Source organism: Zea mays, chromosome 2 (assembly GCF_902167145.1).
Source record: "Zea mays cultivar B73 chromosome 2, Zm-B73-REFERENCE-NAM-5.0, whole genome shotgun sequence".
Classification (NCBI taxonomy): Eukaryota; Viridiplantae; Streptophyta; class Magnoliopsida; order Poales; family Poaceae; genus Zea; species Zea mays.
In genome coordinates, this window is record NC_050097.1 from 225,167,612 (window position 1) to 225,310,219 (window position 142,608).

At 49.3% G+C, this 142,608-nt stretch overlaps 5 protein-coding genes and 1 pseudogene across 6 annotated transcripts; 3 read left to right on the top strand and 3 right to left on the bottom strand.

Annotated features, from left to right (window-relative positions):
- The first annotated feature begins 13,069 nt into the window (after window positions 1–13,069).
- On the top strand, window positions 13,070–15,112 carry LOC100281245 (omega-3 fatty acid desaturase). Its single transcript, NM_001154164.2, has 5 exons — window positions 13,070–13,620; window positions 13,696–13,762; window positions 13,865–14,224; window positions 14,295–14,432; window positions 14,509–15,112. Exons 1-5 carry the CDS (start codon window positions 13,148–13,150, stop codon window positions 14,692–14,694), a joined length of 1,224 nt encoding a protein of 407 aa, NP_001147636.2. The 5' UTR covers window positions 13,070–13,147; the 3' UTR covers window positions 14,695–15,112.
- Window positions 15,106–16,659, bottom strand: LOC123706504 (DNA replication complex GINS protein pseudogene; annotated as a pseudogene). Its single transcript, NR_174162.1, has 6 exons — window positions 16,345–16,659; window positions 16,134–16,249; window positions 15,962–16,033; window positions 15,833–15,863; window positions 15,624–15,716; window positions 15,106–15,468 (listed from the first exon to the last, which is right to left on the bottom strand). The product of NR_174162.1 is annotated as a DNA replication complex GINS protein pseudogene (transcript).
- Window positions 16,660–17,047: 388 nt separating this feature from the next.
- LOC100136827 (phosphoinositide-specific phospholipase C) lies at window positions 17,048–19,581 on the bottom strand. Its single transcript, NM_001399153.1, has 7 exons — window positions 19,046–19,581; window positions 18,645–18,780; window positions 18,306–18,566; window positions 18,003–18,217; window positions 17,783–17,900; window positions 17,469–17,702; window positions 17,048–17,380 (listed from the first exon to the last, which is right to left on the bottom strand). Exons 1-7 carry the CDS (start codon window positions 19,549–19,551, stop codon window positions 17,087–17,089), a joined length of 1,764 nt encoding a protein of 587 aa, NP_001386082.1. The 5' UTR covers window positions 19,552–19,581; the 3' UTR covers window positions 17,048–17,086.
- A 25,939-nt stretch (window positions 19,582–45,520) lies between these two features.
- On the bottom strand, window positions 45,521–87,140 carry LOC100194354 (uncharacterized). Its single transcript, NM_001139389.1, has 3 exons — window positions 86,331–87,140; window positions 85,954–86,245; window positions 45,521–46,081 (listed from the first exon to the last, which is right to left on the bottom strand). Exons 1-3 carry the CDS (start codon window positions 87,026–87,028, stop codon window positions 45,947–45,949), a joined length of 1,125 nt encoding a protein of 374 aa, NP_001132861.1. The 5' UTR covers window positions 87,029–87,140; the 3' UTR covers window positions 45,521–45,946.
- Window positions 87,141–136,779: 49,639 nt separating this feature from the next.
- On the top strand, window positions 136,780–139,278 carry LOC103647958 (dentin sialophosphoprotein-related). The gene is made up of 2 exons (XM_008672468.4): window positions 136,780–138,850; window positions 138,926–139,278. The coding sequence occupies exon 1, from the start codon at window positions 137,099–137,101 to the stop codon at window positions 138,806–138,808; it is 1,710 nt and encodes a 569-aa protein (XP_008670690.1). The 5' UTR covers window positions 136,780–137,098; the 3' UTR covers window positions 138,809–138,850; window positions 138,926–139,278.
- A 1,077-nt stretch (window positions 139,279–140,355) lies between these two features.
- Window positions 140,356–142,342, top strand: LOC100216608 (uncharacterized). Its single transcript, NM_001143021.1, has 3 exons — window positions 140,356–140,622; window positions 141,098–142,009; window positions 142,097–142,342. Exons 1-3 carry the CDS (start codon window positions 140,426–140,428, stop codon window positions 142,197–142,199), a joined length of 1,212 nt encoding a protein of 403 aa, NP_001136493.1. The 5' UTR covers window positions 140,356–140,425; the 3' UTR covers window positions 142,200–142,342.
- The last annotated feature ends 266 nt before the right edge of the window (window positions 142,343–142,608 follow it).

Sequence of the window (142,608 nt, forward strand, 5' to 3'; positions counted from 1 at the left end):
AATCTTAAGTTTAAAGGTTTTAGACATGAAAATCTTTATCTTGTTGATTTCTCTTCTAATGAGGCAAAGCTCACAACTTGCCTATTCTCAAAAGCTTCACTAGGTTGGTTATGGCATAGAAGACTTGGTCATGTTGGAATGAAGCAACTCAATCGGTTAACCAAGCATGACTTAGTTCGTGGCTTAAAAGATGTGAAGTTTGAGAAGAACAAATTGTGTAGCTCTTGTCAAGCCGGGAAGCAAGTGGCAAACACTCATCCAAATAAAAATCAAATGTCCACTCATCGACCTTTGGAATTACTTCACATGGATTTATTTGGGCCCACATCTTTTGTAAGTATTGGTGGTAATTCTTATTGTCTTGTGATTGTGGATGACTATTCAAGATTTACTTGGGTCTACTTTCTTCGAGACAAATCTAATGTGTTTGAAACATTCAAGTCATTTGCTATATTGGCTCAAAATCAATTTGATTTCAACATCAAAAAGGTTAGAAGTGATAATGGGTCGGAATTCAAAAATGCGAGAATTGATGAATATTGTGATAACAAGGGTATTAAACATGAATTCTCTTCCAAATATACCCCAGAACAAAACGGTATTGTTGAAAGAAAGAATAGAACTCTTATTGATATGGCTAGGTCTATGTTAGCGGAATATAGTATATCAGATTCTTATTGGGCCGAGGCAATAAATACCGCTTGTCATTCATCAAATAGACTATATTGTCACAAGCTCTTGAAGAAAACTCCATATGAATTGCTCATTGGTAGAAAGCCAAATATCTCATATTTTAGGGTATTCGGTTGCAAATGTTATATTTTGAGAAAGGGAAGCCGACTTTCTAAATTTGGGAAGAAATGTGATGAGGGTTTTCTTCTTGGATATTCATCAAATAGTAAAGCTTATAGAGTCTTCAACAAAACCCATGGTATTATTGAGGAAGCATATGATGTTGAATTCGATGAAACAAATGGGTCTCAAGATGAGAGTGATAATCTCGATGATGTTGGGGGAACTCAATTGATAAATGCAATGAAAACAATGGCCATTGGTGAAATAAAACCAAAGGAAGATGATGATGAAAATAGTGTGGTTGTCATTCCTTCATCCTCAACTCTAAATGAGGAAGATCACCAAAGCCAACAACTCAATGAAACCATGGATACTCATGATCAAGGTACTTCTAGACCTTCGGTTCCTCCTAATGCTTCAGCAAGCAATTATCAAACGGTATCAAGAATTCATCATTCCATTGTGAAGGATCACCCGGTTGATCAAATTGTGGGTGATATTAGTAAGGGTGTTCAAACTCGCTCTCGCATAGCTTCGTTTTGTGAACATTTCTCTTTTGTATCTTGTATGGAACCTAACCGTGTAGATGAAGCTCTACTTGATGTTGATTGAGTGAATGCAATGCATGAAGAATTAAATAACTTCGCTCGAAATGAAGTTTGGGAGCTTGTTGAGAGACCAAAGAACCACAATGTTATTGGTACAAAATGGGTGTTTCGCAACAAGCACAATGAAGATGGTGTGGTAGTAAGAAACAAGGCAAAATTAGTTGCACAAGGATATACTCAAATTGAATGATTGGATTTTGGGGAGACATTTGCTCCCGTAGCAAGATTAGAAGCAATCCGGATTCTACTTGCTTATGCTTGTGCACATAATATCAAGCTCTACCAAATGGATGTAAAGAGTGCCTTCCTAAATGGTAAGATTAGTGAACTAGTGTATGTTGAACAACCTCCCGGTTTTGAGGACCCCAAAAGACCTAACCATGTGTTCAAGCTTTCTAAAGCTCTCTATGGGCTTAAGCAAGCTCCACGCGCTTGGTATGAAAGGCTTAGGGATTTCTTGCTTTCCAAAGACTTCAAAATTGGGAAGGTTGACACTACTCTATTCACTAAAAGAATTGGCAAAGACTTATTTGTTTGTCAAATCTACGTTGATGATATTATTTTTGGATCTACTAATGAATTATTTTGTGAGGAGTTCGGAAAAATGATGTCAAAAGAATTTGAAATGTCTATGATAGGAGAATTGAGCTTCTTTCTTGGCCTTCAAATCAAACAATTGAAAGATGGAATTTTTATAAGTCAATCAAAATATTTGAAGGACATGCTCAAGAAGTTTGGTTTAGAAAATGCTAAGCCTATCAAGACTCCAATGGCAACAAATGGTCATCTAGACTTAGATGAAGGAGGTACTATGGTTGATCAAAAACTTTATCGTTCAATAATTGGTAGTTTGCTTTATATTACCGCATCTAGGCCCGATGTTATGTTTAGTGTATGCATGTGTGCTCGATTTCAAGTTTCACCTAGAGAGATTCACTTGAAGGCCGCTAAAAGAATTCTAAGAAATTTGAAGTATACTCCCAATATTGGTCTATGGTATCCCAAAGGTGCTCACTTTGAATTAATTGGATACTCGGATTCGGACTATGCGGGGTGCAAAGTTGATAGAAAAAGCACCTCCGGTTGTTGTCAATTTCTTGGTAGATCTCTTGTTTCATGGTCTTCTAAGAAACAAAATTCGGTTGCTCTATCTACCACCGAGGCGGAATATATATCGGCCAGAAATTGTTGTGCTCAACTATTATGGATGAAACAAACCTTATTGGATTATGGAATTATTTTCAAGAATGTGCCTCTCATGTGTGATAATGAGAGTGCGGTAAAATTGGCTACCAATCCGGTCCAACACTCAAGAACTAAGCATATTGATATACGGCATCACTTCTTAAGGGATCATGTTGGCAAAGGAGATATCTCTATTTATTCCATTGGCACGGATGATCAATTAGCAGACATTTTTACAAAGCCTTTGGATGAAACAAGATTTTGTTCTCTGAGAAGTGAAATGAATGTGATCGATCTCTCAAATGTGGCTTGAAGTTGATCACACATGTGTCGTATTGCATCTCGGGTCTAAATATGCTCTTTATGCTATTTATTTGGTATTATTGGTGCATTTTTCATTCCAAATTGCTCTAGATAGTTTAATTCAAAAATTATGCATTACTCAATTACATAATATGTATATGCATGCATACTAACTCTTGGATTGGTCGAAATGTCCATATATAAGCACCAATTCGGATTCGAAATTCAAAATCAGAAAGTGGACAACAATTGGAAAACTGAGTATCAGGCCGCGGACCGTCCGCCCATGGACCGCGGACCGTCCGCAGCATCAGGAACTGGACAGTCCGATCAGCCTCGCAGATCGTCTGAACTCATCAGGGCGCGGACCGTCCGCCGCCCCAGCGCGGACCGTCCGCGACAGAGCAGTAAAATCGGGCAGAGGCCACAGTCTTGTCATTTGTGCTCATTCGCTCTTTCTCTCTTGCTCTCCACTCGCCAAATACTCTCCTGTGTCGAGTGTGCGCGGACGGAGAAGTGAAGTTGAGCACGGACAGTCCGACAGCTTGTAGCAACATTCCATCAACATGTCTTCATCACGTGGTTTTGGTGGTCTCCGCAAGAAACTTGCAGGTCGCTTTAAATCAAAGCGCCCTCGTGGAAATGATGATGACTATACACCAACCACTGATTCAGAGGCCCAATCCTCAGCTGGGGGCACTGAATCCATGGATGCTGAAGATTTTCCTCATGTTCATCCCGATTATCCCATTGATACCCAAGGATGGACATATCCAAAGCGGAGATTTTCTATGGCTGAGTATTGCTCTAGACGGACTGTGAACCAGTACACTCTGCCGTCTGATACAAATATCCAGTTTTTCCACACTCAGCTGCAGTTTGATGTCTTTTGGGGCACCTTGGTGGATACAAATTTTCATAAGCATCAGGTGATTGATTGGTCCTTCTTGCTAAGTCAATCAGTCATGGAGGGTCTGATCCCTAAGTTTGAAACATGTGGACTGTATCAGTTTATGGGACAACGCACAGATTTCAATGAAATGGCTGTTAAGCAATTCCTGGCTACCTCGGAGATTGATATTGAAGAAGAATCTATCACCTGGATGACTGGCTTCAAGCGCTATTCTGCTTCGTTTGCTGACTTTGCCGCTGCCAACAGTCTGGACTATGGCACCATTTCTGCTGGGCTGGATCTTTATACTGAAGATAATTTTGAGGATTTTGTGCAATTTTATGAGCCAGCTAAGCTCGGAATACCCAGGAGGTTTGGAGAGACAGCAGGACTCAGACATCATCCTGCTGTAATCAACAAGATTGCCAGAGTCACCATTCTTCCCAAGAGTGGTGATAAGAGTAAAATACGAGATAAGTTCTGCAACATCATCCAGCACATCATGAATGGTGAAGTCATGAATATTGTTCTTTTCATGATGAGACAGCTTAATGATTTGAAAATGGACAAGAATCAAAATTTAGCATATGCTCCTTACATTATGGCTCTCATCAAATCCAAGACAAGATTTGAGGGCCCATGCGAGATTGTTCACACACCATTCAGACCTTTTAAGAATGAGATAGGGTTTCTCACCAGGCCACTCACTCCTTTCCTAGATGATGAGGAAGACCCTGGCTATGAGGGTGGAGCAGCTCCTAATGTTGAGGGAGAGCAGATGCCTCCTCCTCCACCTCCTCCTCAGCCTCAGCAATATTGGGAGCCTGCTCCAGGATACTTTGATCCTTATTTTCACAATATGCAGCAGGGGCTTGAGACTCATATTGATACTCGCTTTGAGGGCTTGATGACACATGTGGATCACCGCCTCGATGACATGCAGTCTCGCTTTGACAGTAACTGGGATGCGCTCAACTCTGAGTTTTCTGAGTTTCGTGATCAAATTCACACTAATGTCACTGATCCCATCATGACCAGGCTAAATAATATGCAACAGAGTTTTCAAGATAACATGGGTGCTCTCTCCAGTCAATTTGACAATCTTTCTACAAATGACAACATGCATGATATAAGTCAGAGGCAGCAGCAGCTCCAGCAGGATTTTGGCCAGTTCTCCTCCCTGTTTGACACTTTCAGCACTCACTACTACAACATGCATCCTCCGCCTAGTGATCAGTGAGGCCTCTCCTTTATGGAAATTGATGCCAAAGGGGGAGAGAAGTGATGAGAAGAGAAGTTGTCTGGCGTCTGGGGGAGTTGGTGGTTCTATGTGGACATTAAGACCATGCATATGCATTTTACCTTTTCATGCAGCTTGCATTAGTTTATGTCTTACGCATTTGGAACTGGTTTGATCTGTTAACTCTATGTCGTATGTCTGTGGACTATTATCTGTAATATTCTGTGGGATGAACTATGTTTTAGTTCAAATTACTCTGTGTGTGGTTAATTGAGGTGTGATTATAATTGCTGCGCTCACTCTACGGATCATCTCTTGTATGCCTCGATAACCATGATTGTAGGAAAGTCTCCATCAAACTCCAATATATTATGTGTGTTATATCTTCAGCTTCAAATAATCCTGCACACACTTAGGGGGAGCCTTTCTTACATACTGAGTTTTTATTGGGATTTATCTATCTCTCGGACAGAACTTCAAATCAAGATAAGTCCTATGAAACTCATCTCCAAGATCTATCTTATACCTTAGGTATGAGAGAGATTTGGAAAAACTAAACTTCTCTTTAATATACTATGTGGTGTTGTCATCAATTACCAAAAAGGGGGAGATTGTGAATCATCTAGGCCCCTTTGGTAATGTTTTGGTAATTAATGACAACTGCTTGTGGACTAACGATTCTTGGAGAAATAAGAATGCAGGGTTGGACCACATAGAACAGGAAACGTTGAAGAATCATACGCATTGGTTGTGGATCAGATGAAGGGAAAGGTATAATATAGGTTTCATTTTTGCCGGTCTTGAGGAGTTTAGAGAAGATACCTGACCGGATTAGTAGGCTAGATAGCCGTACTATAAAGAGGGGTCAATGACTTAGATCTGTGTAAAACTTAGTGCCTCATAGAGCATCAAGTAGTGGCATTTGCATGAGGACTAACAGCGCTTCACATTTCGTGAGTTAAAAGTTCTTTCAAAAGCATGTTTGAAAATTGCGAAGTCATGGACGCGCGGACTGTCCGGGCCTTGGGGGCGGACCGTCCGCGATCCTCCAGAGGGGGTCCGAAGTCTGACCATTTGTGTGGATACTTTGCTCTATTGCACTGCGAACCGTCCGGGCCTTAGGGCCGGATCGTCCGCAGTCATGACCAGAGAAGGGTGGCTTTCGGGCCAGTCCCTGAATTATAGGCGGACGGTCCGGCTGTGATGGGCGGACGGTCCGCAAGTGTCAAACTCGTTTTTGGACAGGGACTGTGTGTTTTTGTAGATTTGTACTACGGACTGTCCGGTGGACCAGTCCGGACAGTACTGTCTCAAGTCTCGTACCGTCCGGGATTTATAGCCGGACGGTCCGCGTGTGTTAACTTCTCCTGATCCGAGGCTCGGGTGTTCCAAGCTGCCAGGTCGCGGACGGTCCGGCCTTGAAGGGCGGACTGTCCGGACCCACCTTTTGTGTCAGCTCTGACATGTTTCAAATGGTCATTATAGCCGTTATATGTACGGCGGACCGTCCGGCCCTAGGGCGCGGACGGTCCACGTGTGCGCAGAACTGCTGCCTTTTGCACATAACGGTTAGATTTTGATGGGGGACTATAAATAGAAGGGTAGCTCGTGTGAGAGAGCTCTCTTGGCGATTCCTTGCACACATTGAGCTCATTTGTGATCCTCCAACTCACTCTCTCACACTCTTTGCTTGAGATTGCATTCTAGTGAGAGATTGAGGGTTTCTAGTGCATTTGCATCATTTGGTGATTCTTGAGGCACTAGGTGGTACATCGAGCAAGCGTCATTGGCTTGTTACTCTTGGAGGTTGCCGCCTCCTAGACGGCTCGGGTGATTGTCTCCGTCGAGCTCTCCAAGAAGATTGTGGAGAAGCCGCGGTGTTGATTGTGAGGGGTTCGCGCCTACCTCGCCGGAGCGGCAAAGGTGACATTAGTGGAATCGAGGTATTGAGTGATTTCTTGTCCACTTGGCTCAAAGATCAAGTCGTGTCTTGATAGAGGAGCAAGTGAGAGCTTGAAGTCCACCTCAACGTGGATTAGGGGTGATCGGCAAATCACCGATACCACGGGATAAATTTCGGTGTCTAAACCTTCTCGCATTACTTATTGCCTTGCAATTGATTAGTGATTTGCTTATTGTTCTTCAAGTATTCAATCTCCGTAGTTGTTTTTCATACATTGTTTACTTATTGTCACTAGAGAATTTATTCCTCTTGTTGTATTGATTAAATTTATTTAGTATTTTTTATTTTAGTCAAAACCGTCTATTCACCCCCCCTCTAGCCGGTGTCCTAGATCCTACAGAGGAAGAACAGGACACTAATCGACATGATGAGGACGATGCTTGGAGAATTCAAGATGCCCGAGCGGTTTTGGTCGGAAGCTATGAACACAGCTTGCCATGCCATAAACCGGCTATATCTACATCGCCTTCTCAAGAAGACCTCCTACGAACTCCTTACTGGTAACCAACCCAATGTTTCTTACTTTTGTGTATTTGGGAGCAAATGCTACATTTTGGTGAAGAAAGGTAGAAATTCTAAATTTGCTCCCAAAGCTGTAGAAGGGTTTTACTAGGGTATGACTCAAATACAAAGGCGTATAGGGTCTTCAACAAATCATCGGGTTTGGTTGAAGTCTCTAGCGACGTTGTATTTGATGAGACTAATGGCTCTTCAAGAGAGCAAGTTGATCTTGATGACATAGATGAAGATGATGTTCCGACAGCAGCAATGCGCACGATGGCGATAGGTGATGTGCAACCACAGGAACAATAAGAGCAAGATCAACCATCTTCCTCTACAATGGTGTTTCCCCCAACTCAAGATGATAGACAAGTTCATCAAGAAGAGGCGCGTGATCAAGGGGAGCACAAGAAGAACAAGTTATGGAGGAAGAAGCACCACGGGACCCTCCAACTCAAGTCCGAGCGACGATTCAAAGAAATCACCCCGTTGACCAGATTCTGGGTGATATAAGCATGGGAGTAACGAGTCGCTCAAGATTAGCTAATTTTTGTGAGCATTACTCGTTTGTCTCTTCTATTGAGCCTTTCAGGGTAGAAGAGGCCTTGCAGGATCCGGACTGTGTGTTGGCAATGCAGGAAGAGCTCAACAACTTCAAGAGGAATGAAGTTTGGAGCCTGGTGCCACGTCCAAAGCAAAACGTTGTGGGAACCAAGTGGGTGTTCCGCAACAAGCAAGATGAGCACGGAGTGGTGACAAGAAACAAAGCTCGACTTGTGGCAAAAGGTTATGCCCAAGTCGCAGGTTTGGATTTCGATGAGACTTTTGCTCCTGTGGCTAGGCTAGAGTCTATTCGAATATTACTAGCCTATGCCGCTCACCACTCTTTCAGGTTGTTTCAAATGGATGTGAAGAGCGCTTTCCTCAACGGGCCAATCAAGGAGGACATGTACGTGGAATAACCCCTGGCTTTGAGGATGACAGGTACCGACCATGTGTTCAAGCTCTCTAAGGCGCTCTATGGACTTAGCAAGCCTCAAGAGCATGGTATGAATGCCTTAGAGATTTCTTAATTGCTAATAATTTCAAGGTTGGGAAAGTCGATCCCACTCTTTTCACTAAGACTTGTGATGGTGACCTTTTTGTGTGCTAAATTTATGTCGATGACATAATATTTGGTTCTACTAACCAAAAGTCTTGTGAGGAGTTTAGCAGAGTGATGACTCAAAAGTTTGAGATGTCGATGATGGGCGAGTTGAACTATTTCCTTGGATTCCAAGTGAAGCAACTCAAAGACGGCACATTCATCTCCCAAACGAAGTACGCGCAAGACCTTCTCAAGAGGTTTGGGATGAAGGACGCCAAACCCGCGAAGACACCGATGGGATCCGATGGGCATGTTGACCTCAACAAAGGAGGTAAGTCCGTTTATCAAAAGGTATACCGGTTAATGATAGGGTCATTACTTTATTTATGTGCTAGTAGACCGGATATTATGCTTAGCGTATGCATGTGTGCTAGATATCAATCCGATCCAAGGGAATGTCACCTTGTGGCCGTTAAGCGGATTCTTAGATATTTAGTTTCTGCGCCTTGCTTCGAGATTTGGTATCCAAAGGGGTCTACCTTTGACTTGATTGGATATTCAGATTCCGATTATGCTAGATGCAAGGTTGATAGGAAGAGTACATCAGGGACGTGCCAATTTCTAGGAAGGTCCCTGGTGTCTTAGAGCTCAAAGAAACAAACCTCCGTTGCCCTATCCACCGCTGAGGCCGAGTATGTTGTCGCAGGACAGTGTTGCACGCAACTACTTTGGATGAGGCAAACCCTCCGGGACTTTGGCTACAATCTGAGCAAAGTCCCACTCCTATGTGACAATGAGAGTGCAATCCGCATGGCGGATAATCCTGTTGAAGACAGTCGCACTAAGCACATAGACATCCGGCATCACTTTCTGAGAGACCACCAGCAAAAGGGAGATATCGAAGTTTTCCATATTAGCACCGAAAACCAGCTAGCCGTTATCTTTACCAAGCCATTGGATGATAAAACCTTTTGCATGTTGCGTAGTGAGCTAAATGTCTTAGATTCACGTAACTTGGATTGATCTATAGCATACATGTGTTCTATGTCTTTGATCATGTTACTTCATATATTTATGTGATTTGTTGTTTATTTATGGTGCTCAAGTTGTGCAAGGGATCCTCGGACCTCACAAGTCCATGTGTGAATGATGCACATATTTAGGGGGAGAAGTGCTACAACTTGACCCTTTGAGACTAACCTTTATGTTTAATTATACTTGATGTAGTCTCAAATGTGCATTGAAAGGGAAAGGTGAACTTGGACCATGCAAAGACTTCCACTGCACTCCGGTATTAGTGTATTCACCTCCAAGTTCATACTTATGCTCTCATTGCCTTTTTGCTCTTAATTGACATTTTTTTGGTGAGGCAATGGGGTTAAAGGGCCAAGAATGATTCTGTTTTGGTGCTTAATGCCAAAGGGGGAGAAATTAAGACCAAAGCAAATGAATCAGCTACCACTTGTGAATTTTGAAAACAATAGAGTTAAAACTTTTGATTTGTCCAAAATACTCTTATTGGAAGATTTGGTCTCTTATGGAGGAGAATTTAGATTATGGGAAAAAGTGGGAGTTTTTGGCACTTGATCAATTTTTCTCTTGGAATATCTCTCTTTATGCCCAAACAAGTGAGTTTGAATTAGAGATAGGAAAATGAATTTGATTTGCAAAAACAAACCAAGTGGTGGCAAAGAATGATCCAAATATGCCAAATTATAGATAAAACAATTTGGTCTTCAAATTTGAATCGATGTTGCATGTTTTGAATTGCTTTTTGATGTGTTGGCATAAATCACCAAAAAGGGGGTGATTGAAAGGGAAATATGCCCTTGGGCCATTTCTATAATGTTTTTGTGATTAAATGTCCAACACATAGTGAGTGAGTTATTATGTGCCAAACAAGCAAAAAGTGTAAATCATGTAACAAGGTACGTTTCTAGACTTAGTACATTGTTTTGAGTACTAACATATATTGTCTAAGTGATAGAAATAGGAAAAGAAGGAATTGCAAAAGACTTAGCTGTGTGCAGCCAAAGTCCAGCTCGACCTGGCACACCGGACTGTCCGGTGCGCCAGACTGGTTTCTGGTGAACAGGTCGCTCTCGGGAAAAGTTTGGCGGCGTACGGCTATAATGCACCGGACTGTCCGGTGGTGCACCGGACTGTCCGGTGAGCCAACGGTCAGCCACGCAATCCGCGGGTGACGCGTGGCAGCTCCAACGGTCGGCAGCGGGCACCGAACTGTCCGGTGTGCACCGGACAGTGTCCGGTGCGCCAACTGGCCCGGAGCTTCAACGGTCGTTTGTGCCCGAAAAGGAAGGAGATCGACACCGGACAGGCTACAGTAGCTGTCCGGTGGTGCACCGGACTGTCTGGTGCACCACCCGACAGAAGGCAAGTTTGGCCTTCCTTGATTGGTCTCCAACGACTCATAGTTGCCTTAGGGCTATAAAAGGGCCCCCTAGACGCATGGAGGAGCTACACAAGCATTCACTAAGCATCCTAAGGCATCCAGACTTTGTTCTCGCGCATTCGTGTCAAGGACTCCATTCGAGTCAAGGACTCCCTGTGTTGTCATTTGAGCTAAAGTCTTCTCTTGTGTGCGTGGGTGTGCTACGATTTATGTCTTGTGTGTGTTGCTCATCCCAACCTTACTCTGTGCTTTCATTGTAATCTTTGTTGTAAGGGCGAGAGACTCCAATCTTGTGGAGATTCCTCGCAAACGGGAATAAGCATCTAAAGGAAAAATCGTGGTATTCAAGTTGATCATCGGATCACTTGAAAGGGGTTGAGTGCAACTCTCGTCTATTGGGACGCCACAACGTGGAAGTAGGCAAGTGTTACTTGGCCGAACCACGGGATAAAATCGTGTGTCTTGTGTTGATCTCTCTATGATTGTTTTGTCCTCAAGAACACGCTTCTCAACCACTTAGTCGCACTAACACTCCTATAACTAAGTTTTGTGGCTATTCAGTGTTGAATTTTACAGGATTACCTATTCACCCCCCTCTAGGTGCTCTCAGCAGGAAACAGATTTTTTTTCGCGCTATATCGCATTGCATAATATCCGTGTAGCATAATTAGCGTCAGTATATATCATAAACCGGTTCCAACGATCATACTTGCACGACTGTTATCAAGATCCTACTTTTATGGACAAAATAAAGCATGTAAATCAGTTTTTTTGTTTTCATGTATGTCAATCTATTTCCTTTCAATCCACATTTTTATCATCCTAAATTTGTGTGCATGCAGCAAAAAACATATTTTTTTACACGATGTACCACACTGCAGAAATATGTACACAGTGTAACATAATTAGGCCCTGTTTGGGAGAGCTTCACTTCAAAAACTTCAGCTTTGGTTTTCCAGTTTCACTATAAAACAGCTCCAGCAAATTGTTAAGGTGAGTTCCATGAGCGTTTGGTTTGTATATGGACTCCAACTTCTATAGTACAATTGATTTGTGTGGGTTTCCTTGATTACTCTTGATGATTAGTGGGTTGTCGCTTGAGAGAACGAAAATTGTATGTTGCGTAACCAGTGGCATGGTGGGTAATTTTCGTACAGCTTCATGAGGAGATATAAAAACAGTGTTTTTGAAGCACCCTCTAAGGAGCTTTATAAATTTCATGAAACGGGTCTCTAGTTTCGTTTTTTTAAAAAACTAAAGCTCGTGGAGCTGGACCTGTTTGGGTTGAAGAAGTTCGAACAAAATTGAAATTCTTGAAGTGAAGCTCTCCCAAACAGGGCCTTAGTATCAGTATACGTTATAAACTGGTTCCAACTAGCCTAACTGCATTGCTGGCTGGAGCTTACTGTATGTTATGGAAACCCAGGACTTCTAATAGCCTCACAGTAGTAAGCTACTTTAAATATATATATACAGAGAGATGTGGTCTAATCACAGTAGTAAACTACTGTAAAACATATTCTCCATATTCTCTAGTTGTCTCACGCTAAAAAACAATTTAGAAACAAATTGGTGACAGTAAGACTAGTTCCAACAATAACCTATAAAGGGCCATATACCCTAAATTTAGAGGGTGAAATTATCCTCTACTCTCTTTAACAGTGTCCTCTAAACGGTCATCTAAATTTAGAGCACGGTACTGGATCCTCTATATATAGAGTTTCTTTAAATGGTTCTCTATCCATTTGAATACTTTAAACAATCGGTTTAGCAAAACTAAAATATGTACAATACATTTGAGAGTATAACAAATACGCATGTAAAAAATTAAAAAAATATCTCTAATATAGATATTTGCTTATAGAGGACATGATTTATAGGACGTTGTTGGAGAAAAAGGAGATATAGAGGATAGAATATTTTAGAAAAGACTATAGATGACAGATATAGAAACGGATATAGAGTACATTGCTGGTCTAACGATGTGGCTAGGCCGATAACAGAAAACCTGACCTGAACGGCTGTAGGCAAACCAGTTGGGTGACACTGACAGCAGGGGCGGGCGGGGCCGATGGATTTTTTGAATCGGATTAGGCAGCCACCCATTTCAAGCCGAAGAGAGGAGGAGAGCCAAGCGGCGACTGGACCTGGAGAGCCGGCATGGCACGCCTGCTCCTCTCCGTCTCAGTCCCCATGTCCGCTAGCAGCAGCCGCCGCATTGTGGTTCCTGGTACCGCGCGGCACCGAGGCCGCAGCGGCGTCTGTGTCGCTGTGCCCGCCACCTCCACCGCCACCGCCACCCAACAAGAATTTGACCCCGCGGCGGCGCCACCGTTCGGGCTGGGCGACATCCGCGCCGCCATCCCCAAGCACTGCTGGGTGAAGGACCCCTGGCGCTCCATGGGCTACGTGGTGCGCGACGTGGTCCTGGTGCTGGGTCTCGCCGCCGCCGCGGCGCGCCTCGACAGCTGGCTCGTCTGGCCGCTCTACTGGGCGGCACAGGGCACCATGTTCTGGGCGCTCTTCGTGCTGGGACACGACTGCGGCCACGGCAGCTTCTCCAACAACCCCAGACTCAACAGCGTGGTCGGTCACATTCTGCACTCCTCCATCCTGGTGCCATACAACGGCTGGTAATTAGCGAGTCAGTTAAATGCAGGCAATGCAATGCAGTGCAGCTCTATATATTATTGTATGTTCAAGTGCAGGCGGATTAGCCACAGGACGCACCACCAGAACCACGGCCACGTGGACAAGGACGAGTCATGGCATCCCGTACGTACGCCTCCTCTCCTGCCCTAGCTAGCCACCTGCAACTGCAATAATTATATATCTCATCTTGCATTGCATGTCTATCTATCATCTATGACTATACAGCTCCCCGAGCGTCTGTTCAAGAGCCTGGACAGCGTCGTCCTGATGCTGCGCTTCAGGCTGCCCTTCCCTATGCTCGTCTACCCATTCTACCTGGCCAACAGGAGCCCCGGCAAGTCCGGCTCCCATTTCCACCCGGCCAGCGACCTCTTCCAGCCCAGCGAGAGCAAACAAGTGCTCACCTCCACGGCGTGCTGGCTCGCCATGGTCGCACTCCTAGCTGGCCTCGCCTTCCTCATGGGCCCTCTGCAGATGCTCAAGCTCTACCTGGTCCCCTACTGGGTTTTTGTCATGTGGCTCGACTTCGTCACCTACCTGCATCATCACGGACACAATGACAAGCTTCCATGGTACCGAGGAAAGGTAGTATATAGCTAAATCACAGCTGCATGCAGGTTTCAGTTAACTGTTCTATAACTAATGGACCTACTAGGAATGGACCTATCTTCGGGGTGGCCTGACAACGCTCGACCGGGACTACGGGTGGATCAACAACATCCACCATGACATTGGGACTCATGTCATCCACCATCTCTTCCCGCAGATCCCACACTACCATCTCATAGAGGCAGTAAGTAACAACTAAATCTCATTCACTACGCTAATGCACATATCAGATCACTGAAAGATGGAGGCTGTGCATGCAGACAGAGGCAGCCAAGCCGGTGCTGGGAAATTACTACAGAGAGCCGCAAAAGTCTGGCCCTCTCCCCTTGCATCTACTTGGTGATCTGGTTCAGAGCTTGAGGCGTGACCACTATGTCAGCGACACAGGGGATGTCGTCTACTACCAAACTGACCCCACCATTAGCTGTTCTGGTCCATTCACTTGACTAATTGAGGGAGGCTGGAAGTTATGCGAAACACAAGGATCAGAGGCTACCGGAGAGATCTGATCTATGAGCCACACACTTGCATATAACAATAAGTCAATCATTCTTTGGGCAAAACAAGCTACAGTACAATTTCCAGTGCTTTACTATCAGGACTCATTAGCACATGCTTAGCTGGTACTGTTGCAAGAAAGCAATGTGCAGTACCTCCGCTTATTGCTGTCCTCACATATGCAGTACATTATTTGCAAAATGTAAGTGGACTACCTGCGCCTTAGATCTCTCTGCAAAAGTTGGAGACATGGGGCTTTTCCTGACAAATCATGTATTGCTGCTTGATGACAAAATGAGAATATTCTGACAAAATAAATAATGCATGGAAATAGAAAACGAGGTACCAAGTCTTCTTTCTGGTCCATACAGTGCAATGTATTAAGCTGTTATAAATTGTACCGGGTCACCAACCAATCAGAATAGAATTATATATATGTACCAGCTTTCTGATATGGAACTATTTTGTGCGCAACATCTTAAGATTCTTAGGGCACATTTTTTATGGGGACAACTACCTCCGAGAATCCACAAGCAAGTTGAAACAATATCTACAAGGGAAGCTTATTCTGGGGGCCACGGTCTGTAACTAGTGTTGCTCTGGTCCCTACATTATCTGCTTGCTGAATCATCTGTGGACTATCGTGCTTATAGAATGCCTGCAAAGTTCTCACCATGAAAAGGGCGGACAATGTTCACTTCCATTGCAGAGAGATTTTTGAGCTGCAAAACAAGATGAATAAGGTATTGTTGGTGTCTGATCAATGAAGCGATACGTTAAGATAGAATAAGGGGAAGTGGCATTCAATAATAGCTTTGATAGAACGAACGCCAGTTATTTTAGCACCCCCGGTTCTCTTCTAAGGGCGACATGTTACCTTTACGGCATAGGTGCGTCCAGATATCGTCTCTAATCCATTCTTAACCTTGTGGAATCTGACATCTCTGATGTCCTCAATTAGAGACCTCACCTGTATCACACTCAAATATAGGAGGTAAACATATATGTATTGTTTTTTTCTCTCGATACGATTAGGACTTACTAGACACAACTAACAAATCCGCACCGAGATTCATTAACACTCACCAGGTATGCATCTGAGATGTCATCACCAGCACTGCAGGAGACAAACGAGAGAAGACCAGGTTTAGGTACAAAAAAAGCGTGAAATCGAAGAAACAGGGTAGATATGGGTGATCACTGATCAAATAGAACCTTAGAAATTTCAATATAGTGGAATGGCAATGGCTGGAATTCCCGAGGCGACTCTCCTTCCGCTTCCAATACCTGTGTCAAGCGGTTTAAAGCAAGCAACAGATGGTTATTGGTGTGTGTGTGTGTGCGCGCGCGCGCTTGAGCAGGAATAAAAGGGGAAGGAAGCACTGACCAACAGTCATCCAGTCCGGGGTGCGGATGGTGCACTTGCTACGCTTCTTGAGCGCCACGGCGAGCCAGAGCGGCACCTTGGTGGGAATCTGTGGGAAGAAGGGCCCGAAATCCCCCCTGCACAGCGGCGGCGGCAGCGTGAGATGTATGAACAGGTGGGGATGGGGAGTTGAAAGAGATGGAAATGGGTGGTGGCGGGCCGGCAGACGCACGTAGATCATGTTAAGGGCGTCCATGCGGATGTTGAGGACGATTTCGACGATCTCATCCTCCGCCACGAACTCCACCTGCAGCAGCACAGACGAAGATAGTCCCTGCCAGTGCAGTGTGGAAGGGAAGGGGTTGGTTACCTCGGAGGGCGAGAAGATGGAGAGGTGCGGGTCAGATTGCCCTGCCATGAATGCCCGCCCCCACACGAACCTGGATGGCGCCGGGACTCGGGAGTCGGGATAGAGAAGGCAATGGAGCCATGGAGGCGCTGCTGCGGGTCAGAGGCGGCTACAGGCCGCTGCGCCTCTCTAAACTACAGCCCAATCTTGAGGGCTATCACTAACAATAGAGCCCAACAGCCGCTGCACGCAGCTTCACAGTTGCCTTCTTCACTGCTCCTGGGCGGCAGTCCTCAGCGCCGGGACCCGGGAGAGGTCTGGTCGGCCTCCAGTTGTCTCATGTGGAATCTGAAATATGTCAGGTCACCAGCAGCAATGAAGGTGTCAGTTTACTGAAACTACAGAAGGACCGTTGATACTGCATTGACAATTCATCTTTGCGCTTGTTCATAAGGACGCTGCCTCTTTATTATTTGATCATAACAACTGAAGGAATTGTCTGTTGCACATATCATCCAAGCCAAGCAATCTATGTACAAAGGAAGCACACTGAGACTGCAATATCCATTCACACAACAGGAGGGGGGGGGGGGGGGGGGGGGGGGCATGCATGGTCAGGGTCAGGCTAGGCAAACTCGAAACGCATGAGAAGCTTCACATGGTTGTACTTCATCCCTTTGCGGTCGAAGAGCGCTACCGCCCGGATCCCGGGCCGCAGCTCCGACACCGGCAGCACTGTCTGGCCACCGAAGTCGTCCTTCTCCGACATGTCGTACTCGTGCACCTCCACCCGCAGCAGAGCGAGCTCCGGGACAGTCAGCGGGAAGCTGAACTCCTTCTCCCACACCGGGGTCCAGTTGTCCTCGATCGCGTTGGTCTTCTTCATCACCGAGTCTGCTGGGACTCCAGCAATCCCAACCTACCACCACCATTATTAGTTTCTTGTTCAGCTCATGCTACAACTACGACGCTGTTTGTTTGGTTGGGTTAATTATATTATACCATACCCGTGTGTAGAAATCTGGAGGAGAGTACTGATCGAAGTGTGTCTGCTTGAAGTCCATTCGCCACCCATCGCCCATGTACACCTTCACCTTCAACGTTTTCTTCACAGGCTGGGGTTCTCTTGGGTCGAAGACTTGTGGTTCTGTCTGCATCAAGAAATCTGGTTTCTTCACATAACCGCACCCGCCATTCGCTTTGTAAAATCCGTGCATTAGCCACAGCGCTCTCCCGTATCCCTGAAAAAGAAGATAGGATTGATGATTGTCATTAGGAAAATACTTGGATCAACAGCTCAGTCAGTCAGAAACATATATACCTGCATATTGAATGCCACCATTTGAGCACCATGCACCCAACCAACGAACGGATTGTAGTTCGATGAAGTGACTCGAGTGCCCTTGGGGTATATCCTCAGTATGTTTCTCTGTGTGAACCTATTTGGATTTGGAACAGAGGAAGCTGATCTCTTCAACAAGGGAAGCAAACTCTTCCTATTAATAAGAGCAATAGAGCATCGATCAGTAACATATGTATACCTCACAATTTCTGTGGCATGATCCTTTGCCGCTTTGGCAAGTTGTTGCTCGCTCAAACTGAGACGCCGAACTTTTTCTGGATCACTCTTCAAGGCATCAGCTAGAGAGTCTTTTGGCTTCCCTGCTCTGATAGTAATAAGGTGTTTATACTGTGGAGCTATATGGGGCTGCAGTTTTTGTTCTTCCTCATCATCAACGTCGTCGTTCTCGTCGTCCTGCCACGATTGTTGATTGTATAGGTCGGGTCGAAAGTACAAATTAACGTACTAGCAGCCTAGGTAGGTCTTGAATTGAAGGCAATACCTTTTCAGCAGACTGGATCTCGGTCCGAAAATCTGGTACTTCTTTTCCCCACACCGCGTCATCACCGGTTCCTTTGCCAAGATGGAGGTCAGCATCACCCTCCTTCGTGGAGTCACTAAGCTTGGTTTCGAGGTACTCCTTGGGGGGCTTTGTTGAGAGGAGGACACGTCCTTTGAGTTGTTCAGGTGATGGTAATTCTTTGAGCTCATGGGTGTCGTCTGGCGGGTAGTACAGTATGTTGCCAAATACTTCAACAACCATCTGGTGGCGGAAAGCACATGTTGTTATGTTAGAGAAGTGTGCATGTTAATAAGTCAAGGAAGAGAGCAACAGAAATACCTTGGCAACTTTCTCCTGGAGTTGAGAGGGGAGGTGGTCTTCAAGTGTTATGATGACAGGATAGGGAGATGCAACAAAGGCGTGTTTCTTGATGGATCTCAGGCATTTGATGAGAGAAACTGGGGTTGTCAGTGTCCTGTAAGTTTTTATATAGAAGAAATCAAACTCAAATGAGTAATACTGGCAATGCAAATATGCAATGCTCCCCCGGCCGGAGAGGATATATACTCGCTATAACCATTTTTATACATTCAGTCTACTCACCTGAAGTCGGATTAAAAGATTTCGTTGCTGAAGAGATGAAATAGAATCAAGGGCTATATTTTTTTTTCTTTTATCAGAGGTCATCATCAGAAGAATTAAGCCAAAAATTAAGAAAAATAAAAACGCTTTCATATTACCTGCCGTGCACGATGTTGATGTCGTCAATGGTTGAATTTGGCCACATGTCGAGCTCGATGACCCTGACCCCTCTCTCCAGTGCCATGATGATGGGGGTATCGCTGCAGTCGCTGCTGAGCTGGTTGCCGGTGAGGTAGGAGTTGTGTCCGGTGTAGATGAAGTAGTGGGAGAGCGGGCGCGTCATGTCGTGGTGCACCTGCGGGTGACGGATGGGCGGGTTGAGGTCGTGCGAGAAGAGGTAGCGGTGGAAGTCGTCGAGCGAGAGGAGCGGGCGGGCGAGGCGCGGGACGCGGGCACGGCCCTGGACGATCTGCTCCAGCAGCCGCTCCACCTCGGCCTCCTCCTGGCCCGTGGCCACCAGGTAGCGTCGCAGATCGTCGGCGCCCATGTGGGGTCCCCCGCCGGCGTGGACGGAGAAAAGGGCGCGGACGTCCTCGGGCGGCGGCGCGTCGCGGGTGTGGAACCGGCGCTTGAAGATGAAGCAGCACTTGTACGTGGTGCCCATGGTGTTTGCGGGCGGGCGGGCGGGCAGTTGTGGAGGCGCGAGAAGGGAAGGGAAGGGAAGGGAGGAGGGTGAAGAGAGACAGACAGACTGCTACGCCGAGGGCCCGAGAGAGAGACTGCTACACCGCTGCCGTGCCGGGACCAGATGAGGAGGAGGTTTCACGGTATACTCTACTCCTACCAAGTGTATATAAAAATGTTGTGTCGGCAGCCACGTATGTTCGGTCTACATCATGCCCAAGGGGTGGGGAAAAAACCTGATATGCGTTACCCGGATCCGAACTATCGAACCATATACTCGAATCTAAACTAACCAACTCATATCCAACCTACCCGAAATTGAATTACTCTAAAAACTCAAAATTATATCACGAAAATCGGGTAATATATCGTGGTACCCGAATTACTCGAAACTATATGTTATTTATGATGTATAGTGTATACTCTTGTGGCTAGGGATGAAAACGGTAGGGATGAAAACGAGACGAATACAGCCGGATATAGGGTCATCACGTATCCTAGTCTAATGTATTTCTCTCGGATACGACACCAGATACGAGTAGTTAAGATTCAGGACGGATACAGGACGGGACCGAGTAATAATCCGGACGGGTAAGAAACGGATAACGGATACTACTCGGGTAGGTATCGGATAATTGTCGGGTAGTTCGTCCGATAATATTAATTGTCCAACCATCCATAAGTTAAGCAATACATAATCATTTTTCGCACAATATTAATTGTCGGATGTTATATATGGACATATATTGTGTCTCCGTAAAATTTCATGATTTTTTAAGGATATTTATGTATTATTAATTTCTTATCATAGAAAATCATCAAAATACAATTAAATCCTTAAAATATTGTAGTATCGACTGAAAAATACAAATAAGTTACCAATACTAATAAATAGTCTATAAAAAGATAACATTAAGTTCCTACGTAGAGATAACCTTAAGCCCCCACATAAAAATGATAAAGTCTATTAATTTAATATAAATTTGGACATTATTTCATTGATTTTGGTCTAAAAGATATGTTTAAACAAAAAATTGATGAATTACAAAGTTATAGATCTCTTCAAGCTCTACAATTTTTATATAAACTTTATCTTCATCCAATTTCATATGTAAAAGTTATGATTTTATAACTATATTATGTTGAAAAAGAAAAAAACGGGTACCTATCCGACCCGAATATCTGGGTATTTTCCGGGTAGTGCTCGCTCTGTATCCGACCCGAATCTGAAGCTACAGTATCCGGGTATTACCCGTATCCGTCCTGAATATAAAACTACCTGGATCCGTATAAAAAAACGGGTATTTGTACTACCCGTATCCGATATCCGACGGGTATACCCGACCCGTTTTCACCCCTACTTGTGGCTTAGTCCCTTTATATGAACTCTTTAATGTCCTAAGCTGTGATATCTAATTATTAAGTTTGTTTGTGTGGACTTTTATTAGTTCGAGTTCTAGTTCAATCATTTATGTTTTCATTGTACTAGACTGCTAGTTTTGTTCTCTATCCAAGTACTATGTAACGTGGCACTGCTAATTTAATTTGTAATGTGTCAACTATGAAGATGAGATACTTGTGCAATTAGGATGGTCTATTGATGTTACTGCCATGATATTATGTTGAACCTACTAATATATTGCACATGATGAATTTTGATCGACTAAATCGGGATTACACGAACATGAATTTTTAGGTATCTAGATTTTAGGTTACGTTATTTCGGTACGTAGCAGTTTTCAAAACTCAAAAATTGAAAGAAAAAAAACTAGTTATAACACTCTGAATTTAGGGTATAAAATTTCTTTTCTAATATCTACCAAATTCAGGTGTTACCTCTTATCTCTTTTGCTTTCACTCCTTTATTTCTATTTCAAGGTAATAGAGAGATCTGTTTTGAATTCGTCTATCACGAATACTGTAATGAAGTCGTGTGATGTTGCACCACCGTGAAATGCATATTTTATTTTTGCTTGCTGCATACATTTGAAATGCATTATTATTGTTTTGAGTTTGCTCTCGAGTTTGGAAAGTAGATAGAAAAGAATAAGCAAAATATAGAAAAAAAGAGAGGAGAAAGCAGGGAAATAGGAAAAGAGTCCAGCGCCCCCTCTTGGCGCCCAAGCCACCTTCCCACTCCCGACCCTCTCTCTCTCTCTCACTCCACGCCACCTCGGCCTGCCGCGCGACTGGGCCACGTCCCTCCCTGCCCCATCCCGTGAGAGCGCCCCCTCCCGCGGCCCACGCGCAAGTGCGGCGCGCGGCGCCCGACCAGACATCGTCGTTTGGCCAGCAGGCCCCGCACGTCAAGGGCTTCTTCCCTCAACTACCACCCCGCTCCCATGGCCTACGAAAGCAGCGCCCTCACCCACGTCACCCGCCCAATCCGAAACCGCCCGACCAAGTGGTTTGAAGCCCCGGAACCCCCCCTCTCCCCCAATCCCTCACATTTGCATCCGAACGCGCTTGTGCTCGCACCCTGAAACCGCCGCCGTCCACGCCGTCCGTGTCGACCTTTGCCGCATTCGAACCTCGCCGCCGCCGAGGTGAGCTCGCCCTCATTCCCCCCTCTCATCCTCGCCGCTTGCCGTGTCGCCATGGCACCCACCCGCCATGGCTGAGGCTTAGGCAAGCCGATCTGTTCGCCCTCCTCTTCTCTCCCCTACCCCTGCCCGGCGTGCCCGCCCCCGGCTCGTAGCCGTGCCATCGCACTCGCTGTCAAAGTTTGTTTTACGCACAATCTTGTCCCCGTGCCTCCCCTAGCATCACCCTCCCTAGCCCCGATGTAGCCACCATGGCTGGCGTTCGCCACAGTTAGAGCGGCCAACGGCCCCCACAGCCGGCATCTCGCGCAGCAGCAATGAAAGGGAATTAGGCTTACACCTAGTTCCTAATTAATTTTGGTGGTTGAATTGCCCAACACAAATATTGGACTGACTAGTTTGCTCTAAGTGTATAAGTTGTACAGGTGCAAAAGGTTCACATCTAGCCAATAAAAAGATCAAATGTTGGATTCAATAAAGGAGCAAAGGGGCAACCGAGGGTACCCCTGGTCTGGCGCACCGGACTGTCCGGTGTGCCACCGGACAGTAAACAGTACCTGTCCGGTGCACCAGGGGACTCAGACTCAAACTCTTCGCCTTCGGGAATTCTCGGAAGCCGGCGCGCTATAATTCACCGGACTGTCCGGTGTGCACCGGACATGTCCGGTGCTCCAAGGAAGCTCGGCCTCCTGAACTCGCCAGCCTCGGGTTCGCGCGGCAGCCGCTCCGCTATAATTCACCGGACTGTCCGGTGTACACCGGACTGTCCGGTGAACCACGGAGCAACGGCTACTTCCGCGCCAACGGTCACCTGCAAGCGCATTTAATGCGCGCTCTGCGCGCGCAGTTGGCAGGCGCGCCCATACCGTTGCACCGGACAATGAACAGTTCATGTCCGGTGTACACCGGACATCCTGGCGGGTCCACATGTCAGAGCTCCAACGGTCAGAATCCAACGGCAACGATGACGTGGCAGGGGGCACCGGACTGTCCGGTGTGCACCGGACTGTCCGGTGCGCCATCGAACAGAGAGCTCCCAGCAACGGCCACATTTGGTGGTTGGGGCTATAAATACCCCAACCACCCCACATTCATTGCCATCCAAGTTTTCCACTTCTCAACTACTACAAGAGCTCTAGGCATTCAATTCTAGACACATTCAAAGAGATCAAATCCTCTCCAATTCCACACAAAACCCTAGTGACTAGTGAGAGTGATTTGCCGTGTTCATTTGAGCTCTTGCGCTTGGATTGCTTCTTTTCTTTCTCACTTGTTCTTGCGATCAAAACTCCATTGTAATCAAGGCAAGAGGCACCAATTGTGTGGTGGCCCTTGCGGGGAAGTTTTGTTCCCGGCTTTGATTTGAGAAGAGAAGCTCACTCGGTCCGAGGGACCGTTTGAGAGAGGGAAGGGTTGAAAGAGACCCGGCCTTTGTGGCCTCCTCAACGGGGAGTAGGTTTGAGAGAACCGAACCTCGGTAAAACAAATCCGTGTGTCACACTTCATTATTTGCTTACGATTTGTTTTGCGCCCTCTCTCGCGGACTCGTTTATATTTCTAACGCTAACCCGGCTTGTAGTTGTGTTTATATTTGTAAATTTCAGTTTCGCCCTATTCACCCCCCCTCTAGGCGACTATCAATTGGTATCAGAGCCCGGTGCTTCATTAGAGCCTAACCGCTCGAAGTGATGTCGGGAGATCACGCCAAGAAGGAGATGGAGACCGGCGAAAAGCCCACTACAAGCTACGGGAGCACTTCATCGGAAGAGTCCCGCACCAAAAGGAGGGAGAAGAAGAAGAGCTCCTCCAACAAAGGGAAGGAGAAGAAATCTTCTTCTCACCACAAAGAGAAGAAGGAAAAATCTTCTTCCCACAAGCCGCATCGGAAAGGCGACAAGCACAAGAGGATGAGGAAGGTGGTCTACTACGAGACCGACACTTCATCAACATCGACCTCCGACTCCGATGCGCCCTCCGTCACTTCTAAGCGCCAAGAGCGCAAGAAGTATAGTAAGATCCCCCTACGCTACCCTCGCATTCCTAAACATACACCTTTACTTTCCGTCCCATTAGGCAAACCACCAACTTTTAATGGTGAGGATTATGCTATGTGGAGTAATTTGATGCGATTTCATCTAACCTCTCTCCACAAAAGAATATGGGATGTTGTTGAGTATGGTGTACAGGTACCATCAATAGGGGATGAGGACTATGACACGGACGAAGTGGCCCAAATCGAGCACTTCAACTCCCAAGCCGCAACCATCCTCCTTGCCTCCCTAAGCAAGGAGGAATACAACAAAGTACAAGGATTGAAGAACGCCAAGGAAATTTGGGACCTACTCAAGACGGCGCACGAGGGTGATGAACTCACCAAGATCACCAAGCGGGAAACGATCGAGGGGGAGCTCGGTCGCTTCCGTCTTCGCCAAGGGGAGGAGCCACAAGACATGTACAACCGGCTCAAGACCTTGGTGAACCAAGTGCGCAACCTCGGGAGCACAAAATGGGATGACCACGAAGTGGTTAAGGTTATTCTAAGAGCTCTTATTTTCCTTAACCCCACTCAAGTACAATTAATTCGTGGGAATCCTAGATATCCACTAATGACCCCCGAGGAAGTTATCGGGAATTTTGTGAGTTTTGAATGTATGATTAAGGGCTCCAAGAAGATCAACGAGCTTGACGAGCCTTCCACCTCCGAGGCGCAACCTGTGGCCTTCAAGGCAACGGAGGAGAAGAAGGAGGAGTCTACACCAAGTAGACAACCAATTGACGCCTCCAAGCTCGACAACGAGGAGATGGCCCTAATCATCAAAAGCTTTCGGCAAATTCTCAAGCAACGGAAGAGGAAGGACTACAAACCCCGTTCCAAGAAGGTTTGCTACAAGTGTGGTAAGCCCGGTCACTTTATTGCAAAATGTCCTATGTCTAGTGACAGTGACAGGGGCGACGACAAGAAGGGAAGAAGAAAGGAGAAGAAGAAGTATTACAAGAAGAAGGGCGGCGATGCCCATGTTTGTCGGGAGTGGGACTCCGACGAAAGCTCAAGTGACTCCTCCTCCGACGAGGACGCCGCCAACATCGCCGTCACCAAGGGCCTTCTCTTCCCCAACGTCGGCCACAAGTGTCTCATGGCCAAGGACGGCAAAAAGAAGGTAAAATCAAGGTCCTCCACTAAATATGAAACATCTAGTGATGAGGATGATGATAAAAATGAGGAGGATAACTTGCGCATTCTTTTTGCCAACCTTAACATGGAACAAAAGGAAAAATTAAATGAACTAATTAGTGCCATCCATGAAAAGGATGATCTCTTGGACTCCCAAGAGGACTTCCTAATCAAGGAAAATAAGAAACATGTTAAGGTTAAAAATGCTTACGCTCTACAAGTTGAAAAATGTGAAAAATTGTCTAGTGAGCTAAGCACTTGCCGTGAGATGATTGACAACCTTAGAAATGAAAATGCTATTTTAAATGCTAAGGTTGATTCACATGTTTGTAATGTTTCAATTCCCAATCTTAGAGATGATAACGTTGACCTGCTTGCTAAGATTGATGAATTGAATGCATCTCTTGCTAGCCTTAGATTAGAGAATGAAAATTTATTTGCTAAGGCTAAAAATTTTGATGTTTGCAATGCTACTATTTCCGACCTTAGAACTAAGAATGAAATGTTGCATGCTAAGGTTGTAGAACTTAAATCTTGCAAACTCTCTACATCTAATGTCGAGCATGTTTCTATTTGCACTAGATGTAGAGATATTGATGTTAATGCTATTCTTGATCATATGGCTTTAATTAAACAACAAAATGATCATATAGCAAAATTAGATGCTAAAATTGCCGAGCACAACCTAGAGAATGAGAAATTTAAATTTGCTCGTAGCATGCTTTATAATGGGAGACGCCCTGGCATTAAGGATGGCATTGGCTTCCAAAGGGGAGACAATGTCAAACTTAATGCCCCTCCTAAAAATTTGTCTAACTTTGTTAAGGGCAAAGCTCCCATGCCTCAGGATAACGAGGGTTACATTTTGTATCCTGCCGGTTATCCTGAGAGCAAAATTAGGAGAATTCACTCTAGGAAGTCTCACTCTGGCCCCAATCATGCTTTCATGTATAAGGGTGAGACATCTAGTTCTAGGCAACCAACCCATGCTAAGTTGCCTAAGAAGAAAATTCCTAATGCATCAAATGATCATGCCATTTCATTTAAAACTTTTGATGCATCTTATGTATTGACTAACAAATCCGGCAAGGTAGTTGCCAAATATGTTGGGGGCAAGCACAAGGGTTCAAAGACTTGTGTTTGGGTACCCAAAGTTCTTGTGTCTAATGCCAAAGGACCCAAAACCATTTGGGTACCTAAAGTCAAGAACTAAAATTGTTTTGTAGGTTTATGCATCCGGGGGCTCAAGTTGGATACTCGACAGCGGGTGCACAAACCACATGACAGGGGAGAAGAAGATGTTCTCCTCATATGAGAAAAACAAAGATCCCCAACGAGCTATCACATTCGGGGATGGAAATCAAGGGTTGGTCAAAGGTTTGGGTAAAATTGCTATTTCACCTGACCACTCCATTTCCAATGTTTTTCTTGTTGATTCATTAGATTACAACTTGCTTTCTGTTTCCCAATTATGTCAAATGGGCTACAACTGTCCTTTTACTGATATAGGTGTCACTGTCTTTAGAAGAAGTGATGATTCAATAGCATTTAAGGGTGTGTTAGAGGGTCAGCTATACTTAGTAGATTTTGATAGAGCTGAGCTCGACACATGTTTAATTGCTAAGACTAACATGGGTTGGCTCTGGCACCGCCGACTAGCCCATGTTGGGATGAAGAATCTTCATAAGCTTCTAAAGGGAGAGCACATTTTAGGACTAACCAATGTTCATTTTGAGAAAGACAGGATTTGTAGCGCATGCCAAGCAGGGAAGCAAGTTGGCACCCATCATCCACACAAAAATGTCATGACTACCGACAGGCCGCTGGAGCTACTACACATGGATTTATTCGGCCCGATCGCTTACATAAGCATCGGCGGTAGTAAGTATTGCCTTGTAATTGTGGATGATTATTCTCGCTTCACTTGGGTATTCTTTTTACAGGAAAAATCTCAAACCCAAGAAACTTTAAAAGGATTCTTGAGACGGGCTCAAAATGAGTTCGGCTTAAGGATCAAGAAAATAAGAAGCGACAATGGGACGGAGTTCAAGAACTCTCAAATTGAAAGCTTCCTTGAGGAGGAGGGCATCAAGCATGAGTTCTCTTCTCCCTACACGCCACAACAAAACGGTGTAGTGGAGAGGAAGAATCGAACTCTATTGGACATGGCAAGAACCATGCTTGATGAGTACAAGACACCGGACCGGTTTTGGGCCGAGGCGGTCAACACAGCCTGCTACGCCATCAACCGGTTATATCTTCACCGAATCCTCAAGAAGACATCATATGAACTCCTAACCGGTAAAAAGCCCAACATTTCATATTTTAGAGTTTTTGGTAGCAAATGCTTCATTCTTATTAAAAGAGGTAGAAAATCTAAATTTGCTCCTAAAACTGTAGAAGGCTTTTTACTTGGTTATGACTCAAACACAAGGGCATATAGGGTCTTTAACAAGTTCACTGGACTAGTTGAAGTCTCTTGTGACGTTGTGTTTGATGAAACTAACGGCTCTCAAGTAGAGCAAGTTGATCTTGATGAGATAGGTGAAGAACAGGCTCCATGCATCGCGCTAAGGAACATGTCCATCGGGGATGTGTGTCCTAAGGAATCCGAAGAGCCTCCAAGTACACAAGATCAACCATCCTCCTCCATGCAAGCATCTCCACCAACTCAAAATGAGGATGAGGCTCAAAATGATGAAGAGCAAAATCAAGAAGACGAGCCACCTCAAGATGATAGCAATGATCAAGGGGGAGATACAAATGATCAAGAAAAGGAGGATGAGGAAGAACCAAGACCGCCACACCCAAGAGTCCACCAAGCAATCCAACGAGATCACCCCGTCGACACCATCCTCGGCGACATTCATAAGGGGGTAACTACTCGATCTCGGGTTGCTCATTTTTGTGAACACTACTCTTTTGTTTCCTCTATTGAGCCACACAGGGTAGAGGAAGCTCTCCAAGATTCGGATTGGGTGGTGGCGATGCAAGAGGAGCTCAACAATTTCACGAGGAATAAGGTCTGGCATTTAGTTCCACGTCCTAACCAAAATGTTGTAGGAACCAAATGGGTCTTCCGCAACAAGCAAGATGAGCATGGTGTGGTGACAAGGAACAAAGCTCGACTCGTGGCCAAAGGGTATTCACAAGTCGAAGGTTTGGATTTTGGTGAAACCTATGCACCCGTAGCTAGGCTTGAGTCAATTCGCATATTATTGGCCTATGCTACTTACCATGGCTTTAAGCTCTATCAAATGGACGTGAAAAGTGCTTTCCTCAACGGACCAATCAAGGAAGAGGTCTATGTTGAGCAACCTCCCGGCTTTGAAGACAGTGAGTATCCTAACCATGTTTATAGGCTCTCTAAGGCGCTTTATGGGCTCAAGCAAGCCCCAAGAGCATGGTATGAATGCCTTAGAGACTTCCTTATTGCAAATGGCTTCAAAGTCGGCAAGGCCGATCCTACACTCTTTACTAAAACTCTTGAAAAAGACTTGTTTGTATGCCAAATTTATGTTGATGATATTATATTTGGGTCTACTAACGAGTCTACATGTGAAGAGTTTAGTAGGATCATGACACAGAAATTCGAGATGTCGATGATGGGGGAGTTGAAGTATTTTCTAGGATTTCAAGTCAAGCAACTCCAAGAGGGCACCTTCATTAGCCAAACGAAGTACACTCAAGACATTCTTGCTAAGTTTGGGATGAAGGATGCCAAACCCATCAAGACACCCATGGGAACTAATGGGCATCTCGACCTCGACACGGGAGGTAAGTCCGTGGATCAAAAGGTATACCGGTCGATGATTGGTTCATTGCTTTATTTATGTGCATCTCGACCGGACATCATGCTTTCCGTTTGCATGTGTGCAAGATTCCAATCCGACCCTAAGGAATCCCACCTTACGGCCGTAAAACGAATCTTGAGATATTTGGCTTATACCCCTAAGTTTGGGCTTTGGTACCCTCGGGGATCCACATTTGATTTACTTGGTTATTCGGATGCCGATTGGGCGGGGTGCAAAATCAATAGGAAGAGCACATCGGGGACTTGCCAGTTCTTGGGAAGATCCTTGGTGTCTTGGGCTTCAAAGAAGCAAAATTCGGTCGCTCTTTCCACCGCCGAAGCCGAGTACATTGCCGCAGGACATTGTTGCGCGCAATTGCTTTGGATGAGGCAAACCCTGCGGGACTACGGTTACAAATTAACCAAAGTCCCTTTGCTATGTGATAATGAGAGTGCAATCAAAATGGCCGACAATCCCGTCGAGCATAGCCGCACTAAGCACATAGCCATTCGGTATCATTTTCTTAGGGATCACCAACAAAAGGGGGATATCGAGATTTCTTACATTAATACTAAAGATCAATTAGCCGATATCTTTACCAAGCCACTTGATGAACAATCTTTTACCAGACTTAGGCATGAGCTCAATATTCTTGATTCTAGAAATTTCTTTTGCTAAGCTTGCACACATAGCTCATTTAACTACCTTTGATCATATCTCTTTTATATGCTATGACTAATGTGTTTTCAAGTCGATTTCAAACCAAGTCATAGGTATATTGAAAGGGAATTGGAGTCTTCGGCGAAGACAAAGGCTTCCACTCCGTAACTCATGCTTCGCCATCACTCCGAGCAACTCTCTCGTCTTTGGGGGAGAGATGAGCATCAAGGAAAAGGATTTCATCCTTGGGGGAGAGAGTAAAAGCTCAAACGCAAAAGGACTTCGTCTTTGGTATAATCTTAACTCACTTATTTATGACCAAAGGGGAAGATTGCACTTCGAGGGCTCTAATGATTCCGTTTTTGGCGATTCATGCCAAAAAGGGGGAGAAATGAGCCCAAAGCAAAAGGACCGCACCACCACCACCAAATTCAAAAACTTAGTGCTTTCCAAAAGTCTTTATCATTTGGTATCCTATTGTGTTCAAAAGGGGGAGAAAGTAGTATTTCAAAAATGGTATATCAAAACCCTCTTGAACACTAAGAGGTGGATCTCTTTTAGGGGGAGTTTTGTTTAGTCAAAGGAAAAGCATTTAAAATAGGGGGAGACAATTTCAAATCTTGAAAATGCTTTGCAAACTCTTATTCATTTACCCTTGACTTTTTGCAAAAGATCTTTAAAATGGATTTACAAAAAGAATTTGCAAAAACAAAACATGTGGTGCAAACGTGGTCCAAAATGTTACATAAGAAAGAAACATTCCTTGCATATCTTGTAAGTAGTTATATTGGCTCAATTCCAAGTAACCTTTTCACTTACATTATGCAAACTAGTTCAATTATGCACTTCTATATTTGCTTTGGTTTGTGTTGGCATCAATCACCAAAAAGGGGGAGATTGAAAGGGAATTAGGCTTACACCTAGTTCCTAATTAATTTTGGTGGTTGAATTGCCCAACACAAATATTGGACTGACTAGTTTGCTCTAAGTGTATAAGTTGTACAGGTGCAAAAGGTTCACATCTAGCCAATAAAAAGATCAAATGTTGGATTCAATAAAGGAGCAAAGGGGCAACCGAGGGTACCCCTGGTCTGGCGCACCGGACTGTCCGGTGTGCCACCGGACAGTAAACAGTACCTGTCCGGTGCACCAGGGGACTCAGACTCAAACTCTTCGCCTTCGGGAATTCTCGGAAGCCGGCGCGCTATAATTCACCGGACTGTCCGGTGTGCACCGGACATGTCCGGTGCTCCAAGGAAGCTCGGCCTCCTGAACTCGCCAGCCTCGGGTTCGCGCGGCAGCCGCTCCGCTATAATTCACCGGACTGTCCGGTGTACACCGAACTGTCCGGTGAACCACGGAGCAACGGCTACTTCCGCGCCAACGGTCACCTGCAAGCGCATTTAATGCGCGCTCTGCGCGCGCAGTTGGCAGGCGCGCCCATACCGTTGCACCGGACAATGAACAGTTCATGTCCGGTGTACACCGGACATCCTGGCGGGTCCACATGTCAGAGCTCCAACGGTCAGAATCCAACGGCAACGATGACGTGGCAGGGGGCACCGGACTGTCCGGTGTGCACCGGACTGTCCGGTGCGCCATCGAACAGAGAGCTCCCAGCAACGGCCACATTTGGTGGTTGGGGCTATAAATACCCCAACCACCCCACATTCATTGCCATCCAAGTTTTCCACTTCTCAACTACTACAAGAGCTCTAGGCATTCAATTCTAGACACATTCAAAGAGATCAAATCCTCTCCAATTCCACACAAAACCCTAGTGACTAGTGAGAGTGATTTGCCGTGTTCATTTGAGCTCTTGCGCTTGGATTGCTTCTGTTCTTTCTCACTTGTTCTTGCGATCAAAACTCCATTGTAATCAAGGCAAGAGGCACCAATTGTGTGGTGGCCCTTGCGGGGAAGTTTTGTTCCCGGCTTTGATTTGAGAAGAGAAGCTCACTCGGTCCGAGGGACCGTTTGAGAGAGGGAAGGGTTGAAAGAGACCCGGCCTTTGTGGCCTCCTCAACGGGGAGTAGGTTTGAGAGAACCGAACCTCGGTAAAACAAATCCGTGTGTCACACTTCATTATTTGCTTACGATTTGTTTTGCGCCCTCTCTCGCGGACTCGTTTATATTTCTAACGCTAACCCGGCTTGTAGTTGTGTTTATATTTGTAAATTTCAGTTTCGCCCTATTCACCCCCCCTCTAGGCGACTATCAAGCAACCTCGTCATAGTTTCGGCTAACCCCTGCGCGAACCTTGACCAGCCACTGCGCGAGGTAAGCGTCGTACCCCCGCTCGTCGAGATAGGCAACACGCGTCTACCCTTGCGCACAGCCTCTCGCATGATGCGTTTCGTCGAACCGTGCACGTGCCACAGCCCGAACTACGTCCCTGCAGCACGTCGTCGAGACTCCGACGACGTCCGTCTACCCCTAGACGATGTGTCTACCCTCATCTACCCCCTGCACATTCGCGTCGCTCTTCACGCGCTTTGTTGCGCATCATTAATTCGCTTCACATAGAATCTCTCATGTGGATTAATTAATTATTAATCATTTATTGAATCGACAAATACCAGAGTAACGAGTTAATCGGAGATAAGTAGTTGTTTTAATATATTTTTTTACAAATGTCTGTTAACATGGCAACATCGAGTTAAATGTTCTAATTCATACTTGCTTAGTGTAAACGCGAGATCCCTCGACCGTATCGTCGGCCGTCTCAGTTCCTTTCTCGCGTAATCGTAAAATGTGATTTTTATGTCACGTGCATATTTAATTGATCTATTTTCTTGTATGGTGTATTGTTTCCTTCTATTTTAAGAACGTGATTGTATGTTTGCACTCGATAGATAACGTTCTGTTCGCGGAGTCCGAGAGAATTGCATAAGACCCTAAGCAGTAACTGCTTGGTGAAGGCAAGTGTTCTCTGACCCATTATGTTTTATTTACTTTATAATTCACTCTCTTGTATAATATGATCAACCTAAAGATTGACTAGCTTTCTATTTATCCTGTCTTTGGTTACCTTTTTGGGTTGGCTATTATGATCAACTACATGCTAGTGCTTTATGTTGGGGACTTGTTCTCAAATGCTATGAATTAAGAACAAGGCAACATAAAATGTTAAATATCAATGTCCTTCGTCCGCTGAAACATTATTTCCCCAAGGATTTAATGAACTTCGGACGAAGGTTATAATGACACAATTACGAAGGTTATGTCTTCGTAATTGAACTCTCAAAGATAATATAAAATAACATGAGACATAAAACATTAAAGACAAGTAAATTAGAGGTAAACAACATATATTATATAAACTTAAGATATTCAAATATAATGTTTAAGTACATTTATACCTCTGCCTTGGCAAAGAATAATTTCCGAGTGATGTGATTGCAATTACAGGAATGCGTGAACAGTAAAGGAATACTGTTCACTATTTATAGGCACAGGACACAGCCTGTGAGCAATTACAATCATACCCCTCATAAAAGTTTACAACAACGAATCAAACTCTTATGGACTAAAAGGTCATTCTATCTTTAAGTCGGTTTGTAATTCCGAAGCTTCATGAACGGCACCCTTCGGCATCACGTACAGACAGCTTCAGCCGAAGCTGTTTCTTCCTGCAGGACCTTCGGCGACGAAGCATGGTCCCAACAGTAGCCCCTTCGCGGTGCTAGGTCGTTTTTCGTAACGAGCTTGATCCGTGAAAAAAGTCTTTTAGGCTTCAGGAAGCCGAAGGTCCGAAAAACACCTTCCCTGAGCTCGTTGTCGAGAAACGAGACAGTTTCCGAGCGCGTAGCGGTCCCACCATGCAGGTTCACTATTTTGGTCTTTGCGGCCCACCGCGCAACGGGTGCGAGCAGCTGTTTGCCTGGTGTAAAAATCCTGACGATTCACCTTCTTACCTGCAGCACTATATAAACAGACAGGTAGGTGTGAAGTTACCACAGCATTCATTGCTATTGCACTGTTTTGTTGCCAAAAATTTTAACCATAGCCGAAGCTTGACTCTCGCATTCAGACGAAGCTCCAGTTTGGTGCCTACTTCGTCAGAAGAAAAGCTTCGGGAGAAAAGGTTATTTAATTCCCAAGAAATCTTTCAAGAAATTCAAAATTAAATGGCCAGAGTGTGCTCTACTGCTAGAGTTGAGCGTGAGGGAGACGAAGCCGAAGGTGCGGAGACTGTTCCTATCTCCGAAGCAATGCAGCGATCCGGATTGGTGACCTCGGAAAGAATCCCCACTGCCGAAACAGAACAAGCTGCTGCCGAAGCGGAACAAGGAGATATTGAGGAAGTTGATTCTGACGGTGATTACCATATCGCAGTACTGAGCAAGCCTAGCCATTTGGACTTCGGAAAGTCGACTATCTCCAAGGCCGATTTTTCCAAAATGGTGAAGTCGGGCTATTTCAGTGAAGATGAGAAGAAGCTGATTCGCTTCGGGGGAGAGGAAACTACCCCGAAGCCAGAAAAGGATGAAATAGTTATTTTCAAGAGTTTTCTAAAAGCTGGGTTGAGATTTCCTTTAAATAGAATGATTTCTGATGTGCTGCAAAAGTTTGGGATCTATTTTCACCAACTGACTCCTAACGCCATTGTCAGGCTTAGCGTTTATATCTGGGCTCTCCGAAGCCAGGCGGTGGAGCCGTTTGCCGACAGCTTCTGTCGAGTTCATGAGCTGCATTACCAGACTAAGGCCAGAAAGGATGGGTTGCATGAAAATTTTGGTTGTTATAATTTTGTCTATCGGAAAACCACAAAATTTCCTGTTATTAGCTACCGAAGCAAATGGCCGACAGGCTGGAAGTCAGAATGGTTTTATGTCAAAGTTGACGATGACAAAGAGAAGCTGGTACAGAGCCCTCTTGAACTGATCTTCGGAGAAACCAGACCCCGATGCAATATGACAGCAGAAGGTCCAACTTGGACCGCACTGGCTAAATTCAAAATTATTGCAGAACACATTGGCACTAGAGATTTAGTGCAGGAATTTCTGGCCTTCAGAGTATTTCCAACTATGAAGGAGTGGACTATGCCGAAGCTTAAAGGAGAAAAGAAAGAAGGGGAGCTTGTCCGACTACCCTATTATTATAAGTTTAAGAAATATTTTAAAGCACCCTGCCAAGAATGGCTCGATACAATCGAAGTAATGAGTAATGAAATTCTTGGAAATTACTCCAAAAAAGAGGACCAGCTGATGACAGCAGCCTTCGGCACTCGGCCGAAGCGAAGGCTGAACAGGGTGCTTGATTCTATAGGATTTGAATATGCTGATTACGGTCGACTGAGCGAAGATGCTGGAGGCCCGAAGCGAAAAGGAATTGCCAGCGCTGCTGACGAAGAGGTCGCCAAGGTAGTCAAAAAGAAAAGGGAAGATTCTGAAAAACTTAGCCCTGAAGAGTTGAACCCTGAGCCGAAGGTGACCACTGCAAGAAAGAGGAAAACTGCATCTCCAGAACCAAAAACGTTGGTTCGAGAAGAAGGTACTCCTGCAACGCCTTCTGCTGTTGAAGTAGAAGAGATTATGAAGGTAATGACTGAACCCTTGCCTGTCAAGCTAAGTCCGCTGGCGCTGGAACTGACGAAGTTTTTTCAGAAGGACAAGGCAGCTTCGGCAGAAGAAGGTCCTGTACTGCCGAAAAAACGAAGGATTATTCAAATAGCAGATGTAATTCATGGGACACCGTCACCGACACCGGCATCAAGAATTGCTATTGACCAGACTACCGAAACTGCCGAAGCTAAAGAGGCCGCAGCCGAAGCCACCAGAGCGGAAACCTTCGAAGCTGAAACTGGCGCAGCCGAAGCTGCCGGGGCTGAAACCGGGGCCACAGAAGATCCAAACCTGGAAGACACACTTGAAGTTATTGATAACATACTCCTAAAAATGACTGAGGAAGAATCTGTTGTGGCCGCGGCGAGCACAGATACTGAAAAGGGGAAAAAGCAAGCTAAAGACATTTTGGAGGAAGAAGATTTTAAATTTCAAGATTTACTTGGGCAAGAACTGACAGATGCTGAGAAAGCAGAGCTTAAAAATGTGCCATAGCCTGCGGATATAAGCCAGGGGCTACACTGTTCGGTGGGGTTAACGAAGGAAAGCTGAGGTGCCTTCGAAACTGCAGCGAAGCTAAAATTGTTAGAACTCTCTGCAAAAACATTGGCTTGCCGAAGCTAGAAGCGGACCTCTGCCGTTACCAATGACACCATATCGCCGGAAGCTTGCTTTATGCTAACTTCAAGGTAACAAATATTTTTGTTATTTTATTATTATTATTATTTAGGTCGTTTTCTAACGAAGATCGATTCGACAGAGCATATTATTAAGTAAGGTTCTAAAAATGCAACAAGATCTCGAAGAAGAGAAGAACAAAGCCGTCATCCAAGATTTGGCTGAAAAAGTTGAAATTTACGAAGCTAATCTGAAAAAGAAAGACTTCACCATCCAGGACCTTGAAATTATGGTTAAAGAGCACGAGGTTGCATTAGAAAAGAAAGATTTTGTTATTCAGACTATGGAGGGCTCTTTGGCTGAAGTCCAAACTGAGAATAACAGTTTAAAGAATGAATTGCTCCAACAGTCAGAAAAATTTGAGCAATAAAAGAAATATCTTGAAGCAAGCCTGAAAACTGAGGTGGATAAAAATTCAAATTTGCAGAAATCCTTTAAAGAACTTCAAGAGAAATGCCTAAGCTTCGGCATCCGATGCGTGCAGCGGCTGAAAGATGTGTTTCATTCTATCGGAGCTAGCTCTGAAAAGTTTACACCTTCAGCTGACAACCTGCCCAGTACATTATAATATATTGAAGGCGAAGTTGATGCTCTTGACGAAGTTATTGGTGGACACGCCGACTTCTGCGTCCTGGTAGCTTCTCGGGGCACAGCTATTGCTTTTCTGAAGGCTGGCTGCACGCATGGAAATATTGTGAATAGACCAAACTTCAGCTTGTCAGCATCAGATCTGATAGACATCCCAAGCCTGGCCCGAAGCATTGGAAATAGATTCATGACTCAAATCTGGGTAAATGGCGGGCGAAAAATGGAGGGTGGCGAAGCTCGAAGTCATCTTAAACCGGTAAGAAGCTTATATTTGTTACTTTCACCTTCCCCTTGAAATTTGTACTTTTCTTATTCTGTTCTTTGATATTCGTAGGATGACGAAGCTGAAGAATGACGAAGCTGAAGTTTGACAAAGCCTAGCCTGAAGCTTGACAGTTGCTGTAATATAATTTCCTGCAAAAATTCTGGAGAAACTTTTGTAATATAGTTATGGAACAACTCATGTAAATTTGTACATACCTTGTAATATATTTTGTTTCTGCTATACGTGCACAATCTGCTTTGTTGTGGACGAAACTTCTCTTTTGAGCCGGAGGCGAAAAACACCTTCCCTTCTTTTCGTTCATAACGAAGCATAAAAATTTTTCCTTCGAGTTTTTCCTCATTGCCGAAGCATCTGTGTTTTTTGTGCGGTATAATGATGATTCTATATATGTCTAAATGCATGTTTATGAATGCAAATGACATGATGAAATGTATTGTGCAAATGAATACCAAAACACATATTCAAAAAACCATAATCATAGCCCTTCAGCGTTGACTTTTCGCTGTAAGCCTCCCTTAGGAGCTTCTTCGCCTTTTACTTTCAGCGGAATCAGCGTTTATTTTTCGTTGTAAGCCTCCCTTAGGAGATTCTTCGCCTTTTACTTCCAGCGAAATCAGCGCTTATTTTTCGCTGTAAGCCTCCCTTAGGAGCTTCTTCGCCTTTTACTTTCAACGGAATCAGCGCTTATTTTTCGCTGTAAGCTCTGCATTCCCTTAGGAACGACTTTTGAGCTTCTTCCTGTTTTCTTTTCTCTTTTTTTTCTTAGCATTTACATTTACATTTTTGGGGGATATCACTCTCATAGGATTGAAATAAAGAAAATTACATGTTATGGCCCCATTAAAAACCTTTCTCCCCCTTTGGAAAGGAAAAGGGTGCCACAAAAAAGAATAGAAAAAATTACATCAAGCTAAACATAATATCGCCGAAGCTCATCTGCATTCCATGATCTTGGAATGTCGTTGCCGTCCATATCCTTCAATCTGTAGGAACCGGGTCTTGACGAAGATACTACCAAAAAGGGGCCTTCCCACTTCAACTGTAATTTGCCTACTGTCTCAGGGTTGGCTACTCTTCGAAGCACCAAATGTCCTGGTTCAATGTTTTTCAGCTTAACTTTTCTGTCACGCCATTTTATTGTTTCGGCTTGATACTTATTAATGTTTTCCACGGCTTGAAGTCTGAACCCTTCAATAGCATCTTTTTCTACAGAGCAATCAGCTTCGTCTTCGCCTTCTGCCGAAGCTACTGTCCTTATTGATCCTGCTTTGGCCTCTTCCGGGGTTATTGCTTCGTCACCGAACAATAGTTTAAAGGGCGTAAAGCCTGTTGACCTTGACATGGTTGTGTTATGGCTCCACACCACTTTGATTAACTCGTCTGGCCACTTTCCCCTGGGCTGATTGAAGATTGACTTCATTATTCCTGTCATTATGATCCCATTAACTCTTTCGACAAGTCCATTTGACTCCGGGTGTCGGACTGATGCAAAATGGATCTTCGTGCCAATTTGATCACAAAATTCTCTGAAGGCTTCAGAATCAAACTGTGTCCCATTGTCCACAATAATAGCCTTCGGCACTCCGAAGCGACAAACAATTTTTTGCCAGAAAAACTTTTGAATAGTAAATGAAGTTATTGTGGCTAAGGGCTTTGCCTCAATCCACTTGGAAAAATATTCCACTGCCACTACTACATATCTTAGGTTCCCCTGTGCTGGTGGTAATGGGCCTAGTAAATCGAGGCCCCACCTTTGCAACGGCCAAGTGGGTTGTATTAATTGGGTTAAAGACGAAGGTTGTTTTTGATTTTTTGCATATTTCTGACAACCTTCGCACTTTTGGACCAGATCCGCTGCATCCGAAGCTGCCTTTGGCCAATAAAATCCTTGGCGAAAAACTTTCCCAAGCAAGGGCCTAGATCCAATGTGAGATCCACACAGGCCTGCATGTATTTCCTTCATTAATTCTATACCTTCGGATCTGGATAAACACTTGAGCAATGGGGAACAGACCCCATGCTTGTATAGCTCCCCTTCTATTATGACATATGGTTGAGCTCTTGCTTCTATTCTCCTGTTATAAGCTTCGTCGTCTGAAAGAAAATTACCCTAAAGGAAAGAGATGATCTCAGTTCTCCAATCTTCGCTATAAACAGGGGATATATTAAAGATTGCTCTTTCAAGAAGCTCGACCGAAGGTGCTTTTATTGTTTCGAAAAATACTTCCGATGGTATAGGCAGCCCCTGGGCTGCTGACTTGGCCAATAGATCAGCATATTCATTTTCTCCACGAGGAATATTTTTGACAGAGAAACCTTCGAAGGAAGCCTCAATCCTTCGGACTGTATCTAGATATTTTTCAAGCTTCGGGTCTCTTGCTTTATAGCTCTTGTCAACATGACCAGAGATAACTTGGGAATCAGTTTTAAGAATGGCCCTTTTGATTCCCATTGCCTTTAACATCCGAAGACCCAAGAGCAGAGCTTCGTACTCAGCAATATTATTTGTGCAACTGAAATTGAGTCTTGCTGCATAACAGGTTTTAACTTTAGAAGGTGAAACCAACACAGCAGCTGCTCCTGCTCCGAAGGTTCCCCAAGACCCATCGCAAAACACTGTCCATGTTTCAGCATCTTTATTCGTTTCTTCCTCTTGAGCCCCTGGCGTCCAGTCAGCAATGAAGTCTGCCAACGCTTGAGACTGAATCGAAGATCTATGAACATAATCAATACAAAATTCATTAAGCTCTGCAGCCCATTTTCCAATCCTTCCAGTAGCTTCTCGATTTCTCATAATATCCTTCAAAGGTCGTGAAGAAGGAACAATTATGTTATAAGCTTGAAAATAATGCCGAAGCTTCCTGGAGGCCATCAAAACAACATACAGTACTTTCTCCAATTCTGTATAATTTTTCTTTGATAAACTAAGAACTTCGGATACGAAATATATTGGAGCCTGTTTCTTGACTTGGCCTTCAAGCTTCTCCTGGACAAGTGCTGCACTTACCGCTGAGTGCGAAGCTGCCACATATAATAACAAAGGAGCCCCTGGCGTTGGTGGACTTAATGTTGTTAGATCTATCAAATATTGCTTCAGCTCTTCGAAGGCTTTCTGCTGGATTGGTCCCCATTGAAAGACTTCGGCTGACTTCAGCACTCCGAAGAATGGTAAGTTTCTCTCTGCTGATCTGGATATGAATCTGTTGAGAGATGCCAGCCTTCCTGTCAATCTTTGAGCCCCCTTTTTTGTACTTGGTGGTTCCATTCGAAGTATAGCTTCGATTTTGCTTGGATTAGCCTCAATTCCCTTTGTAGAAACTAGGCAACCAAGAAATTTCCCCTTCTTTACTCCGAAGACACATTTGTCTGGATTCAGCTTTAAACCAGCCTGTCTAAAATTAGCGAAGGTCTCCTGTAAATCAGCAATGTGATTATCTTGTTTCGTGCTTTTTACAATGATATCATCAACATAAGTTAGCACATTCCTGCCTATCTGAGAATGGAGGACCTTCGCGGTCATTCTGCTGAAACTTCCTCCGGCATTCTTAAGCCCCTCAGGCATCCGGAGGTAACAATATGTTCCACTGGGGGTTATGAAGCTGGTTTTTGGTTCATCCTCCTTCTTCATCCAGATTTGATGATAGCCTGAATAGCAATCCAGCAGACTCATAAGCTCTGATGAAGCTGCTGCATCGACTAAGGAATCTATCCTTGGCAATGGAAACTCGTCCTTCGGACAGGCCGTGTTGAGATCAGTAAAATCGATACACATTCTCCATTTACCATTGGTCTTCTTTACCATAACAGTGTTAGCCAGCCATTCTGGATATTTTACCTCTCTGATAACTCCAGCACTGAGAAGTCTTTTCACTTTGTTGCGAGCCCCTTCGGCCTTGTCGTCAGACATCTTCCGAAGCCTTTGCTTTCTTGGTCTAAAGGATGGATCAACATTGAGCGAGTGCTCAATGACATCCCTGTTTACTCCGCAAAGATCATTAGCTGACCAAGCAAAAACATCTTTGTTGTTGAACAAAAACCTTATCAAGGTTTTCTCCTGCTCTTCGGACAGTTGAGATCCCAGTAGCACCTTCTGTTCTGCTATATCCTCACATAAGAGCATGGGCTTCGGCTGATCAGCCGAAGCAGCTTTTCCCTTCTGAACTTGTATTGCTCACAAGCTTCAGCTCCATCTATGTTATGGATTGCTTTCGAGTCTGTCCAATTTCCTTCGGTCCTTCTGGCAGCTTCCTGACTTCCATGAATAGCAATGGGTCCTTGGTCCGAAGGTATCTTCATGCAAAGATAAGCTGGGTAAAGAATTGCTTCGAAGGCATTGAGAGTACCACGACCAATGATTGCATTGTAAGGGTATTCCATATCAACAATATCAAATACAACTTGTTCAGTCCTTGTGTTGTTAATGAATCCGAAGGTTATTGGCATTGTGATTTTTCCAAGTGCTACGATCTGCCTTCCACCGAAGCCACAAAGGGGATGTGTGGCATCATGAATTTTGTCTTCGGGCTCTTGCATCTGCCTGAAGGCCTTAGCAAATATGATATCAGCTGCGCTGCCTGTATCAACCAAAACATTGTGGACCAGAAATCCTTTGATCACACAAGAGATGACCATAGCATCATTGTGTGGGTAATCCTTGAGTTGGAGATCCTCTTGAGAGAAGGTGATTGGAATGTGAGACCATCTTGACTTGATGAAGGGTCCTTGCACCCCGACATGCTGTACCCTTCTCTGTGCTTCCTTCTTCTGCCTCTTATTGGCTGGTTCTGAGCTTGAACCGCCTGTTATCGGGAGTACCAGCTTCGGAGCCGAAACAGCTCCAGCTTGATCGTTGAACGAAGCCATCAGCTCAAAAGAGTGGAAGTGAGTTCACCGGAGGTGGGCGCCAATGTTGGGGACTTGTTCTCAAATGCTATGAATTAAGAACAAGACAACATAAAATGTTAAATATCAATGTCCTTCGTCCGCTGAAACATTATTTCCCCAAGGATTTAATGAACTTCGGACGAAGGTTATAATGACACAATTACGAAGGTTATGTCTTCGTAATTGAACTCTCAAAGATAATATAAAATAACATGAGACATAAAACATTAAAGACAAGTAAATTAGAGGTAAACAACATATATTATATAAACTTAAGATATTCGAATATAATGTTTAAGTACATTTATACCTCTGCCTTGGCAAAGAATAATTTCCGAGTAATGTGATTGCAATTACAGGAATGCGTGAACAGTAAAGGAATAATGTTCACTATTTATAGGCACAGGACACAGCCTGTGAGCAATTACAATCATACCCCTCATAAAAGTTTACAACAACGACTCAAACTCTTATGGACTAAAAGGTCATTCTATCTTTAAGTCGGTTTATAATTCCGAAGCTTCATGAACGACACCCTTCGGCATCACGTACAGACAGCTTCAGCCGAAGCTGTTTCTTCCTGTAGGACCTTCGGCGACGAAGCATGGTCCCAACACTTTACTTTAATCAACGAACATGATGAAAATTACTTTATGATACGATGATTTTATTCTGGATTTGATGATGAACTTGTGACACTAAAGGGGCTCGGGATGTTTCCCGAGTACCTCTCCGTAAGGACTTGTTCGTTGAGAGACCACCCGGGAAAACCATGAGGGTGGTATGAGATGCCCTTAATTGATTAATTGGAGGAATCTGAGCGTGTAGTCTACTTCGACGTTGTGCCGTCAATGGGGGCTGAGGCATAGTGCTTGCTTTCCTAACGGTGGGGTGTTGGGGTTCATTCGATTTTGTTTTGTTAGTCACCCATCTTAGAGAGGAGTACTATGTTTGTACGACTGACAAAAACCTAATGGGCGGCTACACACCTGGGAAATCTTTGTAAAAGCTACGTAGTGAAACCTTACTGACTCACCTTGGGAGTGTTGAGGGTTTGATCGACCGAGGCAAAAAGGGATCACGACTCTTGGGTAAAGTGTGCGACCTCTGCAGGGTGTTAGAAACTGGTATATCAGTCATGCTCACGGTTAAGAACAGCCTTGGGATCCTCTTTGATTAGAGACAGAGTGTGTACATTTATGATGATGGTTTAATGATGATGGCTATACTTATGGTTTATGGTACTGTCCTCTATGGGGAGGTGCTTTATGGTATATCAACTTGAGTTGTATGATAAAGCTCGGCTTCTACTAATGATAATTACCTGACGAATTAAAAGCAACTGCTTTGAGCTTAACCCCACATAGTCCAATTCAGCCAAATGGGACATTTGCTGAGTACATTGATGTGTACTCTCCCTTGCTTAAATACAAAACACTAGGTTTCCCACACTGAAACTCTTGCTCAGGAGAACATGAAGGCCATGCGGATGACTTCCAGAAGTTTTAGGACTTCGAAGAGTTTTAGACTAGATTAGCGGCAAACCCCAAGTTAGCTGCATGTGAAGGCCTTATCTTTACTGTGTTTCGCTTTAGCACTATGATTTATGTCTAAGTTAATGACTATGTGCATGTCTCTGGCATCATGATGTAATAAAATAATATCGCTTTATGTTATTATTCGAGCATTGTGTGATGATGTCCAGTTATGTAATCGTTGTGTACGTGAATTTATGATCCTGACACGTACATGGTTCGCATTCAGTTTGCCTTCCAAAACCGGGTGTGACACTGGCCTAATTTTTTGGGTAACCCAAATGCCCACCCTCGCTTATGCCTCTCTCTCTCTCTCCCTATCTCTCTCCCCTTTTCATATTACTTAATATATAGATTATCTATTCATATGACAATTCTCTCTGCTAAGTTAAGATTTGTTTTTTTATTAGATCAAGTTATGGGTTCAAAATTATGACAGACAAAAACCCTATGCTTGATTTTAGTAATTGAGCGGAAACTAGTGCATTAATATTTATTTTAAGTATCGATTAAACTAAATAATGTCTACACCAAAGATAAGATGATATATGTCTAGCAAAGATACTAGGATACCAGAGAAACGAAAAACGATAGATAGAGGAGCAAGGAGTGAGTATTAAGACTATAGAGTATGTCTACGAGGTTAAGACATTGACAGTCTAATACACACATACTTTTCTACATATTTGGACTGCACGATGCGTAATACCCTACGCCCTCTTGTTAATCATGTATTTGATGTATTTAGGTGGTACACAATATTACAAACTTCAACACCATGGAACTCAAAGAGCACCTATAGGACAATAGTGTTGTGGAGAGCTAGACCACTAACTGTGGTTGCCTTTGTCGGATGAAATTGATCACACTTGGCTGGTGTTTGGTGAAGACTGGAGTCTGAACGGACCATGCGTGGAACTAAATTGGGATCCCCTTAGATGTTGTTCTACCTCTCTCTTTTATAGTCCAAAGAAGTACTTAGCTTACATTACATGCATGCACTACTTACGGGCCCTACCTGTCATCAAGCCAACTACCCACGTCATGTCTCAGCCTTGTAATCATACAATATATGTTGGACATGCACCAATGCAATGAAACCTATTGAAGTGACCTTTTAGTGTCTAGCCTAGAGTGAGGACAAGTGCTTTGATGGTGTTCGATATTATATTGCCGAGTCATGGTTATAGGCATTTCCCATTTTCTTGTAGTCGGTTAAGAGTGTGTTTGGTTTGGCTTTTGGCTTTGGCTTTGGATTTTACCCCCTAAAAGCCAAAAGCCAAACCAAATGGTTGGGTCCAGGAAGCAGCTTTTTCTAAAAGCCGATTTTCTCGCGGTGCAAAACTAAAAGCACCACTGGACCTGCTTTTAGTGGCTTTCGGATGGAACTGTGAAAACATATATTGAAGAAATTTTAACGGCTTTTAGTGGTTTCCACCAAACGATTTTTAGCTTTTTAACAACTCACAACCTACAACAACTTTTTTCATAGCTCACAGCCCACAACAGCTTTTTTCCACGGCCACAACCCAACCAAACAGACCCTAAGATTGCCTCACCAAATGTGTTCTTAAATGCAAGGGCATGCCTACATAGTGGCATTGGGTACACGTGCCCCTAAATGTGTGTCAATGTGAAGGCATGGTAGTAGTGTCTCATACCTACAAGAGGGGAAAGTATGGTAACCATCATCTATGGATGTCGGGTGTTGAGGATGGCGATGACTAAGAGAGAGAGAGAATTAGGTGATCTAATTTTTCTCTAACTATGGCCTCTATTTTTCTCCTAGTCAAAACCATAAATAAACTATGTTATATACAACGAATAAACTATGTTATGATGCCTAATATATGTTAGGGGCATAGATACTTTCATCGGAAAGCAACCAAACCTTAGAAGAAAAAATAATTGTGTCATCTCTCGTGCATTGTTCCATATGTTCACTACACTTGTATTTAAATTATTACATTTGCTAGTGTAGTTCTTGGTTGCTTATGTAGTTGGGTAGTGATAGCTCTCTTGTTAGGAGTAGCTCTCTAGTTCTTTTTGCTCTCTAGTCTGGCTCTCTTGCTTGGTTGTATAGCTAGTATCTTACGCGATGAAGTGATAAAGATAGAGTAAAACTAAGGAAAAATTCCATGTATGTCATGAGATTTTATACTCATTCGTTTATTATGTGCCACTGAGTAGCATATAGATAATTTTTTTGTGTGTATGACATGTGGACCAGTGACACATAAGTAATAAGTATATTTTCCGATATCATAAAGGGAATTGCCCCTAAAACTAATACTAAATTTTTATAGAGATCTTTTTTTTGAAATCGAATTCCTTTTCTTCAGGCCGGGTTGCAAGACAGATAGCCGCACAAGGCAAACAAGAAGAAAAAGAAAAAGGGACATGCAATGCAGGGCGGACAAGAAAAGGATTGCACGCAGGCAAGCAAGAGGATGATGCGATGCGATGCGTTGCCTTGAGCATTTCGACGACAACGACTGATGCAGACTGCTGCTTGCCATTCTTTTCCCTATATATATAATTCTAATGCAGCAAAAGTTTACATATACATACGTACGTGTATGGCATTACTATGTAATAAGTCATGGAATGTTTATTTTAAGCATGCATGCATCTTTATCTATCGCTCTTAGCGTGGCAAGAGGGCTAGCTAGAGCAGCGTTGTGTCGACACGCCACACCATGATTTGAGAACGGTTGGAGGAGTAATCGTCGTCTGCAGGGATGATGGCCCTCGTTTTGTTGTACTCCGCCATCACCAACCTTTGCACGAACTTGATCGAATCCTGAATAAAAAAAATCCATCATCGTACAAGTAGTATATGTTCATGGTCGATCCAATTAATGCAAGCCCTGTTTGTAGGTCATCAACCCTAAATACGTACAAGTAGTGCATGTTCATCATTTGTGCTTCTTGTTGATTGACATATTTATCTTGGTCATCAACCCTAAATACGTAAATAGGATAGATTTAACCTTATTTCCCTAAATACGTTCAAAACCAGACATGCTATTAAAGTAGCCTCACTCTTGTCTTCGCATCTCTCACAACGGGTGTGAAGGGTAAGGAAACTATTCAAACCAATTAGATTTTGTGTGGAACGTAGGGTCCCTAACAGAGCTAGTGGATGTAGCAATTAGGGAGCGTGTAAATATTCTATGTGTTCAGGAGACTAAATGGAAGGACTAGAAGACGAAGAAGGTGGAGGATACTAGCTTCAAGCTTTAGTACACAAGCGCAAGTTTAGATAGGAATGGTATCGGTATCTTGATCAACAAGATGCATTAAGGATGGAGTCATTGATGTTAGGAGACAATGTGACCGAATTATCCTAGTCTGGATGATAGTTGGAGATGCGGCTTTGAATGTGGTCAGTGCCTATGCCCCTCAGGTAGGTCTTAGTGAGAGCACCAAGATGCATTTTTAGGAAGATTTGGATAGCGTGGTTAGTATCGTGCCTATCAGTGAGGTACTCTTCATAGGAGGAGACCTCAATGACCATGTGGGTGTGACTAATGTAGGTTGCGAGCGAGTGCACGAGGGGTTCAAGTACGGTAGTAGGAACTAAGAGGGGAGGATGTTTTGAACTTTGCATTAGCCTATGACTTATTGATTGCGAATACCTTCTTTAGGAAGAGGGAATCACATCTAGTGACCTTTCATAATGATCAACACTCAAGAAGCTAGATCGACTTACCCTTGCAAGGAGGGAGGATAGACGTGCTTGCTTAGATCGTAAGGTGATACCTAGGGAGTGTGATGTTCCTCTACACAAGGTTGTGGCGGCGGACTTCTGTTTTTGGGTACGTGTCCATCACAAATGTGCCAAGATCATGAGAACGAAGTGGTGGGAGCTTAGAGGGGAAGTGGCACAAACATTTAAGAACAAGATGCTAGGCGAAGGACCTTGGGAAGAAGGAGAAGATGTAGTCGACACGTGGCTAAATATGGTTACATGTGTTTGAAAGGTGGCTTTTATAAGTGTTTAGTGTGAGTAGGGGAGGCAAACAGGAAGCGAAATACACCTGGTGCTAGAATGACGAGGTGCAAAGAGTTATTAAGGAAAAGGAGTGTTTCAAGCGCCTCCACCTTGACAAGAGCGCAACCAACATCGAGGGCTATTAAATAGCGAAGAGGGTTGCAAAGCGAGCCATGAGTGTAGCACAGGGGTAGGTTTATGATGACGTTTATCAACGGCTAGGCACAGAGGAGGGAGAGAAGGACATTTATAGGATGGCTAGAATCCATGAGAGTAAGACAAGGGACATTAACCAAATCAAATGCATCAAGGATGAGGCAGATCGACTTTTGGTGAAGGATAAGGAGATCAAGGACAGATGGCTAGTGTACTTCAACAAGTTGTTTAATGGAAAGAATGAAAGTTATACCTGTAGGAAACAGTGACGCCTAAGAGGGAGGGGTGAATTAGGACTTCTAAAACTTTCTCTAAACTAGGCCATAAATAAATCTCTAGAGCAAAACCTGTGCAAATAATCAAACTAGAATGTGTAAACTAGGTTTTGTCTAAGTGTTGCTATCTCTACCGCAAAGGCTAAGTTTCAATCTAAATAATCTAACTAGAAAGACAAGATTGAAACTTAAATACTTAATATAAATGCGGAAGGTAAAGAGCAAGATAGAGATGCAAACTCTCGTGGATGACCCCGATATTTTTACCGAGGTATATGGAACCACGCAAGGTTTCGACTAATCCTCGTTAGTGCCCCTACGCAAAGGGAAGCCCACGCGAGGGCCAAGCACCACGGTCGAGTAACTTCGCAGAGAGTCACGGGCCTTCTCCACGCGCAAGTGGTGCTCCGCTTCTGGCTCCTCTCGGACGCTCCCCGCTGTCTCCACTATCGAGCTTCCGACCAAAAAGTCGTGGACCTCGTTCCCTCCAGTACACGGTGGCGGCCGTGACACAAACTCGGTTGTCACGATCTCGCAAGACTCTCGCCCCACTCAGTACAATTACAACGACTCACGTAAGAGCCGAGGGGTTGTCTGGTTTTTCTAAACTCACTCAACTAACTATGGTTCACCTAGAGCAAGCGCTAAAGCGGTCTAACTAACATAAGCACTTTGCAAAGTACCTACGCTAATCACTAAGTGATTCTATTAAGCACTTGGGTGTATGAGCACTTGGAAATGTTTATATTATGCCTTGGTATGTTGCTTAGGCTCCCACACCTTAAAATGGCCGGTTGGTGGGTATTTATAGCCTCCCCCACAATTATAGTCGTTGGATAGAAGCAGCAGCTTTCTGTCGACGGGCTCATCGGACAGTCCGGTGCACACCGGTCAAGCACTGTTCATTGTCTGGTACCCTACCACGTCAGCCGACCGTTGGGGCGCAGTTGACTATTGGATCCGACCGTTACCCAAAATGTCTGGTGCACAACAGACAGTCTAGTGCTACAGTCCGAGAGCGCTCGTTGTGGGCCTCTCTGCACAGTGTCCCACCGGACAGTCCGGTGCACACCGGACATGTACTGTTCATTGTCCGGTGCACCACTAGTGCGCTGGCTCACTGCCCTCTTCATGAATTTCTTTGCGTATTCTTTGGGCTTATTTTGTTCTTGAGTCTTGGACTTCTAATCTCTTTTTATGTCTTTTTTTGAGGTGTTGCATCCTCAGTGTCTTAGTCCAATTCTCTTCGCTTCCTGTGAACTATAAACATAAACACTAGCGAACACATTAGTCCACAGGTTATGTTGATCATCAAACACAAAACCCTTTTTAGCTAAATGGCTCTGGGTCCATTTTCCTTACAATACCCTTATGTTGGATGACTCTTTTAACGGTACCAATAGACGCTTTGTGAGGAGAGTTTAGGAGGTGGAAATCGTTGAGCCTTTGAAGAGTATGGAGGTAAAGCGATGGGCCCTGATGGCATCCCTATGGAGGTGTGGAGATGCCTAGGTACCAGAGCGATAGTATGGTTAACTCAGCTTTCTAATTTCAGACAAAAAGGATGCCTAGAGAATGGAGGAGAAGTATATTAATACTGATCTTTAAAAACAAGGGAGATGTTTAAAGTTGTACTAATTACTGTGGGATTAGTAGCTGATGAGCCATACGATGAAGCTCTAGGAGAGGGTTATCAAGCATCACCTAACAAGAGTGACAATGTGACCTGAAATTAGTTTGGGTTCATGCGTGGAAGGTCAACCATGGAGGCGATTTTACTCATACGACATTTGATGGAGAGATATAGCGAGCAGAAGGACTTGTACATAGTCTTTGTTGATCTCAAGACGACGTATGACAAAGTACCGAGAAATGTCATGTGGTGGGGCTTGGAGAAGAACAAAGTCCCAACTAAGTACATTACTCTCATCAAGGATATATACAAGGATGTGATGACATTTGTCTAAACATGTGATGGCGATACTAGCGACTTTCTAATAAAAATAGGACTACATCAAGGATCAACATTGAGTCCTTATTTATTTGCTTTGGTGATGGACGAGGTCACAGGGGACATACAAGGGGATATCCCTTGGTGTATGCTCTTTTTTGATGATGTGGTGTTTGTTCATGAGAGTATGGAAGGGGTGTCGGTGTTTGGGACCCGACCGCGCACCCGGGGTTACCCCTCGAGGTGCTTTTGGGTAGGACGGTGTTGCTGACTGTAGCTCGATTGTTCGTGCTAGGCACACGAGAGACGATAGACAATTTTCTACAGGTTCGGGCCGCTTGGAAAGGCGTAATACCCTACTTCCTGGTGTGGATTTTTATGTGGTGGGTTACAGGGGGATTCTCTAGTATGAATGATGCTAGAGAATGGAGTAGATGGCTGATGAATGACCTGTCTTTGATAGGGTGCCCCCTAGGCCTTATATATCCGACCGTGGGGCACTGCATGCGTGTATGATAACGATGTATTCCTAAGTAATAATGAACCGACTGAACTTATCTTCCTACAATCTTGACGACTTATCCTCATTTGGTTCCGATGTCTAGGGTGGTCGCACGAGAGAATCGAATCGGAGCTGTGGGTAACGCTCAAAACCCCACGAGCCGCCTTGGCCCGCGTTTGCTCATTCCCTACGTCGGCCCATTCTGCTAGCAGTTCTCCCCTGGCCCACGAAGGGATGGCCTTGCGAGACAGTAAGTCCAAAAACTGTCTGCGAGGCCTTCTAACCTTCTAGTGGACCCGAGGGATATCTGTCCCCCACAAGCCCCAATCTTTGAGTTGATTTTGAAATAATCAGCCCGAAGATTCTAGGTCCAGCTTGCGGTTTTGATTTCCATTTTGGTGATGAGTGCTTGGAAAGTGCATCTGTTGAGTGTTGCTTCTGAACTCTGAATGACTTTAGTAAAAAAACAATCTCTCGTTGCCCTCTTTTGGTACATTCGACGATCTTCGCCTTATGCTTTAGGAATCGTCACTCTGTCATCAACTTATGCTTTAGAGATCAGCATTCTGTCCTCTGGAGTTAAAGTTTCATTGGGTGCACCGGAGGTGCACCCAATGGGTGTAGCCCCCGAGCGTTGAGTGGATTATTAAAAATAATCCACTCAGAGATCTTCATCTCATGCTTTATAAATCATCATTTTATTTTCGTCTCATGCTTTAGAAACCAGCATTTTATCATCGGTTCATGCTTTGGAGATCAGCATTCTGTCCTTTGGGGTTAAAGATTCATTGGGTGCACCAGAGGTGCACCCAATGGGTGTAGCCCCTGAGCTTTGAGTGGATTATTGAAAATAATCAACTCAAAGATCTTCATCTTATGCTTTAGAAATCATCATTTTATCTTCCTCTTATGCTTTAGAAACCAGCATTTTATCTCCGTCTCATGCTTTAGAAATTAGCATTATATCACCAGCTTATGCTTTAGAGATCAGCATGTTGTCTTCATCTCATGCTTTAGAAACCAGCAGCGTGGTCTGCCCATGTCCTGTTAGGTTTGAAATTTATTTGATCGGCGATAGATTGGACGTCTGGTAGATGGCTCTTGGTCGGTCTTCATTTCGCTTTGCGTTTCAATGCTTCTGCTGACTAGACTTGCAGTTCAGTAGCTATATTTGGCTTTCCTTTGATCTCTATCGATATCTTCTTTCTGTCTTAACACATTCATTGTGTATACTGTATGGATGTGACTGCTTCAGAAAATCTATTGAAAATTCCTGGTTGTCCCCCACCCAATGGGTGTTTTCCAATGGGTGTGACCAAGGGACATCTTGGTACGCAAAGCGTTTAGCACATTGTCCTTGAAGCGTCCCGATCCTTTGGGACTCAAATGTGATACAAATTACTAGTCCCAGGAGGCTAGTAACCACATTCCTTACTTCAAATAGTACAGAGTCTGAGTAAATGTTATTACAATATCGGGGTACAAGCTCGAGAGTGAGCCGGAATTATAAAACGCAGTGGAAGATAAATTAGCCTAGGCCACAGGCAGAATTGGGTGAAGACACAGCCCCTTCAATCAAGCATAGCAGAAAAGAAGACTTCAGCTGCTGAAAAACATAAATAAATCTGGCGTCATGGCGCGGGCCCATATGTCAGCGAGGGAAGGGTGTTTAACGGCGCGGAGCAGCGACGGAGGGGGGGGGGGAGGTCGACCGGAGCTCGACCACCGGTGAAATCCTGCGGCGGTTCTCCGCCGTGGGTCCGGTTCTGTGGCGGGGGAGCAGTGGCGAGGCACGGGCAGGGGTAGGGGATCATGGGGGTGGGGTCAATTTGACCGGCGGGGGCCTAGGGTGGTCGGTCCACGGCGCGGTGGTGGGTGCTCGCGGCGGTGAGGTCGCTGGCGAGGCAGCCGAGCGCAATAGGAGGTGGGGATGGGTGTGTTGCGATCGTGAGTGAGTGGCGGAGCTCAAGCACCAAGTTAATTCGACCGAAAGCTACTAGAGAGGGGAGAACAAAGCTCACCGGAGTGAAGGGGGAACGCGGCGGCGCTAGCTCAATTGTGCTTGGGGAGGTGTGGAGGAGATGGCTAGGGCTGGTGTGGAGGAAACGGAGCTCAGGCAGTCCCTTTTATAGGCGCCCGGGAGGGGGAAGGGAGGGAGGGGACGGCGAGCGCCGACGAGCTTGCCATGATGGCGGGGATGGAGCAAACGACGACGAGATGGCTCAGGCAGGCGAGGGGTGAGAGGATGGTTCGAGTACAGTGGCGGGGTGGTCGCTGAGGCCGGTGCGAGCGTTAATGGCGAAGCGATGGGGCGTGAGGCGGTCGGCGGCGAACGCGCCGGTGATGGCATGGGCGGGACGATGGTCCTGACAGGCGGGCCCGGGCTGACAGGGGGAGAGCGGTGCGAGAGGGAGAGGGGTGGAGCCGCTGACCGGTGGGGCCGGGTTGTTAGGCGCGGCGCGGGCGCGTGCAGCTGGGCCGCTTGGGCCGGGGAGGAGGGGGTGGGCGAAAGAGCGGGCGCGGCGCGGTTTGGGCCAGAATCGGCCCAGCCGAGGGGGGAGGTTTTTCCTTTTTCTTTTTCTGTTTTCTATTTCATTTTTCCATTTTCTATTTTTGTTTCTTTTTATTTCCTTTTCTTTTGAATCAACAATTTGCTAAATAATCTTGAGTGTTGAAAATAGTCTATGTGAGGTGCTCCTAACAATTCAAGTGTATGCATATGATGAGATGACCTAAGGGTGGAGTTTAGGGAGAAAATAAAATAAAAGGGGGGGTTAGGAGATTAGGGTTCCAAACCTTGGGTTGAGATTTTTGGGATGTTACAAACCTACCCCACTTAAAGGAATCCCGCCCTCGAGATTTAGACTGGATTTGAGAAAAGACAAGGGTATTCCCTCCTCAAGGAGTCCTCACTCTCCCAGGTAGCTTCCTCTTCTCCTTCTCTGCTCCACTGAACTTTACAGAGTTTCACTTCTGAGGTGCGGGTCTTCCGGACTGCTGAATCAAGGATCTTTACCGGCTTCTCACAGTACTGAAGGTCTTTCTAAATCTGCACTGCCTCTTCTTCGATGTGACTTTCTGGTGCTTGCAGGCATTTGCGGAGCTGGGATACGTGAAACACATTGTGGATGTCAGACATGGATTCTGGTAGTTCAAGACGGTATGTTGCGGGTCCCACTCTGCCAATGATGGGATAGGGACCGACGAATCGTGGTGCTAGCTTTCCTTTTACTTGGAACCTTCTGACACCACGCATCGGGGAGACCTTGAGGTAGACGAAGTCTCCTTCCTCAAATCTGAGTTCTCTCCGCCTGTTGTCCTCATAACTCTTCTGCCGACTCTGAGCTTCAAGTAATCTTCTGCGGATCAGGGCAACTTTCTCTTCCGCCTCTTTGACAAAGGCAGGTCCTTCCAGTGCCTTTTCCCCTACGTTGGACCACATGAGAGGGGTCTGGCATTTTCGTCCATACAATGCTTCGAACGGTGACATCTTGATGCTGGCTTGATAGTTGTTATTATACGAGAACTCCGCATAGGGCAAACTGGATTCCCAACTTCTATCGAATGCTAGCACATAGGCTCTTAATAGATCTTCGAGGACCTTGTTGACTCTTTCTGTCTGCCCGTCTGTCTCAGGGTGATAGGCGGTGCTGAAATCTAGCTTGGTGCCCATAGCTTTCTGAAGGCTTGTCCAGAATTTGGAGGTGAACTGGGTTCTCTGTCTAACACTATCTTTCTTGGAATGCCATGGAGTGTGACTATCTCTTTGAGATAAATTCGGGCAAGGGTGGCTCCTCCAAAGGTAGTTTTCACTGGGATGAAATGGGCTACCTTGGTGAGGCGATCTATTATTACCCAGATAGAGTCATTCCCTTTTTGCGTCTGGGGTAGTCCGGTTACAAAATCCATGCTTATTTCTTCCCATTTCCATTCTAGCACTTGGAGGGGTTGCAATAGGCCTGCAGGTTTTTGGTGCTCGGCCTTCGTTCGTTGGCAGGTGTCACACCGGCCCACATATTGTGCTATCTCTTTTTTCATCCCTCTCCACCGGTATCTGGTTTTGAGGTCTAGGTACATCTTGGTAGTTCCTGGGTGGATGGAGTAGGCTGAGTTGTGAGCTTCCTCGAGCAGGACTTCTTGTGCCTCTCCTTTTGGTACACACAGACGATTCTTGAACCAAAGGGCTCCTTGTTCATCTGTCCTGAGGTCCGGGAGTTGTTCCTTGCGAGCTTTTTCCACAAGTCTTGTTGTCTCTGAGTCTAGGCGTTGAGCTTTGCATATGAGGTCTTCTAGCATTGGTTTGACTTCGAGACTGCCGTTGTTTCCCAAACATGCATTCAGTTGAGCTGATTCCTTCTTCCAATCTTCTAAAAAGTTGGTTCCCTTTATTCCGAAAGGTTTTCGGCTGAGGGCATGTGCTACCACGTTGGCCTTTCCGGAGTGGTAATGAATCTCAAGGTCATAGTATTTGATCAGTTCCAACCATCTTCGTTGACGGAGATTAAGATCTGTCTGAGTGAAGATATACCTCAGACTCTTGTGATCGGTGAAGATGTGACATTTGTTCCCAATTAGGTAACGCCTCCATATCTTCAAAGCATGCACTATGGCTGCCAATTCCAAATCATGGGTGGGATAATTCTGCTCATGCGGCTTAAGTAGGTGCGATGCATAAGCAATGACTTTCTCGTTTTGCATCAGCACACACCCTAAGCCTTGCCTCGAGGCATCACAGAATACGACGAAATCCTGATGTATATCTGGTAGTGTCAAAATGGCTGCGGTCGTGAGCTTCTCCTCTATGATCTGGAAACTTCCTTCACATTTTGGGGTCCACACAAACTTATGGTCTTTCTTGAGGAGCTCGGTCATAGGTCTTGCTATGCTGGAGAATCTCTTGATAAAGCGGTGGTAATATCCTGCCATTCCCAGAAAGCTTTGAACTTCACTGACGTTGGATGGCTGTCTCCATTTTGATACTGCTTCCACCTTGGAAGGGTCTACTTCTATTCCTTCCGCGGTCAAGATATGCCCAAGGAAGGCTATCTTTTCTAACCAGAATTCACATTTACTGAGTTTAGCATAAAGTTGGTGTGCCCTGAGTTTTCTGAGGACGGTCCGAAGGTGACGCTTATGGTCTTCGCAGTTCTTGGAGTAGATAAGGATGTCGTCAATGAAGACCACGACAAACTTATCCAGCTCTTCCATAAACACTTTGTTCATGAGGTTCATGAAAAAGGCGGGTGCGTTTGTCAGTCCAAAAGGCATCACTGTGAATTCATATTGTCCGTACTGGGTGACAAATGCAGTCTTCTGGATATCTGCTTCCTTGATTCTCAATTGGTGATAACCAGACCTTAGGTCTATCTTGGAGAAGTATTTGGCCCCTTGAAGTTGATCGAAGAGGTCGTCGATCTGAGGAAGTGGATACTTGTTCTTGATGGTGACTTCATTTAACGATCGGTAATCAATACACATCCTCATACTTCCATCTTTCTTAGAGACGAAAAGGACTAGTGCTCCCCAAGGGGATGAGCTGGGACGAATGTACCCTTTTTGTTGAAGATCTGCGATTTGGAGCTTCAATTCTGCTAACTCGGTAGGAGCCATGCGGTATGGTCTCTTTGCGATGGGTGCCGTTCCAGGAATCAGATCTATGTAGAATTCCACTTCTCTTTCCGGTGGCATTCCTGGTACCTCTTCTGGGAACACATCCATGAATTCTTCTACCACTGATATGTTTTCTGTTGCTAGATTAAACATCATTGGATCATTGGCGGGTGGCTGAGCCTGACAAGAGATAGACTTTCCTTGGTGGTTTGTGAGAAGGACTGTCTTGTTTGCGCAACTGATGATACTTTTGTGTTTGGTCAACCAATCCATCCCTAAGATCACATCAATCCCTTGGGATGGCAAGACGGTTAAGTCTGCCAAGAACACTACCCCACTTAAAAGGATTCTGACTTGGGAGCATTTGAGCTGACATAGAAGGTCTGACCCTAGGGTTCGGGTGACCAAGGGAATCTCTAGAGGGGTACAGAGAATGCCATGCTTTTCCACAAAACTAGTGGCTATAAAAGAATGGGATGCTCCTGAATCAAAAAGTACGGTAGCGGGAGTAAATTCAACAAGGAACTCACCGAGCACTACTCCCGGAGCTTGCTGAGCCTCCTAAGCATCGACGTGATTAACTCGTGCCCTTCCTTGATACTGGGTCTTGTTCTGCTGGCTGATGGAGGAGGGCGCCTTGGGGGCGGATGCGGAGGTATTCTTGGGGCCATTCACCGAGTTGGAGTAGGCAGGTCCTGATGGCTTCAGCTGGGGACAGTTGTTCTTGAAGTGACTGGGATCTCCGCAGTGCCAACATGCATTCGCCGGGGGTTGGTTGCTTGCAACTGAGGGGGCATGAAAGGAGCTCTGACTCTACTGACTGAACCGTGACGGGGTGGGTCCACCTGGTCTACTGAAGCTTAGTCCCTTGGGTGGAAATCCAAAGGATCGAGTTTTCTGGTGCCGATCTTGCTGCTGAGTCCGGAGGACTTGGAATTTTCTCTTGAGATGGCCTTTTTCTTCCTCCTTTGCCCTTTCCACTTGCATGGCTTTGTTGGAGAGGTGAGAGAAACTGAGGAAGTCTTGGCTAGCCAGGATGGTATTGAGTTCTGGTCTAAGCCCCTTCAGGAAGCGGGTCATCTTCTTAACTTCGGTACTGACGTCATCTGGCGCGTAGCGGGCCAATTCCGTGAACTTGTGCACGTACTCGCTGACAGATCTTCCGTCTTGAGTCAGTTCCCAAAATTTGTCTTCCTTGAGCTGAACGATCCCTTGGTGCACATGGTGCTCCTGGAAAGCTGTTTCAAACTCCGCCCAGGTAGCATCTCTGATGGTGACATTGAAGGTATCCCACCAGGATAAGGCCATCCCGGAAAGTTGATGAGCAGCCATTTGAACACGCTAATTTTCTGGGCATCCGATGGCTTCCAGCTTTCTTTTAATCGTGCGCAGCCAATCGTCAGCATCGAGGGGATTGCTAGATCCGGCAAATGGGGGAGGCTTGAGACTCAGGAAATCCCCCATCCTGTCTTGCGGTCTTCCACCATTCGGACGTTGATTTTCCAGACTCCGAGTGAGGACCTCGATGAGTCGGGTTTGGTTGGCTAGAACTTGGGCTAGATCTAAGGGTAGTTCTGGAGGTGCGGAGAGGTGGGTCTCACTTTCCTCTCTACCGGCTTCCCTTTCAGCTCTCAGGGGAAACCCTGCTCCAATCCCGGAGGCGGTAGGCGTGGTTTTATCCGAAGCCATCTGCCAGGGGGAGAGAGTCACTATTATGCACATGCCAATTGTTTTCTCAGAGAACGCTCGCGTGTAGTACGACTTGTAGTAGCCATATGCTTGTAATGTATTGGTGTAATGAATAAAATGACTTGGTTGAAAACAATTGGCATGTGCATAATAGTGACTCTCTCCCCTGGCAGATGGCTTCGGATAAAACCACGCCTACCGCCTCCGGGATTGGAGCAGGGTTTCCCCTGAGAGCTGAAAGGGAAGCCGGTAGAGAGGAAAGTGAGACCCACCTCTCCGCACCTCCAGAACTACCCTTAGATCTAGCCCAAGTTCTAGCCAACCAAACCCGACTCATCGAGGTCCTCACTCGGAGTCTAAAAAATCAACGTCCGAATGGTGGAAGACCGCAAGACAGGATGGGGGATTTCCTGAGGCTCAAGCCTCCCCCATTTGCCAGATCTAGCAATCCCCTCGATGCTGACGATTGGCTGCGCACGATTAAAAGAAAGCTGGAAGCCATCGGATGCCCAGAAAATCAGTGTGTTCAACTGGCTGCTCATCAACTTTCCGGGATGGCCTTATCCTGGTGGGATACCTTCAATGTCACCATCAGAGATGCTACCTGGGCGGAGTTTGAAACAGCTTTCCATGAGCATCATGTGCACCAAGGGATCGTTCAGCTCAAGGAAGACGAATTCTGGGAACTGACTCAAGACGGAAGATCTGCCAGCGAGTACGTGCACAAGTTCACGGAATTGGCCCGCTACGCGCCAGATGACGTCAGTACCGAAGTCAATAAGATGGCTCGCTTCCTGAAGGGGCTTAGACCAGAACTCAAGACCATCCTGGCTAGCCAAGACTTCCTCAGTTTCTCTCACCTCTCCAACAAAGCCATGCAAGTGGAAAGGGCAAAGGAGGAAGAAAAAGGCCATCTCAAGAGAAAATTCCAAGTCCTCCGGGCTCAGCAGCAAGATCGGCACCAGAAAACTCGATCCTTTGGATTTCCACCCAAGGGACCAAGCTTCAGTAGACCAGGTGGACCCACCCCGTCACGGTTCAGTCAGTAGAGTCAGAGCTCCTTTCATGCCCCCTCAGTTGCAAGCAACCAACCCCCGGCGAATGCATGTTGGCACTGCGGAGATCCCAGTCACTTCAAGAACAACTATCCCCAGCTGAAGCCATCAGGACCTGCCTACTCCAACTCGGTGAATGGCCCCAAGAATACCTCCGCATCCGCCCCCAAGGCACCCTCCTCCATCAGCCAGCAGAACAAGACCCAGTATCAAGGAAGGGCACGAGTTAATCACGTCGATGCTTAGGAGGCTCAGCAAGCTCCGGGAGTAGTGCTCGGTGAGTTCCTTGTTGAATTTACTCCCGCTACCGTACTTTTTGATTCAGGAGCATCCCATTCTTTTATAGCCACTAGTTTTGTGGAAAAGCATGGCATTCTCTCTACCCCTCTAGAGATTCTCTTGGTCACCCGAACCCTAGGGTCAGACCTTCTATGTCAGCTCAAATGCTCCCAAGTCAGAATCCTTTTAAGTGGGGTAGTGTTCTTGGCAGACTTAACCGTCTTGCCATCCCAAGGGATTGATGTGATCTTAGGGATGGATTGGTTGACCAAACACAAAAGTATCATCAGTTGCGCAAACAAGACAGTCCTTCTCACAGGCCACCAAGGAAAGTTTGTCTCTTGTCAGGCTCAGCCACCCGCCAATGATCCAATGATGTTTAATCTAGCAACAGAAAACATATCAGTGGTAAAAGAATTCATGGATGTGTTCCCAGAAGAGTTACCAGGAATGCCACCGGAAAGAGAAGTGGAATTCTACATAGATCTGATTCCTGGAACGACACCCATCGCAAAGAGACCATACCGCATGGCTCCTACCGAGTTAGCAGAATTGAAGCTCCAAATCGCAGATCTTCAACAAAAAGGGTACATTCGTCCCAGCTCATCCCCTTGGGGAGCACTAGTCCTTTTCGTCTCTAAGAAAGATGGAAGTATGAGGATGTGTATTGATTACCGATCGTTAAATGAAGTCACCATCAAGAACAAGTATCCACTTCCTCGGATTGACGACCTCTTCGATCAACTTCAAGGGGCCAAATACTTCTCCAAGATAGACCTAAGGTCTGGTTATCACCAATTGGGAATCAAGGAAGCAGATATCCAGAAGACTGCATTTGTCACCCAGTACGGACAATATGAATTCACAGTGATGCCTTTTGGACTGACAAACGCACCCACCTTTTTCATGAACCTCATGAACAAAGTGTTTATGGAAGAGCTGGATAAGTTTGTCGTGGTCTTCATTGACGACATCCTTATCTACTCCAAGAACCGCGAAGACCATAAGCGTCACCTTCGGACCGTCCTCGGAAAACTCAGGGCACACCAACTTTATGCTAAACTCAGTAAATGTGAATTCTGGTTGGAAAAGATAGCCTTCCTTGGGCATATCTTGACCGCGGAAGGAATAGAAGTAGACCCTTCCAAGGTGGAAGCAGTATCAAAATGGAGGCAGCCATCCAACGTCAGTGAAGTTCAAAGCTTTCTGGGAATGGCAGGACATTACCGCCGCTTTATCAAGGGATTCTCCAGCATAGCAAGACCTATGACCGAGCTCCTCAAGAAAGACCATAAGTTTGTGTGGACCCCAAAATGTGAAGGAAGTTTCCAGATCATAAAGGAGAAGCTCACGACCGCACCCGTTTTGACACTACCAGATATACATCAAGATTTCGTCATCTTCTATGATGCCTCGAGGCAAGGCTTAGGGTGTGTGCTGATGCAAAACGAGAAAGTCATTGCTTATGCATCGCGCCTACTTAAGTCGCATGAGCAGAATTATCAAACCCATGATTTGGAATTGGCAGCCATAGTGCATGCTTTGAAGATATGGAGGCATTACCTAATTGGGAACAAATGTCACATCTTCACCGATCACAAGAGTCTGAGGTATATCTTCACTCAGCCAGATCTCAATATCCGTCAACGAAGATGGTTGGAACTGATCAAAGACTATGACCTTGAGATTCATTACCACCCCGGAAAGGCCAACGTGGTAGCAGACGCCCTCAGCCAAAAACCTTTCGAAATAAAGGGAACCAACTTTTTAGAAGATTGAAAGAAGGAATCGGCTCAACTGAATGCATGTTTGGGAAACAACGGCAATCTCGAAGTCAAACCAATGCTAGAAGACCTCATATGCAAAGCTCAACGCCTAGACTCAGAGACAGCAAGACTTGTGGAAAAAGCTCGCAAGGAACAACTCTCGGACCTCAAGACAGATGAACAAGGAGCCCTTTGGTTCAAGAATCGTCTGTGTGTACCAAAAGGAGAGGCACGAGAAGTCCTGCTTGAGGAAGCTCACAACTCTGCCTACTCCATCCATCCAGGAACTACCTAGATGTACCTAGACCTCAAAACCAGATACTGGTGGAGAGGGATGAAGAAAGAGATAGCACAGTATGTGGCCCAGTGTGACACCTGCCAACGAACGAAGGCCGAGCACCAAAAACCTGTAGGCCTATTGCAACCCCTCCCAGTGCCGGAATGGAAATGGGAAGAAATAGGCATGGATTTTGTAACCGGACTACCCCGGACGCAAATAGGGAATGACTCTATCTGGGTAAAAATAGATTGCCTTACCAAGGTAGATCATTTCATCCCAGTGAAAACTACCTTTGGAGGAGCCACCCTTGCCTGAATTTATCTCAAAGAGATAGTCAGACTCCATGGCATTCCGAGAAAGATAGTGTCAGACAGAGAACCCAGTTCACCTCCAAATTCTAGACAAGCCTTCAGAAAGCTATGGGCACCAAGCTAGATTTCAGCACCGCCTGTCACCCTGAGACAGACGGGCAGACAGAAAGAGTCAACAAGGTCCTCGAAGATCTATTAAGAGCCTGTGTGCTAGCATTCGATAGAAGTTGGGAATCCAGTTTGCCCTATGCGGAGTTCTCGTATAATAACAGCCATCAGGCCAGCATCAAGATGTCACCGTTCGAAGCATTGTATGGACGAAAATGCCAGACCCCTCTCATGTGGTCCAACGTAGGGGAAAAGGCACTGGAAGGACATGCCTTTGTCAAAGAGAAGGAAGAGAAAGTTGCCCTGATCCGCAGAAGATTACTTGAAGCTCAGAGTCGGCAGAAGAGTTATGCGGAGAACAGGCGGAGAGAACTCAGATTTGAGGAAGGAGACTTCGTCTACCTCAAGGTCTCCCCGATGCGTGGTGTCAGAAGGTTCCAAGTAAAAGTAAAGCTAGCACCACGTTTCGTCGGTCCCTATCCCATCATTGGCAAAGTGGGACCCACAGCATACCGTCTTGAACTACCAGAATCCATGTCTGACATCCACAATGTGTTTCACGTATCCCAGCTCCGCAAATGCCTGCAAGCACCAGAAAGTCACATCGAAGAAGAGGCAGTGCAGATTCAGAAATATCTTAAGTACCGTGAGAAGCCGGTAAAGATCATTGATTCAGCAGTCCGGAAGACCCGCACATCAGAAGTGAAACTCTGTAAAGTTCAGTGGAGCAGAGAAGGAGAAGAGGAAGCTACCTGGGAGAGTGAGGACTCCTTGAGGAGGGAATACCCTTATCTTTTCTCAAATCCAGTCTAAATCTCGAGGGCGAGATTCCTTTAAGTGGGGTAGGTTTGTAACATCCCAAAAATCTCAGCCCAAGGTTTGGAACCCTAATCTCCTAAACCCCCCCTTTTATTTTATTTTCTCCCTAAACTCCACCCTTAGGTCATCTCATCATATGCATACACTTGAATTGTTAGGAGCACCTCACATAGACTATTTTCAACACTCAAGATTATTTAGCAAATTGTTGATTCAAAAGAAAAGGAAATAAAAAGAAACAAAAATAGAAAATGGAAAAATGAAATAGAAAACAGAAAAAGAAAAAGGAAAAACCTTTTCCCCCCTCGGCTGGGCCGATTCTGGCCCAAACCGCACCGCGCCCGCTCTTTCCCCCACCCCCTCTCCTCCCCGGCCCAAGCAGCCCAGCTGCGCGCGCCCGCGCCGCGCCTGACAACCCGGCCCCACCAGTCAGCGGTCCACCCCTCTCCCTCTCGCGCCGCTCTCCCCCTGGCAGCCCAGGCCCGCCTGTCAAGACCATCGTCCCACCCATGCCATCATCGGCGCGTTCGCCGCCGACCGCCTCACGCCCCATCGCTTCGCCATTAACGCTCGCACCGGCCTCAGCGACCACCCCGCCACTGTACCCGAGCCATCCTCTCACCCCTCGCCTGCCCGAGCCATCTCGTCATCGTTTGCTCCATCCCCGCCATCATGGCAAGCTCGTCGGCGCTCGCCGTCCCCTCCCTCCCTTCCCCTCCCGGGCGCCTATAAAAGGGACCGCCCGAGCTCCATTTCCTCCACACCAGCCCTAGCCATCTCCTCCACACCTCCCCAAGCCCAATTGTGCTAGCGCCGCCGCGTTCCCCCTTCACTACGGTGTGCTTTGTTCTCCCCTCTCTAGTAGCTTTCGGTCGAATTAACTTGGTGCTTGAGCTCCGCCACTCACTCACGATCGCAACACACCCATCCCCACCTCCTATTGCGCTCGGCTGCCTCGCCAGCGACCTCACCGCCGCGAGCACCCGCCACCGCGCCGTGGACCGGCCACCCTAGGCCCCCGCCGGTCAAATTGACCCCACCCCCGTGATCCCCTACCCCCGCTCGTGCCTCGCCACCGCTCCCCCGCCACAGAACCGGACCCACGGCGGAGAACCGCCGCAGGATTTCACCGGCGGTCGAGCTCCGGTCGACCTCCCCCCCTCCGTCGCTGCTCCGCGCCGTTAAACACCCTTCCCTCGCTGACGTGTGGGCCCGCACCACGGCGTCGTCCCCCACCGTCTCCCTCGCTGATGGGCCGGCTGAGCCGCCTGCCGCGCCCGCGCACGCGCGCTCGCGCCTGGGTGGGCCAAAATCCCCCCCCGGCCCAGCAAGCAGGAAAACCCTTTTCTTTTTCTTTTCCCATTTTTTCCCATTTTCATATATAGAATTATATGCTGATATTTTATGCACCAAAAATAGTTTAAACAAATTATAGGGCACAAAAATAATAAGATATAAGAAATGGCACACCCCACTAAAGTCACCATGATTGATGTATTGTTCTTATCTGTGTTTGTTAGCGGAAGAGGGATCTGATCCTCTAGAATTTGTAGCTTCGGAAGAAGGGCAGGAACCCGACCCCTCCGAGATAAATCTTTTGTGCCAGGAAAGCTTCTACGAAGGCAAGTCCATCCTTCCCTTGATGCATAATTTACCTATTTCTCTCTACCACTACCTAAGCCGGGATTAAGGGATGGAATCTATTTTACCTATTTATAAGAAAAGGGGTATGAACAACGATGTTTTCCAAAAAGTGTGCGATGAAGGGTATTCACCGTCATCACCTGGTGAGTAGGATGATCAGGGACTCCCTGGTTTAGGGGAGGGCCTAAGGTGATGGCTCAGCTGGTTTAGGCGTGAGCAGAAGGATTATCCTCTCGTATAAGGACCGGTTTGTCATCCTTCACTACCTGTACTCATGAAAAGTACAACCACTCGAGGCTATGTGGGCAGTCACTCGATCTGAACTCATACGGTCCAACCCCAGGGTTATGAAGGCTGGGGAGCACCGGGAGGATAAGGAGGGGGAATGTTTTGTCTGGTTTGGACATGGCGATGGCCTGACTCCTTCCGGTATAACCATTAAGGTTAGGACGTGCGAGGAAGGAAAGATATTCGGATTCGGATCTCATTGGCCGTGATATCGCAGAGCCGGAGTAGTGGATAAAGTGTACCCCTCTGCACAGAGTTTAAACCTATTCGAATAGTCCGTGTCCACTGGTATGGACGAGTCTGGTGTGGTATGACAAATTAGTGTTTCTACAACAACCGAGAACAGGGAAATATGTGTGTGTGTAAGTGTGTCTCTGGAAAAGAAAATGGTGCCACGGGAGCGGGACGCTCAGTGGTGGATAAGCAGCGTGTTATTTCTATTTCTTTGGGAAAACCCTAAAAACAAGTACTGCCTTTCTCTAAGAAAAAGAAGAGTGACTTCAACTCCACCATATGAAGCATGTATGATATAGGTCTATTTCTCTCTACGGGAGCCTGGTGGGCTTGCGGAATACCTAGTGTATTCACCCATATTTATTTATGTTTTTCAGCAGCTGAAGACTTCTTTTCTGCTATGCTTGATTGAAGGGGTTGTGTCTTCACCCAGTTCTGCCTGTGACCTGGGCTAATTTATCTTCCACTGTGTTTTATAATTCCGGCTCACTCTCGAGCTTGTACCTCGGTATTGTAATAACATTTACTCAGACTCTGTACTACTTGAAGTAAGGAATGTGGTTACTAGCCTCCTGGGACTAGTAATTTGTATCACATTTGAGTCCCAAAGGATCGGGACGCTTCAGATCTGAACTTGACCCATCTGAACCCTAATTCTATCCTACAAATTTCTATCTTCGTGCATCTGTGTGAGGCCTACCTCGGGATTCTTCCCCATTTTGTCCTCTGGAAGTATTTGTATCATTGTCGGCCCGGGATGGCTGGGGGCTGCACCGGCTCGTTGGTGGTGCAAGTTTGGAGATGCGTCATGGGAGGAAGACAGAATACCTTGACATTCTTCTCAAGGATAGTATTAAAGGGTGACGCCTTGAGTGGTTTATTGTGGAAAACCACTGCTAGTCCCTCCCCCTTGGTCGGGGAGGCAACCAGATGTACGTACTCCGAGCTGGGTTGAGTCTCCAAGTCCTATGGAGGTAACGGAGGCCAGAGTTCTGCTTGCTGAGATCTGTCTGCTGAAGAAGAAAGGTCTGACTGTCGAAGTTGTGGTTGCCGATTTCGTCTTCAAGAATATCCAGCCTTTGAAGGACAGAGCATACCCTGCATATCTGTACAACAGCATCAATGATGGCACCCGGGTGACAAACAAGAGAATCCCCGCTGCTGATCTGCTAAGCCGACTGGATATGATCCTGAGGGGCAGAGTTTCGAATGTTGGTGCTCCTGTTGCTTATTCTGCCTGGAACCTACCATCTCATAGGTCCTTTTTCGAGTTTGTGTCTAATCCTCCTGCCCGTGATGGTGGTCTGGGTCTTAGAGTGCGACCCTCCCCTGAGGACATTGAAGCTTTAATTGCCCCACTCCGGAGTCTCCCAGAGGGTGAGAGACAGACTCATTTCGAGATGTCAGCTAGCACGGATGACGAGGAGATAGATGTTGTTCTCAACTTGTTGGCTGGGGAATCATCTGACTCGTCACATGCTGAGCCAATGGCTATCATGGACGGGCAAGAACTTGTTGGAATGGAGAGGATACGAAAACCCGAAGAGGTCCGTCCAAAGCATCCACAGCGAGCGAGCCGGGCTACTGCACCCGTTGAAGTGAAAAGGAAGAAGAGGCGACTTTAGCGACTGTCGAGCTTGGATCATGGCGTGGGTCCTTCGGCGCCGGTTTGTGATGAAGTGCCAGCAGAGGTCCTTCCTAAGGTTGATCCCAATGGTTGCGCCCATGCTGAAGTTGATCCCAATGGGTGCGACCGTCTTGAAGTTGAACCCAATGGGTGTGACCGTGTTGTAGTTGATCCCAATGGGTGTGACCGTCTTGAAGTTGAACCCAATGGGTGTGACCATGTTGTAGTTGATCCAATGGGTGTGACCGTGCACTGGCTGTTGTCCGTATATTTGTTGAAGATGATGAAGAAGAAGAAGTCCCGCTGATTCGCAAGAACAGCCAGCATTACAGAGGTAGTGAAAGGGAAATGTGCCCTTGGGCCATTTCTATGTATTTTGGTGATTGAGTGCCAACACATGTGCTTAATTGGGAATTTATGTACATGGATGAACAAGGTGAAAATCATGAAGTAAAGGTATGTTTCTAAGCCTTAGTACATTGGTTTTAAGTACTAATATATTTGTCTAAGTGTTAGAAACAGAAAGAAGAAGAATAGAGAAAAGGAGAAGGGACTTGGCTGTGTGCTGCCAAGACCCAGCTCGGTCTGGAGCACCGGACTGTCCGGTGTGCACCGGACAGTGTCCGGTGCGCCAGGCTGGCGCGACTCGAACTGGCCGCTCTCGGGAAATTGGCCGGCGGCGTACGGCTAAAATTCACCGGACTGTCCGGTGTGCACCGGACTGTCCGGTGAGCCAACGGTCGGCCAGGGCCAACGGTCGGCCGCGCAATCCGCGCGGGACACGTGGCCGAGCCAACGGTCGGAAGACGGCACCGGACTGTCCGGTGTGCACCGGACATGTCCGGTGCGCCAACAGTGCCAGATCTGCCAACGGTCGTCTTCGCCGTTTAAGGAAACAAATCGGGCACCGGACAGTGTCCGGTGTGCACCGGACTGTCCGGTGCCCCCGACGACAGAAGGCAAGGATGGCCTTCCAGATTTGCTCTCAACGGCTCCTAGCTGCCTTGAGGCTATAAAAGGAGCCCCTAGGCGCATGGAGGAGATACACAAGCAACCTTTGAGCATTCTTGATCATCCACACTAAGTCTCTGCGCATTCGTTTGTGTTTCTAAGTGATTCGAGCTCTGTTCTAAGTGAGAACTCTGAGATAGTCTTGTGAGCTCGATTCTTGGCCGTGTGTGTGCGCTTTTGCTGTGGATTTGTGTGTGTTGCTTCCTCCCTTACTCTGTGTTTCATTTGTGATCATATACTTGTAAGGGCAAGAGACTCCAATTTGTGGAGATTCCTTGCAAACGGGATAGTGAAAGGAAAACAAAACACCGTGGTATTCAAGTGGGTCTTTGGACCGCTTGAGAGGGGTTGATTGCAACCCTCGTCCGTTGGGACGCCACAACGTGGAGTAGGCAAGCGTTGGTCTTGGCCGAACCACGGGATAAAACCACTGTGTCACTCTGTGCTTGATTGGATTCTTGTGGTTATTGTGTTTTGACTCCTCTCTAGCCACTTGGCATAAACTGTGCTAACACCTAATCAAGTTTTGTGGCTATAAGTTTGAAGTTTTTACAGGATCACCTATTCACCCCCCCCCTCTAGGTGCTCTCAATTGGTATCAGAGCCGTTCTCTTCAAGAAAGGGACTAACCGCCCGAAGAGATGGATCCTAAGGGGAAGGGAATTGTGATCAACGACAAGGAGAAGGAGTCCTTCGTCAACGAGCCAAGGGATGACAAGTCCAATGACTCAGGCTCGGGCCACAAGCGAAGAGATGGGAAGAAGAAGAAGACAAGACGCATCAAGGAGATCGTCTACTACGACAGCGATGAGTCCTCTTCTTCCCAAAAGGACGACGACTACGACAAACAAAGGAAACCGGTTAATTCTAACTTTTCTTTTGACTACTCTCGTATTCCGCATAGTTCAAATTCACATTTGCTTTCCATTCCACTCGGCAAGCCCCCACACTTTGATGGGGAGGACTACGGATTTTGGAGCCACAAAATGCGTAGTCACCTATTCTCTCTCCATCCTAGCATATGGGAGATTGTAGATAGTGGAATGCACTTTAATAGTTCGGATAGTCCTATGTTCATTAATGAGCAAATCCATAAGAATGCACAAGCTACTACTGTTCTTCTAGCCTCATTGTGCAGGGATGAATATAATAAAGTGAGTGGCTTGGATAACGCCAAGCAAATCTGGGATACCCTCAAGATCTCTCATGAGGGAAATGACGCTACCTTGCTCACCAAAATGGAGTTGGTGGAGGGCGAGCTTGGACGGTTCGCAATGATAAGGGGCGAGGAGCCAACTCAAACATACAACCGGCTCAAGACCCTTGTCAACAAAATAAGGAGCTACGGAAGCACGCGATGGACGGACCACGACGTCGTCCGACTAATGCTCAGGTCCTTTACCGTTCTTGATCCTCATTTGGTGAATAATATTCGTGAGAATCCCAGGTACACCAAAATGTCGCCCGAAGAAGTACTAGGAAAATTCGTCAGCGGACGAATGATGATCAAGGAGGCAAGGTATGTGGACGACGCCTTGAATGGACCGATCAACGAGCCGCAACCTTTTGCTCTCAAAGCCACAGGGAACAAGGAGGCGCTACCCAGCAAGGTGGCGCAAATTGAGGCGGCCGGTCTTAATGAAGAAGAAATGGCCCTCATTATCAAGAGATTCAAGACGGTGCTAAAGGGTCGCAATGGACAGCCGAGCAAGACTAAGACCAAGGGGAAGCGATCATGCTTCAAATGCGGTAAGCTTGGTCATTTTATTGCTAACTGTCCTGATAATGATAGTGACCAGGAAAAGGGGAACAAGAGGGAAAAGAAGAAGCATTACAAGAAGGCAAAGGGCGAGGCGCATCTAGGCAAGGAGTGGGACTCGGACTGCTCCTCGTCCGACTCCGACAATGAAGGACTCGCCGCCACCGCCTTCAACAAATCAACCCTCTTCCCAAACGAGCGTCACACATGCCTTATGGCAAGAGAGAAGAAGGTATGTACTCGCAACTCTACCTATGCTTCTTCAAGTGAGGACGAATCTAGTGATGAGGATGAAGTAGATTATTCATGTTTGTTCAAGGGCTTAGATAGATCTAAGATAGACAAAATTAATGAATTAATTGATGCCTTGAATGAAAAGAATATACTTTTAGAAAAGCAAGAGGATTTGTTGTATGAAGAGCATGATAAATTTGTTGAGGCACAAAAATCCTATGCTTTAGAAGTTAAGAGAAATGAAATGCTTTCTTTTGAACTATCTACTTGTCATGAAACCATTTCTACTTTGAAAGGTGTCAACAATGATTTAAATGCTAAATTAGAAGTAGCAAACAAATCCAATTCTTGTGTAGAACATGTTGAAATTTGTACTAGGTGTAAAGACTTTGACATTAATGCTTGTAGTGAACACCTAGTTTCAATTTCCAAGCTTAATGATGAACTGGCTAGTCTTAATGCTCAACTTAAGACTAGCAAGAATGATTTCGATAAGCTAAAATTTGCAAGGGATGCCTACACAATTGGTAGACACCCCTCAATTAAGGATGGACTTGGCTTCAAGAGAGAAGCTAAGAACTTAACAAGCCATAAGGCTTCCATTCCCGCCAAGGAGAAAGGGAAGGCCCCTATGGCTACTAGTGCTAAAAGGAACCATGCATTTTTGTATCATGATAGAAAACAAACTAGAAATGTAAGTCATAATGCTTATGATTCATATGTTTATGATTCTCGTACCATGTTTGCTCCTAGTTCCTCTTATATGTATGATAGAAATGTTACTAGGAGAAATATTGTTCCTAAAAGAAATGCTATTCATCATGTGCCTAGAAGGAATGTTATTCATGCTCCTAGGAAAATAGTAAATGAACCTTCCACAATTTATTATGCTTTAAATGCTTCCTTTGCTATTTGTAGAAAGGATAAGAAAATTGTTGCTAGGAAGTTAGGGGCAAAATGCAAGGGAGACAAAACTTGCATTTGGGTCCCTAAGGAAATTGTGACTAACCTTGTAGGACCCAACAAGAGTTGGGTACCTAAGACCCAAGCCTAAATTTGCCTTGCAGGTTTATGCATCCGGGGGCTCAAGCTGGATTATTGATAGCGGATGCACAAACCATATGACGGGGGAGAAGAAGATGTTCACCTCCTACGTCAAGAATAAGGATTCCCAAGATTCAATCATATTCGGTGATGGGAATCAAGGCAAGGTAAAAGGGTTAGGTAAAATTGCAATTTCAAATGAGCATTCTATATCAAATGTATTCTTAGTGGAGAGTCTTGGATATAATTTGCTATCTGTCAGTCAATTATGTCAAATGGGGTATAACTGTCTATTTACAAACGTAGATGTGTCTGTCTTTAGAAGGAGTGATGGTTCACTAGCTTTTAAGGGTGTATTAGACGGAAAACTTTATTTAGTTGATTTTGCAAAAGAAGAGGCCGGTCTAGATGCATGCTTAATAGCTAAGACTAGCATGGGCTGGCTGTGGCATCGCCGCTTAGCACATGTGGGGATGAAGAACCTTCACAAGCTTCTAAAGGGAGAACACGTGATAGGTTTGACTAACGTTCAATTCGAAAAAGATAGACCTTGTGCAGCTTGTCAAGCAGGGAAACAGGTGGGAGGAGCACATCACAGCAAGAATGTGATGACCACTTCAAGACCCCTGGAGCTGCTGCATATGGACCTCTTCGGACCCGTCGCCTATCTAAGCATAGGGGGAAGTAAGTATGGTTTAGTTATTGTTGATGATTTTTCCCGCTTCACTTGGGTGTTCTTTTTGCAGGATAAGTCTGAAACCCAAGGGACCCTCAAACGCTTCCTCAGGAGAGCTCAAAATGAGTTTGAGCTCAAAGTGAAAAAGATAAGAAGCGACAACGGGTCCGAGTTCAAGAACCTTCAAGTGGAGGAGTTCCTTGAAGAGGAAGGGATCAAGCACGAGTTCTCCGCTCCCTACACACCACAGCAAAATGGTGTGGTAGAGAGGAAGAACAGGACGCTCATCGACATGGCGAGGACGATGCTAGGAGAGTTCAAGACCCCCGAGTGCTTTTGGACGGAAGCCGTGAACACGGCTTGCCACGCCATCAACAGGGTCTACCTTCATCGCCTCCTCAAGAAGACGTCATATGAGCTACTAACCGGTAACAAACCCAATGTATCGTACTTTCGTGTATTTGGGAGTAAATGCTACATTCTAGTAAAGAAGGGTAGAAATTCTAAGTTTGCTCCCAAAGCTGTAGAAGGGTTTTTGTTAGGTTATGACTCAAATACAAAGGCGTATAGAGTCTTCAACAAATCATCGGGTTTGGTTGAAGTCTCTAGCGACGTTGTATTTGATGAGACTAATGGCTCTTCAAGAGAGCAAGTTGTTGATTGTGATGATGTAGATGAAGAAGATGTTCCGACAGCCGCTATACGAACCATGGCGATTGGAGAAGTGCGGCCACAGGAACAAGATGAGCAAGATCAACCCTCTTCCTCAATTATGGTGCATCCCCCAACTCAAGACGATGAACAGGTTCATCATAAGGAGGCGTGTGATCAAGGGGGAGCACAAGATAATCATGTGATGGAGGAAGAAGTGCAACCGGCACCTCCAACCCAAGTTCGAGCAATGATTCAAAGGGATCATCCCGTCGACCAAATTCTGGGTGACATTAGCAAGGGAGTAACTACTCGATCTCGATTAGTTAATTTTTGTGAGCATTACTCTTTTGTCTCTTCTATTGAGCCTTTCAGGGTAGAGGAGGCCTTGCTAGATCCGGACTGGGTGTTGGCCATGCAAGAGGAGTTAAACAACTTCAAGCGCAATGAAGTTTGGACACTGGTGCCTCGTCCCAAGCAAAATGTTGTGGGAACCAAGTGGGTGTTCCGCAACAAACAGGACGAGCACGGGGTGGTGACGAGGAACAAGGCTCGACTTGTGGCAAAAGGTTATGCCCAAGTCGCAGGTTTGGATTTTGAGGAGACTTTTGCTCCTGTGGCTAGGCTAGAGTCAATTCGAATCTTGCTAGCATATGCCGCTCACCATTCTTTCAGGTTGTACCAAATGGATGTGAAGAGCGCTTTCCTCAACGGGCCAATCAAGGAGGAGGTGTACGTGGAGCAACCCCCTGGCTTCGAGGATGAACGGTACCCCGACCATGTGTGTAAGCTCTCTAAGGCGCTCTATGGACTTAAGCAAGCCCCAAGAGCATGGTATGAATGCCTTAGAGATTTCTTAATTGCTAATGCTTTCAAGGTTGGGAAAGCCGATCCAACTCTTTTTACTAAGACTTGTAATGGTGATTTGTTTGTGTGCCAAATTTATGTCGATGACATAATATTTGGTTCTACTAACCAAAAGTCTTGTGAAGAGTTTAGCAGGGTGATGACGCAGAAATTCGAGATGTCGATGATGGGCGAGTTGAACTACTTCCTTGGGTTCCAAGTGAAGCAACTCAAGGACGGCACCTTCATCTCCCAAACGAAGTACACGCAAGATCTGCTAAAGCGGTTTGGGATGAAGGACGCCAAGCCCGCAAAGACTCCAATGGGGACCGACGGACACACCGACCTCAACAAAGGAGGTAAGTCCGTTGATCAAAAAGCATACCGGTCAATGATAGGTTCGTTGCTTTACTTATGTGCTAGTAGACCGGATATTATGCTTAGCGTGTGCATGTGTGCTAGATTTCAATCCGATCCTAAGGAGTGTCACTTAGTGGCGGTGAAGCGAATTCTTAGATATTTAGTTGCTACGCCTTGCTTCGGGCTCTGGTATCCAAAGGGGTCTACCTTTGACTTAGTTGGATACTCAGACTCCGACTATGCTGGATGTAAGGTCGATAGGAAGAGTACATCGGGGACGTGCCAATTCTTAGGAAGGTCCCTGGTGTCATGGAACTCTAAGAAACAAACATCCGTTGCCCTATCCACCGCTGAGGCCGAGTACGTTGCCGCAGGTCAGTGTTGCGCGCAACTACTTTGGATGAGGCAAACTCTCCGGGACTTTGGCTACAATCTGAGCAAAGTCCCACTCCTATGTGACAATGAGAGTGCTATCCGCATGGCGGAGAATCCTGTTGAACACAGCCGCACAAAGCACATAGACATCCGGCATCACTTTTTGAGAGACCACCAGCAAAAGGGAGATATCGAAGTGTTTCATGTTAGCACCGAGAACCAGCTAGCCGATATCTTTACCAAGCCTCTAGATGAGAAGACCTTTTGCAGGCTGCGTAGTGAGCTAAATGTCTTAGATTCGCGGAACTTGGATTGAATTGTAGCATACATGTGTTTATGCATTTGATCAGGTTCATTCTGCATTTTGTTGCTTAGTGTGGTGCTCAAGTTGTACAAACCCTCCCTGGACCTCACAAGTCCGTTGCAAAGTGATGCACATGTTTAGGGGGAGATGTGTTACAACTTGACCCTTTGAGACTAACCTTGTGCTTGAGTTTGATAATTTAGTCTCGAAGGAGGATTGAAAGGGAAAAGGTGGACTTGGACCATGAAAGACTTCCACTGCACTCCGATGAGAGGGTAACTAATTCCAAGTTCATCTCATGAAATCTTATTGCCATTTGCTCTTAATTGAAGACTTTGGTGAGGCAATGAGGTTAAAAGGGCCAAGATTGATCCCGTTTTGGTGCTTGATGCCAAAGGGGGAGAAAATAAAGGCCAAAGTGATAAATGGATCAGCTACCACTTGAGAGATTTTGAAAATAGTAGAATAGAGTTTTTGTTTTGTCAAAAGCTTTTATTATCTCTTATTGTCTCTATTTTCAAAAGTTGGCTTCTTGTGGGGAGAAGTGTTGATTATGGGAAAAAGGGGGAGTTTTTTGAAATCTTTGATCAATCTCTTTTGGAATGACTCTCTTTATACTTCAACATGTGTGTTTGACTTAGAAATAGAGATTTGAGTTTGATTTGCAAAAACAAACCAAGTGGTGGCAAAGGATGATCCATATATGCCAAAATTGAATAAAACTTAAATTTATTTTATTTGAAGTGAGTTTGCACTTGTTCTAGTTGCTTTATGTTGTGTTGGCATAAATCACCAAAAAGGGGGAGATTGAAAGGGAAATGTGCCCTTGGGCCATTTCTATGTATTTTGGTGATTGAGTGCCAACACATGTGCTTAATTGGGAATTTATGTACATGGATGAACAAGGTGAAAATCATGAAGTAAAGGTATGTTTCTAAGCCTTAGTACATTGGTTTTAAGTACTAATATATTTGTCTAAGTGTTAGAAACAGAAAGAAGAAGAATAGAGAAAAGGAGAAGGGACTTGGCTGTGTGCTGCCAAGACCCAGCTCGGTCTGGAGCACCGGACTGTCCGGTGTGCACCGGACAGTGTCCGGTGCGCCAGGCTGGCGCGACTCGAACTGGCCGCTCTCGGGAAATTGGCCGGCGGCGTACGGCTAAAATTCACCGGACTGTCCGGTGTGCACCGGACTGTCCGGTGAGCCAACGGTCGGCCAGGGCCAACGGTCGGCCGCGCAATCCGCGCGGGACACGTGGCCGAGCCAACGGTCGGAAGACGGCACCGGACTGTCCGGTGTGCACCGGACATGTCCGGTGCGCCAACAGTGCCAGATCTGCCAACGGTCGTCTTCGCCGTTTAAGGAAACAAATCGGGCACCGGACAGTGTCCGGTGTGCACCGGACTGTCCGGTGCCCCCGACGACAGAAGGCAAGGATGGCCTTCCAGATTTGCTCTCAACGGCTCCTAGCTGCCTTGAGGCTATAAAAGGAGCCCCTAGGCGCATGGAGGAGATACACAAGCAACCTTTGAGCATTCTTGATCATCCACACTAAGTCTCTGCGCATTCGTTTGTGTTTCTAAGTGATTCGAGCTCTGTTCTAAGTGAGAACTCTGAGATAGTCTTGTGAGCTCGATTCTTGGCCGTGTGTGTGCGCTTTTGCTGTGGATTTGTGTGTGTTGCTTCCTCCCTTACTCTGTGTTTCATTTGTGATCATATACTTGTAAGGGCAAGAGACTCCAATTTGTGGAGATTCCTTGCAAACGGGATAGTGAAAGGAAAACAAAACACCGTGGTATTCAAGTGGGTCTTTGGACCGCTTGAGAGGGGTTGATTGCAACCCTCGTCCGTTGGGACGCCACAACGTGGAGTAGGCAAGCGTTGGTCTTGGCCGAACCACGGGATAAAACCACTGTGTCACTCTGTGCTTGATTGGATTCTTGTGGTTATTGTGTTTTGACTCCTCTCTAGCCACTTGGCATAAACTGTGCTAACACCTAATCAAGTTTTGTGGCTATAAGTTTGAAGTTTTTACAGGATCACCTATTCACCCCCCCCCCCCTCTAGGTGCTCTCAGGTAGTAAGGGGGATACTGACATTCCCTCTCCAGCTCTGTCAGCTCTTGTTAGCCTTCAGGAACTGTCAATATCGGATTTTGAGCCCTTGAGGAGGTCGTCCCTAAGGATATGCTATCGAAGCCGACTGCTGATGACATGATGGCCATTTGTTCAGAAATTCCAGCCGCGGGATTGGAGGTATCCCGAGCAGTGTCTCATGCGCCGTCGACTTTGGAAGGCAGTCTTCAATGCCGAGGCGTTGGTCCGGATTGCCCGACTCACATGGAGGTGACAGAGGATCGTTCAGCCTTAGAGGTGGCTGCTGTAGAAGACCCAGTCCCCGAGGGTGGTGCTGGTAGTTACCCAGCCCCCGAGGGTGTCGCCGGTAGTGATCCGGCTCTGGTGGGTAGCGCGAGCTGCAACCCAGCCCCCAAGGGTGTTGCCGGTAGTGATCTGGCTTTGGTGGGTGGTGCAAGCTGCAACCCAGCCCCCGAGGGTGTTCAGGTGAGCTCTCCTTCCCATACCTCCATGGACGTCCATGTCGGGTCATCTCCACCACGATCCGATGGGGCGATGGCGATGCATGCTTCTTCAGCTTCGAGCAAACAAGTCGCCTTGGAGGTCAGCGAGCCAGATGCAAGAAGTCTGGTATCCACTGGTGGGGCTGAGCTCACCCTTGACAACGTTCTTCAAATTGTTTCGGTTGATCTTCCTTCGTCAAGCTATGATGTAGCTCCCCCTGACTTGGGGTTACCATAACTCCTCTCCAATCTTCAGGTGAGTCAGCTGCTTGCATTTTATCGTTCCACTTGGTAAATTATCTTTCCCATACTCGTTTGTCTTCGATCACAGGCTTTGGTTGACGAAATGTCTGCTCAGTTGAGGTCACATGGTGCCACTGTCCCGGAAGGAGCTCTATCTCTAATGCAGTGGAACCCATTGTTGTTTCAGAGACAAATTGCTGACTTGAAGGCGTCAAACGCTGGTTAGTGACTTCGTTTCTTCCTTAGCTGTTTCGATTGATCAACTTGTTTTTAACCATGTATCCCTTTTCGGCTGTCTTGTCAGATATGGCTCGGCGGTGCTCCGAGCTTGAGGAAAAGCATCTTCAAAGTCAAGCCGACTCAACCCGACGGTACTCTGATCTTGAGGAGAAGTGTTCTCAAGGTCGAACCGACCTGGCTCGGTTTCTACTTCTTTGGACAATGTGCGTTCTTTGAATTCTTCTCTCAATGCTCAGCTTAACTCTGAAAGGGCAGCACATGAGGTAAGCTTCCTTAGTTGGCTTTTGTCGTGCTTACTGTTTACTGGATGCTGAAAGTTGCTTCTTGTTCGTAGGAGGAGAAACGAGCGCTCGCAGCTTCTTGTGATAATCTGGACAGGTTATATCGTGATGCCAGCAATTCCTTAACCATCTTCGAGACGAGCCATCGCTTCACTAAATCACTATGTCAGATATGGATCATCATCGTCGCGAGCTGCAAGTGTCCCAAGATGAGGTCCTGCGGCTTAGACAGTTGGTGTCAAGCAAGGATTCCATCATCAAAGATCTACGTGCCTCCAAGAAGTTAGTCGCCCAAGAGCTAGAGGCCGCTCGACTGGCTACCAAAGTTTCAGAGGACAACTGCTCCATTCTAAAGGCTCAGGGCGACAAGGCTATGGACAAAGCCATTCGCGCGGGGCGGATCTTGATGAGGAGGCCCGGCGTAGTGGTTCCTGATGACATTGTTGCCGATGTTAAGGCTGCCCCTGATGCTTCGAGTCGACCTTCTTCTTCACTGGCTCCTGTGGAAAACATTGCCAACCGAGATGTTTCGATGCAGTGACATCCTGCGAAATACTGAATGTACTATGAATTCTATGTGTTTGTGATGGTTGTATTTGAATATTTTGTAGATAGGGCACTAGAACGTGTCCTTGGTGCTGACAATTATAACATCCTGTTCTCCTGAAGTACTGATTGTTTTTGTTGTCAGGGTATAACGGTCATCCTGAACAATTATGAAAGTAAATGTAGCGTGCTGGTTTTGGAACTTTCCCTGGCTTATGCCAATTGCTTGGCTGGTTAGGCATAGTGGTCACCTTAGGATAGGTAGATGTATCGTGCTGACTTTTTAAATCATTGCTGACTTTTGAGTTGATTGCCCTGCTAGTAGGGTATAGTGGTTCCTCTAAGTCAAGTCAGCGTGAACATGCAGCATCGTCTTAGGTCGTTGCCGATCTAAGGCGGCTGCTTCGTTAGTAGGGCATAGTGGTCACCCTTAGTCAAGTAAGCGCGAGCATGTTGCACCGTCTTAAGCCGTCGCCGACTTAAGCCAATTGCTCCGTTAGTAGGGTATAGTGCTCACCCTAAGTCAAGTAAGCGCGAGTATGTTGCACCATCTTAAGTCGTCGCCGACTTAAGCTGATTGCTCTGTTAGTAGGGTATATTGGTCACCCTAAGTCAAGTAAGCGTGAGCATGTTGCACAGTCTTAAGTCATCACCAACTTAAGTCGATGGCTCCGTTAGTAGGGTATAGTGGTCACCCTGAGTCGAGTAAGCGCGAGCATGTTGCACCGTCTTAAGTCGTTAATGACTTAAGTTGATTGCTCCGTTAGTAGGGTATAGTGGTCACCCTAAGTCAAGTAAGCGTGAGCATGTTGCACCGTCTTAAGTCGTCGCCGACTTAAGCTGATTGCTCCGTTAGTAGGGTATAGTGGTCACCCTAAGTCAAGTAAGCGCGAGCATGTTGCGCCGTCTTAAGTCATCGCCGACTTAAGCCGATTGCTCCGTTAGTAGGGTATAGTGGTCACCCTGAGTCGAGTAAGTGCGAGCATGTTACACTGTCTTAAGTCGTCGCCGACTTAAGCCGATTGCTCCGTTAGTAGGGTATAGTGGTCACCCTGAGTCGAGTAAGCGTGTTGATTCCATGTCCAATTGAATCGAAGTCAAGTGATAGTTAACAGTTTGAATGCCCTTGAAAATGAAAACTTTATTGATGATGTATTCTCCCATTATAGAGTACAATGTTGCTCTGATAGCTTTCGAGGTTTTGCTAAGGGTAAAACTTTCTAAGATGCTCTATGTTCCATGAATTCCCCACTTCAGTACCATCCATTTGAGTAAGCCGGTATGATCCTGGCCGAGTGACCTCTGATACAATGAATGGCCCTTCCCATAGTGGTGACAACTTGTGTCATCCTTCCCCCGTTAGAATTCGGCGAAGGACCAAGTCTCCCACTACAAAGGATCGATGTCGTACAACTTTATCATGATAGCGCCTCAAGGTCTGCTAGTATCTGGCTGACTGAATTACTGTGTTCAATCGCTCTTCCTCCAGCACATCAATATCCTCTAGCCTGGTAGCTTCTGCTTCAGCTATGCTTTCGAAGACCAGCCTTGGTGCCCCGAACTTGAGGTCGGCGGGTAGCACCGCTTTCGAACCATAGACCATGAAGAACGGGGTATTTCCATGCAGGGCTCGACTAGGTTGAGTTCTCAAGCTTCAAACCACATAGGGCAATTGTCTGATCCACTTTCTTGTAAACTTTTCATTTTTGTCGAACACCTTCTTCCTGAGTGCTTCCAGTATCATTCCATTGGCCCTTTCCACCTGACCATTGGCTCTTGGGTGTGCTACTGATGCATATTTGATCTGGATACTCTGTTGTTAGCAGAAATCAAAGAATTCAGAGCTAGTGAAGTTGGATTCCAGGTCAGTTATGATGCTATTCGATATCCCAAATCTGAATATTATGTCTTGTATGAACTCCACTGCCTTGGCTGAAGTAAAAGAAGCAATAGGTTTGTACTCTATCAATTTGGTGAATTTGTCGATGGCGACAACACGTGAGCAATAGGTTTGTACTCTATCCCTGAGCTCTCTTGAAGGGTCCAATCATGTCCAGTCCCCGGTATGCAAATGACCATGTTACAGGTATGGTTTGCAGCTGCTGTGCTGGTAAGTGTTGTTGCTTTGACAAGAATTGGCAAGCTTCACATCTCTAGACTAACTCGGCAGCGTCACTCTTTGCTATTGGTCAATAGAAACCGGACCTGAAAACTTTCCCAACCAGAGTTCTGGATGCTGCGTGTATTCCACACTGTCCGGCGTGGATCTCATCTAATAGCTGTTTCCTAGTAACCGAGGAAATGCGATTCATGAGGACTCCTGTCGCACCCCTTCTATACAGTGCGCCCCCTATGAGGGTGTAGTGGGCCGACTGTCTCGTGATGCGTTCTGCTGCAGCTTTATCATCTGGTTCTTCTTCGTTCTTTATGTACCTGATGATAGGTTCTCTCCAGTCATTAGAGTCCGATTCTGGTTGGCTCAAGGTGTTGCACTCTTCCGCCTGATCTGAGGGAATACTTGGGCGTGGCACTTCCTGGATGAAGACTCCAGGTGGGACCTGGGCCCGACTGGATCCTAGCTTTGACAACGCATCTGCTGCTGCGTTGCAGTCTCTTTCTAGGTGATGGAATTCCAAACCTTCAAACTTGTCTTCCAATTTTCGGATGCCCGTACAGTATTTGCCCATGGAATCAGTCAAGCAATCCCAATCTTTATTTATCTGGCTTATAACCACTAGTGAATCTCCGTATACCATCAACCTCTTAATGACCAACGATATGGCAATGTTCAACCCGTGGATCAGTGCCTCATATTCTGCTACATTATTCGATGCTGGGAATAATAGCTAAAACGCGTACTTGAGTTGTTCACCTCCAAGGGCAATGAAGAGGATTCCTGCGTCTGCTCCCTGCGGTTTCAGCGAGCCATCGAAATACATCCGCCATACTTCGGTAGCCTCTGGGTTGTCAAGGACTTGTTGCTCGGTCCACTCTCATACGAAGTCAACTAGTGCTTGAGTCTTCACTGTTGTACGCGACCGAAATTCTATGTCATGAGCTCCCAGCTCGTAGGCCCACTTGGCTATTCTTCCAATGGCTTCTTTGTTGTGAAGGATATCCCCTATTGGAAACCCGGTGACTACTATGACTTTGTGGTCGTCAAAGTAGTGACGAGTTTGCGAGCGGTTAGAAGTACTGCGTACAGTAGTTTTTGAACTTGGGGATACTTCTTTTTAGAGGGCCCCAGAACTTCACTGATGAAGTAGACCGGATGCTGTACTGGATATGTGTGTCCTTCCTCTGCCCGCTCGACTACCAACGCGGTGCTCACCACGTGAGTCGTGCAGGAGATGTATAACAACAGATCTTATGCCAGCTGATTTGGTGTGGCTCGGCGTGGCGGCTTCAGTACTCGTGGCGTGGTCAAGAATTTTTCAATGCTTCGAGAGCTTCCTGTGCTTCTGCGGTCCACTAGAACTTGTCCACCTTCTTGAGCAATTTGTAGAATGGTAAACCTTTTTTGCCTAGCCTTGATATGAACCTGCTCAAGGCTGCCATGCATCTAGTAAGCCTTTGCACTTTCTTCTATGATCGCGGCGCTTCCATTCTCATGATGGCCTCGATTTTTTCTGGGTTGGCTTAAATTCCTCGGTGGCTGACAATGAAACCGAGCAACTTCCCGGCTGGTACTCCGAAGACACATTTTTCTGGATTGAGCTTCCACCGATATCGCCTCAGGCTGTTGAAGACCAGCTGCAAATCTTCAATGAAGTTTTCTAAATTTTCTGTTTTGATCACCACATCGTCAACATAAGCTTCTACCCGCTTGCCCCAGTTATCGACCAAGCATGTCTAAATAGCTCTCTGGTAAGTCGCTCCTGCGTTCTTGAGACCGAACGACATGGAGGTATAGCAGAAAGCTCCAAACGGGGTAATGAATGCAGTTTTTTTCTCATCTTCTTTTGCTAAGCTGATCTGATGGTACCCAGAATAGCAGTCCAGGATGGACATCATAGAACATCCGGTGGTCGAATCAACCACCTGATCTATCCTAGGGAGTCCAAAAGGATCCTTCGGACAGTGTTTATTGAGATCTGTATAGTCGACGCACATGCGCCAATCCACTTTATCCTTTTTGAGTACAAGAACATGATTTGCTAGCCACTCAGGATGCATTACTTCTCTAGTGAACCCTGCTGCGACTAAGCAAGCTAGCTCGGCGCGAATAGCCTCTCTCTTGTCAGGCGTGAAACGACGCAGTTTTTGTCGGATCGGCCTTGCTTGGGGATAAACCTTCAGTTTGTGCTTGGCTAGTTCTCTTGGGACTCCCGGCATATCCGCAGGCTGCCATGCGAATACATCTCGGTTATCTTGCAAGAACTGGACGAGCGCGCCTTCCTATTTGTCATCCAGGCTGGAGCTAATGATGGCGGTCTTGCGTTCATCAGCAAACCCAAGGTTGATCCTCTTCATTTCCTCAGTCGGTCGCATAGAGGTCACGGCTTGAGTTTCGTTCAGAGGTATTGTGAGGTCTCCCTCAGGCTTTGAGTTTGCCTGTGCAGAGGAAGTCACCGGTGGTTTGGTAGTGAGGGCCGCCTGGATGGCTACTCGGAAATATTCCGCGGCGCCTTGGAAGTCAGCACGCACGATGATGATCCCTTGTGGTCCTGGCATCTTCAATATCATGTACGAATAGTGCGGAACGGCCATGAGTTTCGCCAATCCTGGCCTGCCGATGATGGCATTGTATCCGCAGTCAAAGCTTGCCACCTCGAACCTCAGGAACTCGGTTCTGTAGTTTTCCGGAGTTCCAAAGGTGACAGGCATGTAGATGTGTCCAAGCGGGTATTCTCCTTCGGTCGGCACAATGCCGAAGAAAGGAGTGTCCGACTCATGGAGCTCTTTGAGTGCAACTCCCAAGCCGAATAGTGTCCGAGGGAAGGTGACGTTGATGCTGCTTCCCCCGTCCACTAATACTTTCTTTACCCTGCTCTCTCGGATCACCAGATCGACGAGGAGCGAGTACTTGCCCGGATGATCGAAGTTGAGCCATTGATCCGCCCGGGTAAAGGTGATTGGGTGTTCTGACCTTTGATAGGGGCGGGGGCACTGATGGTTGCCACCAGTATCTGTCGGTCGTTGAGCTTCTGTTGCCTTTTGTTTTCTTGTGATCCGTGTCCTCCGAAGATGATGTTGACCTCTCCGTCGACGCGCGGAAATGCTCCACATCCTCCCTCTTCCTGCTGCTGAGGTCGTCGAGGTTCACCGGTCCCTCCTCATGGTGGGGGACATGGTAGAGGTTGGAAGGGTCGGCCATTCCCGACGGAATGCTTGAAGTCTCTGCAGTTCCGCAAGGTGTGGCGCATATCCTTGTGATACAGGCACTGGGCATTGAGGATGTCGTCCAGTGTCCGCTCGCCTCCGCGGGGTGCACCTCGGGCACGAGAGACGAGTGGTCCAGCGGCATGGACCTCTTCTCGAGGCCTCTTCTCCCAGCGCTTGTCGGTCTGCTGGTTTGCGTCACACCGTGGTGCAGATGGAGTAGGCTTCGCTCCCCCGATGAGGTCCTGAGCCCGTTTGTCGGCGGTGATGTAGAGGTCTGCCTCCCTGAACAGCTGCTCGGAGGTGGTCAGCGCCTTTTGCAGTATGGCTCGGACGAAGACCGAGCCATTGGATCCTCGGTAGAAGTCCTCGATCACTGCTGCTTCAGCGACCTCGGGGATCCGATTTCTCATGGCCTGAAACCTCTTGAGGTACGACCGAAGAGTTTCATCTCCTCAGCGCCTGATGGATTTGAGGTCCCATGGCTGCGCCGGTTTGTCGGAGAGGGATTGGAAGTTGGCGATAAAACATCGACTGAAGTCGCTCCAATTGTCGATGCAGTGTCGTGGTAGATGTCGCAGCCATTGCAATGCGTCTTGCCCGAGGACGATGGGTAAATACGCAGTTATCACATCTTCAGTTGCCCCAGTGGCCCGGGCAACGGTTGTATAGATGGCCAACCAGCCTCCTGGGTCCTGCTTTGGCTCGTATTTGTCGATGTTGGAGACCTTGAAGTTTGGGGCCATTGAATGGCCTTGAGACGCGGAGTGAGCGTAGATACTCCACACGTGTCTTCCTGTCGATGACCGTGGTGCCGGTCTCGGGGAGGGGAGTTGCCGATGTGCTGTCTCGACCGTCCCCGAGTTGTGCCACCAATTGAAGCCGTTGCCGACTCAACTCTAGTGGCCTAACTTCGTGCTGGGATGCCATGATCCCGAACGTACTCCTCTTGACGCCGTATCTCATTCTCATGTCGTCGTTCGCGTGAAGCATTGATGGAGCTCCGCGCGCCCCGCCGACTGTTGATGGCGTGCCATAGATCGCTCGGGGGATGAGCGAGGGGTAGAAGATGATTAGCCGCCCGAGTGAGCAGACGCCAATAGCCTTCAGCGTCTAGAGTCCGGGGGAGGCCATTGGCTATCCAAGCCAATACTCCACCGATCTCACTCGGTGTGTTCATGGCACGGGCGAAGTCAGGGTTCAGGTTTCGCGTGAAGAGAGGGTTCTCTCAGCGTTGCCTCATATCCTGCTCAGTTTGCTCTTGAGCCTGCTGACGATCACACCGGCGAGAGTTTCTCCTCTCTCTGAAGACTCATTTGTCAGGAGTTTCTCCCACCTCCGAAATTTCATCTCGGGATACAGGCTGCGCCGGGTCTCGTTCCCCTGCTTCGTGATGTCGTCGAATATTTTAGCATCGGTTCCTCCGTCGGCGAGCTTCTCGCTGAGGAGGTTCTTCCCCAGGCATGGTTGGCTCGTCATTGGAGATGGGAGATGATTCCACTCTTCCCTCGATGAAGAGGATGTCAGGGTAGAAAGGAGTTGTTGTGGTGACAAGCTTCTTTCTGTCCTCCTTTGAGGGCGAAGGCGCCAGAAGAGCAGCTTGACGGGCCTCTATCCTGTTTGCTTCTTTTTTTTCTTTGTAATTTGTGTCCACTCTTCCGTGGATGAGGTGGACAACGGGGTTCTTTGGGTAAATGAATTCTCTGCTCCTGACTTGCAGGAGGTAGTCTTCGCCCGGGGCGCTGGAGGTTGCGCTATCTGTTGCCTCGTTCTGGCTTTTTCGGAGATTTTCGAGGAAGGCTTCTTCTCCGGTGGATCCGCTATACGATGCAGAATTCCTTCTTCATCTGCCACGGACGAGATGGTCCTGAAGCAGAACACGGATCCAGGGCGGAGAACAATCTTGTGTTAGAAAATGATGGCCATTGAGCTAGCTTAGATCGGTGACACCCACCCTGCCTGGCGCGCCAGCTGTCGGTGTTTGGGACCCAACCACGCACCCAAGGTTACCCCTCGAGGTGCTTTTAGGTAGGATAGTGTTGCTGACTGTAGCTTGATGGTTTGTGCTAGGCGCACGAGAGACGATATACAATTTTCTACAGGTTCGGGCCGCTTGGAAAGGCGTAATACCCTACTTCCTGGTGTGGATCTTTATGTGGTGGGTTACAGGGGGATTCTCTAGTATGAATGATCCTAGAGAATGGAGTAGATGGCTGATGAATGACCTGTCTTTGATGGGGTTCCCCATAGGCCTTATATATCCGACCGTGGGGCACTACATGTGTGTATGATAACGATGTATTCCTAAGTAATAGTGAACCGACTGAACTTATCTTCCTACGATCTTGCCGACTTATCCTCATTTGGTTCCGATGTCTAGGGTGGTCGCGCGGGAGAATCGGATTGGAGCTGTGGGTAACGCTCAAAACCCCACGAGCCGCCTTGGCCCGCGTTTGCTCATTCCCTGCGTCGGCCCATTCTGCGAGCAGTCCTCCCCTGGCCCACGAAGGGATGGACTTGCGAGACAGTAAGTCCAAAAACTTTCTGTGAGTCCTTCTAACCTTCTAGTGGACCCAGGGGATATCTGTCCCCCACAAGGGGTTAATAGGAAGTTAGAGTTGTGGAAGCACATGTTGGAGTCGAAAAGTTTTAGACTTAGTAGGACCAAGACCGAGTACACGATGTTCATTTTTAGCGCGACTAGACATGAAGATATGGAGATGTTACCCTCGATGGGCAACTGGTGGCTGGGAAGGAGTCTTGTCGGTATCTAGGAACAATGGTACAAAAGGATGGTCATATTGATGAAGATGTTATGCAAATAATTTCAGCCGGTTGATTGAAATGACGTCATACTTCTAGCGTCCTCTATGACAAGAGGGTGCCATAAAAGCTTAAAGGTAAGTTCTATAGGACAACGATTCACCCGAGCATATTATATGGTGTTGAATGTTGGCCAACAATAATGCAACATGTTCAACAAGTGAGTGTAGCACAAATATGCATGTTATGTTGGTTTTGTGGACACACATGAAGGGATAGAGTCTGAAACGAAGTTATTCAGTATATGGTTGGGTGGTACCAATTGAGGAGAAAATGATATAGTATCGGTTGAGATGGTTTGGACATATCAAAAAAACCACCTGGGACGACGGTGCATAGAGAAGTTTTAGATCGGCTGGATAATGTAAAAAGAGGTAGGGATCGACCCCTACCTAGAATAACTCGGTATGCTCTTTATCTTTAGCATTAACTCTACTGTATTTTTTTTCTTCTTTCCTATCCTTGTTTTTCGTGGGTTTCATCTTTAGTCAATCCTAATTTGTTTGGGACAAAATCAATGTCGTTCTCATTGTTGTGTTATATCTAGAATGAATTTGATTTAATTATATAAAATATAAGTCAAGTGTAACGGGCCGTCGGTGCCGGCCAGCAAGGGACCTGATCACATGACATACGGATGGGGAGGAGGATGCTAGCTAAAAGCGACGACGCGCCTGCAGGATTATGGCTGAATTGGAGGGTGGCGTTGCATTATTTAATTGTACTCATCATGCATCGTCAATCAATCAAGGGAGTGGGAGGGAGGGATGGTATTGCATTAATTGGCCGTACCTGCGACTGGTCGGGCTCGGATGTGGGGAAGCGGTCCCACCTGGAAGGGTCCCAGAGGAGGTCGCTGGCGAAGGCAAAGCCGTGGACGGAGTCGTCGGCCGTCACTGGGGGCGCTGCTGCTGCCGCTGCCGCCAATAATGTGGAGTCGGAGGCGGAGAACCATGCACATGCTGTGGATGCTGCGCTGGTGGTGGTGGTGGTGGTGTTGCAGACGACGACGGGCCCTTCCACGGCCACCCTCTTCTCCTGCTCCCATACTGTCGCCACTGCCCACGCGCCCACACTCCTTGTCCTGTATGCAAATGCATGCATTCATCAAGCTAGCCCGTACTTCTCTGCTCCACCGACAAAACAGTTCCACTGTGCAGTGTACCTACCTGATGTGCCGCCTGAGCTGCTCCAGGAGGCGGCCGTCGTACACGTCGGCGAGCCCCGCGAAGAGGACGACGCCGCGCAGGCGGTGCCGCTCGATGTGCGCTAGCGCCTGGTTCCTCTGGTGGTGCCGCTCCTCCTCCCAGGCCTCCGATGTGAAGTTCTCCGCGTAGGTCAGGTGCCGGTACACCACCCCCGTGCGCCGCAGCAGCCGTGCCGTGGGACCAGCCTCCCGGGCCGCCTCCACCACCAGCCACACCAGGGGAGGGGACACCAGACGCAGCGCGTGCGCCGTGCGCGTCAGACCCGCCGACCGCCGCTCGCGCTCCGACAACCCCGTCGACGTCGTCGTAGTCGTCACCACCACCACCAGATCCAGAGGCTTCTTCTCCTTCTCCTTCTCCTTCTCCACCACTGGCTGCTGCTGGTAGTGCTGCAGCGCCAGCAGCTGGCCCAGTGCCCCCGCCGCCGCCGTCTGGTTCATGGCGTGCAGCGCGCGGAACACCTGCGCCGTGGCCGCGCCGTTCGCGTGCACGGCCGCGCGCGAGGCGGCGTCCGTCCAGTCGGAAGGGGCCAGGCCGGTCACGAGACCCACCAGGAAGCACACGCACGAATGCAGCATCGCACGCCGCAGCGCCAGCGGCCGACGATGCTTCGTCGCCGCCGCACGATGATGGCGATGGGAATGCTTGGGCGAGGCCATGGTGGTGCTACCACCCACCTAGCTAGCTTTAGCTACCGTGGGAGCGGGGAGCTAACAAGTCAAGAGCGGTCACCGATTACACAGATGCTAGTCAGCTAGTGCATGCTGGTGGGGAAAAGCTAATGCATGCATATGCATGTGAGAGAGATCTAGTGAGAGTGTGAGACCAGCTAGCGCCACCAGCTAGTACCTTGAAATGAGGGGACAGATGACGATGACCAGACATGACATGCAGCTGCAACAATTAAGTGAACAAAAAAACAAACAAACAAACAGTAACATTAAACAGTAACACTACTTAGGCCATGTTTGGTTTCAATTAGTCTTAGGACTAAACTTTAGTCCTAGGACTAAACTTTAGTCTCTACTTGTTTGGTTCTAGGGACTAAATAGACTCAAATGCTCTTGGAATACACTCATGTGGGCTTTTAGTCCCTTTTAGCACCTATGTGAAGGACTAAAGACTAAATTATTTTAGTCCATATTTTAGTCCTAGTGTTTGGCAAAAAAGGGACTAAATGAGACTAAAAACTAGAGACTAATCTTTAGTCCCTCTAACCAAACACCCTCTTACTCAAACACTGAAACCGGTACGAATTAAGGGGGTGTTTGGTTAGAGGGACTAAAGATTAGTCTTTAGTTTTTAGTCTCATTTAGTCTCTTTTTTGCCAAACACTAGGACTAAAATATGGACTAAAATGATTTAGTCTTTAGTCCTTCATATATGTGCTAAAAGAGACTAAATCATATTAATTCCACATTTATCCCTTATTTAGGCCATGTTTGGTTTATTTAGTCTAGGGACTAAAGTTTAGTTAGGGGACTAAAGTTTAGTCCCTAACATGTTTGGTTATAGGGACTAAAAATAGTAAGAATATACTAAATGACTCATAAGAAGACTAAAATGACCTTTAACATTATCATGCTATTAGTACAATTGAACTAAATAAGGGATAAATGTGGAATTAATATGATTTAGTCTCTTTTAGCACATATATGAAGGACTAAAGACTAAATCATTTTAGTCCATATTTTAGTCCTAGTGTTTGGCAAAAAAGAGACTAAATGAGACTAAAAACTAAAGACTAATCTTTAGTCCCTCTAACCAAACACCCCCTTAGTTCAATTGTACTAATAGCATGATAATGTTAAAGGTCATTTTAGTCTTCTTATGAGTCATTTAGTATATTCTTACTATTTTTAGTCCCTATAACCAAACATGTTAGGGACTAAACTTTAGTCCCCTAACTAAACTTTAGTCCCTAGACTAAATAAACCAAACATGGCCTAAAGCCAAATCAATATGCAAACTAACGCATATGTTCCTTTCCGATTCTGTTCTAATACGCAACATTTGCCTGCTACCTTGAGCACTCAATTGTAACTTGAATGCACAGAGCGTGTAGATTTTATTCGGGTTATTGGAAGGCCCGAGGCTGTGGTTCATTACAAATTGCAAATGCCAAACTCAAATTTTCTGGTAGAGAACCGATGCACTTGAAGTTAAAAGAGGTAAAAAAAATCTGTTTCCTAAAATGTTCATGATTTCTCAATTTAGAGAACTCCATGGTCTATCTTGGTCAAAATTCAGCAGCATCCTTTCTTAACACTTATGTCCAACTTCTAATTGCAGATCTTGAATCCCGATAGGGCTGTCATCTTTGCCAACACAGGTTCAATCGTCAGAAACATAAAACATAAAGTCTATGAACAAGCCCACTTAACCTCTTGTGCCTAAAAGTATTTCTATCTAATGATTAAGAGTTTTGTATCTTAGGTTTTGTTGTAACTTGTTTTTGATTACTGTTGGTGCCTTTTTGGGGGCGCCAATCACTCAATACGAACCGGCGGCGGTGCTCTCTGCACAGGTGCGGATGGTCCGCGGCCAAGGGGCAGACGGTCCGCGACCTAGAACAGGGGCTAGGGTTCCCTGCCTGATGGCCGGACGGTCCATGCCCTGGGGCCGGACGGTCCACGCGTGCGCAGGGGGCGGCGAAGGTCGCCGGCGGCGCCTGGATCTTGCTCCCGGGAGGGACCCCGTCGGGGAGGAGAGATCCTATGTGATGTCTAGGCTCGACAAGCCGACCTAGACTCCTCTAATCGACGTAGAGTCGAAGAGAAGCGAAGAATTTGGGGATTGGAATACTAAACTAGGGCTAAACTAGAACTACTCCTATTGCATAAGGTAAAAACGAGAAATAGATTTGATTTGATCGATTGTTCGGGGTTCAATCGGTCATAACCCTTCATCTATATAAAGGGGAGGTCTGAATCCGTTTCAAACTGATTTCCGAGTTAATCCCGCGGTTTTAGGTAACAAATCCCGCGAGAAACTAGGAACCCTAACTGACTCTGCGCACGTGCGGACCGTCCGCGCCACCACCGCGGACTGTCCGGACCGCGGACCGTCCGGCCTCAGGGGACCGTCCGCAAGGCTCTTTTTAGCCTTCAACATATGCTCCATGCCTTTTGGTGAAGGTTGACGAACCAAAAGCATATGAACTAAACCTCATGTAAGTCATCGGCTTTTCAATATTGAGATCATTCAATAAAGCACCAATGTATAAAGGCTGTTTCAGATTGTATCTTTCTCGGCCATGACCATTTGATCAATGGATCAAAAGGAATAGAATGGAGGTGCCCCTCCAGTCTGGATAGACAAAGGGACTATACATGTACCATTGATTCATCATCGTACCATTCCATGTTTGAACAAGATAATATATCGACGATGAGTAAATGGGTGGAAAGTACCCCAGTCTCATAGGATGAATAGGCGATGCTTGTTGTGTTGCCTTTTCAGACCGTTTTGTTTACCCGTTTCGTTTTAGCAGGTGTCCGGGGTTTCTTCGTTGACCGATCACGTAGAACGGTCTTCTTGCTAGTATTCTTGGAGAGCAACTAATCAAAAGTAGAGTCAGCTTTGATCAGCCGACCATATGTGCTTTGTCATTGCGTCTCTTTCCCTTTTAAGGCTTTGTGTGGAGGCTGACGCCTTTGGCCATAGGCGGACTGTCCGGCAGAGTTAGCCGGACCGTCTGTCTGAGCACCGGACCGTCCGCACGTAGGTGCAGACCGTCTGTGATGCTCAGGCCAGGCTGTCGTGCTTGGCTCATTAATTGTGCCTGCCCCTCGGTGCCTCCGGACTTTTTAGCCTTATCATCCGGAGCCTTTCAAGCAATCTCCTTTTGTGATATATTTGACATGCGAGGATTGCCAATGATGATATCTTTGCTTTTGCCTTTATCGGCCATTTCGGGGCGAACTAGGATCTTTTTGCATGCGATATCTATTGTATTAACAGGAAATGGTTGTGTGTCCACTTGCATCTCCTGAAAAGCCAACCGGTCCTCATTTATGGTCGATTGTACTTGTCCACGAAAAACATTACAGTCATTGGTGGCATGAGAAAAAGAATTATGCCACTTACAATAAGCATGTCTCTTTAATTCATCTATAAGAGGGATAGTATGAGTTAATTTAATATTGCCATTTTTAAGTAGCTCGTCAAATATTTTATCGCATTTGGCAACGTTAAAGGTAAATTTAATCTCTTCTTGCCGATTCTTTTGAATCGCCTGTAAGGAAGAACATGCCGATGATTTGGCCTTTGTTGGCCAAATAAACTCAGCGGTATATACATCTGCAGATTCATCATCTGAACTATCACGCTTTATTAGATGTATAGTACGGGCGGTCGATTTTGATGTCTCTTTAAATCGGCTTTCACAGGCCAAAGCCCGCTGATGTAGCTGGGCTATCGAAAAGAACTGGGTCCCGTCTAATTTGTCTCTTAAGTAGGATAGCAACCCATTAAAAGCTAGCCCTGCTAGCTCTTTGTCTGCGACATGGATCCGAAAGCATCGGTTTGTAGTGTCCCGGAACCTCCGGATATAATCATTAACCGATTCTTCACGTCCCTATCGGACTGAAGCTAAGTCAGTTAGTCCTAATTCATTCCCCGGCAAAGAAATGTTCATGAAATTTACTTTCTAACTCATTCCAGGAATTAATGGAATTAGGAGGCAGGGCGCCGTACCATGCAAAAGCGGTACCAGTAAGGGATAAAGAAAATAACCGAACACGAGATGCTTCTCCATCGGCCAATTCGCCTAGGTGTGCTAGGAACTGGCCTATGTGTTCATGTGTGCTTCTCCCATTCTCACCAGAAAACTTAGAAAATTCCGGTATCCTTGCCTCTTGTGGATATGGGACAGTGTCAAACCGGTGATTATATGACTTTTGGTATGATTGCCCTACTCTGGCTACACTAACTCCGAACTTATCTCGAAATAGTTCAGTCATCTCTTCCCTAATTTTTTCCATTGCACCCGGTGGCAAACCACCGGATCCTGAGTTGTGGTGCTCATTTGGTCAGGCATTAGTATGCTGACCTTCTTGCCGTGACCGATCGATAGTGTTGATCGGTCTGTGATTGTATGGTGCGTTATGGTTTAAATATGTAGAGGGCGAGACATACTGCTATTGTGGTGTGTAATAATTTGGTGCATGGTGTGCAACAGCAGGTTCTGCATATGTGTATCCGGTTTGTACGGTGGTACATCCGAACTGGCCGGTCGTATTTGCCATTATTGGGGCGCCACGCGGCAGTCCTGGTACGGCCCCGGACTGTCCGACCTAGAAAGTCGGATGGTCCGCGTAAGGGTCGGACGGTCTGGGTAGAAGCTCGGATGGTCTGACCACGTCCAGGGTCGCCGATCTGCCAAGCAGGGACGGCGGCGGTCCTAGGGTGGCCCCGAACTATTCGGCAGAGCAAGCCAGACGGTCCACGTATGGGCCGGACGGTCCGGCCAGAAGCTCGGACGGTTCGACCGTGTTCAGGGGTGCCAATCTGCTAAGGAGGGATGGCGATGGTGGTACTTGCCTTGGATATGAGTTCATCGGCATACCATATAATGGTTGGGGCTGCAAATCCCCATTTGTTGCCGACGTATTAGACATAGATATCTTGTTACTAGTCTCATATGATGGAAAACTAGGAGCAACAGACTTCTCCAACGTACGCGTTAATTTTCTAATTGACTCTTCTAACCCTCCAATCTGTTGTTTCATTTGATTCTGCTGATGATCTACATATTGTTTAATAGATTGGATGTCGTCGGGTTTACTTACGTTGGGGACTTGAAGTGAAGATAGAAGAGATGCGATGTCGGTCTCTCCATGTTTGACAACTTTCTGGTGGCGATCCACCGTGTATTGTGATAAGAATTTATCCTTCGCTTGACGCATATAGTCCTCGTATTGCTGTTGCTCATCGACCGTCAGACTTCCAACAGCCGGCTTCAGGATATTGTCCAGGGAGATATCGGTGTGATCTTTAGAACCGGCCATTTGAGGGCCTAATTTTTAGTAGATCTAAACACCTTTCCCCAGCGAAGTCGCCAAAAGTATGTTGGTGCCTTTTTGGGGGCGCCAATCACTCAATACGAATCAGTGGCGGTGCTCTCTGCACAGGCGCGGACGGTCCGCGGCCAGGGGCCGGACGGTCCGTGACCTGGAACAGGGGCTAGGGTTCCCTGTCTGATGGCCGGACGGTCCGTGCGTGCGCAGGGGGCAGCGAAGGTCGCCGGCGGCGCCTAGATCTCGCTCCCGGGAGGGACCCCGTCGGGGAGGAGAGATCCTAGGTGATGTCTAGGCTTGGCAAGCCGACCTAGACTCCTCTAATCGACGTAGAGTCAAAGAGAAGCGAAGAATTTGGGGATTGGAATACTAAACTAGGGCTAAACTAGAACTACTCCTATTGCATAAGATAAAAACGAGAAATAGATTTGATTTGATCGATTGTTCGGGGTTCAGTCAGCCGTAACCCTTCATTTATATAAAGGGGGAGGTCTGGATCCGCTTTAAACTTATTTCCGAGTTAATCCCGCGGTTTTAGGTAACAAATCCCGCGAGAAACTAGGAACCCTAACTGACTCTGCGCATGCGCGAACCGTTCGCGCCACCACCGCGGACTGTCCGGACCGCGGACCGTCTGGCCTCAGGGCCGAACCGTCCGCAAGGCTCTTTTTAGCCTTCAAAAATTACCAAAACATAAAACAAGTCAACACATTTGTTAAACGTTAAAGACATTCGTTCTTCGAAGCATTATCTACTTTCGGACATAATAGGTCTTGGACGAAGGTCATGAAGAACAAGTCTTCATCATTCATAAATATAAAAATTTAGTTACAGATGTAACTATATGCTGATTATTCATTTCATATCAAATGTTAAACAACATCAAGATCTATCTCCTATATTGTCAAAGTTATATATAATGTACATTATATTTGTACCTTCGGCTTGCTCGAAGTCGAAAGCGTGAATGCAATTCCAATCCAGCGTGAACAGTACGGGGGTACTGTTCACCTATTTATAGGCATGGGATGTAGCTCAAGCAAAAGTACATTTATGACCCTGATATATACACATTATCTTAATACAAACATCAGGGATTAACAGATCTTTTCCTCTTTAACTCAACATCACGTTTGACCTTCTTAACCATCTTGAGCCAAAGCTATAATCCTTCGGCGCTTTGCGTATGCCTGTTGCAGCTTTGGCACTTAGTCCCATTTGTTATAGGCGATTTCTCCGCCCTAAGGACCTTCGACAGAGAAGGATTCCCCCAACAGTAGCCCTTCGCGGTGCTAGGTCGTTTTTCCATAACGAGCTCGATCCGCGAAACTCATGAAGGCTTCTGAATGCCGAAGGTCCGAAAAACATCTTCCATGAGCTTGTTATTAAAAAACGAATAAAAAGTTACTGGTTGTGCCAGTCCACCAATCAGTCAATACGAGCAATGTGGCGATTCACCTTCTTCACCTACATGACTATATAAACAGATAAGGTGGTAAGAAGTTACCACATAATTCATTGCTATTGCATCGTTGTGTTGTTGAAATTTTTTTACTGAAGCCGAAGCTTTTTGTCGTCTATGCACTTGTTGTCTAGTCTTCGAACAATCGTCGAGTTAGTTGAAAGTTAGCTTCATCTTAAAAACTGAAATGGCTAGAATCAGGTCTATTGCTAGGCTGATAAACGAAGGTGAAGAGACTGGGGCAACTGAGACAGCCCCAATCTTAGAAGTAACGAGTCATTCTAGGTTGGTTGTTCCAGAGGGAGAAGAGTCTATTCCCGAAATGGATGATGTTATTGCTGAAGCTGAACATGTTATTGCCAAAGCTGCTAGTGAAGACAAAGAGGATGATGGCATCTTGAGTCCGAGCAAGCCTAGCCATGTTGAATTTGGAAAATCCACTATGAAAGCATAAGATTTAGTTTTAATGAAAAAACTTGGATATTTTAGGAAAATGACGATGAGTTGATAAGGTTCGCTGGACACGGAGTGGTTCCAGAGCCAAGAGATGATGGAGTTGTTATTTTTAAGAGCTTCTTTAGAGCAGGGCTTCGGTTCCCTCTATATGAAATGATCGGTGAAGTTTTAAAGAAATTTGAAATTTATCTTCATCAACTAACTCCAAACGCTATAGTTAGGCTTAGCGTGTACATATGGGCTCTCCGAAGCTAGGGAAAAAGTGCTAATGTTGAAGGATTCTGCAGAGTCCATGAACTCCATTACCAGACTAAGGCGAGAGCAGATGGTCTGCACAAGAACTTCAGATGCTACATTTTTGCATACCGAAAGGATACGAAGGCCCATGTGATTGAATACTGCACCAAGTGGCCCACTGAGAGCACCTAGAGGGGGGTGAATAGGTGATCCTGTAAAATCAAACTCTAAATAGCCACAAAACTTAGATGTCATAGCGTTAGCGACTAAGTAGCTTTGAAGCGAGTTCTTGTGAACACAACAATCACAGAGAATCCAACACAAGAGACACGCGATTTTTATCCCATGGTTCGGCCAAGTAACACTTGCCTACTTCCACGTTGTGGCGTCCCAATGGACGAGGGTTGCACTCAACCCTTTCAAGTGATCCAATGATCAACTTGAATACCACAGTCTTTTTGTTTAGAGTATCTTCCCGTTTGCGAGGAATCTCCACAATTTGGAGTCTCTCGCCCTTACAATAAAGATCACAAAGAAAGCACAGAGTAAGGTTGGGAGAAGCAACACACACACAACACAATTCCGCAGCACACACACGCACACAAGCCAATACTTGAGCTCGAAACGTAGCATAGAGAGTTCACAACTCGAACGGAGCTCAAATCACTAACACAATCGATCAAATGCACGGAGGCGGAGTGTAGGAGTCTTAGAATGCTTGGGTTCCTCCTCCATGCGCCTAGGGGTCCCTTTTATAGCCCCAAGGCAGCTAGGAGCCGTTGGAGGCAAACTTGGAAGGCCATCCTTGCCTTCTGTCGAGTGGCGCACCGGACAGTCCGGTGCGCCACTCGACAGCCACTGTAGCTTGTCCGGTGCACGATTTCCTTCCAAATCGGGCACAGTCGACCGTTGCAGCTCCTGGCCCGTTGGCGCACCAGACACTGTCCGGTACACACCGGACAGTCCGGTGCCCCCTGCCGACCGTTGGAACTGCCACGCGTCGCCCGCAGATTTCGTGGCTGACCGTTGGCGTTAGCGACCGTTGGCTCACCGGTCAGTCCGGTGAATTATAGCCACGTCGCCTTTTCCGTTTTTCGAGAGCGACGAGTTCGCCGCAGATGACTCACCGGACAATCCGGTGCACCACCGGACGGTCCGGTGATTTTTAGCCATACGCCGCCGTCGAATCCCGAGAGCGGTGAGTTCACGCGGACCAGCCTGGCGCACCGGACACTATCCGGTGCACCACTGGACTGTCTAGTGTGTCAGGCCGAACTGAAATTTGGCTGCACACAGCCAAGTCTTTTGCAATTTGATTCTCTTCTTCTCAACACTGTTTCTAGCACTTAGATAACCTCATTGGTATTCAAAAACAAATGTACTAAGTCTAGAAACATACCTCATGCCTTGATTTGCACTTTTCAACCTTTGGCACCTTAGGACTTAAAGAATATGTGTTGGGCATCTAATCACCAAAATACTTATAGAAATTGCCCAAGGGCATATTTCCCTTTCACCCACCGGCTGGACAAATGAATGGTTTTATGTGAAAGCTGATGATAAGAGAAGGGAGAAGCTTATGGGTATGGTGATGAGTCCCTTGAAATTGAACTTCGGCATGACAAGGCCATTATGCAACATGCAACTCAACTCTCCATGCCAATTAGCCGAAGTAGAATTCAGGGTTATAGCCGAGCATATTAGTACTTAGGACCTAGTTCAAGAATACTTGGCCTACAAAACTTTTCCCACATCAGGTGGGTGGGGAATGCAGAAGAAGAAAGATGAAGGAAAGAAATTTGAGCTTGTTAGACTTCCATATCGCTTTAAGTTTCAGAAAACCTTCAGCGGCCCTTGTGCCGAATGGTTGAAGGTCATTGAGACAATGTGTAATGAAATCTTTGGAAATTATACTAAGAAAGAGGACCAGCTAATAACTGCTTCCTTCGGCACATGAGAGAAACGAAGGCTAAATCGAGTGATGGACGCCCTTGGCTTCGAGTATCCTGACTATGATAGACTTGACGAAGAGGCCGAGGGAGTGAAAAAGAAAAGAGTTGTGAGCATTCCGAAAAGACAAGCTCAAAGATTTGTTGAGAAGGACAAAAAATGTTAACAAAAATACCAAAGTTGTCGCTAGATCCTTCGGCATCTAAGAAAAGGAAGATTATACATCGGGGCGTGAAGAAGTAGAGAAATCTTCTCCGTCGAAGCACTCTGCCGAAACCCTTCGACAACTTCTATTGGCATGACAGAAATTTTAGAGGTAATGACTGAACCTTTGCCTTTCCCCATGCTAAGTCCTCTAGTATTAGAGCTAATAAGCTTATTACAGCCAAAAAAGAAAGATGCTAGGGAAACTGCCGAAGTAGAGGCAGTAAAAGAGCCTTCGGCACGTAGTGGGGGAAATGCGCAGAAGAAGCGTCGTATGATGAATGTGATGAGGGATGTTCTTGATACCTCGCCTAGCATACATTGAGCTCATTTGTGATCCTCTAACTCAACTCTCACACTCGTTGCTTGAGATCGCATTCTAGTGAGTGATTGAGAAGTTCTAGTGCATTTGCATCCTTTGTGATCTTTTGAGGCACTAGGTGGTTCACCGGGCAAACGTCATCGACTTGTTACTCTTGGAGGTTGCCGCCTCCTAGATGGCTCGGGTGTTGTCTCCGTTGAGCTCTCCGTGAAGATTGTGGAGGAGCCGTGGTGTTGATTGTGAGGGGTTCGCGCCCATCTCGCTGGAGCGGCAAAGGCGGCGCAAGTGGAATCGAGGTATTGAGTGAGTTCTTGTCCACTTGGCTCAATGATCAAGCCATGTCTTGATAGAGGAGCAAGTGGGAGCTTGAATTCCACCTCAACGTGGATTATGGGTGATCGACAAATCACCGATACCACGGGATAAATTTCGGTGTCATTCTCTCACCTTTTACTCATTACTTGCAAGTAGTTAGTAATTTGTGTTTTGTCTATATTTTGTAGTGTTAGCATAGATTGTTCATTATATTTTGTTGACCTATCAAGGCTAGTAAATTTATATCTCTTGTTGATTTGATTAAATTTCTCTAGTGTATTTTATTTTAGTTAAAGCCGTCTATTCACCCCCTCTAGCCGGTGTCCTAGATCCTACATCTGTAACCTTAGCTCCACTTCCACCCTGATAAGAGACCTGGGAGCCTCTCCTCCCTCTCTCGTCCGCTTGTAAACCCTACTACGAGCTTTGATTGTCAGTGGTGCCAGTAGCGCGAGCCGCCGATGACCGGAAGTAGGAACATTCTGCCCGAACCAATATAAATCTTGCGCCCACCACGCACGTCGTCCAGAGCCTGAAATGCACACAATAAATTTACTTGTCGGAGCGAGGTTAGAAACACCAATAAGTGTCACACCATACACATTTGGAGAGTACTCAACCTCTCACACTCGGTTTGCAACATGTCTAGGTGTCGTGTTCGGTGCCCGTGTCGGGTGCTACACTAGACACATCCGATGAGTGTTAGACTTCAAATGCCTCTATAACACTGCCAACTCGCTGGTTTTAATCATTTTTAGTTGGGTTTGTTTTTAAACTTTTCGTGGGCTTTCACATGATCACATAGCACTAGTTTTCACAAGTATGCATCACCACTCTAAACTAGACTTTTGTAGGTCAAGCTACCCATCCATACCCGCTTTTTAGTACGACCAAAGGAAAAAATAAAGGTCCTATCGCTATTATATGTTTTCATCAACTTATTGATACTTAGAACTAGTCAATCTTTAACCCTCTCACTCTGCAAATGTAACTATATGTGTTAATTGACTTTCTAGGCACATATATGGTTTGTAACTTCTTTTGTCCTTAGAATTGCGTGATACAACTTGGTGGTGGTTGGGGGAGAGGAGTTGATTGAATACTTTGGCGTATTCTTCAACAATGTGGATGTAGGCAAGTTTTAATGGTGAGCTGATCCACCGAATAAATCCTTGTTGTCTCTTATGTCATGCTTGTGTTTTGCTATTACTTGTCTTTGAATTTATTTCTAGGGTTTGCACCTGATCTACTTATTCCACGAGTTGTAGGTGTAGCCATCAGTTTGAAAAGCTCAACACACACTCCCAGAAAGCTGGTATCACATTTAATCTTAGTTTCATTAAATACTTTTCGTCGTAGTTTGATCTGTGCTATGATATTTGGAGCTCAGTGCATCTGTTTGGAGGATCTAGATCATTTCACTTATCCACCTTTCTTACCTTGAAATCCCATTTCTCCGTTACCAAAATATTAAGCTCTATATCCAAATTTTCCTCACTAGCTTCTCCTTCTAACACTTGTAATAATATCAGTGGCTTGACTCACTTTAATTTTATCTTCAATATATCAAAAGCATAAAAGCATTGCCTTAGAATTCCAAACCCAAAAAACTTTAACTCCTTACTGCTAAGAGCAAGTTTAATAATATAGCCCATAATAGGCTTTATGATGTTGTCATGTCACATATAGCCAAGTAAAAGTCTATTGATATGATGACTCTAATGATATAAGTTGTACATTTAATACTTGGTCCACCTCCCTCTCCTATAGAGAGTTTTGGAGTCCGTGTGCAGTCCACTCTCAGTTGGCTACTGGTGAGCAGCCTGCTTTTTCTCTCACTCTCCAGTTCTCTTTCTTCCACATCACCATATATCTGACGTGGCATCTCTTCGAGTGACGAGTCCATGATTTAAAAGATAGGTATTAAAAAATGGTTAAGGGTAAAAAAGTTTGGTCTATATAACATCATATGAAGTCTAACTATTTGGTATTTATATAACAACAATTTTACAACATACACATGATATATATCAAACATAAGCAAGTTTTAAATGAGCATAAAACTAATCAAAAATTGAAATTTTTTAATACTAGTGATAGGTTCTTGCTCAAATCAATACATCTCTCCGTAAAATATATAGATAAAGAAGTATCAAACCGAGAAATGCTTGTAAATTGAATATGTGATTGTTTAAGGGCGAATCAACTATTTTAATTACTGATAATGCAGCCATTCCAACACTAAACAGCGAGTGAGCTTTGCTCTATACTATGAATGGGTTGTGGCTAAATAGTGAATAGGATAGGTTTTTATTTTTTTACGTACACATGTATTATATATATAAATATATATATATATATAATTAAAATCATACGTGATGTATGTTTATAGTCTGCTTATATTAGTGTCGGAGACCATAATTAGGGGTACCCTCAAGGCTCCTAATTCTCAGCTGGTAACCCCCATCAGCATAAAGCTGTAAAAGTCTGATGGGTGCGATTAAGTCAGGGATCAGTCCATTCGAGGGACTCGATCACGCCTCGCCCGAGCCTAGCCTCGGACAAGGGCAGCCGACCCCGGAGGATCTCCGCCTCGCCCGAGGCCCCCCTCCAGCGGCGAACATATTTTCGGCTCGCCCGAGGCCCTGTCTTCGCCAAGAAGCAACCCTGACCAAATCGCCGCACCGACCGACCAAATCGCAGGAGCATTTAATGCAAAGGTGGCCTGACACCTTTATCCTGACGCGCGCCCCTCAGCCGACAGAGCCGAAGTGACCGCCGTCACTTCGCCGCTCCACTGACCGGTCTGACAGAAAGACAGCGCCGCCTACGCCGCTCCGACTGCGGTGCCACTTGACAGAGTGTGGCTGACAGGCAGTCAGGCCCGACCGCAGGCACCATAGGAAGCTCCGCTCCGCCCGACCCAGGGCTCGGACTCGGGCTAAGCCCCGGAAGACGGCGAACTCCGCTCCGCCCGACCCAGGGCTCGGACTCGGGCTAAGCCCCGGAAGACGGCGAACTCCGCTCCGCCCGACCTAGGGCTCGGACTCAGGCTAAGCCCCGGAAGACGGCGAACTCCGTTCCGCCCGACCCAGGGCTCGGACTCGGGCTAAGCCCCGGAAGACGGCGAACTCCATTCCGCCCGACCCAGGGCTCGGACTTGGGCTCAACCCCAGAAGACGACGAACTCCGCTTCGCCCGACCCCAGGACTCGAACTCCGCCCTGGCCTCAGCCAACGGCCTCCGCCTCGCCCGACCTAGGGGCTCGGACTCGACCTCGGCCACGGAAGACAGACTCGACCTCGACCTCGAAGGAGCCTCCACATCGCCCAACCTAGGGCGCGGGCCGGCCACGTCAACGGGAGGTGCCATCATTACCCTACTCCAAGCTGACTCAGGCTACGGGGAACAAGACCGGCGTCCCATCTGGCTCGCTCCGCCAGATAGGCAATGATGGCGCCCCGCACGCTCCCTGACGATGGCGGCTCTCGGCCCCCTTACGGAAGCAAGAGGACGTCAGCAAGGACTCGACAGCCCCGACAGCTGTCCCTCCGCCAGGCTCCAGCGCTCCTCCGACGGCCACGACATCACACAAACCGGGCGCCAAAATCTCTCCGGCCGCCACGATGGCGTGTACTTAGGGCGCTAGCTCTCTTCCACTAGACACGTAGCACTCTGCTACACCCCCCATTGTACACCTGGATCCTCTCCTTACGCCTATAAAAGGAAGGACCATGGCCCTCTTAGAGGGGGTTGGCCGCGCGGGGACGAGGACGAGACAGGCGCTCGCTTGAAGCCGCTCGCTCCCTCTCCCGCGTGGACGCTTGTAATCCCCTACTGCAAGCGCACCCGACCTAGGCGCGGGACGAACACGAAGGCCGCGGGATTCCCACCTCTCTCACGCCTGTCTCCGGCCACCTCACTTCCCCCCTTCGCGCTCAGCCTTGCGTCGACCCATCTAGGCTGGGGCACGCAGCGACATTCACTCGTCGGCTTAGGGACCCCCCGGTCTCGAAACGCCGACAGTTGGCGCGCCAGGTAGGGGCATGTTGCGTGTTGACGAACAGCTTCCCGTCAAGCTCCAGATGGGCAGTCTCCAGCAACCTCTCCGGCCCGGGACGGTGCTCCGTTTCGAGAGCCTTGAGTTCATGTCCCTCAACGGCAGCTACGACATGATACTCTTTCCACCGCCGGGCGACAGCGACACTGGCGGCCGACAGCCCGCCCGCCGGTGGCGGAATCGACGACGTATTCCCCGCGTGGTGGAAGAACAACCTTCGAGCTCGCCCCGTCCTCTTCCCCGCCGACGGAGGGGGAGGCGGGGCAACCAAGGCCAAGCAGGAGGCAGCGCCTCGTCGGCTGTCGAGCGAGTCGACAGCGCCAGCACCCCAACGGGGGGGGGGGGCGCCGGGCATCGACCTCGCGCTTGAGATGAAGACGAGCGCCGTCTCCCCGCGACACGCCAATCCCGAGCAAATGGATGACGCCAGCACGCTCGCGGAAGGCTTGCTGGGTGTCACCCTCGTACCTGAGACGACGGTGCAGTCAGTCCCCGACGTGATTTCATCATCGCCCGTCGACCAAGAGGTACCGACCGATTCCCATCCCACGCCTTTCGGATTCAGCCTCGACCCGCCTAGCGGCTTCGCTTTGGCGGACGCTCTTGCAGAGGCGAGTTCGAACCCTCTGGGGTTTCGTATGCGGTCACCTTGGGACCGGCTGACGGACGTCTCGACCTACGGACCCTCTGGGTCCGAGGAACACGACGGGCCCAGCTTCTGTTGGGATTTCTCCGGACTTGGCAACCCCAGTGCCATGCGGGACTTTATGACCGCATGCGACTACTGCCTTTCCGACTGTTCCGACGGTAGCCGCAGCCTCGGCGACGAGGACTGCGGCCCAAGCCGCGAATGTTTCCACGTCGATCTAGGGGGTCCCTCCGAAGGCAACCATCTCGGCATGCCGGAGGACGGTGATCTCCCTAGGCTGGTGCCTCGCGTTGACATCCCACGGGAGCTAGCTGCGGTCCCCGTTCCGGCGGGGAGTCACGACCCACAGCTCGAGCAAATCCGCGGGGTGTAGGCCAGGCTCGACGAGGGAGCAGGAGCGCTTGAGCCAATCCGCCGGGACGTCGGGTAGGCATGGGCGGGCCAACCTCCGGCCGGAGAAATGCGTCATCTACCCCAGGGCTTCCAGCACCGCATCGCCGACGATGTCAGGGTCAGGCCGCCACCCGCATCCAGTGGGGTCGGCCAAAACCTGGCTGCAGCAGCAATGCTCCTCCGCGCGATGCCAGAGCCATCAACCACCGAGGGGCGGCGAATCCAGGGAGAGCTCAAAAATCTCCTGGAAGGCGCCGCGGTCCGGCGGGCCGAGAGCTCCGCCTCCCGAAGGCAGGGGTACCCCTCGAAACATCATGCCGCGACTTCCCGATTCATGCGGGAAGCCTCGGTCTACACCGGGCGCACGCGCAACACAGCGCCTGCGGCCCCGGGTCGCCTCGGCAACGAGCACCATCACCACGACCGTCGGGCCCACCTCGACGAGAGTGTGCGCCGAGGCTACCACCCCAGGCGTGGGGGACGCTACGACAGCGGGGAGGATCGGAGTCCCTCGCCCGAATCACCCGGTCCGCAGGCCTTCAGCCGGGCCATACGACGGGCGCCGTTCCCGACCCGGTTCCGACCCCCGACTACTATCACAAAGTACTCGGGGGAGACGAGACCGGAACTGTGGCTCGCAGACTACCGTCTGGCCTGCCAACTGGGTGGAACGGACGATGACAACCTCATCATCCGCAACCTCCCCCTGTTCCTCTCCGACACCGCTCGCACCTGGTTGGAGCACCTGCCTCCGGGGAGATCTCCAACTGGGACGACCTAGTCCAAGCTTTCGCTGGCAATTTCCAGGGCACGTACGTGCGCCCCGGGAATTCCTGGGACCTCCGAAGCTGCCGACAGCAGCCGGGAGAGTCTCTCCGGGACTACATCCGGCGATTCTCGAAGCAGCGCACCGAGCTGCCCAACATCACCAACTCGGATGTCATCGGCGCGTTCCTCGCCGGCACCACCTGCCGCGACCTGGTGAGCAAGCTGGGTCGCAAGACCACCACCAGGGCGAGCGAGCTGATGGACATCGCCACCAAGTTCGCCTCCGGCCAAGAGGCGGTCGAGGCTATCTTCCAGAAGGACAAGCAGCCCCAGGGCCGCCCTTCGGAAGATGCCCCCGAGGCGTCAACTCGGCGCGGCGCCAAGAAGAAGTCGCAAGCGAAACGCGACGCCGCCGACGCGGACCTTGTCGCCGCCGCCGAGTACAAGAACCCTTGGAAACCCCCCAGAGGTGCCAACCTCTTCGACAAGATGCTCAAGGAGTCGTGCCCCTACCACCAGGGGCCCGTCAAGCACACCCTTGAGGAGTGCGTCATGCTTCGGCGCCACTTCCACAGGGCCGGGCCACCCGCGGAGGGTGGCAGGGCCCGCGACGACGACAAGAAGGAAGATCACCAGGCAGGAGAGTTCCTCGAGGTCCGCGACTGCTTCATGATCTACGGTGGGCAAGTGGCGAACGCCTCGGCTCGGCACCGCAAGCAAGAGCGTCGGGAGGTCTGTTTGGTGAGGGTGGCGGCGCCAGTCTACCTAGACTGGTCCGACAAGCCCATCACCTTCGACCAAGCCGACCACCCCGACCACGTGCCGAGCCCGGGGAAATACCCGCTCGTCGTCGACCCCGTCGTTGGTGACGTCAGGCTCACCAAGGTCCTCATGGACGGAGGCAGCAGCCTCAACATCATCTACGCCGAGACCCTCGGGCTTCTGCGTATCGATCTGTCCTCGGTCCGGGTGGGCGATGCGCCTTTCCATGGGATCATCCCCGGGAAGCGCGTCCAGCCCCTCGGACAACTCGATCTTCCCGTCTGCTTCGGAACACCCTCCAACTTCCGAAGGGAGACCCTGACGTTCGAGGTGGTCGGGTTTCGAGGAACCTACCACGCGGTACTGGGGAGGCCATGCTACGCGAAGTTCATGGTCGTCCCCAACTACACCTACCTGAAGCTCAAGATGCTGGGCCCCAACGGGGTCATCACCGTCGGCCCCACGTACAAACACGTGTTTGAATGCGACGTGGAGTGCATGGAGTACGCCGAGGCCATCGTCGAGTCCGAGGCCCTCATCGCCGACCTGGAGAGCCTCTCTAAGGAGGTGCCAGACGTGAAGCGTCATGCCGGCAACTTCGAGCTAGCGGAGACGGTTAAGTCTGTCACCCTCGACCCCAGCAGCGACGCCTCCAAGCAAGTACGGATCGGCTCCGAGCTCGATCCCAAATAGGAAGCAGTGCTCGTCGACTTTCTCTGCGCGAACGCCGACGTCTTCGCGTGGAGTCCCTCGGACATGCCCGGCATACCGAGGGATGTCGCCGACCACTCGCTGGACATCCGAGCCGGAGCCCGACCCGTCAAGCAGCGTCTGCGCCGATTCAACGAAGAAAAGCGCAGAGCCATAGGCGAGGAGATCCACAAGCTAATGGAGGCAGGGCTCATCAAAGAGGTATTCCATCCCGAATGGCTTGCCAACCCTGTGCTTGTGAGAAAGAAAGGAGGGAAATGGCGGATGTGTGTGGACTACACTGGTCTAAACAAAGCATGTCCGAAGGTTCCCTACCCTCTGCCTCGCATCGATCAAATCGTGGATTCCACTGCTGGGTGCGAAACCCTGTCTTTCCTCGATGCCTACTCAGGGTATCACCAAATCAGGATGAAAGAGTCCGACCAGCTCGCGACTTCTTTCATCACACCCTTCGGCATGTACTGCTATGTCACCATGCCGTTCGGCTTGAGGAATGCGGGCGCGACGTACCAGCGGTGCATGAACCATGTGTTCGGCGAACACATTGGCCGGACGGTCAAGGCCTACGTTGATGACATCGTAGTCAAGACGAGGAAAGCCTCCGACCTCCTTTCCGACCTTGAAGTGACATTCCGATGTCTCAAGGCGAAAGGCGTGAAGCTCAATCCCGAAAAGTGTGTCTTCGGGGTACCCCGAGGCATGCTCTTAGGGTTCATCGTCTCCGAGCGGGGCATCAAAGCCAACCCGGAGAAGATTGCAGCCATCGTCAGCATGGGGCCCATCAAGGACTTGAAAGACGTGCAGAGGGTCATGGGATGTCTTGCGGCTCTGAGCCGCTTCATCTCACGCCTCGACGAAAGAGGTCTGCCTCTGTACCTAAAAGGGAATTAGGCTCACACCTAGTCCCTAATTAATTTTGGTGGTTGAATTGCCCAACACAAATAATTGGACTAACTAGTTTGTTCTAGTATATAAGTTATACAGGTGTCAAAGGTTCACAACAAGCCAATTAAAAAGACCAAAGTTGGGTTCAAAATAGAGAGCTAAAGGCATCCCGAAAGGCTCCCTGGTCTGGCGCACCGGACTTTCTGGTGGCGCACCGGACAGTGTCCGGTGCACCAGGGGACCTCGTGCAGAACTCCTCAGCCTCGAGAATTTTCGGAGCCGGCGCGCTATAATTCACCGGACTGTCCGGTGTACACCGGACAATGTCCGGTGCTCCAAGAGGTCGCGGCTCTGGAACTTGGCAGCCTCGGGAAATCATAACGGTTGCTCCGCTATAATTCACCGGACATGTCTGGTGTACACCGGACTGTCCGGTGCAATAGCGGGGGAATGGCTACTTCGCGCCAACGGTCGCCTGCAACAGCAATTAATGCGCGCCAGAGCGCGCAGGCGTCAGGCACGCCCATGCTGGCGCACCGGACACTCTACAGTACATGTCCGGTGCGCCACCGGACATCCAGGCGGGCCCAGAAGTCAGAACTCCAACGGTCAGAATCCAACGGCTTTGGTGACGTGGCTGGCGCACCGGACATGTCCGGTGTGCACCGGACTGTCCGGTGCACCATACGACAGACAGCCTCCACCAACGGTCATGTTTGGTGGTTGGGGCTATAAATACCCCAACCACCCCACCATTCATTGGATCCAAGTTTTCCAACTTCCAACCACTATACAAGAGCTAGCATTCATTGCAAAGCACACCAAAAGAGATCAAATCCTCTCCCAACTCCACACAAAGCCTTAGTGACTAGAGAGAGTGATTTGTAGTGTTCATTTGAGCTCTTGCGCTTGGATCGCTTCTTTTCTTTGGCATTCTTTCTTGTGATCAAACACTCACTTGTAATTGAGGCAAGAGACACCAATTGTGTGGTGGTCCTTGCGGGAAGTTTGATTCCCAAAGTGATTTGAGAAGAGAAGCTCACTCGGTCCGAGGGACCGTTTGAGAGAGGGAAGGGTTGAAAGAGACCCGGCCTTTGTGGCCTCCTCAACGGGGAGTAGGTTTGCGAGAACCGAACCTCGGTAAAACAAATCCTTGTGTCACACTCCTTATTTTCTTGTGATTTGTTTTGCACCCTCTCTCGCGGACTTGTTTTTATTTCTAACGCTAACCCGGCTTGTAGTTGTGTTTATATTTGTAAATTTCAGTTTCGCCCTATTCACCCCCCCTCTAGGCGACTATCAATTGGTATCAGAACCTGGTGCTTCATTAGAGCCTAACCGCTCGAAGTGATGTCGGGAGATCACGCCAAGAAGGAAATGGAGACCGGCGAAAAGCCCACTACAAGCCACGGGAGCACTTCATCAGAAAAGTCCCGCACCAAGAGGAAGGAGAAGAAGAAGGACTCCTCCAAAGGAAAGGATAAAAGATCTTCTTCACATCACAAAGAGAAGAAGGAGAAATCCTCTTCCCACAAGCCGCATCGGAGTGGGGACAAGAAAAAGAAGATGAGAAAGGTGGTCTACTACGAGACCGATTCTTCATCGGCATCTACCTCCGGCTCCGACGCGGCATCCGTCACTTCTAAGCACCAAGAGCGTAAAAAGTATAGTAAGATTCCCCTACGCTACCCTCGCATTTCTAAACATACACCTTTACTTTCCGTCCCATTAGGCAAACCACCAACTTTTGATGGTGAAGATTATGCTAGGTGGAGTGATTTAATGTGATTTCATCTAACCTCACTCCACAAAAGTATATGGGATGTTGTTGCGTTTGGTGCACAGGTACCATCCGTAGGGGATGAAAACTATGATGAGGATGAAGTAGCCCAAATCGAGCACTTCAACTCCCAAGCCACAATCATACTCCTCGCCTCTCTAAGTAGAGAGGAATATAACAAGGTGCAAGGGTTGAAGAATGCGAAGGAGATTTGGGATCTACTCAAGACCGCGCACGAGGGTGATGAACTCACCAAGATCACCAAGCGGGAAACGATCGAGGGGGAGCTCGGTCGCTTCCGTCTTCGCCAAGGGGAGGAGCCACAAGATATGTACAACCGGCTCAAAACCTTGGTGAACCAAGTGCGCAACCTTGGGAGCAAGAAATGAGATGACCACGAGGTGGTTAAGGTTATTCTTAGATCACTCATCTTCCTTAACCCCACTCAAGTTCAATTAATTCGTGGTAATCCTAGATACACACTAATGACTCCCGAGGAAGTTATCGGAAATTTTGTGAGCTTTGAATATATAATCAAGGGCTCAAAGAAGATCAACGAGCTTGATGATCCCTCCACGTCCGAAGCACAACCGGTGGCTTTCAAGGCGACGGAGGAAAAGAAGGAGGAGTCTACACCAAGTAGACAACCTATCGACGCTTCAAAGCTCGACAACGAGGAGATGGCCTTGATCATCAAAAGCTTTCGCCAAATCCTCAAGCAACGGAAAGGGAAGGATTACAAATCCCGTTCCAAGAAGGTTTGCTACAAGTGTGGTAAGCCCGGTCACTTTATTGCTAAATGTCCATTATCAAGTGACAGTGACATGGATAACGACAAGAAGGGCAAGAGGAGAGAAAAGAAGAGGTACCACAAGAAGAGGGGCGGCGATGCCCACGTGTGCCGCGAATGGGACTCCGACGAGAGCTCCACCGACTCCTCCGACGAAGAGGACGCCGCCAACATCGCCGTCACCAAGGGACTCCTCTTCCCCAACGTCGGCCACAAGTGCCTCATGGCAAAGGACGGCAAAAGGAAGAAGGTTAAATCAAAACCCTCCACTAAATATGAATCTTCTAGTGATGATAGTGCTAGTGATGAGGAAGATAATTTGCGTACCCTTTTTGCCAACCTTAACATGGAACAAAAAGAAAAACTAAATGAGCTAATTAGTGCCATCCATGAAAAGGATGATCTCTTGGATTCCCAAGAGGACTTCCTAATCAAGGAAAATAAAAAGCATGGTAAAATTAAAAATGCTTATGCTCTAGAAATTGAGAAATGTGAAAAATTATCTAGTGAGCTAAGCACTTGCCATGAGACAATAGACAACCTTAGAAATGAAAATGCTAATTTGTTAGCTAAGGTTGATTCTCATGTTTGTATTGTTTCAACTTCCCATCCTAGAGATAATAATGTTGATTTACTTGCTAGGATTGATGAGTTGAATGTTTCTCTTGCTAGCCTTAGATTTGAAAATGAAAAATTGCTTGCTAAGGCTAAAGATTTTGATGTTTGCAATGTTACTATTTCTAACCTTAGAAGTGAGAACGATATATTACATGCTAAGGTTGTAGAATTGAAATCTTGCAAACCCTCTACATCTATCGTTGAGCATGTATCTATTTGTACTAGATGTAGAGATGTTGATATTAATGCTATTCATGATCACATGTCTTTAATTAAACAACAAAATGATCACATAGCAAAATTAGATGCTAAAATTGCCGAGCATAACTTAGAGAATGAAAATTTTAAATTTGCTCGTAGCATGCTTTATAATGGGAGACGCCCTGGCATCAAGGATGACATTGGCTTCCAAAGGGGAGACAATGTCAAACTTAATGCCCCTCCTAAAAGATTGTCTAATTTTGTAAAGGGCAAGGCTCCCATGCCTTAGGATAACGAGGGTTACATTTTGTACCCTGCCGGTTATCTCGAGAGCAAGATTAGGAGAATTCACTCTAGGAAGTCTCACTCTGGCCCAAATCATGCTTTTATGTATAAGGGTGAGACATCTAGTTCTAGGCAACCAACCCGTGCTAAGTTGCCTAAGAAGAGAACTCCTAATGCATCAAATGATCACGACATTTCATTCAAAACTTTTGATGCATCATATGTTTTAACTAACAAATCCGGCAAGGTAGTTGCCAAGTTTGTTGGGGGCAAACATAAGGGCTCCAAGACTTGTGTTTGGGTACCCAAAGTTCTTGTTTCTAATGCCAAAGGACCCAAAACCGTTTGGGTACCTAAAGTCAAGAACTAAAATTGTTTTGTAGGTTTATGCATCCGGGGGCTCAAGTTGGATACTCGACAGTGGGTGCACAAACCATATGACAGGGGAGAAGAAGATGTTCTCCTCCTACGAGAAAAACCAAGATCCCCAACAAGCTATCACATTCGGGGATGGAAATCAAGGTTTGGTCAAAGGGTTGGGTAAAATTGCTATATCTCCTGACCATTCTATTTCCAATGTTTTTCTTGTAGATTCATTAGATTACAATTTGCTTTCTGTATCTCAATTATGCAAAATGGGCTACAACTGTCTCTTTACTGATGTAGGTGTCACTGTCTTTAGAAGAAGTGATGATTCAATAGCATTTAAGGGTGTGTTAGAGGGTCAGCTATACTTAGTAGATTTTGATAGAGCTGAACTCGACACATGCTTAATTGCTAAGACTAACATGGGTTGGCTCTGGCACCGCCGAAAAGCCCATGTTGGGATGAAGAATCTTCATAAGCTTCTAAAGGGAGAGCACATTTTAGGACTAACCAATGTTCATTTTGAGAAAGACAGGGTTTGTAGCGCATGCCAAGCAGGAAAGCAAGTTGGTGCCCATCATCCACACAAGAACATCATGACTACTGACAGGCCACTGGAGCTCCTACACATGGACCTATTCGGCCCGATTGCTTACATAAGCATCGGCGGGAGTAAGTACTGTCTAGTAATTGTGGATGATTATTCTTGCTTCACTTGGGTATTCTTTTTGCAGGAAAAATCTCAAACCCAAGAGACCTTAAAGGGATTCTTGAGACGAGCTCAAAATGAGTTCGGCTTAAGGATCAAGAAAATTAGAAGCGACAATGGGACGGAGTTCAAGAACTCTCAAATCGAAGGCTTCCTTGAGGAGGAGGGCATCAAGCATGAGTTCTCTTCTCCCTATACCCCTCAACAAAATGGTGTAGTGGAGAGGAAGAATCGAACTCTATTGGACATGGCAAGAACCATGCTTGATGAGTACAAGACTTCGGATCGGTTTTGGGCCGAGGCGATCAACACCGCCTGCTACGCCATCAACCGGTTATATCTACACCGAATCCTCAAGAAGACATCTTATGAACTCCTAACCGGTAAAAAGCCCAATATTTCATATTTTAGAGTCTTTGGTAGCAAATGTTTTATTCTTGTTAAAAGAGGTAGAAAATCTAAATTTGCTCCTAAGACTGAAGAAGGCTTTTTACTAGGATATGATTCAAACACAAGGGCATATAGAGTCTTTAACAAGTCCACTGGACAAGTTGAAGTTTCTTGTGACGTTGTGTTTGATGAGACTAACGGCTCTCAAGTAGAGCAAGTTGATCTTGATGAGATAGGTAATGAAGAGGCTCCATGCATCGCGCTAAGGAACATGTCCATTGGGGATGTGTGTCCTAAGGAATCCGAAGAACCTCCAAATGCACAAGATCAACCGTCCTCCTCCACGCAAGCATCTCCACCAACTCAAAATGAGGATGAAGCTCAAAATGATGAAGAAGAAGATCAAAGAGATGAGCCACCTCAAGATGACGGCAATGATCAAGGGGAGATGCAAATGATCAAGACAAGGAGGATGAAGAACCAAGGCCGCCACACCCAAGAGTCCACCAAGCAATCCAACGAGATCACCCCGTCGACACCATCCTCGGCGACATTCATAAGGGGGTAACTACTAGATCTCGTGTTGCACATTTTTGTGAGCATTACTCTTTCGTTTCCTCTATTGAGCCACACAGGGTAGAGGAAGCACTCCAAGATTCGGATTGGGTGGTGGCGATGCAAGAGGAGCTCAACAACTTCACTAGGAATGAGGTATGGAATTTAGTTCCACGTCCTAACCAAAATGTTGTAGGAACCAAATGGGTCTTCCGCAACAAACAAGACGAGCATGGTGTGGTGACAAGGAACAAAGCTCGACTCGTGGCTAAAGGGTATCCACAAGTCGAAGGTTTGGATTTTGGTGAAACATATGCACCCGTAGCTAGGCTTGAGTCAATTCATATATTATTGGCCTATGCTACTTACCATGGCTTTAAGCTTTATCAAATGGACGTGAAAAGTGCCTTTCTCAATGGACCAATCAAGGAAGAGGTCTATGTTGAGCAACCTCCCGGCTTTGAAGATAGTGAGTACCCTAACCATGTTTACAAACTCTCCAAGGCGCTTTATGGGCTCAAGCAAGCCCCAAGAGCATGGTATGAATGCCTTAGGGATTTTCTCATCACTAATGAATTCAAAGTCGGAAAGGTCGATCCTACTCTATTCACTAAAACTCTTGATAATGACTTGTTTGTATGCCAAATTTATGTTGATGATATTATATTTGGGTCTACTAACAAGTCTACATGTGAAGAATTTAGTAGGATCTTGACACAAAAGTTCGAGATGTCTATGATGGGGGAGTTGAAGTACTTCTTGGGATTTCAAGTGAAGCAACTCCAAGAGGGCACCTTCATTAGCTAAACGAAGTATACTCAAGACATTCTAAACAAGTTTGGGATGAAGGATGCCAAGCCCATCAAGACACCCATGGGAACTAATGGGCATCTCGACCTCGACACGGGAGGTAAGTCCGTGGATCAAAAGGTATACCGGTCGATGATAGGTTCTTTACTCTATTTATGTGCATCTCGACCGGATATTATGCTTTCCGTATGCATGTGTGCAAGATTCCAAGCCGACCCTAAGGAAGCTCACCTTACGGCCGTAAAAGGAATCTTGAGATATTTGGCTTATACTCCTAAGTTTGGGCTTTGGTATCCTAGGGGATCCACATTTGATTTGATTGGTTATTCGGATGCCGATTGGGCGGGGTGTAAAATCAATAGGAAGAGCACATCGGGGACTTGCCAGTTCTTGGGAAGATCCTTGGTGTCTTGGGCTTCAAAGAAGCAAAATTCTGTCGCTCTTTCCACCGCCGAAGCCGAGTACATTGCCGCAGGCCATTGTTGCGCGCAATTGCTTTGGATGAGCAAACCCTGCGGGACTACGGTTACAAATTAACCAAAGTCCCTTTGCTATGTGATAATGAGAGTGCAATCAAGATGGCGGATAATCCCGTCGAGCATAGCCGCACTAAACACAGCCATTCGGTATCATTTTCTTAGGGATCACCAACAAAAGGGAGATATCGAGATTTCTTACATTAACACTAAATATCAATTAGCCGATATCTTTACCAAGCCTCTTGATGAACAAACTTTTAACAAACTTAGGCATGAGCTCAATATTCTTGATTCGCGCAATTTCTTTTGCTAAATTGCACACATAGCTCATTTGTATACCTTTGATCATGTCTATTTTATATATGCTATGACTAATGTGTTTTTCAAGTCTATTTCAAACCAAGTCATAGGTATATTGAAAGGGAATTGGAGTCTTCAGTGAAGACAAAGGCTTCCACTCCGTAACTCATCCTTCGCCGTCACTCCAAGCAACTCTCCATCTCTGGGGGAGAAAGCATGAGAGTTCAACGCAAAAGGACTCCATCTTTGGTATAATCTTCACTCATCTATTTATGACCAAAGGGTAGAGAGAAATTTCAAGGGCTCTAATGATTCCGTTTTTGGCGATTCATGCCAAAGGGGGAGAAAGTAAGAGCCCAAAGCAAAAGGACCGCACCACCACCAATTTCAAAAACTTAGTTTTTCAAAGAGTATTTTCAATTGGTATCCTATTGTGTTCAAAAGGGGGAGAAAGTAGTATTTCAAAAATGATATATCAAAACCCTCTTGAACACTAAGAGGAGGATCTCATTTAGGGGGAGTTTTGTTTAGTCAAAGGAAAAGCATTTGAAACAGGGGGAGAAAATTTCAAATCTTGAAAATGCTTTGCAAATCCTATTCATTTACCTTTGACTATTTGCAAAAGAGCTTTAAAAAGGATTTACAAAAGAATTTGCAAAAACAAAACATGTGGTGCAAGCGTGGTCCAAAATTTTAAAAATGAAGGAGCAATCCATGCATATCTTGTAAGTATTTATTGGCTCAATTCCAAGCAACCTTTGCACTTACATTATGCAAACTAGTTCAATTATGCACTTCTATATTTGCTTTGGTTTGTGTTGGCATCAATCACCAAAAAGGGGGAGATTGAAAGGGAATTAGGCTCACACCTAGTCCCTAATTAATTTTGGTGGTTGAATTGCCCAACACAAACAATTGGACTAACTAGTTTGTTCTAGTATATAAGTTATACAGGTGTCAAACGTTTACAACAAGCCAATTAAAAAGACCAAAGTTGGGTTCAAAATAGAGAGCTAAAGGCATCCCGAAAGGCTCCCTGGTCTGGCGCACCGGACTGTCCGGTGGCGCACCGGACAGTGTCCGGTGCACCAGGGGACCTCGCGCAGAACTCCTCAGCCTCGGGAATTTTCGGAGCCGGCGTGCTATAATTCACCGGACTGTCTGGTGTACACCGGACAGTGTCCGGTGCTCCAAGAGGTCGCGGCTCTGGAACTTGGCAGCCTCGGGAAATCATAACGGCTGCTCCGCTATAATTCACCGGACATGTCCGGTGTACACCGGACTGTCCGGTGCAACAGCGGGGGAACGGCTACTTCGCGCCAACGGTCGCCTGCAACAGCAATTAATGCGCGCCAGAGCGCGCAGGCGTCAGGCACGCCCATGCTGGCGCACCGGACACTCTACAGTACATGTCCGGTGCGCCACCGGACATCCAGGCGGGCCCAGAAGTCAGAACTCCAACGGTCAGAATCCAACGGCTTTGGTGACGTGGCTGGCGCACCGGACATGTCCGGTGTGCACCGGACTGTCCGGTGCACCATACGACAGACAGCCTCCACCAACGGTCATGTTTGGTGGTTGAGGCTATAAATACCCCAACCACCCCACCATTCATTGGATCCAAGTTTTCCAACTTCCAACCACTATACAAGAGCTAGCATTCATTGCAAAGCACACCAAAAGAGATCAAATCCTCTCCCAACTCCACACAAAGCCTTAGTGACTAGAGAGAGTGATTTGTAGTGTTCATTTGAGCTCTTGCGCTTGGATCGCTTCTTTTCTTTGGCATTCTTTCTTGTGATCAAACACTCACTTGTAATTGAGGCAAGAGACACCAATTGTGTGGTGGTCCTTGCGGGAAGTTTGATTCCCAAAGTGATTTGAGAAGAGAAGCTCACTCGGTCCGAGGGACCGTTTGAGAGAGGGAAGGGTTGAAAGAGACCCGGCCTTTGTGGCCTCCTCAACGGGGAGTAGGTTTGCGAGAACCAAACCTCGGTAAAACAAATCCTTGTGTCACACTCCTTATTTGCTTGTGATTTGTTTTGCACCCTCTCTCGCGGACTTGTTTTTATTTCTAACGCTAACCCGACTTGTAGTTGTGTTTATATTTGTAAATTTCAGTTTCGCCCTATTCACCCCCCCTCTAGGCGACTATCAGTACCGCCTCCTAAGGAAGGCCGAGTGCTTCACTTGGACCCCTGAGGCCGAGGAAGCCCTCGGGAACCTGAAGGCGCTTCTCACGAATGCGCCTATCTTGGTGCCCCCAGCTGCCGGAGAAGCCCTCTTGATCTACGTCGCCGCGACCACTCAGGTGGTTAGCGCCGTGATTGTGGTTGAGAGGCAAGAAGAGGGGCATGCATTGCCCGTTCAGAGGCCAGTCTACTTCGTCAGCGAGGTACTGTCCGAAACCAAGATCCGCTACCCACAAGTTCAGAAGCTGATGTACGCGGTGATCCTGACGCGACGGAAGCTGCGACACTACTTCGAGTCTCATCCGGTAACTGTGGTGTCGTCCTTCCCCCTGGGGGAGATCATCCAGTACCGAGAGGCCTCGGGTAGAATCGCAAAGTGGGCGGTGGAAATCATGGGCGAAGCAATCTCGTTCGCCCCTCGAAAGGCCATCAAGTCCCAGGTCCTGGCGGACTTCGTGGCCGAATGGGTCGACACCCAGCTCCCAACAGCTCCGATCCAACCGGAGCTCTAGACCATGTTCTTCGACGGGTCGCTGATGAAGACAGGAGCCGGCGCAGGCCTACTCTTCATCTCGCCCCTCGGGAAGCACCTACGCTACGTGCTACGCCTCCATTTCCCGGCATCCAACAATGTGGCTGAGTACGAGGCTCTGGTCAACGGATTGCGGATCGCCATCGAGCTAGGGGTTCGACGCCTCGACGCTCGCGGTGACTCGCAGCTCATCATCGACCAAGTCATGAAGAACTCCCACTGCCGCGACCCGAAGATGGGGGCCTACTGCGATGAGGTTCGGCGCCTGGAAGACAAGTTCTACGGGCTCGAGCTCAACCACATCGCTCAGCGCTACAACGAGACTGCGGACGAGCTGGCTAAAATAGCCTCGGGGCAGACAACGGTTCCCCCGGACTTCTTCTCCCGAGATCTGCATCAACCCTCCGTCAAGATCGACGACACGCCCGAGCCTGAGGCCCCCTCGGCCCATCCCGAGGTACCCTCGACACAGTCTGAGGCATCCTCGGCTCAGCCCGAGGCACCCTCGGTTCAGCCCGAGGTACCCTCGGCCCCCGAGGGCGAGACGCTGCACGTCGGGGGGGGAGCGAAGCGGGGTCACGCCTGATCAAAACTGGCAGACCCCGTACCTGCAATATCTCCACCGAGGAGAGCTACCCTCCGACCGAGCCGAAGCTCGGCGGGTGGCGCGGTGCGCCAAGTCGTTCGTCTTGCTGGGAGATGAGAAAGAGCTCTACCACCGCAGCCCCTCTGGCATCCTCCAGCGATGCATCTCCATCGCCGAAGGTCAGGAACTCCTGCGAGAGATACACTCGGGGGCTTGCGGCCATCACGCAGCGCCTCGAGCCCTTGTCGGGAATGCTTTCCGACAAGGCTTCTACTGGCCCACGGCGGTGGCCGACGCTACTAGAATTGTCCGCACCTGCGAAGGGTGTCAGTTCTACGCAAGGCAGGCCCACCTGCCCGCTCAGGCTCTGCAGACGATACCCATCACCTAGCCTTTTGCTGTGTGGGGTCTGGACCTCGTCGGCCCCTTGCAGAAGGCACCCAGGGGCTACACGCACTTGTTGGTCGCCATCGACAAATTCTCCAAGTGGATCGAGGTCCGACCCCTAAACAGCATCAGGTCCGAGCAGGCGGTGGCGTTCTTCACCAACATCATCCATCGTTTCGGGGTCCCGAACTCCATCATCACCGACAACGGCACCCAGTTCACCGGCAGAAAGTTCCTGGACTTCTGCGAGGATCACCACATCCGGGTGGACTGGGCCGTCGTGGCTCACCCCATGTCAAATGGGCAAGTAGAGCATGCCAATGGCATGATTCTGCAAGGACTCAAGCCTCGGATCTACAACGACCTCAACAAGTTCGGCAAGCGATGGATGAAGGAACTCCCCTCGGTGGCCTGGAGTCTGAGGACAACACCGAGCCGAGCCACGGGCTTCACGCCGTTCTTTCTAGTCTATGGGGCCGAGGCCATCTTGCCCACAGATCTGGAATACGGTTCCCCGAGGACGAGGGCCTATGCCGACCAAAGCAACCAGGCTAATCGAGAAGACTCGCTGGACCAGCTGGAGGAGGCTCGGGACAAGGCCTTACTACACTCGGCGCGGTACCAGCAGTCCCTGCGACGCTACCACGCCCGAGGGGTCCGGTCCCGAGACCTCCAGGTGGGCGACCTGGTGCTTCGGCTGTGACAAGACGCCCGAGGGCGGCACAAGCTCACGCCCCCCTGGGAGGGGCCGTTCGTCATCGCCAAAGTTCTGAAGCCCGGAACGTACAAGCTGGCCAACAGTCAAGGCGAGGTCTACGACAACGCTTGGAACATCCAACAGCTACGTCGCTTCTACCCTTAAGATGTTTTCAAGTTGTTCATATACCTCGCTCCCACACAAAGTTTAGTCATCAAGGAAGGGTCGGCCTTGCCTCGGTAAAGCCCGACCCTCCCTCGGGGGATAAAAGGGGGGAACCCCCTCTGCGTCGAATTTTTTCCTCGAAAAAAGATCCTTTCTGCCAGAATGTCTTTCGTGCTTTTCGACTACTTCGAAAGTGGATCCTGAAAACGACGGAGTACACGTAAGCAGCCAAGGCTGACCGAGCCGAGGGACTCCTACGCCTCCGGGATACGGATACCTCACTCATCACCTTCTGCGATAAGTAACTCACGTTCGGATAAGTGATTCCGCGGACCGAACAAGTCTTCACGTTCGGAAGCTCTTCTGCCGGAGTGATTCTTCGAGCCTTCTCGACTGCGTCGGTGACAGAACCCCATGGACGGGTAAGAGTGCGCGTAAGCGGCAAGGCCGACCGAGCCGAGGGACTCCTACGCCTCCGGGATACGGATACCTCACTCATCACCTTCCGTGAGAAGCAACTCTCGCTCGCACAAACAATTCTGTTACCGACAAAAAAGTCCAGATACTCGAAACAAGAGGAAAAGAGACGCAGCTTTACAACACGGCGAGGGTGTGTTTTGGCCTCGGCGGCCGCAGAAAACACACGCTACAAGATAATCCGATCCTGCAGGCTCGGATCTTGACGGCTGAAGGGAGCAGCAGCACCCTCGGCGTCGACAACACCTTCGGCGAGGTCCGACCTAGCCTCGGACGGCGACGCGGTCTGAGGATCTCCACTCTGAAGGACGACGTCATCACCACACCCGGGCCATCGCCGCCAGGGTCTTCTCCGAGAATCCGGCTCGGGCAGGCGGATCGGCCGGTCACCCCGGGGCCTCGGTCAGCTGTCCTCCAAGGACATCAGCCCGGCCCGAGGCCTCGGCAGATCAATTCCGGCGTCGGTCCCGCTAACGGATTACCCGACCAGGCTTCGGTCGACCAGGTCTTCTTTTCGAGCCAACTCTGCCTTTGTCCATGCTGACACCGCTACCCCTGGCCTCGGCTCTTCGAAGAGCGGCCGAGGGGTTCCTCTAACTAAGCAAGGGAAGCCTTGGACAACAAGGCTGACTGAGCCGAGGGACTCCTACGCCTCCGGGATACGGATACCTCACTCGTCACCTTTACACGGGGCGACTCATGCTTGGTGAAGCGGTTCAGACAACCAACAGGCGAGTCTTAGTGCTCGAAAATGAGGAAAAAACACGGCTCCGTGCCGAAATCACATACATGTTCAGGCCTCGACAGCCACAATGAACAAAAATACTGGCATTCAAAGTGCCATTACAAACGGAACTCCGGTTCCACCTCCGCAGGTACGAACAACCCCACTCGACGGGGGGGGGGGGGCTGCGTTGCAACGGAAGACCGACGAACGGCGCGCCGTCGCCCGCTTCGGCAGCGGCGGCGGCGATGACTTCTGCTCCGGGGGGCCGAACAGCGGCAGCGATGACCTTAGGGCGGATGCTGCCGCCAGGAGGCCCCCGCCCATGCCCAAACTCGTGAGGCAAGGACGGGCAGAAGGCCATAGAGTTGGAGGTCGGTCCATGGGCGGCCCTGGCTATCTCGTCGGCGGAAGAACCTCTTCCAGCTGCCGTGGCGGAAGCCGGCGCCGAGAGCGGCTCCGAAGCCACTCGGGTCTGAGAGCCAGGCACGTGGCAGCTGCCACCGCCACGGACGACAAACGCCCTTCCCCCCGATCACTGAGGGAAGGAGCGGACCACCGCCCACACAGGGGTCGACCCCAACTCGGCACACTCCCCTCCCCAGCCCTGGTGATGAAAATCCTTGAGGCTGAGGGAGGGGCAGAGGCCGCGGCCCGATTCGCTTTCCCCCGCCATCGAACTGGAGGTCACCATCTTGGGTGACCGCCGGCGGAGGGGTGCAACCGGGCTGCATGATGAAAATCCTTGAAGCCGAACGATGGCTGAAAGGTACCAACTCCCACGGAGTTGCGTTCCTCCAACGACGAGGCGGAAAGACGGCGGGTATCCCCCATCCGGGGGCTTGGAAGGTGGAAAGACACGATGCATAAGGGAGCGCGAAGACATGGTCGCCTCCCAAGGGGGTCACCCTCCTTTTAAAGGCGACTCTCCCTACTTGCGTCCCCAGCCGTCGTGGGCTGAGTCTTCTCCAACACGCTCCAAGGTCCTCCCCTACGGCGTGGGGGCTGGGTCCCACACGTCATGCAAGCCGGCCCAGAGCAGAAGAAGCCAAACCGCCACGCGCGGTGCGTGCAACCGCCCAACGGTTACAAGCGGCTCTCTACTTTTTCCCAGACCAGCGGGCGAAAGGGCGGGCAGCCATGCAGGCGGCATGCAACCGCGCCAAGTGGGCGCACTTCTCCGACTCCCAACACGCCCAGCTTGGAGGCCCAGGCCCACGCGTCATGCAACCGGCGCGCCGAATGCTTCGTGCATGCAACTGCACCGCCACTTGCGCCACCACCGCGCCTCCTCGACTGCGGAACCAATACCGCGACTCGAGGCGACCCAACGCACGACCCAGCAGCGCCAGCCTAGCGCGACGGTCAATGTGGCCAAAAGTGGGCCGGCAGTAATGGCGGTGGCAGGCGGGCAGGAGCAGCGGTCACGTCGTCAGCCAAGCTTACGTCCCATCCGGGGGCAGCGAGAGAACCCTCTCTCACGGCGTGAAGACGACGCGCCCGTGTTCCGTTCCTCGAACGGCTCGCGCACGCGCAACGGCCGCCCCGCGAACCACTCGCCCCGTCGCATTAACTCCGGGGCGGGATAGGCGGCGCCTCTGGCAGGACAAGCGAGCGACGCTTCGCCTTCGCCATAATGATCGCGTCAAAAAAGGTACGCCGCGTCGTTCGATTTCGTATCCTTTTCCTTTTTTCCTCTTTCTCTCTCTTGCAACAGGGACCGGGAAAGGGGGATACCCCGAAAAGGATCCTTCCCCGTGAAGGAACCAGGCTCCGAGCCTCCCTACTGATCAGAGGTTCGAAGGCTGGCCCCTCGGAAGGGTTCAACAACCGCCTCAGAGCACGTGGGCTCCACACCCACTACTGGTCAGGGGTTCGAAGGCCGGCCCCTCGGAAGGGTTCAACGACCGCCTCAGGCTACTCGGGCTCCGCGCCCACTACTGATCAGAGGTTCGAAGGCTGGCCCCCGAAGGGTTCACAGCCGCCTCAGACACAGAGCGAGGGATGACCATGGGTACGTTCGATACATAACCAAGGCTCGGGCTGCGCTCCCGAGGTACCCTAGGACATTTCCGAGACCAGCGGGAACGATCTTGTAACGGAATCCCATCAAAGGGAGGCATCGAGCCCTCGGACCCCGTCGCCAGGGGACCGGGTCTGGCAGATCACCCGCAAGTACTTTTGGGCGCGCCTCCGGGCCCCTAGCCGACCCCTAACGAATGGGGCACGGACGTCCGCTCGGATTACCCGCCTGCAGCTCACCGGAGACACCATGTTCGGCGCCCACCGAGGGCAACATGGCGCTTTTCCCCCCTCCTCCTTGCGGAAAGGCGACACAAGGGCGTATGTAAAAAAGTCGAGTCTGTCCCTGATCGCCCTCTCGCCCTGTGCAGAGGCTCGGGGGCTGCTCTCAAAAACCCGGCTCCGGCCAAACCGTTGACAGCGTCAACATACCAGCCCGAGAACTTGGGACCCGACTGTACATCCGGGCTACGGCCAGCTCGCATGAGGGAACGACCAGACCAGCCGAAGCATTGCGCGAGGCATTAAGACCTCGGAGGAGTCAAACCACTCCTCCGAGGCCTCGGGGGCTACACCCGGCGGGTGCGCTCGCGCGCACCCACCGGAACAAAACGCAACCGAGAAAGGCTGGTCCCCTTGCAAAAAAGTGCGACGAAAGCCTCCAAGCGAGTGCTAACACTCCCTTCGAGGCTCGGGGGCTACTGTCGGGGACCATAATTAGGGGTACCCTCAAGGCTCCTAATTCTCAGCTGGTAACCCCCATCAGCATAAAGCTGCAAAGGCCTGATGGGTGCGATTAAGTCAGGGATCAGTCCATTCGAGGGACTCGATCACGACTCGCCCGAGCCTAGCCTCGGACAAGGGCAGCCGACCCCGGAGGATCTCCGCCTCGCCCGAGGCCCCCCTCCAGCGGCGAACATATTTCCGGCTCGCCCGAGGCCCTGTCTTCGCCAAGAAGCAACCCTGACCAAATCGCCGCACCGACCGACCAAATCGCAGGAGCATTTAATGCAAAGGTGGCCTGACACCTTTGTCGGGGACCATAATTAGGGGTACCCTCAAGACGCCTAATTCTCAGCTGGTAACCCCCATCAGCATAAAGCTGCAAAGGCCTGATGGGTATGATTAAGTCAGGGATCAGTCCACACAAGTGACTCGATCACGCTTCGCCCGAGCCTAGCCTCGGCCAAGGGCAGCCGACCTCGAGAGACTTCCGTCTCGCCCGAGGCCCCCCATTTTACGGCGGACACACCTCCGGCTCGCCCGAGGCCTTGGCTTCGCTTAGAAGCAACCCTGACTAAATCGCCGCGCCGACTGACCAGGTTGCAGGAGCATTTAACGCAAAGGTGGCCTGACACCTTTATCCTGACAACGCGCCCCCCGGCAGAGCCGAAGTGACCGCTGTCACTCCACCGCTCCACTGACCAGTCTGACAGAAGGACAGCGCCGCCTGCGCCACTCCGACTGCAGTGCCACTCGACAGAGTGAGTCTGACAGGCAGTCGGGCCCTGCCAAAGGCGCCATGGGAAACTCCGCTCCGCCCGACCCCAGGGCTCGGACTCGGGCTAAGACCCGGAAGACGGCGAACTCCGCTCCGCCCGACCCCAGGGCTCGGACTCGGGCTAAGACCCGGAAGACGGCGAACTCTGCTCCGCCCGACCCCAGGGCTCGGACTCGGGCTAAGACCCGGAAGACGGCGAACTCCGCTCCGCCCGACCCCAGGGCTCGGACTCGGGCTAAGACCCGGAAGACGGCGAACTCCGCTCCGCCCGACCCCAGGGCTCGGACTCGGGCTAAGACCCGGAAGACGGCGAACTCCGCTCCGCCCGACCCTAGGGCTCGGACTCGGGCTAAGACCCGGAAGACGGCGAACTCCGCTCCGCCCGACCCCAGGGCTCGGACTCGGGCTAAGACCCGGAAGACGGCGAATCTCCGCCTCGCCCGACCCCAGGGCTCGGACTCCGCCCTGGCCTCGGCCAAACGATCTCCGCCTCGCCCGACCCGGGGGCTCGGGCTCGGCCTCGGCAACGGAAGACAGACTCGACCTCGACTTCGGAGGAGCCCCCACGTCGCCCTGCCTAGGGCACAGGTCCGCCACGTCAACAGGAAGCGCCATCACCAACCTACCCCGAGCCGACTTGGGTCACGAAGGACAAGACCGGCGTCCCATCTGGCCAGCTCCGCCGGATGGGCAATGATGGTGCCCCCCAAGCTCTGTGACGACGGCGGCTCTTAGCTCTCTTACGGCAGCAGAGCGACGTCAGCAAGGACTCGACCGCCCCAACAGCTGTCCCTCCGCCAGGCTCCGTCGCTCCTCCGACAGCCACGACATCACGCCAGCAAGGTGCCAAGACCTCTCCGGCTGCCACATTGGCATGTACCCAGGACGCTAGCTCTCTCTCTCTGCTAGACGCGTAGCACTCTGCTACCCCCCATTGTACACCTGGATCCTCTCCTTACGACTATAAAAGGAAGGACTAGGGCCTTCTTAGAGAAGGTTGGCCGCGCGGGGACGAGGACGAGACAGGCGCTCTCTTGGGGCCGCTCGCTTCCCTCACCCGCGTGGACGCTTGTAACCCCCCTACTGCAAGCGCACCCGACCTGGGCGCGGGACGAACACGAAGGCCGCGGGACTTCCACCTCTCTCACGCCCGACTCCGGCCACCTCGCCTCTCCCCCCTTCGCGCTCGCCCACACGCTCGACCCATCTGGGCTGGGGCACGCAGCACACTCACTCGTCGGCTTAGGGACCCCCCTGTCTCGAAACGCCGACAGTTGGCGCGCCAGGTAGGGGCCTGCTGCTTGCTGACGAACAGCTTCCCGTCAAGCTCCAGATGGGCAGTCTCCAGCAACCTCTCCGGCCCGGGACGGTGCTTCGTTTCGGGACTCTTGAGTTCATGTCCTTCGACGGCAGCTACGACATGATACTTCTTCCACCGCCGCGCGACAACGACAATGGCGGCCGACAACCCGCCCACCGGCGGCAGAATCGACGACACCTTCCCCACGTGGTGGAAGAACAACATTCGAGCTCGCTCCGTCCTCTCCCCCGTCAACGGAGGAGGAGGCGAGGCAACCAAGGCCAGGCGGGAGGCCACGCTCCGCCGGCTGTCGAGCGAATCGACGCCCCCGACGCCCCGACGGAAGGCACGCCGGACGTTGACCTCGCGTTCGAGACGAAGGCAAGCGCCGTCCCCCCGCGACACGCTGATCCCGAGCAAGAAGACGACGCCAGCGCGCTTGCGGAAAGCCTGCAGGACGTCGCCCTAGTACCTGAGATGACGGTGCAACCAGTCCCCGATGTGACTACGTTGCTCCTCGTCGACCAAAAGGTATCGACTAACTCCCATCTTACGTCATTTCGACTCGGCCTCAACCCGCCAAACGACCTCGCTTTGGCGGGCGCTCTCATTGAGGCGAGTGCAACCCCACTGGGGTTTAGTATGCGGTCGCCTTGGGACCGGTTGACGGACGTCTCGACCTACGGGCCCTCTGGGCCCGAGGAAGATGACGATCCCAGCATCTGTTGGGATTTCTCCGGACTTGGCAACCCCGGTGCCATGCGGGACTTCATGACCGCATGTGACTACTGCCTCTCCGACTGTTCCGACGGAAGCCGCAGCCTTGACAACGAGAGCTGCGGCCCAAGTCGCGAATGTTTCCACATCGAGCTAGGGGATCCCTCCGAAGGCAACCGTCTCGGCATGCCGGAGGATGGGGATCTTCCTAGGCCGATGCCTCGCGCCGACATCCCACGGGAGCTAGCTGTGGTCCCCGCTCCGGCGGGGGGTTACGACCCACAACTCGAGCAAGTCCGCGAGGTGCAGGCCAGGCTCAACGAGGGAACAGGAGCGCTTGAGCCGATCCGTCGGGACGTCGGGCAGGTATGGGCGGGCCAACCCCTGGCCGGAGAAATACGTCACTTGCCCCAAGGCCTCCAGCACCGCGTCGCCAACGATGTCAGGGTCAGGTCGCCGCCCGCATCCAGCGGGGTTGGTCAGAACCTGGCAGCCGCGGCGATGCTCCTCCGCGTGATGCCGGAGCCATCAACCACCGAGGGTCGGCGAATCCAGGGAGAGCTCAAGAATCTCCTGGAAGGCGCTGCGGCCCGACGAGCCGAGAGCACTGACTCCCGAAGGCAGGGACATCCCTCGGAACCTCATGCCGCGACTTCCCGATTCATGCGGGAAGCCTCGGTCTACACCGGGCGCACGCGTAACACCGCGCCTGCGGCCCCGGGCCACCTCGGCAACGAGCACCATCGACGCGACCGTCGGGCCCACCTCGACGAAAGGGTGCGCCGAGGCTACCACCCCAGACGTGGGGGGCGCTACGACAGCGGGGAGGATCGGAGTCCCTCGCCCGAACCACCCGGTCCGCAGGCCTTCAGTCGGGCCATCCGACGGGCGCCATTCCCGACCCGGTTCCGACCCCCGACTACTATCACGAAGTACTCGGGGGAAACGAGACCGGAACTGTGGCTCGCGGACTACCGCCTTGCCTGCCAACTGGGTGGGACGGACGACGACAACCTCATCATCCGTAACCTCCCCCTATTCCTCTCCGACACTGCTCGCGCCTGGTTGGAGCACCTGCCTCCGGGGCAGATCTCCAACTGGGACGACTTGGTCCAAGCCTTCGCCGGCAATTTCCAGGGCACATACGTGCGCCCCGGGAATTCCTGGGACCTTCGAAGCTGCCGGCAACAGCCGGGGGAGTCGCTCCGGGACTACATCCGGCGTTTCTCGAAGCAGCGCACCGAGCTGCCCAACATCACCGACTCGGATGTCATCGGCGCGTTCCTCGCCGGCACCACTTGCCGCGACCTGGTGAGCAAGCTGGGTCGCAAGACCCCCACCAGGGCGAGCGAGCTGATGGACATCGCCACCAAGTTCGCCTCTGGCCAGGAGGCGGTCGAGGCTATCTTCCGAAAGGACAAACAGCCCCAGGGCCGCCCATCGGAAGAGGCTCCCGAGGCGTCTGCTCCGCGCGGCGCCAAGAAGAAAGGCAAGAAGAAGTCGCAATCGAAACGCGACGCCGCGGATGCGGACCTTGTCGCCGCCGCCGAGTACAAGAACCCTCGGAAGCCCCCCGGAGGTGCAAACCTCTTCGACAAGATGCTCAAGGAGCCGTGCCCCTACCATCAGGGGCCCGTCAAGCACACCCTCGAGGAGTGCGTTATGCTTCGGCGTCACTTCCACAGGGCCGGGCCACCCGTCGAGGGTGGCAGGGCTCGCGACGACGACAAGAACGAAGATCACCCAGCAGGAGAATTCCCCGAGGTCCGCGACTGCTTCATGATCTACGGTGGGCATGCGGCAAACGCCTCGGCTCGACACCGCAAGCAAGAGCGCCGGGAGGTCTGCTCGGTGAAGGTGGCGGCGCCAGTCTACCTAGACTGGTCCGACAAGCCCATCACCTTCGACCAGGCCGACCACCCCGACCACGTGCCGAGCCCGGGGAAATACCCGCTCGTCGTCGACCCCGTCGTCGGCAACGTCAGGCTCACCAAGGTCCTGATGGATGGGGGCAGCTGCCTCAACATCATCTACGCCGAGACCCTCAAGCTCCTGCGCGTCGATCTGTCCTCCGTCCGAGCAGGCGCTGCGCCCTTCCACGGGATCATCCCTGGGAAGCGCGTCCAGCCCCTCGGACGACTCGACCTCCCCGTCTGCTTCGGGACGCCCTCCAACTTCCGAAGGGAGACCCTGACGTTCGAGGTGGTCGGGTTCCGAGGAACCTACCACGCCGTACTAGGGAGGCCATGCTACGCGAAGTTCATGGCCGTCCCCAACTACACCTACCTGAAGCTCAAGATGTCGGGCCCCAACGGGATCATCACCGTCGGCCCCACGTACAAACACGCGTTCGAATGCGACGTGGAGTGCGTGGAGTACGCCGAGGCCCTCGCCGAGTCCGAGGCCCTCATCGCCGACCTGGAGAACCTCTCTAAGGAGGTGCCAGACGTGAAGCGTCACGCCGGCAACTTCAAGCCAGCGGAGACGGTTAAAGCCGTCCCTCTTGCCCCCAGTGGCGACACCACCAAGCAGATCCGGATCGGTTCCGGGCTCGACCCCAAATAGGAAGCAGTGCTCGTCGACTTTCTCCGCGCAAACGCCGACGTTTTTGCGTGGAGTCCCTCGGACATGCCCGGCATACCGAGGGATGTCGCCGAGCACTCGCTGGATATTCGGGCCGGAGCCCGACCCGTCAGGCAGCCTCTACGCCGATTCGACGAGGAGAAGCGCAGAGTGATTGGCGAAGAGATCCACAAGCTAATGGCAGCAGGGTTCATCAAAGAGGTATTCCATCCCGAATGGCTTGCCAACCCTGTGCTTGTAAGGAAGAAAGGGGGGAAATGGCGGATGTGTGTAGACTACACTGGTCTCAACAAAGCATGTCCGAAGGTTCCCTACCCTCTGCCTCGCATCGATCAGATCGTGGATTCCACCGCTGGGTGCGAAACCCTGTCCTTCCTCGATGCCTACTCAGGGTATCACCAGATCCGGATGAAAGAGTCCGACCAGCTCGCGACTTCTTTCATCACGTCGTTCGGCATGTACTGCTATGTCACCATGTCGTTCGGTTTGAGGAATGCGGGTGCGACGTACCAGCGGTGCATGAACCATGTGTTCGGCGAACACATCGGTCGCACAGTCGAGGCCTACGTCGATGACATCGTAGTCAAGACAAGGAAGGCTTCCGACCTCCTCTCCGACCTTGAAGTGACATTCCGATGTCTCAAGGCGAAAGGAGTCAAGCTCAATCCTGAGAAGTGTGTCTTCGGGGTGCCCCGAGGCATGCTCCTGGGGTTCATCGTCTCCGAGCGAGGCATCGAAGCCAACCCGGAGAAGATCGCGGCCATCACCAGCATGGGACCCATCAAGGACTTAAAAGGCGTACAGAGGGTCATGGGATGCCTCGCGGCCCTGAGCCGCTTCATCTCACGCCTCGGCGAAAGAGGTCTGCCTCTGTACCGCCTCTTAAGGAAGGCCGAGTGTTTCGCTTGGACCCCTGAGGCCGAGGAAGCCCTCGGGAACCTGAAGGCGCTCCTTACAAAGGCGCCTGTCTTGGTGCCCCCGGCGGATGGAGAAGCCCTCTTGGTCTACGTCGCCGCGACCACTCAGGTGGTTAGCGCCGCGATTGTGGTCGAGAGGCAAGAGGAAGGGCATGCATTGCCCGTTCAGAGGCCAGTCTACTTCATCAGCGAGGTACTGTCCGAAACCAAGATCCGCTACCCACAAGTTCAGAAGTTGCTGTATGCTGTGATCCTGACGAGGCGGAAGTTACGACACTACTTCGAGTCTCATCCGGTAACTGTGGTGTCATCCTTCCCCCTGGGGGAGATCATCCAGTGCCGAGAGGCCTCGGGCAGGATCGCAAAGTGGGCGGTGGAAATTATGGGCGAAACAATCTCGTTCGCCCCTCGGAAGGCCATCAAGTCCCAGGTGTTGGCGGACTTCGTGGCCGAATGGGTCGACACCCAGCTGCCGACGGCTCCGATCCAACCGGAGCTCTGGACCATGTTTTTCGACGGGTCGCTGATGAAGACAGGAGCCGGCGCGGGCCTGCTCTTCATCTCGCCCCTTGGAAAGCACCTGCGCTACGTGCTGCGCCTCCATTTTCTGGCGTCCAACAACGTGGCCGAGTACGAAGCTCTGGTCAACGGGTTGCGGATCGCCATCGAGCTAGGGGTCAGACGCCTCGACGCCCGCGGTGATTCGCAGCTCGTCATCGACCAAGTCATGAAGAACTCCCACTGCCGCGACCCGAAGATGGAGGCCTACTGCGATGAGGTTCGGCGCCTGGAGGACAAGTTCTTCGGGCTCGAGCTCAACCACATCGCTCGACAATTCAACGAAACCGCAGACGAGCTGGCTAAAATAGCCTCGGGGCGAACGACGGTCCCCCCGGACGTCTTCTCCCGGGATCTGCATCGACCCTCTGTCAAGATCGACGACGCGCCCGAGCCCGAGGCACCCTCGGCACAGCCCGAGGCATCCTCGGCTCAGCCCGAGGTACCCTCGGCCCCCTCGGCACAGCCCGAGGCATCCTCGGCTTAGCCCGAGGTACCCTCGGCCCCCTCGGCACAGCTCGAGGCACCCTCGGCTCAGCCCAGGGTACCCTCGGCCCCCGAGGGTGAGGCACTGGACGTCGAGGAAGAGCTGAGCGGGGCCACGCCTGATCGAGATTGGCAGGCCCCGTACCTGCAATATCTCCGCCAGGGAGAGCTACCCCTCGACCAAGTCGAGGCTCGGCGGGTAGCGCGACGCGCCAAGTCGTTCGTCTTGCTGGGCGATGAAGAGGAGCTCTACCATCGCAGCCCCTCGGGCATCCTCCAGCGATGCATCTCCATCGCCGAAGGTCAGGAACTACTGCAAGAAATACACTCGGGGGCTTGCGGCCATCATGCAGCGCCTCGGGCCCTTGTCGGGAATGCTTTCCGGCAAGGCTTCTACTGGCCAACGGCGGTGGCTGACGCCACTAGAATTGTCCGCACCTGCGAAGGGTGCCAATTCTATGCGAAGCAGACCCACCTGCCCGCTCAGGTTCTGCAGACGATACCCATCACCTGGCCCTTCGCTGTATGGGGTCTGGACCTCGTCGGTCCATTGCAGAAGGCGCCCGGGGGCTACACGCACCTGCTGGTCGCCATCGACAAATTCTCCAAGTGGATCGAGGTCCGACCCCTGAACAACATCAGGTCCGAGCAGGCGGTGGCATTCTTCACCAACATCATCCATCGCTTCGGGGTCCCAAACTCCATCATCACCGACAACGGTACCCAGTTCACCGGCAAAAAATTCTTGGATTTTTGCGAGGATCGCCATATCCGGGTGGACTGGGCCGCCGTGGCTCATCCCATGTCGAATGGGCAAGTAGAGCGTGCCAACGGCATGATTCTACAGGGGCTCAAGCCTCGGATTTACAACGACCTCAACAAGTTCGGCAAGCGATGGATGAAGGAACTCCCCTCGGTGGTCTGGAGCCTAAGGACGACGCCGAGTCGTGCCACGGGTTTCACGCCGTTTTTCCTGGTCTACGGGGCCGAAGCTATCTTGCCCACTGACCTGGAATACGGCTCCCCGAGGACGAGGGCCTACACCGACCAAAGCAACCAAGCTAGCCGAGAAGACTCGCTGGACCAGCTGGAGGAGGCTCGGGACAGGGCCTTACTACACTCGGCGCGGTACCAGCAGTCCCTGCGACGCTACCACGCCCGAGGGGTCCGGTCCCGAGACCTCTAGGTGGGCGATCTGGTGCTTCGGCTGCGACAAGACACCCGGGGAAGGCACAAACTCACGCCCCCCTGGGAGGGGCCATTCGTCATCGCCAAAGTTCTGAAGCCCAGAACATACAAGCTGGCCAACAATCAAGGCGAGATCTACGGCAACGTTTGGAACATCAAACAGCTACGTCGCTTCTACCCTTAAGATGTTTTCAAGTTATTCACATACCTCGCACCAATGCAAAGTTTAGTCATCAAGGAAGGGTCGGCCTTGCCTCGGCGAAGCCCGACCCTCCCTCGGGGGCTAAAAGGGGGGAGACCCCCTCTGCGTCGAATTTTTTCTCGAAAAAAGGATCTCTTTAGCAGGATTTCTTTCGTGCTTCTTGACTACTTCGGAAAGCGGATCCTGGAAACGACGAAGTACACGTAAGCAGCCAAGGCTGACCGAGCCGAGGGACTCCTACGCCTCCGGGATACGGATACCTCACTCATCACCTTCTGCGATAAGTAACTCGCGTTCAGATAAAGCGACTCCGCGGACCGAACAAGTCTTCACGTCCGGAAGCTCTCCTGCCGAAGCAGTCCTTCAAGCTTTCTCGACTAAGTCGGGGACAGGGCCTCACGAATGGGTGAAAGTACGCGTAAACGGCAAGGCCGACCGAGCCGAGGGACTCCCACGCCTCTGGGATACGGATACCTCACTCGTCCCTTCCGCGAGAAGCAACTCTCGCTCACACAAACATCCCTGTTACCAACAGAGAGTCCAGATGCTCGAAACAAGAGGAAAAAAGACGCGGCTTCGCAAGCACGGCGAGGGTGTGTTTTCTGGCCTCGGCGGCCGCAGAAGGCACACGCTACAAGACGATCTGATCCTGCAGGCTCGGGTCTTCACGCTGAAGGGAGCCGTAGCACCCTCGGCATCGACGACGTCTTCAGCAAAGTCCGACCAGGCCTCGGACGGCGATGCGATCAAGGACTCCTCCGGGAATCCGGCCCGAGCGGGCGGCTCGACCGGTTACCCCTGAGGCCTCGGCCAAGTATCTTCTGAGGGCGCCAGCCCGACCCGAGGCCTCGGCTGATCGACTCTGGCGTCGGCCCCGCTGACGGACAACCCGGCTAGGCCCCGGCCAACCAGGTTCCCATTCTCGAGCCAACTCCGCCTCTGTTTATTCAGATAATTAACAGACGAGACTTAGTGCTCGAAAGTGAGGAAAAAACACGGCTCCGTGCCGAAATTACATACATGTTCAGGCCCCGACAGCCGCAATGAACAAACACACTGGCACTCAAAGTGCCATCACAAACGGAACTCCGGTTCCCCCTCCGCAGGTACGAACAACCCCCTCCGAGGGGGAAGGCTTGCGGAGCAACGGAAGGCCGGCGAACGGCGAGCCGTCACCTGCTCCAGCAGCGGCGACGACGACGACTTCTGCTCCGGGGGGTCGAACAGCGGCAGCACTGACCTCAGGGCGGATGCTGCTGCCAGGAGGCCCCCGCCCACGCCAAAACTCGTGAGGCAAGGACGGGCAGAAGGCCGTAGAGTTGGAGGTCAGTCCGTGGCCGGCCCCGGCTGTCGCGCCGGCGGAAGAACCTCTTCCAGCTGCCATGGCGGACGCCGGCGCCGCGAGCGGCTCCGAAGCCACTCGCGTCTGAAGACCGGGCACGCTGCAGCTGCCAGCGCCACGGACAACAACCGCTCCTCCCCCCCATCACTGAGTGAAGGAGCGGGCCGCCGCCCACGCGGGGGCCGACCTCAACTCGGCGCACTCCCCTCCCCAGCCCTGGTGATGAAAATCCTTGAGGCTGAGGGAGGGGCAGAGGCCGCAGCCCGGCTCGCTTTCCCCCACCATCAAGCCGGAGGTCGCCACCCTGGGTGACCACCGGTGGAGGGGTGCGACCGGGCTGCATGATGAAAATCCTTGAAGCCGAACGATGGCTGAGAGGTACCAACTCCCATGGAGTTGCGTTCCTCCAACGAGGAGGCGGAAAGGCGGCGGATACCCCCCATCCGGGGGCTTGGAAGATGGAAAGACACGACGCATAAGGGAGGAAGAAGACATGGGTGCCTTCTGAAAGGAGTCTCCCTCCTTTTAAAGGCAACTCTCCCTACGTGCGCCCCCAGACGCCACGGGCTGAGTCTTCTCCAGCACGCTCCAAGGCCCTCCCCTGCGACTCGGGGGCTGGGTCCCGCATGTCATGCAAACCGGCTCAAGGCAGAAGAAGCCAAACCGCCGCGCGTGGTGCGCACGACCGCCCAGCGGTTACGGGCGACCCCCCACTTTTGCCCAGACCAACGGGCGGAAGGGGCGGGCCGCCATGCAGGCGACATGCAACCGCACCAGGTGGATGCGCTTCTCCGACTTCTGACACGCCAGCTTGGAGGCCCAGGCCCACGCGTCGCGCAACCAGCGCGCCAGTTGCTGCATGCAAGCAACCGCACCGCCACTTGTGCCGCCGTCGCACCTCTTTGGTTGCGGAGCCTATGCCGCGACTCGAGGCTACCCAGCGCACGACCCAGCAGCGCCAGCCTGGCGCGTTGGTCAAAGCGGCCGAAAGTGGGCCGGCAGTAATGGCGATGGCGGGCGGGCGGGCGCAGCAGTCACGTCGTCAGCCAGGCTCACGTCCCATCCTGGGACAGCAAGAGAGCCTTATCCCACGGCGTGAAGACGGTGCACCCGTGACCCGTTCTTCGAACGGATCGCGCGCGCGCAACGGCCGCCCCGCCAACCACTCGCCCCGTCGCATTAACTCCGCGGCGGGTCAGGCGGCGATTCTGGCAGGAGAAGCGGACGACGCTTCGCCTTCGCCATAACAACCGCGTCAAAAAAGGTACGCCACGTCGTTTCGATTTCGTATCCTTTTCCTTCTTCCTCTTTCTCTATCTCTTGCAACAGGGACCGGGAAAGGGGGACACCCCAAAAAGGATCCTTCTCCGCGAAGGAACCGAGCTCCGAGCCCCTCCCTACTGATCAGAGGTTCGAAGACTGGCCCTCCGAAGGGTTCAACAGTCGCCTCAGATCGCGTGGGCCCGACACCCACTACTGGTCAGGGGTTCGAAGGCCAGCCCCCCGAAGGGTTCCATGGTCGCCTCAGGCTACTCGGGCTCCGCGCCCATTACTGATCAGGGGTTCGAAGGCTGGCCCCCGAAGGGTTCACAGTCGCCTCAGACACCGAGCGAGGGATGACCAGGGGTACGTTCGATACATAACCGAGGCTCGGGCTGCGCTCCCGAGGTACCCTAGGACATTTCCGAGACCAGCGGGAACGATCTTGTAACGGAATCCCATCGGAGGGAGGCATCGAGCCCTCGGACCCCGTCGCCAGGGGACCGGGTCCGGCAAATCACCCGCAGGTACTTTTGGGCGTGCCTCTGGGCCCCTAGCCGACCCCCAACGAACGGGGCACGGACGTCCACTCGGATCACCCGCTTGCAGCTCACCGGAGACACCATGTTCGGTGCCCATCGAGGGTAACATGGCGCACTCCCCCCCTCCTCCTTGCGGAAAGGCGACGTAGGGGCGTATGTAAAAAAGCCGAGTCTATCCCTGATCGTCCTCTCGCCCTGTGCAGAGGCTCGGGGGCTGCTCTCGCAAACCCGGCTCCGGCCAAACCGTTGACAGCGTCAACATACCAGCCCGAGAGCTTGGGCCCCGACCGTGCACCCGGGCTACGGCCAGTTCGCATGAGGGAACGACTAGACCAGCCGAAGCATTACGCAAGGCATTAAGACCTCGAAGGAGTGTAACCACTCCTCCGAGGCCTCGGGGGCTACACCCGGCGGGTGCGCTCGCGCGCACCCACCGGAACGAAATGCAACCGAGAAAGGCTGGTCCCCTTGCAAAAAAGTGCGACGGAAGCCTCCAAGCGAGTGCTAACACTCCCTTCGAGGCTCGGGGGCTACTGTCGGGGACCATAATTAGGGGTACCCTCAAGACGCCTAATTCTCAGCTGGTAACCCCCATCAGCATAAAGCTGCAAAGGCCTGATGGGTATGATTAAGTCAGGGATCAGTCCACACGAGTGACTCGATCACGCTTCGCCCGAGCCTAGCCTCGGCCAAGGGCAGCCGACCTCGAGAGACTTCCGTCTCGCCCAAGGCCCCCCATTTTACGGCGGACACACCTCCGGCTCGCCCGAGGCCTTGGCTTCGCTTAGAAGCAACCCTGACTAAATCGCCGCGCCGACTGACCAGGTTGCAGGAGCATTTAACGCAAAGGTGGCCTGACACCTTTATCCTGACAACGCGCCCCCCGGCAGAGCCGAAGTGACCGCTGTCACTCCACCGCTCCACTGACCAGTCTGACAGAAGGACAGCGCCGCCTGCGCCACTCCGACTGCAGTGCCACTCGACAGAGTGAGTCTGACAGGCAGTCGGGCCCTGCCAAAGGCGCCATGGGAAACTCCGCTCCGCCCGACCCTAGGGCTCGGACTCGGGCTAAGACCCGGAAGACGGCGAACTCCGCTCCGCCCGACCGGGCTAAGACCCGGAAGACGGCGAATCTCCGCCTCGCCCGACCCCAGGGCTCGGACTCCGCCCTGGCCTCGGCCAAACGATCTCCGCCTCGCCCGACCCGGGGGCTCGGGCTCGGCCTCGGCAACGGAAGACAGACTCGACCTCGACTTCGGAGGAGCCCCCACGTCGCCCTGCCTAGGGCATAGGTCCGCCACGTCAACAGGAAGCGCCATCACCAACCTACCCCGAGCCGACTTGGGTCACGAAGGACAAGACCGGCGTCCCATCTGGCCAGCTCCGCCGGATGGGCAATGATGGCGCCCCCCAAGCTCTGTGACGACGGCGGCTCTTAGCTCTCTTATGGCAGCAGAGCGACGTCAGCAAGGACTCGACCGCCCCAACAGCTGTCCCTCCGCCAGGCTCCGTCGCTCCTCCGACAGCCACGACATCACGCCAGCAAGGTGCCAAGACCTCTCCGGCTGCCACATTGGCATGTACCCAGGGCGCTAGCTCTCTCTCTCTGTAGACGCGTAGCACTCTGCTACCCCCCATTGTACACCTGGATCCTCTCCTTACGACTATAAAAGGAAGGACCAGGGCCTTCTTAGAGAAGGTTGGCCGCGCGGGGACGAGGACGAGACAGGCGCTCTCTTGGGGCCGCTCGCTTCCCTCACCCGCGTGGACGCTTGTAACCCCCCTACTACAAGCGCACCCGACCTAGGCGCGGGACGAACACGAAGGCCGCGGGACTTCCACCTCTCTCACGCCCGACTCCGGCCACCTCGCCTCTCCCCCCTTCGCGCTCGCCCACGCGCTCGACCCATCTAGGCTGGGGCACGCAGCACACTCACTCGTCGGCTTAGGGACCCCCCTGTCTCGAAACGCCGACAACCTTTATCCTGACGCGCGCCCCTCAGCCGACAGAGCTGAAGTGACCGCCGTCACTTCGCCGCTCCACTGACCGGTCTGACAGAAAGACAGCGCCGCCTGCGCCGCTCCGACTGCGGTGCCACTTGACAGAGTGAGGCTGACAGGCAGTCAGGCCCGGCCGCAGGCACCATAGGAAGCTCCGCTCCGCCCGACCCAGGGCTCGGACTCGGGCTAAGCCCCGGAAGACGGCGAACTCCGCTCCGCCCGACCCAGGGCTCGGACTCGGGCTAAGCCCCGGAAGACGGCGAACTCCGCTCCGCCCGACCCAGGGCTCGGACTCGGGCTAAGCCCCGGAAGACGGCGAACTCCGCTCCGCCCGACCCAGGGCTCGGACTCGGTCTAAGCCCCGGAAGACGGCGAACTCCGTTCCGCCCGACCCAGGGCTCGGACTTGGGCTCAGCCCCAGAAGACGACGAACTCCTCTTCGCCCGACCCCAGGACTCGAACTCCGCCCTGGCCTCAGCCAATGGCCTCCGCCTCGCCCGACCTAGGGGCTCGGACTCGACCTCGGCCACGGAAGACGGACTCGACCTCGACCTCGGAGGAGCCTCCACATCGCCCAACCTAGGGCGCGGGCCGACCACGTCAACGGGAGGCGCCATCATTACCCTACTCCAAGCTGACTCAGGCTACGGGGAACAAGACCGGCGTCCCATCTGGCTCGCTCCGCCAGATAGGCAATGATGGCGCCCCGCACGCTCCCTGACGATGGCGGCTCTCGGCCCCCTTACGGAAGCAAGAGGACGTCAGCAAGGACTCGACAGCCCCGACAACTGTCCCTCCGCCAGGCTCCAGCGCTCCTCCGACGACCACGACATCACACAAACCGGGCGCCAAAATCTCTCCGGCCGCCACGATTGCGTGTACTTAGGGCGCTAGCTCTCCTCCGCTAGACACGTAGCACTCTGCTACACCCCCCATTGTACACCTGGATCCTCTCCTTACGCCTATAAAAGGAAGGACCAGGGCCCTCTTAGAGGGGGTTGGCCGCGCGGGGACGAGGACGAGACAGGCGCTCGCTTGAAGCCGCTCGCTCCCTCTCCCGCGTGGACGCTTGTAATCCCCTACTGCAAGCGCACCCGACCTGGGCGCGGGACGAACACGAAGGCCGCGGGATTCCCACCTCTCTCACGCCTGTCTCCGGCCACCTCACTTCCCCCCTCGCGCTCGGCCTCGCGTCGACCTATCTGGGCTGGGGCACGCAGCGACATTCACTCGTCGGCTTAGGGACCCCCGGTCTCGAAACGCCGACAATTAGTTTATTATACTTGTTCTAATTTTGTATTATAGTTAGATCTAATCATGGGCTATTCGATCCTTTTCGGTCTAACCATTGTAACAGACGGATACAGGTTATAATTTTTGACCTGTAATAATTCACGGTCAAAATAAGGGCAGTGATTTTTGACTTAAAACTGGATCTGATACTAGATACGAGTTAGGTACAGTTCAAATAAGTGGAGTGATTTATGACGAGAGAGAGTGGAGATGAGAGATATGGCGTGGGCCTAAACTTTTCTTTGTGCATGCAAGCATGGGCATGGGCATGGGCATGGGCGGGCGAGGCTGAAGCGTGAAGCATTCCGGTTCCGCGCGTGGTGAAGTTGGAGCGCGGTTGCACAGGAGAAACAGCTTCTCGAGCAAAACTGTTTCGTCGGTGAAATAGAGCATAGCGTCCCAAAACGAGGAGAGAGAGAGGCGGGAGTGGAGTGCGGAGAGCAGAAAGCAAGAGCGCAGCTGCAGTGGGAGGAGGCATCACGTGCCGTCCCCTTCCCTTCCCTTCCCTTCCATCCTCACCCACATTCCATTCGGATCGATTCCATCCCCAGCCCCAAACCCTAACCCTACCACCGCCACCATGTCCGAGCGCATCGACCTCAACAACACGTCCCAAACCCTGGCGCCACCCAAGCGCGGCCGCGGCCGCCCCCGCAAGAACCCCCCGCCTCCCGCTCACCCGCGCCCTCCGGATCCCGACACCCCCATGGTCAGCGGCTTCGCTCCGGGCGACATGGTCTGGGGAAAGAAGCTCAACCACGCCGCCTGGCCGGGCCTCATCTACTCCGCCGGAGGGAACAGCACCGGCCACGAGGCCCAGCTCCTCGTCTCCTACTTCGGCGACAAGGCCTTCGCCTGGTGCGACGCAGCCGAGCTCAGGCCCTACGAGCCCTACTTCCCCGTCGCCGAGCTCTACGACGACGGCGGCGAGGACTTTGACGCCGCCGTCGAGGCCTCTCTCGACGAGTTCTCCCGCCGCGTCGAGGCCGCCCTCGCCTCCGCCGCCCGCCCCTTCGCCTCCGCCGATTTCCTCGCCTCGCTCCACGATCTCGCCGCGGATCGCATGGGCTTCACCAACAGGGTGCAAGCCGCCGTCGCCAAGGCGCATCTCAGAGCCTTCGACGCCTTCAGGGCTCTGCCGGACCCACCTCAGTACACCTTGGAGCTCGGTCTACTCCCACACGTCCCGCTCCCGCTGCCCGATCCTAAAGCTGACACGGATGCCGCCGCCGCCTTCACCACCCCCGCATCCAGTTCCAGGAGGGGCAGGAAGAGGAAGGAGGAACTCGTCAAGGACGACGACTCCGATGAGGACTGGGACCCCAGCAAGAGGGGTGCCACCGACTTGGATTCCGATGTGGACTTCGACCACAGGAGGGGGTCCAGGGGCAGGGGCAGGGGGAGGGGGGGCAGCAGCGGTGGCAGCGGCAGGCCTCGAGGAAGGCCCAGGAAAACAGATGCCTGCAGGGACGCACCACAGCTCAAGGACGAAGATGGCATTCAAGAGTATCCATCGGCTGATGAGATGTTGCTGCAGCTTCTGTCCATCGCCACTGATCCTGTAAATGGCAATTATGACTCTGCTCCTGTGATCGTTAGCTTCTTCTCAAAGCACAAGGACTCCAAGGCGCCTAGTGTATATGAAGATAAAGAGCTGCTTGAGAATTTTGGTTGCAAGAAGGGTAGGAAAAAGCCCGTCAGAAGCTTGGGCCTAGCTCCAAAGCCAGAAGCCAGTGATGATAAGGATCAGTTCATGACTGTGGATGGCCAGAGGGGCCGTAGGAAGTCTGCTGGGAGCTTGTACTCAGCTAGAAAGGCCGAAGATTCATATTGGTGTGATATTATCATCAGCGATTTCGACGACGGTGATAGTGACTATGAAGGTTGCAAGAGGAAGCGGCCCTCTCAGAACACTAACAGGAGCGCTAATAAGAAGATGAAGCAAGAGGAACCACCTCAAGGAGCCCCATCAGATATGGAAAATGGGGCTCCTGCAGATCCTTCGTCGAATGAAAAACCTGCAGATGGCCCAGCCGCTCTTATTCTACATTTTAGCAGTCCAGAAGCTATTCCTTCTGTTGATGACATCAATAGCATATTCCGTATTCATGGACCGATCGTGGAGCGTGAGACTGTGATCACTAAGAAGTCAAAGATTGCAAAAGTAGTTTTCTCTAAGAGCGCTGATGCAGAGAGCGCATATCACAGTTCGGGGAAGCATAACGCATTTGGTCCATCGCTTCTCACATCTGAAATTAAATACTTGCCATCGGAGCCTCAGGCTTCTTAAATGGTGCAGTCTGATGGACTGGATACACTGCGATTCACAGAGGTATACATTCTTTGATTGTTCCCAACTAAAATTCCGTATTCATTTTCTTATCAAATTTTCATACGGTGAATTCAGGAAATGCACCATGAAGCTTGGAGCAACGAAGCATAAGCTGGTGTCACTGACTTTAGAGTTAGGATGGCTCACTGACCAGGTCACATCAAGTCACTGTGTTGAGTGAGCAAATTTTAGGCTGTCTACTTGGTACCGGAGTTAATTTATGTTGAATTATTAGTTGGTAGATTAGATTATGTAGCGTGATGCGCTTCCTTTTATGTTAGAAACTTATCTTTTTTTTTTGTATTGCCTATTAATTGCACAGCTGTGGTCTGTGGATGTCTCTATTATGTTGGTTTTTTTCTCTTCTATCAGCAGCAACTGCTTATTTGATTGTGGCGAGGCTAGTGAAGCAGTTTTTTCTCTCTCCATATTATTAGTTTATTACTATGATGAGTGAGCTGAAGCCGTGTTGTACATGCTCTTGTGTAGTGTGCTGTGCTTGCTATGCATTTTGTTTATTAGTTTGCCACAGGCCGCGTGTGTTTGCTGGGTTCGTTCTTATGTTTTGATTGGTTCAAACAAAACGAGCGGAGTGTTCATCTTAGCCTGTTTTTTTTAAACGATTTTATTGCTTGGTTCGATGCTCAGCTTTACTGTAAAGAAGCCGCCTGTTTGAATTTGTTGATTTGGTTGGAAGTCATTTTTGCCCTTTTCGAAGTATTTGTCACATGAATTTCGTTTCTTCCCTTTTTTTTGGCATCAATCAATATTATTTAAAAAATAAATGATATTACACCAATATTTTTTAAGGCAAAGACCAACATCCAACCAATACTAATTGAAACTGAGACCAGCTTGGGTGTTAGCATGGTTCGCTGACAGCCAAAGACAATCAGGCCCTGTTTGTAACTCTTAGCTAGTTAATAAATTGAACTAACAATTAGCTGGACCTCTAACTATTAGATCTACGACACGAGCAATTAGTAACAAGTAGAACCAAGGGTTTAGTAGCATACGGGTGAAGTGTCTATGTACTTGAGAATGACCCTACAGTACCGAAAGCGAGACACATGACTGCAGTTTTGCTTGCAGTAAGCTGTCAATCAGAAACAAGCGGAATGCAAAATCAGGTACAGCCCTGCAAATGCTAAAACCCGATTGTACTGCAAATGACTTTTTTTAGCACCAAGTTTGACCGACGAAAAAAATCAATTCACAATTAAGAATATTATATGATGAACTACATCACAATAAAAAATAAATGATAATTGTGAATTTAAAAATAAGATGACTCAGTTAAACTTAGAGGTTTCCATATTCGATAATTTAGATAATAAAATGTAATAAAATAGAAGACAAAAAGACAAATGATTTATAAATTAGGACTTCTTGTTTTTAATGCTAACATTACAGTAGTAGAGCAACTACGCGATTATTTTGGAGCAGGAGTACTATCTGTTTTGGCGGGCGTCCACCGTTCGTAGACTGACATCCTGGACCAACATTTCCCGCGCGAAGCTCACCCACCAAAACCTAAAGCGCGCCTAACATTTCCATTCCATTCCATTCCATTCCATGGATGCGGAGATGGAGGACGCAGGAAGACAGACCGAGATCGAGTGGGGCGGCGGCGGCGGCGCCGACGCGGTCCTGGGTCTTGCCGGCGGCGCCTCCTCTGTGTCGCTGTGCTACCACCAGGCGTTCGGTCCCCACGACGACCTCGTGCTCCTCGAGGCCGCTGACGACCTCCTCCCTGACCTCCTGCAAGGCCGGTAAGCTCTCCGACCAAACAAGCCCTCATCGATGTGTTCTGTGTCCCACACTATAGATCAAGATTCTGCAGCCCCATTCTTTCAATTCCCCGGGGGGGGGGGGGGGGGGGGGGGGGGGTACAAATTCTAGATTTACGTGTGTTATTAGGGCGTCACTGCTACTTATCAGATCCACAATCATTTTCCAACAGAAGCTTGTTTTTTATGCTTGATCTGAAAATCCCCAGGTTTCAACATGTGCACCAACTACTCTAACATCGTTGTTGACTAATGCACAATTAACTGTTATCAAATTGGCTTCCATTATTTCCATGCCATAATGGTTGAATAGCATACACGGTTGAAAAATCCATGGGGATTTGAGCATCTCTATTGTTTTCTTAATCATGTGTATTTAAACTTGAGTTCATCCTAGTGTCATGTTCAGTTCACTCTTAGATTTGTTTTTTGTTGTTGGCATTTCTGTTTGATGTAGGGTGACTGTAAGAGGGCGTCCTGATGAAGATGCTGTCCTCTGCACACCTTGTGCAACTTACTCCATGAAGTTTGTTGGCACATCAAATTCTATGTTTTTGATACCACCTGGGGAACCATCTGCTAAATGCTTAAGACCAGACAACACCAGTGGCAATGCTAATGCGTTGGCTGCTACCATTAAACTGGCACCGGGGAGCATTGAATTGGTCCGAGTCGCTCCAAGACTAGATAAACTTAAGAGCCTTCTCCGGGAGCGGCCCTACATACTTGATGAGGATATTGGGGATGATGACCTCCAACATAAGAATAAGAAGGGGCTGTACACATGGCAAGACCTCTGCAAACTTATCCAGGCCAGTGATGGCGAGCTGTTAGATGCGTTGAATGCCCTCTCGGCTGTTGACATTGATGGATTCTGGAGGACAGTTGATGCCAGTTCTGTGAACACGATTCTTGACATGATCCTGCACAACTCTGTGTTGCGTGATTGGCCATTAAAGGCAATGCCAGAAAGTGATGTGCTCTCTGTCATGGGATCTGATGGTTTTACGCATAATATCGTAACCCACTGCCTCAACAGATTTGGCACAAAGGTAGAGCAGGAAGCCAGAAGCTTTTGGAGCCTTGATGAGAAGCGTGTATGCTTACAATTTGCTCGGAGAGCACTTGGCGCTGGAAAGATGAAGCTCAGCAACTTTATGGAGAAATGGAAGAGAAGCATTCCTTCAGGAATGTGTTGTCCGGATCTTCAGATGCTTGAAGGGGAAGTGTTGTGTGAAAAGCTTGGGGCTGAGACCTGGGTGCATGCTTTCAGTGTTACTGATCTGCCACTGGCGCCTGCTGAGAGGTTCGCAGCACTTTTCCGTGAGCGGGCAAAATGGGAATGGAAAGACCTGCAGCCCTACATCAGGTATGATGATTTGCATAAATCTCTTATCAGCCTGTTCTGTTCTGTTGGCTTGGATTGGCTTTAATCTTATGTTTCCCTTGTGTCCAGGGACTTGCATGTTCCAGGTGCATCGTCGGAAGGATTGCTTATCAAGTATACCAGAAGAAGCCAACCAAATGCTGAAGCTGAACCTATTTTTACTGCAAGATAATAATCAATGTACGGTCATGTCTTGGCGACGTGATGCATTGCATTTGCATGCTAGATATTGTCAATGGAACCCAGGTTTTGAGGAAAAAAAACATTTGTGCCTTTTGCTGTAACTTTTGTTTTTGGTGAAGAAAGCTGAAATGCAAGTATTGAGATCCCAACAGGTTTTGTTTTTGGATTTTTTTTAAATAATAGGGTATAATCAAATGAACGCAGCAATTTCAGAATTTCAGAGGTGCAATAGAGTTGGTATTCATGCAGGTATCGATATCATGTGATATGCCAATTGAACTGGCCATATCAGATCCTGTAGTAGTTTAGCACTCTAGTTGTCCTTGCGTAGTGCTAGCCGTGCTTTATTACTAACTAGTAGTACTATGTGTAAGAGCTCACTTCTGCTTGCGTTGCTA

Coding starts and splice junctions, on each gene's coding strand:
- LOC100281245 (NM_001154164.2), top strand. CDS start 13,148: ATGGCACGCCTGCTCCTCTCCGTCTCAGTCCCCATGTCCGCTAGCAGC. Junction 13,621..13,695: donor CTGGTGCCATACAACGGCTG/GTAATTAGCGAG, acceptor GTTCAAGTGCAG/GCGGATTAGCCACAGGACGC. Junction 13,763..13,864: donor AGGACGAGTCATGGCATCCC/GTACGTACGCCT, acceptor ATGACTATACAG/CTCCCCGAGCGTCTGTTCAA.
- LOC100136827 (NM_001399153.1), bottom strand. CDS start 19,551: ATGGGCACCACGTACAAGTGCTGCTTCATCTTCAAGCGCCGGTTCCAC. Junction 18,781..19,045: donor ATCAACATCGTGCACGGCAG/GTAATATGAAAG, acceptor AAAAACTTACAG/GACACTGACAACCCCAGTTT. Junction 17,901..18,002: donor CATGCCACAGAAATTGTGAG/GTATACATATGT, acceptor AAATCCAAATAG/GTTCACACAGAGAAACATAC.
- LOC100194354 (NM_001139389.1), bottom strand. CDS start 87,028: ATGGCCTCGCCCAAGCATTCCCATCGCCATCATCGTGCGGCGGCGACG. Junction 86,246..86,330: donor CAGCTCAGGCGGCACATCAG/GTAGGTACACTG, acceptor ATTTGCATACAG/GACAAGGAGTGTGGGCGCGT. Junction 46,082..85,953: donor CCGAGCCCGACCAGTCGCAG/GTACGGCCAATT, acceptor TTTTTTATTCAG/GATTCGATCAAGTTCGTGCA.
- LOC103647958 (XM_008672468.4), top strand. CDS start 137,099: ATGTCCGAGCGCATCGACCTCAACAACACGTCCCAAACCCTGGCGCCA.
- LOC100216608 (NM_001143021.1), top strand. CDS start 140,426: ATGGATGCGGAGATGGAGGACGCAGGAAGACAGACCGAGATCGAGTGG. Junction 140,623..141,097: donor CCTGACCTCCTGCAAGGCCG/GTAAGCTCTCCG, acceptor TGTTTGATGTAG/GGTGACTGTAAGAGGGCGTC. Junction 142,010..142,096: donor GACCTGCAGCCCTACATCAG/GTATGATGATTT, acceptor CCTTGTGTCCAG/GGACTTGCATGTTCCAGGTG.